Genomic DNA, 144,179 nt, shown 5'->3' with positions numbered 1-144,179 from the left:
TGGAATAATCAAAACATAGAAGATTGCCAAGGTGAGAACCATTGGGCTTACACTAACCCAATTTTGAAGATTTAAGAGATCAAAAAGGCAATTAAGCACACAAGTTAAATCATAAGTGCAATGCAAATATAAAGCAAGAGATAAGAGAGAGTGCACCCGAGATTTAAAGAGGTTCGGTCCTCAAAACACGAGGCCTACTCCACTCCACCAACCAAACCCGTTGATGGCTTCACTATGTTGATCTTCTTAACTTCGGCGAAGATCGGTGCCGATTACAATTCAATTGCCTTTAACCTTGATGGCAATCCTCACCACGGAGAGTGGGCTCCGCTTCTCCGAACACTCGTCCAAATACAATTGTTGATAAAGAAAGAAATAAATAAAAAATCCCTCACAAGGGTTTACAAGATTTGTAGAAGATGTACAAATTTGAGCCTAATGATCCAAATCCTAATTCTAGAGGATGAGAGGCATAAACAAGCTTGATTCACTCTAAGGATGTTCAAATAGAGTTTTTGAGTGTTAGGATTGATTATTGGGAAGTTTAGAATACCCATATATATAGAAAATCCAAAATATGACCGTTTGGGGGCATAGTGGTAATTCTGGCCAAAACCCCAACGGCTATAATTTCTTCCCGAACTAGTGGTCTCGGAGTTCCGAGAGATTTTCTCGTAGTTCCGAGAATTTCTCTCGGAGTTCCACAAATTGAAACAGAAGATGAAAAATGTTACTGGACCATATCTCGGAGCTCCGAGGAATCTCTCGGTGTTCCGAGCTCGGAGCTCTGAAAATTCTCTCGGAGTTCCGAGAAGCCTATTTCCAGCAGATTTTCAATTCTTATTTCGTATTCATTTGGGCTTCCAACTCTACACAAAGTTGGGATTGTATATGAGGGTTCCAAAGTGTTGGAACACCACAAGGACAATCTCTTAAACATTTAGGGTGTGTGAGATTACTTTATTTATGCCTCTAAACACCTAAACTAGGATTGGATCTTTACATTCTAAAACGACTTCGATCTTCAATTGCGATGCTTCAAGTCTTCATGCGTCTTGGATCTCCGATGTCTTTGGCCTTCCTAATGTGGTCCACTGAGAGCTTCTTGGCCTCAATCCAAGCAATCTTGTCTTAACACAATCATGATCTACAACTTAGACAATCAAACACATTAGTGATATAAAATCACTTGTGTATTGGAATCATCAAAAGAAGATGGGAATGCCAAGGTGGGAATCATTGGGCTTACAATGACCACTAAAGTAGTATTCCTAATATTCACAGCTTCAAATAGTATACAAATTGGGTGAAGAGATACCTGGTCATAGATTTCCTAATGAAGACTGTTGATGAGCGCTATGTGTTGTGTCTCGGTCTTAGAAATATCATTCCTAGATAGTTTATAGAACTCTTTGTATAATATCGCACTAATCTGCAACATTGTAGGAAATTTTGGTAATGCTAGAAGAGTATATGATCATAATCAATGGGTAAAAATCTCTCATAGAGGACTTGACGCATTTGTGCCTATGTCTGGATTGGTCGATTTCCCATCCTTGTATTAGAGAGTTGGAGTTGCTCCCACCATGCTGAAGTCAACTATAATTGAACTCGGGCAAATCCATCTTAATATGGTTGTCGCAATCACAAGCCATGGCTTGCAGAATTTGACCATAGGAATTCCTTGGGTGGAAAATTTTGTCGAGTTCCTCCCTTGCTAGAGTAACCATTGCTGGGAGGATAGTAACTCTACGGTTGGGGCGTTGTACTCGATGTAGAGCTTGAGTGTGTCGTTGCTGATCACCATCATCGATACTTGATTTCTCACACTCAATATGATTCAACCGTGCCAATTGCTCCGTTATATGATTAAAGATAATCTGTAGAGCATTGAACATCTCTACCATTTTCTCGTTCTTTGTGGGAAGCCATGGAACGTAGTAGGGCTTTGATACCACCTAGCATAGCTAGAAGCACAAAGAACGAGTCGGAGGTTGAACATCGTCGGCCTCTGATTGTAAGCAATTGAATCCATGAATGGTGCTTGTCGAATCCATGATGCATGACAAAATTTTGTTATCAAGAAAGCAAACGAAAAATTATATTTCATAAAAACAATTCGTCAAAACATGCCACAACCCTTTACACACTAGATTTATATATAACCAACTAATTGTCCCCACCTCGTAATCCTATTTGAACTCGACCTACCATCCCTTTGACTCAATTGCACCCTAAACTCCTAACAAATACTAAATAACTAAGTAACTAAGTATAGGTCGACTCGAACAAAAACAGTATTGCAACATAAACATATTGCTTTCTTTCTTCTCTTGGCTTTACCAATCGACCTGGATGGTAGGGATATATCAGTATTTGCAGAAAAAATATGTGATGACCAAATGTTCTTCATTCCAAATTGACAAGGTAATGCAGGGATTGAAGGTAAAGGATCAGAACTTGGATGTCCTGAGTAAGACTCCTTTCAGTCATTTATTTCAATTGGGAGGCATCCTTGTCTACAAGACAATTCCAGGATATTTAGTTAGTGTTTAGCATAGCTTGACTTACTTATTTATACTAGGTGAGCAATTAGTTTATTTTGATGTCACCGATGTGGCATTAGCTTTAGGCTTAAGCATGAGAGGGAAAAGAGTACCATTTAAAAGAAGTTATACTTCAAATGTACTAGGTTGGAGATTCAAGACACCCTCTGCCTCCCATTAAGAGATAGTTAAATTGATTCAAAGCTTAGATGATGAAGCTGATAAGGACTCCATAGAGTTGACTGTGAAATTGTTATTATTACTACTTTTTAGTACTATTTAAATTACTCAAATAGATCAAAAGGTTGATTCATCATTACTCCCCCACATCGATAACATTGAAAGTATAGGCAACTTTGCATGGGCCTATGTTGTGTACATCTATTCTTCATATGGGTATGCTGCATATTTACGACCTTTTTCACTTCCTAAACGTAAATGATCATCTTCATAGGAAGTCCATCATGTCTTCCAATCATGAGTGATCTTCTAACGATGGTGAAAGAAGTTAAAAAAATTTCATCAAGTATGTTCTACCAATAATGCAATCGTTAATGTCCTCGCATCCTTAAAAATAGCATTGAAGCATTATGATTTGTTCGTTGTCAAGACATCATACCTACTCTCCTTGAAATAGACACTTGCCCAATTTTCCTTTGGAATATCAATTATTCATTTGTGTGGATGTTCATTCCTTGCTTTAATTTTCTCCACTCCATCTTTAAATTCATTCTCTCATAATGCCCTTGCAACATTCCAAAAATTCATCATGGGATCCTTATATTTGTCATAAAAGTTAGAAGTAAGGTGATGCATGCAAAAGCTATCGTATGAGGTTGGTATGACTTCAGATACTGCTTTTATCAACCCCTTTTGTCAATCAGAGCAAATCGAACTAACTTTATCTTCTATTGACATGATCATATGATGAAACAAAGTTAGAATTAGGATCAGAATTACTTTATCTTCTGCAGACAATATCTTGTGATGAAACAAAGTTAGGAACTAATTCTCATTCTCAACCATGGCAAATGATATTTGAAATAACCCATTGTTTCCATCTACCCCAATAAAAATTCCATGGTACTTGCCTCGTAGATGTATTCCATCAACCAAAACAAAAGGTCTAAGTGAACAGTTGAAAGAAGTATGGATTGACCAAATGACCATAATAATCAAGCAAATGAATCATCTCCATTCGGAAGTAAATCTCTAGATTGAAAAACACATATATAGCTCCCAATAATTTCTCTTATCAACTTTTGTTATATGCAGACAAGATGCGATATGAATCCTCGCATTTCCACACTTAATTTCATGTATATTGTCTTTCACCATGTGTGGTTTTTAATAGCTTATGCTAATACCCCGAATGAAGCATGATATTGTTCTCAATCTCTTCTGGGCTAGCGAATAACCCTGAGCAAGTTTCAACGGACCAAGTCACTGTAACAAGTGGATGATCATAACCCTTCAATTTAAACGAACATATATGATCTAGGACAAACCGTTTAACCTTCACATGATTTAAGTGTTTGTCCTAGCTACACACCAAGGGAAGCTTCATTCCTTGCCTCGAACAACATATTTTGTAGGTGATGTGACATTTGTAACATACATAAATTTGTGTCCAATTGCACTGTTTAACAATCTTCTTGAATTGTTTCTTATTTGGAAAAATTTCCCCCACCATTATCTTATCACCGCCCACATTTCCATTGCCTACTTCATGAGAGAGTGGGCTCAACCCGTGCAATCCATAGCTAGCCAATTAAAAAAGCATAAATCAAAGAAAAGAGGTGCCATTATTAAAACAAAGGAGTGAAGTGAGGAGGTGGGAAGAGAGGAAGGGAAGCTGAAATGATAGAGAACAAAAAAAACAAATCACATTTGCACCTTTATGATTTGATAACATCACCTTTCTTCTTTGTTTGCCACCGTTTAGAATAGCTTGTAACATCCGATCAGAAGTTGTAAAACAAAGAAAATAGTGCCATTTCTGAACAACGGAGAGAAGATGTCATTTTCGTAAAAAGTCAATAATTTCAAAACAAAAAAAATTAAACATTGTTTTACTCTTGTACTTCAGAGAAAAAAACTGTGGTCATAGAAAAAAATTTATTAAGAAAAAAAAAATCATGGATAATGTGTTAGCTAAATGTTGCAGCTCATTTTTCATGAAAAAAAAATGTAAGCGCAATGGTTCAACCCTTGGCCGTGTCTATCTTGTTTTGATGATTCCAAACACAAGTGATTATTATGTACTAATGTGTTTGATGTTTAGGTTGTAGATCTTTTGTTCGCATTTATCCAAAGTCATGGAAGCTTGGATCAAGGTAATTGGAGCCATCAAATGTAACATCATTGAAGCCCAATGAAGGCCAAATGTACCTTAGAAGATCTAAGGATAAAGTGGACTTTAAGTGAAGAAGATCATTGAAGATTCAAGTCATTTAGATTGTATTGTCCAATCCCTAGCTTAGGATTTTGAGAGGCACAAAAGAGAGTGCAATAAGGTCCCAAATGATGTAAAAATATAAGGTAAAAACAATGGACCAAAAGCCTATATAGTGGAAAGAAGTGGAAAAACAAAAGAGTGAAACAATGTGCCCGGCGATCGACCATGGGTATCTCAGTCGACCGGGCGCGATCGACCAAGGATCAACGGTCCTCCGAGAGGTTAATGGTCGTAAAATATAAAAAAGTGCACAGAGTTCATCGGGCAGTCAACCGCGACCGATAAACCCAATTTTTTTAAAAGCCCAACAGCTAGTTGGGTGGTCAACCGTGGGGTCGACCGCGAGAGCCGTTGGACCTAAAAAATGGCTAGTTTTGGGTTCACCTCGTTATAAAAGAGTTCCCTAACCCTCTAAAATATCTTCTAACACTCCTAAGCCCTATTGGAAGATTATATGAGTGAGAAAAACTAAATTGTGCCGCTCTAAAGGTCAAAGTGAAGGATTGGATTAGGGTTTCATTTGTACATCATCTATAATCCATTGTAAGACTTGAATAGGCATTATTTTGTTTCCTTCTTTCTTCCTTCAATCATCGTATGTGGCAAGTGCTCGGAGACATGTAGCCTTCTTCGTTAGCAAGTGTTGGGAGACATGTATCTATCTCCAACGGCAAGTGGTCAGGCGCTGAGCCACCCTCATTATAAACGGTTGAATCCTCACGCTTAAAAGGATTGGGTCTTAGTGAAGCCATCAAGGAGAAAAACTTGGTGGAGTGGAGTAGTCCTGGGTTCAGATCAAACCACAATAAATCCGGTGCATGCCTTCCCTCTCTCTTTCTTGTCCATCTTTATTTGTGTGTGGATTGTGTTTTATCTCCTATGTAATAATTGCTCACATTGCTCATTGTGCTTAGTTTTCTTTTTCTTTTTCTTTTTTTTTTGAAATGGTAAAGATATATTATAAAATAAGGGGGAGACCGAGATGGACCACACCCAAATGTACAAGGAAAAAAACAAAATACACAAAATAAACTACAGAGGAAGAAAATCAAACCACTCCAACTCCGTACGACCAACCCCGCTTCTAGCCAACCCATCCGCCTCCCCATTAGCAATCTTCCGCACGTGATGGAAGGCAATAGATGAACCCTAGATTGTGCTTAGTTTTCTATTTGTTTTTTGGTTTAATTTTTAATTAATCAACTTAAAAAGAGAAAAAATTTTGTAATACCCAATTCAACCCTGTTGGGTTGCCCAATTAGGGATTCAGAAATTTTCCAAGATAAAGTTTTCATAAACCCAAATATGGGTTTTCAAGGGATAAGGGGAGGGGTGTATAATTCGTAGTTAATTTCCCCAATAAAGGGCTGTATCTATAAAAAAGGGTGGCAGAAATAGTAATAATATACTTCTAATGTGTGAATTGCTATTCTCACATTCTTTCCTAATAATGGTACTCTCATCTTCATTTATACCTTTAACTTAGCTAATTTGCCAGGGGCCATCGCAGAAGGCATTTCGCGGATCAGTTGTTGCAAGAGAAAACAGACACCTCATATGAATTAAATGAATGAGACAAAATCTGAGCCTATGTGGCAGCTTTCTCATGCAACAGCTGGTCCGTGAAATGCCTTCTACGATGGTCCCTAGCAAATCCCTTATTTTAGACTTACATTTCCCAAAAAACAAAAAAAAACAAATAAAAATGTTGAATAATGCCATTACAAAAAAATGGGAGTATGGATATAGGGATACCTTTTTTGGTAAATATTCCTTCTTGTCAAAAAAAATTTCATTACCCTCATGGATATGGGGATATCTGTTTTATTTTTTTAATATGAGGATATCATTTTATCCTTTTAGTTTTTGTTCTTCAAAATGTTGTCAAAAGGAATTTCATTGCCTTGTTTATTATCTCTCACCCTTTAAATGAATAAAAAAAGAGTATTTTTGGAAAATCTCTCATTTTCCAGCCAGAAAGATAACTTACCATGTCAGGACATGTGCATCCTGACAAGGGGGGTGAAACCCAGGAAAATAATTTTTGCTGCAAACAAACAAAGAAAAATCTGATTTTTGTAGTTGGTCAGACACAAGCAGGGAAATTGGAAGTTGGAAAGCCCAAAAAATAAATAAGAAAAAAATAGAAGAAAAATCTGCAACTTGTTTGTGGGGCTTCTGTTCACCCCACTGACTCTTTGTGCTGAGAAAAGGATACAAAGTAAATGGCTGCAATTGGAGCACGTATGTCTTTCAATGTTCCCTTTCTTCGAACTGCCTCTTCTATTCACTACCATTAACTCCATCTCACTTTAACACAGGGCTCACTTTAACACAGGGTCCCATGTAGGAGTTTAGAGACAAATGAAAATAAAATAAAATCCCATCTTGACAATTTAAGCCCTAGAAAAAATGGGTGTTTTTTACCCCTAAATCCCTTGTCAGAACCCACATCAATTCAGGAAGATTGAAGAAGCAAACATGTCTTTGACATCTTAAAACATTGAATGTAAGAAAAACCCACAAGAGAACAAATTTTGTTGAGAACAAAAACCCCAACAAAACTCATTATGGGAAGGAGTAAAAATAAGCCAAAAGATGCAGTTTTGGGACTTGAAACATGACAAATTGGAACCCTTGCAAGGCTACAAGGCAGGCCCACCAATCGCACCCCAAAACACAAGAAAACAATTAAAAGGAGAGAAAAGACCAAGTTAAGCAAAGCCACAAAGGAACATTAATTGAAGCCTTAACAAGGTTATACAGTACAAGACTAGCTAATTCTCGACTTTTTAGATGGGGCAAAATGGGTCGCTTCGCTCCAAGAATTCGTCACAAATCACCTCAAAATTCCGCTGCAGAGTCGAAAATAAAAGAAATAGGCGGAATGGGTCAATGTTCATTAACACATTTCTTGGTTTTTTTCGTACTCCGGAACAAAAAAAGCATAGAAGCGCTGCTGAGAAAGGTTAAAGAACATGACCTAAATAATAATTCATATAGAAAGATGGAGAATCTTATTCAAGACCACAGCCTTAATAGTAGGTTTAAGAAGTAAAAACTTTCTTTTTTTGCTTTTTTTTTCTTGGCAATAAGAAAATGCCTAAAATACCCGCATCATTCCACCAGTCAATGCCCCATATAGAATACAATTTTTAACAGCCTTAAAACATTAAACCTACCAATCACTAAATTGGTTTCTATTTTTCACATTGCCTTATCAGATAAGGATCTGAGCAGCTTCTCTAGCACAGGTGAACTCTTGCTCTTTTTTAGGTCACTCAGTCCCAAAACCATGTCCAATCCATCTTTCTCTTCCTCTCTGACAGTTGGGTTGAAATGAGATGGAGAATCAAAGATGAGGATAAGGGGTAAACAAGGACAAGGAGGGGGGAGGACCCCCCGAACCCAATACACACATGTAGCAACTTTTCTTCTTTCTTGTGCTTTTTGACACCTGTTCCTTAGAACCCATACAAAAGTCTCCATTCCCTCCATATATATACCCCCTATCTATCCTCACTTTCTACTCAAAAGACAAGGAACAATCACTCAAGAACACAACACCAGCACAGAAGGTACACAAGAACAAAGACTTTCAATCTCATGACAATTCAAGTCTAGTAGAAAGAGCAAGAGCGATGTGCAACCCAACACCCTCCTCTTTATTCTCTCTCAAAAACACCCACCTCCTAAATTCCAATAAATCCATGGATCTTGATACCCATGAACTGCATAGATGGCCAACTCACTCTGAGGTAAATTCATCAATCAATGAAATTTTGAAAACACCCCACAAGAACATATATACACACACGTGTTTATATCTGTTTGCTTTAGAGTCACTCTCTTTTTTAAGTCCTGCAAAACAAAGCCCATTTGTTTCTCTTTTACATGTTGTTGCCTTTCATTGTTTCATTGTTATGTTGATGAATTCAGGTTAAGGAGGAAGTCAAAGCTATAGGGAAGATCTCAGGCCCAACAGCTCTAACAGGTCTACTCTTATACTCAAGAGCCATGATCTCCATGCTCTTTCTTGGGTACCTCGGCGAGCTCGAGCTCGCAGGTGGATCTCTCTCAATTGGCTTTGCAAACATCACAGGCTACTCAGTCATCTCTGGCTTGGCCATGGGAATGGAGCCCATCTGTGGTCAAGCATTTGGTGCAAAGCAGTGGAAGCTCCTTGGCCTAACTCTACAAAGAACAGTACTCCTATTACTCTCCACATCCATGCCCATCTCCTTTATGTGGCTCAACATGAAGAGAATTCTCTCATGGTGCGGCCAAGATGAGCAAATCTCTTCTATGGCCCATGTGTTTATCATCTTCTCGATTCCCGATCTCTTTTTCCTATCGCTCCTCCACCCAATTCGAATCTATCTGAGGACTCAAAACATCACATTACCCGTAACGTTTTGCTCGGCGATCTCCGTAGTCCTCCATGTCCCACTCAATTTCCTCCTCGTCGTGCATTATAAGATGGGCATTGCTGGAGTGGCGTTAGCAATGGTGTGGACTAATCTCAATCTCTTCCTTTTCTTGTTGATCTTTATATTATTCTCCGGTGTGTATAAGGACTCATGGGTGTCTCCCAGTACGGAATGCCTTAGAGGGTGGTCATCCTTGCTTAGTCTCGCTGTGCCCACATGTGTCTCGGTGTGTCTCGAATGGTGGTGGTATGAACTCATGATAATTCTCTGTGGTCTACTTGTCAATCCAAAGGTTACAATTGCTTCAATGGGGATCTTGATCCAAACTACCTCTTTGGTTTATGTCTTCCCCGCGGCTTTAAGCTTGGGGGTGTCTACAAGGGTTGGAAATGAGCTCGGTGCGAACCGGCCAGCTAAGGCTCGAATTGCCATGATTGTGTCCATTGTATGTGCAATTGCACTAGGCCTAGGGGCAATGGTGTTCACCACGTTGATGAGACACCATTGGGGGAGGTTCTTCACGAGTGATGCAGAGATTCTAGAGCTAACGGCAGTGGCATTACCGATTGTGGGGCTATGCGAGCTAGGGAATTGCCCTCAGACGACCGGTTGTGGGGTGTTACGGGGAAGTGCGAGGCCTAGTATTGGTGCCAATATCAATTTGGGAGCCTTTTACTTGGTAGGTATGCCTGTGGCTATTATCATGGGCTTTGTGGCAGGAATGGGCTTCACTGGACTTTGGATTGGCCTGCTTGCAGCGCAGGCGACATGTGCACTACTGATGTTGTATGTGTTAGTAACAACAGATTGGGTGGTCCAGGTAGAGAGGGCAAGAGAATTGACCCAAGCCTCCATTGGTGCTAGTTCTTTTACTTGTACATCTATTAAGCATACTAACAAGGTAGATAGTTTGGAGGAGATTTTGTGCGTTGAAGATGAGATTGTGAAGCCAGTTGCACAAGAAACAGACCCTCTAATACACACTACGCCTACTGTAAATGAATGAGAGATTCTCTTTTCTTTTCTTTCCTTTTGGAGAGGGATGATGTTAGAATTATAGAGGGTACTCCTGAGTTATATTGCAGAGGGGTTTCCTCACTTTTTAGCTGTTTTTAAGTTCATATGATTTTAAAAGTGTGGTGTTAACATTGTAGATATATTTCTTATTGATTACTTTGTATTGCTTGGGATTGGTTTGTCTATCATAGAAACATGTGAGTGTAGAGAGAGAGAGAGAGAGAGAGAGGAGGGGAGGAATTAAGAATATCAACAAAAGGTTGAGTTGACGGTTGTTTTAAGGGTGGAGAGAGCATCTTTCAACTTGTCCTATTGTTCCTTCTATTTTAGCCCACTAGACAAGAATAAGTACCCAGAAAGGGAAAATTAACAAGAACCCTTTGAATTCTAAGAATTTAGCACACATTATTCATAGAACTTAGAACCCTAATAAAGGAAAGATAATAGTAAATTTTGCTTTGCCATTTTACTGCCTTGAGTATAAAAATACTGAAATATTCGAAAAAGACTCATCAATTTTTATTTTTTTAAAATCCCACCTTAGAAAACCCCTTTTCTTTTTAATTGTGTTGATCTTAGATAAACAAAGCTCTTCTTCTAATTTATATCTCTATCTACATTTCTTTTTCTTTTTCTTTTTGGTTTCCCTTTTTACATCATGGTGGTGATTCATTTAGCACTTAAATTTTATTATCATTATAATATTATTAGTCTCTATTCACTCTTCAATTGCCTGAATCACTGAAATATATGTCCCCCCCCATAAGCCGCACACATAAGGCTTAGGAACATGATAGCGTCGTACACCTGCAAGGAAACCCTACAAGTATACAAGGCTACCAAACCGATAACAAAACCATCCACAACATAACATCAATAATGGTCCAAAGTTGCATAAATAATCCAAATAATCAATATTTAATCCTCTCTCGCTCTCCCAAATAACCAACAAAGAAAATAAAATAACATAGTCTTGATAATACCTAAGCAAATACCCACTGTCTAATGAAACTAATAGAATAGACTAAAGCTAAAAATTGAAATGTCACGCCTGCGCTCCCTCACCCACTCCACGAGGGCCAAGGTCTGAGAAACGTTAAACCACAGTCAGCTGAAAAGCTCAGTACATAATGACGCACCACTAAAGTGGGGTCAAAAGCATGCTGCAAAGAGAGGGTCAATAGGCAACCGAAGATAGTAATGTTGTATATGAGATTACTGATACAATTGCGATAACTGAGAAACAAAGTTTACGAAATCATATTTCGAACTTTCATATCAAAGAAGGCCTCAATAAGAGAGGTCACAAGGTCTTAAGAGATCACTGAAAGCGATCAGAAAGGTACGAAATCACCCAAAGATCATCGGCTTAGCCCAAAAAGCAAGTTATTTTACCCGACTGCCTGCGGTTTGAAACTAATTTCTTAGTTCAATTACCTATCGACAGGGTCAGCGTATGGCACCCACTGACGGGACCCAAAAGCCAACCTATTACCCCCCATTGGTGTGGGCCCTTATAATTTACATATAACCTAAGCCTCACAAAAGATGTCCATATATACACAAAGTCCAAAGGTACGTACAAAGTTCCAAAGATTGTGGTTCACATTGGTTCCACAAGATTTACTAGAATAGTTGGGTATACAATGATCAAAAGGTTCTTATATCAAAAGGGTCACATATTCAATGCAAAATTCGTTGGTTATCAATGAGTACAAAATTCAATAGATTGTATTCAATAAAAGATAAGCATGCGAGACCCAAATCAAAGACTAAGGGTCTCATAGGTTTCAGTTATTCAGTGATTAGAGAACTACACATCATAAAGCCATATCAATCAATGGCGAATCATATCACTAAAGTGGTATGAAATCACGTACCTCCAATGATGGATATTTTACTTTTCAAATTCACCTTAATCACCTACAATCGATAGTATGAACATTTTTCATGAGTTTCATCATTAGTTTCAGTCCTATTAGCCACGTATGTCCTTCCACTAACACATGACACCCTTTAGTGTCCAATAGGAAAAGGCACGGTAACCCATCTTATGGTTCCTTTTAGCATTCTATAATTATCATCATTATAGAGTCTTCAAAACTTTTTGAAATTATTTTTAACAGAAACAACACTTTTTCAGCATGTCTGTAAAGTACAAGAGCGTCGAAAACGGATGAGAAATAAAGAAGTTATGATTTTTCAAAGTTTTCACTACATTTCAGTGTTTGGACATCCCTTAAGAAGTCCTAAGATATGCTTCAGAAGTCCTAAGGTCACGGGCTGGGTTTAAGAAATTCTATTGGTCCCTCATTGGAAGTCCTAAGCTATGCTTCGGAAGTCCTAAGATCGCGGAATGGGTTTTTCCCGCATAATTCCGGATTTGTCCCGAAAACTTCTGAAGGCCATAACTTTCTCGTTTTAACTCTGATTCACGTGTGGTTGGATCCGTTGGACTCGTATCGACGGGAGGAATCCATTAAATCTAATTTCACGCTCTGAATTGATACACGTAATTATCAAAAAATTATCTAAACTTGTACTTTAAACCCTCGAAGGCAAAACTTCCAAAAGTCAAAACGATCCGATCCTAGATTCGTTAGGGATTCTGGAACAAAGCGAACCCTAAGGAGTCGAAGGTCAATCCTTGAACATATCTTAAACAAAAATCAAAATCTTCACTTTTATCTTTTCGAGATCACCTAATCCTTGTTTTAGGGTTTCTAAAAAGATAACCCAAAGAAGAACATAGTTCTTACCTTGTTCTTCACATCCTTCTTCCAAAACTTGTTCTCCTCTTTCTTTCTCATGGAAATCCTCTCTTGGGTCTGTAGAAAACGAGTTTAGGGTTTGATTAAACTCCAAAAGATGTATTTATAGGCTTTATTTAAGAAGCCCTAATTAAGCTAAAACACTTGAGGACAAAAACGCCCTTCCGGAAAATGAATTTTCGTTTGGGGGCTTTTCTGGTATTTACATTTTACGCCCCATACAAAAATTTTGTCCTCAAAATTTAACTTATCACATACCTGATTCATCAAATAAGAACGGATATTTGGCTTTCATCTTTTCTTCAGGTTCCCAGGTGGCCTCAAGTTCTGAGTGATTCTGCCACTGGACCTTCATATACGGTATAGTCCGACGTCTGAGGACTTGATCTATACAATCAACAACGCGAATAGGTTTCTCCTCGAAAGATAGGTTACCTCTCAATTTCAAAGGTTCTATGTCAATGACATGATTGGGGTCTGCAATGTACTTTCGCAACATCGAAACACGAAACAAATTATGGACTCCCGACAAGGAAGGTGGCAAAGCAAGTCTGTATGCTACTTTCCCGATCTTTTCCAGAATATCATAGGGTCCCACAAATCTTGGACTAAGCTTCCCTCTGACTCCGAATCGCATCACACCTTTAGTAGGTGACACCTTTAACAACACATTATCCCCAACTTCAAATTTCAATTCTCTTCTTCTATTGTTGGCATAGCTCTTCCGTCGACTTTGTGCAGCGCGAAGGCGCTCCCGGATTACTTGTACTATGTCCACAGTCTGCTGTACCAACTCAGGGTGTAAAAGTTTATTCTCACCCACATCATCCCAGCATATGGGTGATCTACACTTCCTCCCATACAAGGCCTCAAAGGGCGCCATTTTGATACTGGCCTGATAACTATTGTTATACGAAAATTCCACCAAGGGAAGATGGTTGTCCCATGCACCTCTCAAATCAATCACACACGCCCTGAGCGTATCCTCCAATATCTGAATTGTCCTTTCGGACTGACCATCCGTCTAAGGATGGAATGTTGTACTGAGCTTGAGTAAAGTTCCCATTGCCGAATGCACACTGTTCCAAAATCGAGATACAAAATGAGTGTCTCTATCAGACACTATGGTCACAGGCACTCCATGATATTTAACTATCTGATCCACATACAGCTTAGCAAGATTTTCAGGTGTCATGCCTATCTTAATTGGTATGAAATAGGCTGATTTGGTCAATCGATCAACTATTACCCACATGGTATCGTTGCCTGAGGGTGTACGAGGTAGAGCTGTCACAAAATCCATAGTATTCTCTTCCCACTTCCATTCAAGAATGGAAAGTGGTTGCAACGTTCTCGCTGGTCTCTGATGTTCAGCCTTTACCAACTGATAGGTTAAGCATTGCGATACAAGCTGGGCTATTTCTCTTTTCATATTGCTCCACCAGAAGTTACCTTTCAAGTCCTTGTACATCTTTGTACTTCCAGGATGCAGTGAATAACTCGTACTATGAGCTTCTTTCATAATTTCCCTCTTTAATTCTGCATTATCAAGAACACATATGCGGTGGCCAAATCTAAGGGTGCCATCCTGATGAAGACATAATTTTGATTCCTTTCCTTCTTCTATTTTACCTTTGATCACGCAACTCAGGATCATAATCTTGAGCAATTCGAATCCTTTCCTGCAATGTGGGTTGGAGTTGAAGTGCAGCAACTTGAACTCCAAAACTTTGCCCACGAATTTCACTCTCTGCTCTTCACAGATCTTCTAAGATGCTTTTCTGAGATGTAATCAAAGCTGCCAAATTGACTGACGGCTTCCGACTAAGAGCATCAACTACCACGTTGGCCTTACCAGGGTGATAACTTATGGTCAAGTCGTAGTCCTTCAAAAGCTCCAACCAACGCCTTTGTCTCATATTCAACTCTTTTTGTGTGAAGATATATTTCAAACTTTTGTGATCAGTATATATCTCACACCGTTCCCCATACAGATAATGCCTCCAAAATTTTAAGGCGAAGACCACAGATAGTAACTCCAAATCATGGGTTGGGCAATTTTCTTCATACGGCCTTAACTGACGAGAGGCATAGGCTATAACCTTCCTGTTCTGTATCAATACACAACCGAGTCCTTTCTTTGAAGCATCGCTATAAATGGGGAATCCTACTCTGTTGACAGGTAGAGTTACGATGGGAGCAGTAACCAGTCTTTGCTTCAAATCCAGAAAACTCTTCTCACATTCTTATGACCAAGCAAACTTAATTCCTTTCCGGGTCAAGCGAGTCAAGGGGGCTGCGATAGGTGAAAAGTCTTCCATGGATCTATGATAGTACCCCGCTAAACCCAAGAAACTTCGAACTTTGGCCACATTGTTCGGTCTATTCCAATCTACCACTGCTTCAATCTTCTTTGGATCCACGGAAACTCCTTCCTTGGATATCACATGTCCAAGGAAAGATATTGAGTCAAGCCAAAACTCGCACTTCTTGAGTTTTTCGAAAAGCTTTCTCCTTCCTCAGGGTTTCTAAAATAGTTCTCAAATGCTGCTCATGTTCTGAATGACTTTTAGAATACGCCAAAATATCATCGATAAATACAACCACAAACTTATCTAATAATGATCTAAACACCCTATTCATCAGGTCCATAAAAGCTATTGGGGCATTGGTTAATCCAAAGGGCATGACTAAAAACTCGTAATGCCCATACCGGGTACGGAAAGCTGTCTTTGGGACGTCTTCCGATTTAATTCTTAACTGATGGTAACCTGATCAAAGATCAATCTTTGAGAACACACATGCTCCCTGCAACTGATCAAACAAATCATCTATCCTTGGAAGCAGATATTTGTTCTTTACTGTAACTTTGTTCAATTCTCTGTAGTCTATGCATAACTTCATACTTCCATCTTTCTTCTTTACAAATAAAACTGGTGCTCCTCATGGTGAAAAACTGGGTCGCACAAAACACTTCTCAAGCAGCTCTTCTAAATGAGTCTTTAGTTCTTTCATTTTCACTGGTGCCATACGATACGATGCCATAGAGATAGGCGTCATACTAGAAGCTAAATCGACAGTTAACTCTATATTTCTGTCTACGGGTAGACCTGGGAGATCTTCAGGAAAACATCAACAAAATCTCTAACCACTGCAATATCTTCAATCCTCACCTCATTGTGATTCACATCCACTACCGATGGTAGGAAGGCTTCACAGCCATGTCTAAGCAATCGGCATGCTTGAATAGCGGACAAAACAACTGGGGTGGGGCGTGCCCCCACTCCCCTCAAAACAAAATTTATCCTTTCCAGGGATCTCAAAATTCACAATTTTCTTATTACAGTCCACCAAGGCATAATGAGCTGATAGACAATCCATGCGAAGGATCACATCAAAGTCATAGAGTTCTAAGAGTATTAGATCCGCTAGCAATTCTTTATCACCAATCCTGATAGGACATGTCTTGCTAATCCTATCAAGAATGAGATTTTTTCCTACCGGTGTACTGACACATAAATCATGATCCATAGGCATAGAATGTAATGAATACAATGTAGCAAATGAAGAGGAAACAAATGAATGCATAGCTCCAGAGTCAAATAACACATAAGCATAAGAAGATGCAACACGTAGGGTACCTGAAACCACAGTACTGGCTGACTGAGCATCCTACTGTGTAAGAGCATGTAAGCGACTAGGAATGCGAGGCTGGTCAGTCCTTGGCTGAGTTGCAGGAAGAGCTAGAACATTTTGACTCTGGATAGTCTGCGTCTGAATAGGTTGCGTCCAAGTAGTAGGGGTCCTCTGAACTGATTGAGAGTCACCTGCCATAAGAGGGCACTCAGCAATCCTGTGGCCTATCTCGCCACATCTGAAACATGAACCGGTTGTCCACCTACATGACTCGGAAGGGTGATTCTTTCCACAATTTCCACACTTAGGAGCTGGGGTCCTAACAGGTTTTGACTTAGCTTGACGATGCATCTGATTTCTTTGATTTCCTAGATTTCCTTGCTTACCACGAGACTCTTGAAATGATTGCTGTTTTCCAGAAGGTGAATATGGGGCTGATCCTCTAGAAGGTTGCCCTCCCTTAAAATCACCATCTCTACCTCTCTTCTTTTGATTCATTTGGGTGAGTTATCGAGCTTCAACATAAACTGCTTCGAGCTTCTTAGCTCGATCCACTAACTCGGCATAAGTTTCTGGGGCATTAGATCCAGCAATGCCCTTCTGAATATACATGGCTAACCCATGTTCAAACTTGTCCCTCTAGTATCATCGTCGGGACATGACACGCGAGTCTATCAAATTTTGCCTCATATTCCTCAACGGTCATATTTCCTTGTGGTAACTTAGAGAAGTCTCTTTGCATTCTATACAAAGTACTCCTAGAGAAATACTTAGTAAGGAATTCAGTATGTAGCATAGCCCAAGTAAAAGGACCCTGACGGTGCTTATACTTACGCTTGATTCCCTTCCACCAATGGAGGGCTCTCCCTTCTAACATGTATGCCGCAAAATCAAACTTATCTTCATCTCGATTACATCTAATTGTTGTAAAGGCCTTTTCTGTACTTTCTAACCACGACTCAGCGTCATCCGCCGAAGTTTATTCCTTAAAGTATCTCGGCGCCAGTCTCATAAATTCCGTTATGCCATTCATCTGATGTGGTTGCCCTGCCCGCTGAGGCTGTTGTACCTGGGGCTGTTGCTGATACTGGTTTGCCATCCCAACAAAGGCTCTCATAAAGTTTCTCATTTCAGTACGTTCTTGTTCTATGTCATTTTGAGGGGCTACAGGTGGGGGAACTTGAGGATTCACATTCTGGTCCAGATTCACATCCTGAGCTTGATTCTCATTCTGTTCTTGATTCTAATTCGGGACTTGATCCCCCAAATTCTGAGGTTCTGGGTTAATGGGCTCATCAGGAACTTCATTCTGATTTCCACCAACAATCTCATTTATGGATCGCGTGTGATCCCTACAAGCTCCTCGTCTTGCCATTCTATAATATCATATAACACTCAATTAGTCGTTTGTCACATGTTTCATAATTCATAAATATCCATACTATATATATCAAAATACCCCATGGAGCTATTATCTATCACTTGAGTTTCTTACAATTCTTACCCAATTGCAAACTCACATGCTTCCTAAGCGTTCCCAGGCGCATTTGAATTTATAATTGGACCCTGGTCGCGCGACTGACTTGTGCGTTGTCAGGCATCCTTGGAACACACAAATCTGTCAAGCGCTTCCTAAATTGTTCCTTGCCTAAGTTCCCAATCTCATTCTTAAATACTTCAATCAGTCTTTCACCTAGGACCTAAAGCTTAGGCTTTGATACCACTTTTCTGTCACGCCCCAAAGCCGCACACATAAGGCTTAGGAACATGACAACGCCGTACACCTATAAGGAAACCCTACAAATATACAAGGCTACCAAAGCAATAACAAAACCATCCACAACATAACATCAATAAAGGTCCAAAGTTGCATAAATAATCCAAATAATCAATATTTACTCCTCTCTCACTCTCCCAAATAACCAACAAAGAAAATAAAATATCATACTCTTGATAATGCCTAAGCAAATACTAACTGTCTAATGAAACTAATAGAATAGACTAAAGCTAAATATCAAAAGGACACGCCAGCGCTCTCTCGTCCGCTCCACGAGGGCCAAGGTCTGAAAATTGATAAACCACAGTCAGCTGAAAAGCTCAGTACATAATGATGCACCACTAAAGTGGGGTCAAAAGCATGCTGCAAAGAGAGGGTCAATAGGCAACTGAAGATAGTAATGTTGTATATGAGATAACTAATACAATTGCAATAACTAAGAAGCAAAGCTTATGAAATCATATTTCGAAGTTTCATATCAAAGAGGGTCTTAATAAGAGAGGTCATAAAGTCTTACGAGATCACTGAAAGTGATTAGAAAGGTACGAAATCACCCAAAGGTCATCAGCTTAGCCCAAAAAGTAAGTTATTTTACCCGACTGCCCGCGGTTTGAAACTGGTTTCTAAGTTCATATACCTGTCAACAGGGTCAGCGTATGACACCCACTAACAGGACCCAAAAGCCAACGTATTACCCACATTGGTGTCGGCCCTTATAGTTCACATATAACCTGAGCCTCACAAATGGTGTCCACATATACAACAAGTCCAAAGGTACGTACAAAGTTCCAAAGATTGTGGTTCACATTGGTTCCACAAGATTTACTAGAATAGTTTGGTATACAATGATCAAAAGGTTCTTATATCAAAAGGGTCACATATTCAATGCAAAAGTAGTTGGTTATCAGTGAGTACAAAATTCAATCAATTGTATTCAATAAAGGATAAGCATGCGGACCCAAATCAAAGACTAAGGGTATCATAGGTTTCACATATTCAGAGACTAGAGAACTACAAATCATAAAGGCATATCATTCAATGGCGAATCATATCACTAAAGTGGTATGAAATTACGTACCTCAAATGACGGATATTTTTCTTTTCAAATTCACCTTAATCACCTACAATTAATAGTATGAATATTTTTTATGAGTTTCATCATTAGTTTCAGTTCTATTAGGCACGTATGTCCTTCCACTAACACAAGACACCCTTTGGTGTCCAATAGGAAAAGGCACGGTAACCCGTCTTATGGTTCTTTTTAGCATTCTAGAATTATCACCATTATAGAGTCTTCAAAACTTTTTGAAACTACTATTAACAGAAAGAACACATTTCCGGCTGTGGGACCCAATCCCACGAGGGGGGCGACCCGCCTCCCCCTCTTGGTCTCTTGTACCCACGCGATTAGCGTGTGCTTTTTATTTAATGATATAAATCATCTTTTCTGTGAAGTTAGGATCACTAAAGCAATCCGAATTTTACGCAAAAGAGAATGACCAGAGTCGCCACCTAGGTAAGGAACCTAGGACCCATAAGTGACACTGCAATGATCTACGGTCCCAGAGGTTAGATCTAGATTAGTTACCTGATTACCAGAATAGAAGGTATGGGAAATTACCACCATATGCACCATTCTTGCCCTGTAATCCGGTCTTCAATTTCAAAAGTTAACCCTCTTGAATTTCTTTTAAATGGCTCATTTAAACTCTTTTGTTGTGCGAACTATGTGACATGCATCCTAAAATCTAATTTCAATGTAATTCCTAAATGTGTATCTTGATTTATTGAGATTCAATCTATGTGAAAGTTCTCCTAAAATTCTAATTTGGGAAAAAACCTAAGTGATTTAATCAATTTAATTTAGGATTTTAAATGAGAGAAGAAATAAAAAACTACCCTAAAACCTCACTGATTGTGTGTGGGGCCAACTCGTGCATGGAATGCCATCCCCGCATCCAAGCTGCCTACGTACCCAAGCCTCACTGGGATCAGAGTCAACGTAATTTGGTGCCTAAGCTAAGCTATATGCCTAAACATCTAGGACATCAATCTAGACTGGAAGGACAGTTTCAACTGTTCAAAACAGGTTATTTGATTCAAGTTGAGTAGCTTTTATTATCTTAGCACTTCATCTAAAATGTTATATGGTCTTATCTAAATGCAAGACACTCCCTTAAACTAATGCAGATGAACCTACATCCTAGGCTAGTAGGCTTGTCATATGGGAAGAAAAAAGGTAACTAGTGTAACTAGATCTATGACTCAATTGCTAATAATAGCAATTGATTGTGATTAAGCTGAACTCCCTAACTCTAGGACACCCTAAAACCTAGAACACAACGTGACGTAACTGTTCCTAATCAGTTCTAAGGGTTCCTACGAGGTGGTACCGTTATCCAAATGTTCCAAAAACATGGGTTTGATTAACCCAAATTGTGAAGTTAATGATTTTCAGTTCTTTAAAGGTTTCTAACTCCTAAAATCTAAGGAATACCAATGGCTCTAAGGCTGACAAGTTTCATCCTTGGATTACATCCATGGAAGGGAATCGTGTTTTCCACCCTTGCACAATTTAGCATATAAGTTATAGTATATTATTGCCTGGCATGTTTCTCAGGATTTTCGTGAACTACAACCTCGGAGCCAACAACATACTATAATTTAAACGCTCAAATTGTCAATGATTGATCGCAATTAGATTACGATTATGAATGCAACCATGGCATCTAAACTATCCTAGTACTCTAAATTACAAAGGAAATTACTAACATCTATGGTTTCTGTTAAAATTATTTAAGGATTATATGCTCACTGAAAAGCTAAGATGTTCTGAAAATGTACATGATTTTTGGAATTAAAAATGAATTTTAAAGGATTTTATCAATTTCAGGACAGATTGTTGATTTACAAAGAAATACATACCAAATCTATTCCAATTAAGTTCAAATTTTTGTAATAACATAATAATCATGAACTGAGCTTACTGTAAAAATTTCATTGATTTTTATTATTATTTACTATTAATTTTTCAATTTTAATAGTTTGAGTCCAGATTGTTGATTTACAAAGCAACCTATAGCAATCAGAGTCTAAATCAAACCAACATTTTACTACAACATTCACATTATAGTAAAAAATCATCGTAAAATTTCACACATTATTTCTTGATTTTACTATTTTTATCAGATTTATTTATGTTCTGGTCAAATCAATTAAAAATCAATAAAAATATTAAAACATGCACAAAAATCTCGAGAAATTCATAATATGATTTTTCTAGGCCAGTTCATCTTACTACAAGACTTCAGCTTTATTTAGTGCTATCTCCTTTAAATATATGAAAATCAGTGATTTTATTTAAAAATTCCAATAAAAATAATTAACAAACTCAAAATCTTTTGAAACTTTTTATATGATGTTCAAATATTAAAAGGATTCTGAGAAAAAAATTTTGTCAAATTTTGAATTGTTTTGATACATGAACGAATTTTTATTCATCATATTTTCTATTTCCGAGTATTTTTTGAACGAATTTTAGAGTCCTTAAAATAAATTAATTCTACTGGAACTTTAAAATTTTTGGTGTTCTTTTAACCCAATTAGAACTCAGAAATTATAAATTTGTGAAAAATCCTTAGTTTCGAAACACTTGCTTTGTAAAACGATTCAAAAGCCACTTGAAACCCTAATTGGTTAAACACCCAATTTTCACATATAACGTGGTTCTTCTTTCACCAAAATCGGTAATAAAGCAAATTGACCCATCAAAAATTATATTAGATCATGCAAGATAACTTCTCATGAGATTCTTTACAAAAAAACATGAAGAAAACGAGAAAAGACAATCCTAAACATGCTTTTCTAGTTCTTAGATAACAAAGGGAGAAAACCTACCGTTGTTCGTGAATCCTTATCTCTAGGGATGGTAATCCAAGATAAACGCTTTGTCCAACCCTTAATATGCTTTAGAAAACTTGAAGACGAAAGAATATAGCCCAAATCGATATATATTGAAGAGGAGAAGAAGATATTCAAGTGTGCTTTAATGGAGGACAATTGAAAGTGATAAATTGTGGCCCAAAAAGAAGTATGATGAATTTTCTTGAAGGGGGGAGAGAGTTGAATGAATTTTTCAGCCCTTTTCCAAGGTTGAATTGATTTGCTTTATAGAAAAAACTAGGGTTTACAAAGAACATGTAGTTTCCTTTGTGAGGAGTCTCACATTAGCTAGTTTCTTATTTCTCTTCCTTATCTTTCCTTTCTTTTAGATTCCAAATTAACTTGAATTCTAATTGTGATTACTTGCAAACCAAGGCATACTATTTTACATCAGGTAGATCTTTCAAGACTCTTCTAGAAGCTTTCACACAATGGAAATAACATATATATGAACGATTCCTATCCAAAAAGGATTGCCTAACGTTAGAGCTCGTGTTCGACCTATTTAGGGGCAGAATCAAGAAAAGTCATAAACTAGAAAGTTGTAGATATTTTCAAGACATTCCAAACAAGTATAATTGCAAATTTTTTGGACAAAAAAGTAAAACGTTATGACCATTTTACTAACCTGACCATACTAGCCCTTTCTAATTATAACACTTCCTTCTTTTCATTTTTTTCTTCTTTTTTTAAAACACATCAAATATGACATCACCATCCCACCTCATCCATGTTGGGCACCCAACTAAGTGGGCCACCCATGTGGGGCGCCCACTTATGTAGCCGACCCACATGGGTGGGTCCACTTGGAGCCCCACCTTGTGGGCTTTAGCCCAATGGGCCTTGTGACATGTATTTTGGATTTTTTTTAATGAAAATTCAATAAAATCCTTTAAATTCAAATTTCTTATTGATGAACCCAACCCATATGACATTTATGGTGCACCCTCGACAAATGGTCGAATTATCCCCTTTAGAAAAATAATTTTTCAGACCAAAATGCCCCTGTTTGATCATTACGCACCCAAAAGCGACTAAAATGACCTTAAATTGGATTGCCCCCAGAGGGGAAAGTTAAAAATAGAAAGTTTTCATGGTCAAACCTAAAAAATAGAAAGTTTTTAAGTTTACTTTTTTTGTGTGGGTGATATCAAACAGGATCCTTGGAATCCCCTAAAAATGCCCAAAATGCCATCGACACACGAAATTTCCAAATCAAGTGAAACCCCTGAGAAATTCTAAATTTAACAGGTTTTCTAAAATTCATGTAATTACTCAAGATTTCTCAGACACAACTCGGAGATCAAATGAGACACACTGGAAATGACCAAAATACCCCCGATGTGCAAAAATAGGCAAAAATGAGAGAAACCCTGAGAAACCCAAAAATAGCAGGTTTTCTTATTTGATTGGAAACTTAAATTTTCATCTTCCGAAGATTAATGGCACCCCGTAGAGACCTTTAGAATTGTGAATCAACTTCAAAATTCCTAAAATGAAGTGGAATTTACCCTAAAATGCAAGAATACCTAATGCAGATGACTGACACAAACCAAACAACCCTTTTGCTTTTTAAAGCATAGCAAAATGGGGGTGTCTACACCGGCATGTCAGTAGAGTACAAGAGCGTCGAAAATGGACGAGAAACGAAGAAGTTGTGCTTTTTCGAAGTTTTCACTACATTTCAGCGTTTGGACGTCCGTTCGGAAGTCCTAAGATATGCTTCGGATATCCTAAGGTCGCAGACTGGGTTTAAGAAATTCTACCGATCCCCCTTCGGAAGTCCTAAGATCGCGGAGTTGGTTTTTCCAGCAGAATTCTAAATTCAACCCAAAAACTTCAAAATGCCATAACTTTCTCGTTTTATCTCCGTTTCGCGCGTGGTTGGATCTGTCGGACTCGTATCGACGAGATGAATCCATTAAACCCAAGTTCACGCTCTGAATCGGTATACATAATTATCGAAAAATTATCTAAACTTGTACTTTATACCCTCGAAGGCAAAACTTCCAAAATTCAAAACGATCCGATACTAGATTTGTTAGGGATTCTGGAACAAAGCGAACCCTAAGGAATCGAAGGTTAATCCTTGAACATATCTTAAACAAAAATCAAAACCTTCACTTTTATCTTTTCGATATCACCTAATCCTTGTTTTAGGGTTTCTAAAAACATAAACCAAAGAAGAACATAGTTCTTACCTTGCTCTTCACTTCCTTTTTCCAAAACTTGTTCTCCTCTTTCTTTCTCACGGAAATCCTCTCTTGGGGCTGTAGAAAACAAGTTTAGAATTTGATTAAACTCCTAAAGATGTATTTATAGGCTTTATTTAAGAAGCCCTAACTAAGCTAAAACACTGGAGGACAAAAATGCCCTTCCTTAATAGGGGAAAACGAATTTTCGTTTGGGGGCTTTTCGGGTATTTACAATATACCATGAACTTAAATCAACCCAGAATTTATCCAAGCAAAATATATACCAAAACTACAAGCATACATATCTCTCTCCTTTTTGGGCTATCTCCCCATTTTGCTTCATTTCTCCATCTCTTGTTTTTTGTGTGAAGGAGGCACCCAAAACAGCTGTTTTGTCCACCACCATAGATGGAGAGAGGAAGAACTAGTCTCAATTCTAACAGTAGGGAATGATAATGGGTTGTGTAGTATTAGAAAAGGGCGCTGTGAAAGGGGTCCCCTGATGCATAAACAAAATCTTGCCATTATTGCCTCTGTCCACTTCTCAGAGGACAAAATTTGAAGCAGTGCTTCAGTGAAAGAGACTGTCCCCTTTTTCCATTGGTTTCCCACCCACAAACCAACAAACAGGCAAGTAAAGACACACAAACGTAAGAAAGGATACAGGAAATTGGAAATAAAATGAGCTCCCCACTTATCCTACCGCTTTTTTTTTTCTTGAGTGCTACACCATTATATCTAGTCTATTTTGAATTATCTTCATATTATTTTTGACTAGTCTTTGCTCCTCCTCCTCCCATCTCAGCTCTCTATCTGTATTTCTATCTGTATCTTCATCTCGTCTTAACCATTTATTGGTTGTGATATTTTTGTACAAGGAAAAAATATGGCAACACAATTTATTAAAAAAAAAATTCCATAGAATATTACGAGTTTGTGTTTTTTCAAATCTTTTTAGTTTTTTTTGCATTATACTTTGTTGAAATGTTAAAAAAGAAAAAAGGATATTTAAATTTTAGAACATGGGGAAACATTATAGAGAAATTCGAATGGTAAAAATATTTTAATTATGGTGTCATGAAAGTTTACCTTTTCTTCCATTTTTTTTTTAAAAAAAAATTTCGGTTCTTTTGGCCTTCCCATCAATGGAACTCTGTACTTTTCTATAATAAAGAAGGTATATTAAAGGGGGTATTATTATCCTTTAATATGGGCGGTGAGATTCTTTGCAATTGAAATTTAAAACAGTGTCACAAAAAGATTATCTCAAAAAAAAAAAATGTTTCATTTTTCAGAGATTTTATATGGTGTAAGGCCTTGCAACAATACGGTAGGGGTACTGCCCTTGATATTTGATCCAACAGCATCTCACTTTTTGAGGGACTGCTGTTGGATCAAATGTCAAGGGTGGTACATCCACCGTACATAGGCCTTATTGTTGTAAAGCCTTACATCATATAATTTCTCCATTTTTATAACTCATGTGAGATTGCAATGTAGACTGATTTCCTTGTACCAAGCACATAACAAAGGGCAACCTTATTATGCACAGCGGGCCACATCGGCCAACTTTTCAGCATATTTTTTCTTATTCATTTAAATCATCTAAGGTGGTTGTTATCTCATGCAGAAGTCAGTGGCTTTCCGCGAAATTGCCTACCAAATCCCATATGGCTACTGATATTGACACCACTATGTATTGATAATTGCACTAACTCATCTTATCTTTTATTATTTAACAGGTTGTTGCAATTCTAAAAAGCTCTCCAAAGCCAATTAAAAGGGAAAAGACAAGATGAGTTCCTGCAATTATCAAAACATGGTAGTGCCAATATCAATAGCCATCACATATATCTATATAGTACTATATAGCAGAAGAGAATTTCGAATTTTTTAGATTTTTCTCTCGATTTTTCTAGTGCATTCTCTCTCTTCCATCCCATATATATGACAATTGATACTGGCACTACCATTTTTTGATAATGACCCAAACTCACCTTGTCGTTTCGAACTTTTGGCATCCTAAGTTAGAAAAGAAACAACAAGGTGAGCTAGGCTCGATAATCAAAACTTAGTAGTGTCAATATCAGTTGCCATATATATAATGGGAATCGAATAATTGCATGCCGCGTGTCATGAAATAATTTTCCACTTTTTAAATTTGACCCAATGGAGAGACAAATAGCCTATGTGAAGGCGACATGTGTCATGCATCTAGTGTCACTCTCTTTCCCTAACTATCCCATGTATTATATTTTATACTTAAAAGGAACATGAACACCGCCCCAATTGGTGGAAGTAGTGGGATTAGTGGACCATGACACTCATAGAAAAGGAGGCAAAAAGGAGAAAACAATAAAAAAGAAATCCCATTTTTCCCCTTGTTCTTTACCTCTTGCCTTGGGACATACCTAAAATTGGGAAAGGTATCTCTTCCGGGTTTCTTTTTTCTTGTTCTTTGGCTCTTGCCTTGGGACAATACCTAAAACTGGAAAAGGTATCTCCTCTCCCAACCCTAAATTTTGTCTTTTCAACCGTAGACTATTGAGTGCTCCTTATCTTCACAAGCAAAAAAAGCAAAAAAACAAAAAAGAAAGAGAAGTTAAGAAAGAGAGAAAAAAAAGAGACCCAAAGGGAAGCAGGTTGTCCACTATAAACTACCATAAGAGGATGGAACCTACATAAGGCAATGACATTTGTGTCAACTCACATCATATGGATTCGCCACTGCTATTTCTATAAGCCCTAAAAGAGGCTCTATATTCCTCACCATTCCCCACACCTATATGGGTTTGATGGGTCTTTTGGCAATCACCCTTAAAAATGTCAGGTTACCCATGTGGCATCCACAAAGGGTGCCACATGTTCATTGAAAATAATTCTTATTAGAACGCCACGTGGACTAAAGACCCATGTGGCATCCCATCAAGTGAACGTAAAATTGCCACAGGGCATCATCATACCACAGATGCATTGGCCATGCGATATGTCATGGCCCACTAGACATCCATCAACAATGCCTTTGTCATTTGATACAATAGCATCTCGTGCTGGGCATCTAGGGTTGGCCATGATTCTGATATGATTGGGAGAGCCATTGGGGGTCACTTTTTAGGGTAATGGCTGTCACATTTTAGGATAAATGGCTATCACTTTAACAGCCAAGATTGATGATGCATGTTTCCCTAAAAGCAAACCGACCATAAAAATGCAATAGAAATCTTCTAACCTCAATGCCCATCGCTTATGCAAACCTTGGCCCACCACCCAATTCTCTCTTACATTTAAAAAATCAGTCTCCAAGGGATTGAAACTCATGTGAGATTGACGTGTTGACACTTAAAAGCGATAATCTATTTAAAGCTAAAGACAACTGTTCATCTTTTTTAATGGAAAATACTTTGATGATGGCTAAACAGGTCATTAAAAGGGGGATTGATACCCACTCGACTGCAAGTACTAGTGAAAGAGAAGCAAAGACAAAGATCACTACTTCGAGAACTCAAAGCTGAAGTGGTTGACTTTAGCTAAGTAGTGTTTTGACTAGTTAGATGTTTAGTGGGTTTTGCTAGGTAGATTAGTGAAGGGCTGTTTGTGCCGTCTTTCTTAATTGAAGCTCACCAAACCCATTTGATAGAGAAGATGAAAAGATTAGAATAAGAGTTCAAGAAGCCATGAACTCGTCTATGAACCACATTGTTTAAGCTTCTTTTAGCCTTTGATTCATTTTTTTTCTTGTTTCTTTCGGGAGGGATCTGCATTATTTAACCTTCTTTTAGCCTTTTATTCATTTTTTTTTTTGGGTGGGATCGGGGTGGCAGCAAGAAGGCTAGATCAAAAGCATGACCACCGCTCCACTTGGGTGATCGCAATTAGGGTTTTTATTTAATTAATAACCTATTATACATGTGTTTACATGACAGAAGAGGGCGGTGAATGTGGTGTGCTTTACCTAAAGGGAGTAATTTTTCAGTGGTAGAGTGATAGGGATGCACGAATCCACTCATGGCGCCATTAAATTACCGACATGTGAATGTCGGCAAATGGATCAGTGTTCAAAAGATGACTTTGAAGGTCATCAAGTATCTTCCAAGCAAGATGGAAATCATGATTAATTAATGAGAAACATGTACATATTCTCACTCATGAAAATCTTGAATCAGGCATAAGAATTCTTTTTCAAGGGAAATGCTGGGTTGGGAAAGAGTCCATCAAGTCAAAATTATCATAGTTGCAGATAAATCTTATTCCCGAAAAATATTTAATTAAAGGATGATGATCAGATGGGGCCCATCATGATCAATTCAACTGTCAACATGATGGGCTCCACCATGAACAATTCAGTGCCCGTAAACCAAATCTGATCAAACAACCCTCTACCCTATCAATCAAGATCCAAGAAATGTACAGTGAAAAAAAAAAAAAAAACGCATAACATTCTGCATCCAAAAGCTTAAACAATCAATGGTTGGATTGTGATCCGATCAGATTGATCTTTTGGTTATGGGGAATGTTAAGAAGGGACCCACCATGTATATGGTCAGGGTAAGTCAAAAGCTGGACCCCATGTGTACAGCAGGAGGTAAGCTCCACCTGATCTTTCTTATTTAAGACTTGGTAAAGAATTCAGCTCAAAAGTCATTATCTATCCAAAAAAAATTTGTGACTCAAGGGAGGCTCTAATATGGGGCCTAAAAGTGGTACGTGAAGGCGATTCAACCAACGTAATATCTTGAGCAGCCAACAAGTCAAAAGGCCCATGGAAACTTGCTTCCATCACTGCTGAAATTAGAGATCTAGTTATGATGGTTAATCCTCAAATTCAGCACGAGGAGATCGGCAAATGAAAGCACGTATAAGTTGGCAAAAGAGGCGGCCAACAAGTCGGGAGTACAGGTAACGGTAAATGGAATGGAAAACGGGAGATCATCATGAATCTTGGCATACGATTTTTCATATTAGTTACATGTCAAAGCATTCTTGGTGATCTTCTGTGGTTGTAATTCAAAATCTTTCGCTTGTTTTGTTGCATTTAGCTGATATTTGGGCAGGGAGGTTTGTAGTTCAGGCAGAATGTGTAAATGTAAGGGATTGGCATTGCAATTGCATGGTGAGATGACTCGGCCCCATGGATGTAATTATGAGGTTGCTCGTTAATAAAAAATTTGTACCTATAAAAAAAATCCAAAAAAAAAAGAGAACAAACTTACCTATCAAAAGAATGGGCAAAATGAGTTTTTTATGGTTTTTCTGGATATTTTTGTGATGTTTCTGCATATGACTGGAGCATCCATTACCAAGAAAAGACATTCAGAGACATGGCTTGCACCATATGGGACACACAAGGAAATGCAGATGATATTGGGAAACTTATGTAAAACAGTGGAAAAAGTACATTTCTTGTTCGACATCTCCCTGCAGCTTTGCAGAATTGGATCCACCATAATGCCGTTTTGATATGAACAGCATCGATCAGTTGAGGAAGGTGGCTGCCACTCTTTGTCCTCATTTTCGTGGTGGAAAGACCTTTTAAACCTATATAAACAATGGAGTCTGAGTCAGTCAGATTGAAATGGATGAAAAGTTTCCATATCTATGATGCAAGTAATGCCCCTCACACTTTGTGGGCCGAAGCTGTCAACACAGTAGTTCATAATATCAATTGACTCTCAGTATCAATGCGCATAAAGTGTCACTGGGAGAGACCAGAAACTTTCTTCTATTTACGAAAAAACAGAAACCCTAATGGAAAACAAATGCAGAAAAGAAGAATCAGACACTTAATGCACAAACATGAGCGATGAGAGAATGTAATTACTTACAAAATACTATATTGACAAATGACAAACCATCTGTATCTGTTAGTAGTAATATTTTTAAAAGCTCATAAGATTATGACCGGAAACTGCCATCCCAACTACTGTAATGCCTAAACCACTACAAAACCGTATTTGTCATGAGGTAACACACTGAAATCCCAGGCGTGATGGCAACCCAAGAAAGGAGGGGAGGGGTGAATTGGGTTTTAAAAACTTTTGCCAAATAAGAGTGCAGAAGCTAAAAACAATGGCAAATTAAAACCTTATTCTCTGTTTGGTTGCCGGGTTTTTTTTGTTCCTGGGAGTTATTTGGGAGAGCAAGTTAAATTTTGGTCCCATCCCATGTTTGGTTGCCTTTTAGCACTAGGTTTATTTTAATCCCACTTTTGTAATGATTGCCTTTTCATCCCATCCCAAGATAACCCCAGGAACAAAAATAAACTCAGGAACCAAAAATAAGCTTGAGAAGAATTTTTTTTCTACCCAACAGTTCAAGCAACCAAACAAAGGTTTTTTTTTTTCCCACCATAATCCGGTCAACCAAACATGGGATTTTTATTTTACCAGGATACTTCTAGGACTTTTTTTTCCCCACCTATCCCAGGGTATTTTTTTCTCCCACATAACTCCCAGGAACAAAAAAAACTCGACAACCAAACAGAGCATTAAGCACACAAGAAGTAAAAATCAAAATGCACACCACAAAATAAAGAGCAAGGGTAAAGAGAGTGCATCGAGATTTTTAAGTGGTTCAGTCCCAACCTCAGACCTACTCCACTCCACGAACACAATCCGTTGATGGCTTCACTATGGATTCGCTTAATGGCGGGGAATCAACCCAATTACAACTTGGTTCGGCTACGCCTCGCAAGACTCGCCACTCCGCGTCTCCAACACTCGCTCTTGGGATAGCTACGCGTCCATTCGCACTCGCCAAATATACAATGTTCTTTTAAAGAAAGAAAACTAAAAATCCCTTCAAAAGGGTTACACAAGATAGATAGAAGATCTACAAATATAAGCCTAATCCACTTCGTTGCTTAAAGATGAGAGAGACAGTCAAACAAGTTTGATTTTTTCTTTTGGATCTTCAAAATATTGCAAAGAGATGTTTTAGAAAGGTTTAGATAGTGTATATATAGCCCATTTGAAAATATGACCGTTTGGGGGTAAAACTGTAATAATCTGGCTTGAAAAAGTCAAGCCTCGCAGTCCCCAACGGCTCTTTTGCTAGACCGGTGCGGTCGACCGAGCCACGGCGGTCGTTCGCCCCTATCAGGCGCACTTTTTTATTTTCAAATTTCAAACCATCGCGGTCGACCGAGCCAGTGGCGGTCGCCCGGCAAGGGCTACCTGTTCGATCAAAAATTCAGCTCAAAACCTTTCCACGGTCGACCGGCCCTAGGTGGTTATCCACCCCAACCATGATGGATTTGTTTCTATCGAAACAGAAACATATCCGCGGTCGTCCAGATCACCCCGGTCGACTGGCCCGCTATTGAAAGCCAAGTGCTGGATTTCCAGCACGGCTTCCGCGGTCGCCCGGGAAGCCCCTGTCGACCGACCCTGCATAAAATCTCATTTTTACTTCAAAAGATCAGGGTCTTTAGCCATGGTTTTTGGGCTTTTATCCTAAGTTTTCAAATACATTTTTCTAATTTTCAAATAGATTTTCAAGTTCATTTTAAAAACATTGTTAAGTGCCTTTAACATCTCTAAAAACATAGGAAAGGAAAATACATACTAAATTGACTTGACAAGCATTTCAATCTTCTCTTGAACTTCAAGGATTCAAGTCAATCATGGATCATCTCTTCCCTTCTTTTGGTTTCACGAGGTCTTCATGAAATGCTCCAAGCCTTCATCTTCCTTTGGCTTCAAATGATTCATGCAATGTCCTTGACTTTTGTGTTTGATTACTTGAATCTCCAACACATGCACTTCAACATCCAACACACTAGAAATACAACACAAATCAACTTGTGTTTGGAATCATCAAAACATAGAAGATTGCCAAGGTGGGAACCATTGGGCTTACACACACAGAATCTGAGGGAAAGATTTTCAAGCTCCCTTGGAAACCAGAGTTCATATAATTATTGATTGGAACAAAGGAAAATAACAATTCTAGCTAATTAATTACCATGAATTAATATAATTTTCGGCTTATTGATGGGAACACAGAAAAAAAAACAAATCAGACTAACTAATTACCATGTACCAGAGGGCAAATTAATTATCTCTGATTTCTATAAAATTTGAGAAGACCGGTGCAGTTCAGGTGACCAACAGTAATTTTCCAATTGGTCTTTTTGAAAAGCCCGTGTAGCCCACATGATTCAGTCGATGTACCTTCAGCGGATACTGACAATCAAGCAGGCAATAAGTGTTTGTAGCAGCTAATTCATGGTTGTATGGACCAGTAAATGTTTTGTTGGAAACATTTTCAAAATAAATAAAATGTTCTACTTTTGAAAATATGTTTTCCAAAGTATTTTTGTAAAAAGCTTGTGGAAACAAAGTTTAGTCCCACATTGGAAGTTTCAAAAGGTGGATGGGTATATAAAGCCTCTGTCACCATTAAGTTTTGCTTTATGAGCTTAAGGTCAGTATGGTGGGCCATAGGACGGTGCGTTGCACAGCACGCGCGGTGTGGGGTAGTGGGCGATAGAGGCGCATGTGGCGCTTCTTGGCACACATTGCATTTTGCACTTTGCATTTCGTGCACACACATTGTCGTGAGGCACGATTAGGCGCCATAATTTTTTTTTCAGATTAAGATCTAGGCCTTCATGACGATCATACTTGATGCTTTTGGATTATACTGAATGGATAATGATTGACAAAGGCCAATCAAGATCTAGCATGATCTAGACCGCAAGCGAAGAGGTGCATACTGACGGTCAGGAGTGATCTTGACCATAGGTCCACGATTAGTCGTGAAACAATAGTCAGATAACGGTTAGATCACGGTTTAATGGTCGACTAACAGTCATCTGGTGATAAGACGAAGATAAGACTCACAAATGGGTGCGATCGGGAGATTATTTGGACTGTAAACTTGTAATCAAGCATGATCTAACAACTAGATTTCAGACCAGGCTGATCATTAGTGATCAGAGATGCTCTTCCATACGAAAAGTCACTAATAGATCTATAAAATACCAGTAACCCATTTGGGAAAAATAAAATACGAATACACTGATTAAAACTGCGATTCTAGAGCTTCTAGAGGGCTTATTGCTTCTTTCATCTTGCTATAATTTTTTTTCTTTCGTTCAATTTTTTGTTTTCTACAGGAACTAGTTTTTTTTTCTTTGAAAGACGACAAATTCCATTAATATTAAAGTAACATTGGGGACCAGGAGTCCCGACCTGAATACAAAATATCAACGGAGGATGAGCTTGGAATACCCAAGCCTAGATTTAGGAAAGACAAAATACGATAACATCTCAATTTCTTCCCTCCATCGAACCACAAAGGATGCCTTCCTCCACAAAAATCTAGCTCCACCCTATCCCCGTGATGCTCCACTAGGAGGAGCATTTTCCGGCTCCTCCAATAGGTGTTGGAGGTGTGAAGTCGGCAGGCCCATGAGAACAGCATCTGGATTCCATTCCAAGAAACTAGGACATTTAGTCAGGCAATACTTTCTTCCAGGTGAGAGATATCCACCGCCCTAGTAATTTCCCAAAGCCTTTTCCGCGCACACCTTTCCTCAGTCAAAATCGTAGTTGCCGGAAACTCCTTTGGCGGGTGGGAAACCCGTTTCCCCTAAAACGCGTTTCTCATGGGTGGGAAACTCGTTTCCCCTAAAACGTGGGAAACGCGTTTCGGAAACGTTTCCGAAATATGATAAAAAATTGGAGAAATGTTTCTGAAATGTATAGGAACATATGAGAAACTTATGTAAATCATGTGTGAAACGCACGATAAATGCAACACTCGTAGAAAACACATGTGAAACGTGTAGGAAACATATGTGGAACTTACGAAAATCATTTTGGAAAAAACACATCAAAAATTGTAGAATAGATATTAAAAAAGAAAAAAATAGCATATATTGTAAGAGGAATAAAAGTAAGAAAAATTCAAATAGAAATTTGAAATTAACAAAATTTAAATCTGTAACCACATATTTCGTGTTTTCATTGTGTTTCATGTGTGTTTCTTCTATCGTTTCTAAAACGCTTCTAATGTGTTTCCTAAGACGTTTCTCGTATGATTTTCTATTGTTTTCTCGTTTCTCGTTTCCCCTTAATATTTTTTTCAAGAGTTTCACGTTTCCGTTTCACGTTTCTTTTCCCGAATTCGTTTCCCACCCTAGTAACTATGGTCAAAATTAACTTGAAAAAAGGATGTTTATACAAAGGCGTGTGGGTCTCTTTCACCGTAGTGGACCCGCAAAGACTATAGAGACGTTAGTGGACGTTCTCTAGCTTCTTGTTTGAAAATTTTCCATTGCTTTTCTAGCAAGTCTCCCGAGAGCTCTTGATGGGTTGGATCATTGGAGGCTCTCTCTTCATCATAGGTCAGCGATCTCATCCTGTGAAGAATTCTTTCCAAAACCAAAATCTCCATAAAAAGCTTCCTACTGCGACCCCCAGGGCAGGACTGTGATTCCTGCTGCAAGGGTACTTGATTGGCCATTTCCGCTTGAACCAAAGGAAGAAGTATAGACGAAGATAAATGTTTGTAGGTCACCGCCACAAAGTGACGACTGACCAATGACCAGGTGTCCATATTCATTTTGGCATACGAAAATCTCTTGCAGTCATTAAAGCGAATTAACGATGCAGTATTACTCCTGGATTTCCATCCTACCCAAGGACCTCTTCGACTTCCCATGATATAGAGAGCTTTCGACCGGTGAGTACTTGAAGTAAGATAGAACTTTAAGGCTCCTCAATACTTATCCCAAAATTGAAATCTCTAACCTACCTGACTCTAAATAATTATGATCCTGCCTTCGATCAGACCCAATTCAACACTGCCTATGGCATAGTCAATAAGTAGCTAGAACTAGTTTTCTCATCAGGGTTGTAAAATTCAAGGGTAATTCGGATCTATTTTTGTTAGTCCATAACATCAATCGATAATAGTTGGAAGATTGGGCTTCATTGTATCTTAGAGTCAAGTTCACAGTTACCCAATGCACACCAATAAGATGATCGGTGGGGGGGAATAATCTTTTTGAAAGATGACAATTTTATTGATACTATGGAAGTTACATTGTGGACCCGAGGTCCCAACTTGCAATACATAGAATCAATTAAGGATGGCCAGGAGCATATTCCTAGACCAGTTAAACCAAAGGAGAAAATCTACTAATTCATCCACTACAGTGATGACAATCCATCCATGCGTTGCCGTCCTGCCGAGTAACTATTTTACCTCCCTACTATCTAGAATCATAGCCTAAAGAGTCTTCACCACTCCCCCAAAACTCCATAGCACTACTCCAAGTCCTCCGAAAGATCAAATCCAACGAAAAGTGCCATATTTGGGGGCCTCTCATGCAAGGCTTTCCTCAAAACAGACTTGTCATCACCAGTTAGATAGTCATTTAGTTTAGTGATCAAGGCAAGCCATCAAAACCGGAAGAGACTCAACCATGCTATGCTGGATCTGAGACTCTAGCAGATATACAACCCCGGAAAACGGGATCAGAGCTTCCAGAGAATCGCTGATCACCAGACCTTCCTCCACCATACAGCAACCCACTGCCTTAATGTGGAGTCGTTTTTGTCTCCATCCAATACAAATTCCGATCCCCAAATTCCTAGTGAAGTCCCATAACAAAATAGAGAGGGAGAGCTGACGACTGAGGGAAGCTGGTCTTCCCGGATCCTCAAGGGAGGCCATTCCTACTTTGTTAAGGATCCTGTCTTCAAAACTAGATGGAGAGGGCCTTTTAATAGCAAAGCCAAGGACTATAGAGCCTTGAACCCTCCACTCCTAGGGAGGAGTGCTATGGGCCTGACAATATGCCTTCCTAGCTACCAACAAAAATACAAAAATCAAAACATCCAACTACTTTTATAGATAGGGCCAAACCTAGGAGACCTGGAATAGAACTTTAAGAGTCTAAACAATCTGCTAAATTTCTTCTTTACACCCGGTTTGGAACCCAAGATAGAGCTCATCTTATTCATAATGAAATTATCTTGGGAACTTAAACCCCTGACTAGAAAGGATGAATCTTTATAAGAACCGTCAGGGGCGCGATTGACTAAATTCTTCCTGACAGCATGCTTCCAGTGGGGGGGGAATATTGTCTTGAAGGAAAGTGATGTAATGCACCTTGAAGCAATCTGATTCACAATCACCAACACCATCCACCACCCCATCTTCATTTCCAATCTTAAGACAATATTTGGAGATCTTCATGGTGGTGCCTTCATAAATAAGAAAAATAATGCAAGATTTCATCAAATTGAAGCGACTCAATAATGGCAATTTCATACGCTAGCAAAAGAAGGCGCGTTTCATTGTTACTACACTCAAGGTCCCCCAAGCCGTTATAACCTATGATTTAGCCAACACTTTGATTTATTGTTAACAAACGTGTCGTGTCGTGTCGTGTCGTGTCGGACACGACACGACACTCAAGTCCACACGTGCCGAAACTCATTCGGACACTTTTAAATGTACTGCTAGAAATGTCAGTAACTTTATATGTATGTACGTGTATGAGTGTGCGACAATTTCTAGATTTTTAAGGGTTGTCAGGTCAGATACCTTGTATCCGTGTCGAAACTCGGCACACGAATCCCTATCCACAAATCATGATTATATGTTTGATGCAGCACCGTGAAGAAAAATTGAGGAAAGGGGAGCGAAATAGACGAAAGGGGATAGAATTAGAAGAATAGGGAAAGATCAGACGAAAATAACCTGAATAAGAGACGAAAATAACCAGAAGAATAGACAAATTTAGAGAGAGAAGAGAAGAAATCAGAAGAGAGAAGAAGAAAACCAGAATTAGAGGGAGAAGAATCTTTATTCAATATCAATAGTCATCAAAAGTTTCAATACAAGCTATATAGAGGCCTATATATAGGCAAATAAACAACCTAAGAACTAGAATCCTACTAAAACATGAACTCTTAAAGAAGCCTACTAAAATAACAACTCTAAATAGAATAAACTGCCTAAAATGGAAAATAAAATCCTAAAAAACTAAATAACATGAAAAATAAATTCCTAGAAAATCTAAAGGGCAAATATGCCTCTTATTAGGCCTAAAATCTGCATCAATGTTCTTTCTATTTTAGCCTTGTTCCCGTTTCTATTTTAACCTATGATTATGTGCCTCTTAAAGAAGCCTACTTCGTGTCCGTGTCCACTAATCATAGGTTATAACATGAAGTTGAAACGATTGCAGAGGCACATAATCAAATGAAGTGGGAGCAAGATGGCTATATATGCCTCAATACAATGTTGGATTCGTTATTCGACTTGTATCATAGCATAGAATCGGTAAGCAAACTCTCAAAAGCGTTGAATGCAAGACCCTAGGAGCAAGAAAACTATAGTAAATTGTTTTTAAAATTTTCGAATAACAGATGATAGACTGGTTGTCAATCACTTTCATGACATCTAGCAAATCCTTACTTACATTCATAATCAAAATATTATTATGAATGATACCTTTAGTATTCCCTCCATCATAGATAAACTTCCACCTTCTTGGAAAGACTTTAAGAGAAGTCTTAAACATAGAAAAGAGGAAATATCTTTTGATGATTTGGCTTAATGCCCCCAAGTGGACGAAGAGTCAACCCTTCGAGATGGGGTCGAAGAGTATGTCCCTAATCCTTCCAAATTTCATATTGTAGAAAGTGAGAAAGGGTCTAAACAACCTTTTCAATCTTCGAAAATAAATCAGAGGCGACACCAAAACCATGGTAAAAGTTCTAAGAAAAAAAAGAATAAAGGGTCGTGTTTCCATTGTGGCAAGCCAAGCCACTACAAGAACGAGTGCAGACTTCTTAAAAAGAAGTCAAACGTAAATGGAAACAAAAGGAATTTGCAGCCATGATATTTGAGGTTAATCTCCTTGAAGATAACGGTGCATGCTGAATTGACTCTGCACGCGAACCACCATCCTCCCGGCCAAACAGGTACTTAGTATTACACCCTCTCCTATCCATGTTGATTCTCCAATAGTTTCTCGTACCCGTTCACATAGCATTGCTCATCCGATTTCTCATTTTGTCTCGTATGATCGTCCCACCCCTGCTTTTCATAGTTTTGTGTCTTTGTTATCTTCTGTTAGTTTCCGAAGTCTGTTGCAAAGGCTCTTGCCCATCCAGGTTGGCATGCCGCCATGGATATAGAGATGGATGACTATACTGAGACCTTTCTCTTGTTGACAAAATCCCTTCGATTCGTGTGTTGATATCTTTAGCTGTTAACCAAGATTGACTGTTATATCAGCTTGAAGAATGCCTTTCTCCATGGTGACCTTACTGACGAGGTATACATGAACCAACCTTTTGGGTATGTTGCTCAGGGGGAGATGCGCTCCTCAATTTGCCATCTACACAAAATCTCTTTAAAGTCTTAAACAATCTCCTAGAGCATGATTTCGGAGATTCAGTGATGTGGTCTTGTGATTTGGCATGAGGCAGTGTGCAGTTGACCACTCAGTGTTTAGCCATCAGTTTGATGCTGGATATGTTTTCTTGATAGTATATGTGGATGATATTATCATTACTGGGAGTGACGGAATAGGCAAACAAAAGCTGAAGATCTTCCTGTAGAGAGAATTTTTCACTAAAGACCCGGGTCGCCTAAGGTATTTTCTGGGAATTGAGGTAGCCTATTCTCGCAAAGGAAATATGTACTGGATATATTACAGGAAATAGGTTCACTAGGAGTGAAACCTGCTGTTGTCCCTATGGACCCGAATGTAAAGCTTCTTCCAGATCAGGGAGACGTATTAGATGAACCTGGCAAGTATAGGAAGTTGGTTGGAAAGCTAATCTATCTCACGGTCAATCATCCTGACATCTCATTTGCAGTAGGAATCATCAGGCAATTCATGAGCTCGCCACGTACTTCCCACTGAGCAGCTGTTATTCAAATTAACATATAATTGAATGGTACTCCAGGGAGAGGCCTGTTTGTCACATAAGGGCAACTGATCCTTCTGTTTTTTACAGAAGATCGCGCAATCTATTATGATCACATGCATAAAGAGTAGAATAGTCATTTTATGTTGTCGTAAAGGTCAAATAACTTGTGATTCCTCTTTTTCGAGTTGAATGAACACTACTTAGAAACTTAGCAATGAGGCTCGCCTTTGGACTTATTACATCATTCCGAAGTTACAGCCTCACCACCATACCTTATGAGTCAATCATGGCACATGTTTTTCTATCCCATATCAATACAATATAAGCTTACCCTTTTTTACTTTTTTCTGAACGAATACTCTTACTAGTTTATCTAGTAAGCTTAGATTATATAGGTTACATACAATGCACTAAAGTTTACTATCTCAACTGCTCTCGGCTACCTTCCGTTTCAAGCTACAACCTTAGAAGCAATCTGTAGTTCTGCGCCCATGCCAATGACCGATACTAGATCCCCACATTGGGCTGCTCACATTTTCATTGCAATGTTAGATAGAAATAATTGGTTGCTTCCATGGATAATCCACTGCACCATGCAGTCCACAACAAATGAAATAACTCTTTTTCAGACCCTTTACATTGTTAAGGAACTCTAGCATATTTTCTTTGACGTGCATCTGTTACAACTTTGCCATTATGACATAAAAACCTAGGTGTACTCAAAACTACCATCTTGTAGGTTTACAGAATTGGGTTATGGTCCATCAGAACATGACTACCACTTACAGTGGAATGATCAAAGATATCAACCAGTAAAAGTTGGCTTCTAGCCATGGCTTCAGGCATTCTATAAACTAAAAGAACTAATTCCCATTTATATCGTGTACATCAACAACAAAATCACAAAGAACTTCAAATGCTTCCATTTGACTTTTGGAACCATTTCAAACTTGACTTAAATGAAGTCAGCATTATCAGGAAGGAACTGGGCTTTCAACTCATTCTTTCAAGTCCTTAGTAGAAAGAAGCTTCCACCCGTGCTGTAGCTCTCATTTTGAACGTCCTGATATTCTGCCATCAACTACCAGTAGAGTGATTCAAGCAAGACCAGCTTTATCTAAATAAATTTCATTTTATGTGTAAGTTTTATCATTTTAAATCATACACTCTAGACTAAGGATTAAAATCCTGAAAATAAGATACCTGTCAGACATACGAAAAGATGAAAAAATAATAATGATGATTATTGGCCTCATTTTCATTAAATAAATAATAAAGATTTTTATATCAATTCCATTAAAAAAAGATTTTTATATCAAAATTAAATCGTATGTGAAATGTGTTGGTGAAATGAAAAAGAGTTACAATAATTATTATTATTTTGACAGGTACGGTGGCTTGAACTCATTACCTTCTTGTTGTCATACGAATGACTTTCTAACTGACATACAGGCTCAAACACATGAGGCAGTAGGATAGTATTACTTTTCTAATATTATAGGTAAATTGATATATTAGGGAAGAGAATGAGAGAGATTGTGAGCTAGGGAGTCTCCCCCTCACTTATGTATTTATATATAACGAGAGATATACAAAAGACCAATATGCCCATAAGCATATACATACACTAACACTCCCCCTCAAGCTGGAATGTATATGTCAAACATTCCTAGCTTGCTACAATTATCACTCAATTTGGCTATATTCAATGGCTTGGTAAGCATATCCGCTAATAGGTCCACCGATCTAGTGAACACTTTGCAATATTCTCCTTTTTGAATCCGATGCCGGATGAAGTGGCAATGAACCTCGATATGTTTAGTTCTCTTATGAAAGACTGGATTTGTGGCAATGTGAATCGCTGCCTTGTTGTCACAATATAACTGAAAAGGAGATGATGGGGAGAAACTGATCTCTGACAAGAGAGAGCGTAACCAAATGAGCTCTCCACTTGTGTGTGTCATAGCTCTATACTCCGCCTCTGCACTAGATTTGGAGATAACATCATGTTTCTTACTCCGCCATGACACAAGGTTACCTCCCACAAATGTGCAGTATCCTGTGGTAGATCTCCTATCAGCTGGAGATCCTACCCAATCTGCATCTGTATACCCTTCTATCTTCTGATGTCCATGTTTCTTGAATAGCAACCCTCTACTTGGAGCACTTTTCAAATACCGAAGAATCTGAAGAATTGCTGCCCAGTGTGAAGTACGAGGTGAACTCATATGTTGGCTGTCAACACCAACAGCAAAGGAGATATCTGGGCATGTGACTGTAAGGTAGATAAGTTTACCAACCAGCGTCCTGTATCTACCTGGGTCATCTAACAAGGCTCCCTCTTCAGGTAGTAACTTTATATTTGAGTCAATGGGAACAGACGCAGGTTTCACTCCAAGATAACATATCTCCTCAAGCAAGTCTAAGACATATTTCCTCTATGAGAGAGAAATCCCCTTTGTCGAATATGCAACTTCAATATCCAAGAAGTATCTAAGACGACCAAAATCCTTGGTAGAGAACTCATTTTGCAAGAATATCTTCAATTTCTGGATCCCAACTGTATCACTGGCAGTGATGATGATGTCATCAACATAGACTATCATGAGTACACACCCAACTGTAGACTGACAGATGAAGACAGAATTATCAACTGCACACTGCTTCATACCAAAGCACATAATGGCATCACTGAACCTTCCAAACCATGCTCTAAGAGACTGCTTGAAATCGTAAATGGCTTTCTTTAATCGACACACAGAGGATGACATCTCCCTCTGAGCAACATACCTAGGAGGTTGCTCCATGTAAACTTCCTTTGTGAGCTCACAATGAAGAAAAGCATTTTTGACATCCAACTAATGTAGAGGCCAGCCTGATTGACAGCAAAAGAAAGTAGAACATGCACTGAAGGAATCTTCACCACAGGAGAAAATGTCTCGCCATAGCCCACCCCAAACGTAGGTGTACCCTTTGGCAACCAAGCACGCCTTAAGGCGCTCAACAGAACCATCATGCAAATATTTCACCGTATAGACCCAACAGGGCGTGCACCAGGAGACAAAGGAACTAAATCCCAAGTCTGATTTGCCTGAAGGGAATCCATCTCAAGGTCCATAGCAGCGCGCCACCCCAGGTGATCAAGTGCTGCAGCCAAGGACTCTGGCAAAGAAACAGAAGATAGAGAGGACACAGAACTGCGGAAAGCAGGCGTGAGAACATCATATGAAACAACAGACGAAATAGAAAGAGCAGTATTACGAGACCGAGTGCGGGAGGCAATAGGAGAGTCGATAGATACCTCGGATGTGGAAGAATGGAGCTCATGATGGGCTGGCGATGGCTCTGCCGGAGATGGATGTGCTGCAGAGGTATGGCGGTGCTTATAGGTCTTCTAAATGACTTGAGCTGGAGGCCAAGCAGGTACCTATAAAGGAAGAGAGGTCTCTGGAACAGGAACCACAGAAAGGGAAGGTACAACGGGAGATGGAGAGACTACCGGGTCAGGAAGAACGAGAATTGGTAAAGAAAGATCTAAAGAATGAAAGAGGGGTCGTATCCAAAGAGCTCAGAAAGAAGGGCTCAGTCTCGAAGAAGGTAACATCCGCCAAGACATAGGATCGACACAACCGAGGGCTATAACAGCGATAAACTTTCTGGGTGCGTGAGTAGCCGAGAAAAAGGAATCGTTCAGATTTAGGATCTAATTTATCCAAACCAGGCCCAAGATTGTGGACAAAGCAAACACACCCGAATACCCGAGAAGAGGAAATGGCTCATGATGAGGACGTAAAATTGAGAAAGGGGAGGACCTGCCTAGAATCGAGGAAGAAAGCCGATTGACTAGATAGTTAGCAGTGAGAACTGCATCACCCCAATAAGATTCGGGAACTCACATCTCCAAGAGAAGAGTGCGAGCTCCATCCAATAATGATCGTATTTTCCGTTCAGTTACACCATTCTGTTGAGAGGTGTGAGCACAGGAAGATTGATGTAGGATACCACGAGTGGAAAGAAATTCCTCAAAACCATTGGATTTTGAGAAAATATTCCCTTGCATTATCAGTGCGAAGGCATTTAAGAGTGCAATTAAATTGGTTAGTAACTTCTGGATGAAAAGTACGAAAAACAGAGAACACTTCTAAGCGATCTTTCAGTAAACAAAGACAACACATACGTGAATAATCATCAATAAAAATGACAAAATAACGACGTTAAAAAACAGAGGTAGTCCGCGCGGGACCCCATACATCGGAATGCACTAAATCAAAAGGGTGTGAGGCCTGACTAACAGGCCTACACGGGAAGGACACCCTATGGTGTTTCCCAAGTTCACAGGCCTCGCACGAAAAAGGGGTAACAGAAGAAGAAACTATAGATGTTCGTCGCAAACAATCAAGGCTGGGATGTCCAAGACGGCAGTGCCACTAATATGCGTCGCTAGAGCTGTGTAAAATGGTACGAGAAGGGCTACAGTCCAAACGATAAAAGTCCATCAATCTCACGGCCTGAGCTAATCGTCCTCCCAGTCAAGAGATCCTGAAACAAGCAATAAAAGGGATAAAATGAGACAGAACATTTGAGATTTTTTGTAATCAGACTAACTGAGAGTAAACTAAAGGGTGACTTAGGCACACATAGAACAAAGGACAATGTAAGTCCACCACGAGGAGAAATATTACCAACGCCAGAGAGGGGAGTGGAGCTCCCATCAGCCAGTGTGATGGACTGATCAGAAAGTAGACGAAATGAACAAGTGAGGAAGATGTACCTGTCATATGATTGGAGGCTCTAGAATCAATGATCAAGGAGCTAGAGCTAGTAAGAAGAGATGCAGGGGAGCTACCTGACTAAGCCAAAGTTGCAGTCGGGGGATGGCTGGTAGACCTGAGATGCTGTAACTCATCATAAGTTGGCACGAGACATAAAAACCCCATCAGCATGAGGCCCAGTGCTGGGCGGAACAGAAGTAGATTAGGGCTCAGAAGAATCTGGTGCAGCGAGGTATGCGGAACGGCCAAAACAAGCCTCAAAGGAAGGACGAAGCTCCGGGTTCAAAACATAGCACGTCTCCATATAGTGTTCTTCACGATGACAGTGCGAGCAATATGGACGTGGTCGGCCACCACGCCCTACAGGAAAATCACGTCCACCGCCACGACCACCACGGCCAAAGTCACGGCTACGACCAAAGGTGCCTCCACCCTGTGTAGCACTATCAACCGAAGGAGCCGACACAGAGTCACCAAAAGCACACAGCTGGGCACGCAAGTAAACCTCCTGAAGAGAGGGCATCGTGCCAGATCCAAATATCTGCTAACGAAGATGCATGTACTCAGGACCCAAAGTCTCAAGAAACTGAACAACAGGTATCTAATCACGCTGCTTAGCGGTCGTAGTCAAATCAGTGGTAAGAGGTATAAGAACATCTAACTGCTGGCAATGGAAAACAAACTGACTGTAGTAAGTCAAGAGAGGAGTCTCTCTGATGCGAAGGTTCATCCATTAAGAATAGGTGGACCAGACTCGAGATAGGTTGCCTTTCCCGGAGAAGGTAGTAGCAGTATGATCCCAAACTTGGGGAGCAGTGGGAAGGTATATCATGGTCCCGGGAATCTTAGGGGACATACTCTGCCAGAGGAGAGTACGAATAAGGGCATCATCCTGCTCCCACTTGTCATAAGTGGGATCACTGGAAGGAGGGGGGTCATGACAACGAACAGATATCTTCCCCTACCAATGAGGTAGGTCTCCACAGCACTTTCCAATTCAGGTAATTGGAACCATCAAGCCTGACTGTAGTCATGGGAGGAAAAGAACCATCCATCGAAGAAGACGAGGGAATATAAGAGGAAGATGATGGGTGAGTCGGAGAAGCAGAAGCCACAGAGGGCTGCACGCAAGTGGGATCCTCAATCACTGGGATCCATGATGAAATAATCGAAGAGAGAAAATCAACTGACGAAAAGAAATGATGCCACGGCATAAATCAGAGAAATCAATAATGGAGATCACGGCTTCCAAGGGAGATAAATGAGAAACAAGAAATAAACGAAACCCTTGACGACATGATGACGACAAACCAATCGAGGGATATAAGATCGAAGCTGCGAAGAGAAGAGAAAAGTATGTAAGAAAAAAAAAAGTTTAAGCCAATAGAAGAAGAAAGAAATAAAGATTGGGGTTAGGGTTGCAAAACTAGGGCAAGCGAGTGGTGAAATGGGAACAAGGGGGGTCGTGGGGGGGCTGAAGGGGAGGAAACAAGAGGGGCGGGGTGGCTGGAAATGGGGGGTGGGGGCTGGAGTGGGGTGCGGTAGGGGCGGGAAAGGGGGGCGTGGGCTGGAGTGAGGGGCGGGAGGTGCTGGAGATCGGGGGGCGAGGGTTAGAGCGGTGGGCGGGAGATGTGTGTGGGGGGGGGGGGGGGGGAGAGAGAGAGAGGGGCGAGGGGTGGGGCAAGAGAAAAAGAAGAAGGAAGAGGGGAGAGGGTGGCGGTGGCTAGGGTTAGGTGAGAGGAGAAGAAGAAAAAGAAGAGATGGGGTTAGGTGTAATGACTGAAATTTTCTTCCCTTAGAAAAACTTTCATTTTGGACCATTGGATCATTGATCCTTTGATCAAGGGTTGAGATCATCTAGATCAACCCTCGATTTTGGGAATTTACCATGTGTTAGTGTTAAACTACTTAGATTCTCTAATCTTCAAATCAAGGGTTATTAGTGTAGTTAGATAACTTTCCTCAAAAATTTATTCCATGGAATATTTCACTTAAAATATGGAAAATGCAACTTTTGAGGGAGATCCACAATTTCCCCTTCTTGGAAAATCGTGCACACCTCCATACAAAGTGTGGGCCCACTTTCTATTAATTTTTTGTTATAAAAAAAACAAAAAGGAAATCTGAATTTATCCATGGTAATCTTATGAAACAACCCCAACGCAAAAGATAGCTAACTTACCTTGTAGAAAAGATCAACTACAACTCTACCCTTTATCTTTTAGTTGAGATAATATCTCAACTATTTTTAATTATCAAAAACACTATTCACGTTTTTCTTTATGAGGGTATATATATAGCCCTTCCCACAGTTGCACGCCCACTTTGGGTGTGGTTAAAAACTAGGTTTTTGTTGGAGATTGGAAACAAAACTAATAGAAGGTGGAGGAAAGTGAGATAGAGAGGAGAAATAGAAGAGACTGAGGAAATCACTCTTATATGCTGGAATTTTATAGTTCCTCGTTTTTCGTGCTTCTCTGGTGAAATCTAGCCGGAAAACTCTTCTTGAAAGTTGTAGACCAGGTATGTTCCTATCATTTTGATATAAAAAGATTTTTATATGGTTGTGTTTTGAAAAAGTTATGCCCAGTTTAAGATTTCAGCAAAAAGAGGACATTTCCTTATTTTCCGGAAACTTCCAGCAAGATTTAGCCAAAACTTTCTTCATAAAAGTTGTAGATCAGGTTGAGTACATACTTTTTGATATAAGATTTATTCATTTTGGTGAAGATTTGAAAGAGTTATGGTCAACATACGTTCTGCTATTTTTAAAGAAAGAAATTGGGGATTTCTGAATTTTTCCAACCATCTAGAGCAAGATTTAGTTAATGGTGTCAACATAAAAGTTTTTGGTAATAATATTTGGAACACTTTTGATGTTTAGACCTTTCTGTAGTTTTGAGTATATGCAGAGATATGTTGAATGTAAAATTTCGGTTTAGCATTTAAACCTTGAAACCCTCCTATATAAAAGAATCAGTTTTTCCGGCCATCTATGATGAGATTTGGCCTGAGGTCCAAACATGAAAGATCTTAAGAATGGTTTTTACAACAACTTTTATGTTTTGTGCAAAATCCAATTCTAAATGGATAAAGCGTTAGTCAAACACTAAGGGCGTGTTTGGCAACTATTCTTTTACGGGATTTTCCCCTTTTTTACGGGTGCAGAATAACGAAGGCCAAAAAAATCTCAAAAATCTTGTTCAGCTACGTGACCCGCTAAGGTCCGTTTCTAAAATTTCTGCTACTTTTTCGACTAAAAAATAGGATTCCTTGATGCGATAAATAACCGTTTCTAAAGTTTCTCATCACTCTGTTTCCGCCCGATTCTTTAGGCGAGAATGAGAAGTGTTGCCGAACATACCCTAAGATTTCAGTTTTCATAAACAAAATCTGAATTTCTGTCTATGATCGGAAAAAGGAATTTTCCAGCCATCTCCGCTGGGATTTGGGCATAGACTATAACTGCACAATTATTCCTCTATTTGTAATAAACAACTTTCATGTTTACAATATTTTACAGTTCTATCATTTGCAAAGTGAAACATTCATCCTATTAGTATGTTAATGTGAGACATAAATTGGAACGAACTTAACAAAGAATGTATGAATGACTCCAGATTCAAGTCGGTTCCCTCACACTCTCACTTAGCAGCAGTCCCAAAATTCTACACCTAAGGTTTGATAAGGCAGGTGATAGTTAACTTGATTTCATGATTTTCAGTACACGTGATGGTGAAGGTGAAAATTTTTGTTACTAAATTGACATGTTTCTCACATTGTATATCCAATTTTTGTGTTTCATTACGCTTTTGAGTATTAATTTCTTGTTGAATTATGAAACCGTGTTGCTTCCATTTTTGTTAAATCTTCGGAACATAATACTAAACGATAAATAAAATGTTGCGTCCTTCTGAGGTACAAAATAGCTTGAAGGATAGCTAAAGTCTAGAAGAAGCCACGGTCTGTGATTAGAGAGCTAAACACAAAAGGGCTTGAAAGATAGCCTAAGTATAAGGGTGAGAAGAGCTGATACACGAAAAAGCTTGAAAGATATCCAAAGTGTAAAAGGTGGGAATAGAAAATCTGAAATTTGAGAAACCAAACGACTTTGCCTATTCGGTAGTTATCCGCAATTTGATTCATGTTTACTTCTACCTTGAATTCTGTCTCCACTCATTATATTTCTGAAAAAAGTTGTCCTTCGGCCATTCTATACATCTTTTGTTATTTGCCTTCTGCCTAGATCCGTTATTTGTATTTGAATTTTATGTAAGATGGTTTTCTGTCAACCTGCTTCTAATCCAGTTTTTACACAGGACTAGAAGACATGAGTCTAAGTGCGTTCGCGAGGATATTTAGTTCGTGGGAAGGGGTCAGAGTCAAATAAAGAGGAGATGACGAGTCATGTCAATCTCTTTAGCTTAGATTAGTCGGAGAAATGTTTAGTGATGAACTTTTGGTTATTCCTTTATTTTAGACATTTAACGTTAAATAATTGTAATGGGATTTATCTTTTAAATTATGGAATAAGATTTTTAGATGGTTATAATAGTAGTTAGAAGGATTATGTTTTTTCTTAAAGATAAATTATTTTATGATAAGTTTGATCAGGTTCGTATCTGCTCGTAGCGACCTGTCGGATTGGGTCGTTACATTAGGGTTTCTACGGGGGGTCCTTAGGGATTCAAAACCCTAGGGCTCTGATACCATGTTAGGGAAGAGAATGAGAGAGAAATTGTGAGTTAGGGAGTCTCCCCCTCACTTATGAATTTATATATAAAGAGAGATATACAAAAGACCAATATGCCCCTAGGCATATACATACACTAACATGATATAATGTACTTCAGTCTTCAGCACAAATAAATACTGTAAATCAGCTACAAGTTAGACTAATTTTGGCACTCATTAGAACACTAACACATTAGATAGCACAAGATTTAATCGTAGAATGCACATTCAGTTAAATTTTATATTCAAAACAAAATTAACAATCCAGACATGTATGTATCCCTAAGACTCTTGGTTTAGAGTCAGAGTGGTTAGGAATGTATAATTTCTAACAAGTACTTGTGATCCTTTCCAACAGTTCCCCCTTGGGATTCTAAGGCAAAGATGCAAAATGATAGTTTCTAAAATGATGTTTTACTAGCAAGGATGTCCATAGAATTATTTGGGTAGTTCAAGATATTGAGGGAAAGTTTTTTTTTTGAAAGAGATATATGGGTAAAGTTCCTACCAAGTATACAGAACATGAGTATTTTGGCCAACTTTTATGAAGCAATGATTCTTGATACAACTGATTTGAACCAATTTAACAAGGAAATCAATAGAATGAACAGTAGTAACTAGTAAGCAAGTAAAAGAATGAAAAATTTATCTCACACAAACCTTCAAAAAAAAGTTTATCATGCTACGTTTCCACATCACCAGCTTCAGCCAGCCCTTCAATTTCATCCACATCATCAATGGCAGAATACTCACCATCATTATCAGAAGCATGATAACTTGCTTCTGCTAAATTACAAAAATTAGTTCCAAAGAAGAATAAATCATACCCAAATAAAAAATTTATGGAATTCTTATTAGCAAGAAGAAAATTAACTGGTCAACTCAAGAAAGAACATGTCCAGACGGGGAGACAAGAAATTCTTAAAGAGCTCCTAGATTGTTTCATGTTTTGGAGCCATTCAATTAGTTTATGCATTGTATGTCTGTGTAAACAATAAATGGCACCAGTCTTTGCATGTTCATGTATTTGTATGTGTGGAATTGGATGTGTTCATGTGCATGTATATTCATCTCAAACATCATAATTGCATGCCCATGCACGTGTGCTATCACAGAGATGGATAGAAATAAAAATTAAGAAAGGAAAATGGTGACAAAACCAGATGCAAAACTCATTACTAGATCAACAGTCCTTTTGGGATGGGTAACACTCTAGAATCAGTAAAATTTATATGGCTGGGAAGTCTATTCGCACAGCTAGAATCAGTAACTTTGTAATGCCGTGTTTTATCTATTTTGTAGTTGGAAACTAAAAACTAGAAGTGAAAAGAAAGAAAAAAACAGAAAAGTAATTTGTTACCCCTTTTTCCTAAACCACAAGTTTTGAATTGTGCATTGTGGACCTTAGCCGATACAAAGGTATATGATAGCACCCAATTTTTCCGATTCTGCAGTTCGACCTATGATTTATCATTCATGAACGTTGATAAGATCCTTCCATTTAGCAGCACCTTAGGATGGCATAGCATTAACGTGAATGGCGAGGTTCAAACGAGGAAAGGCTTACGGTGGATACCTAGGCACCCAGAGACGAGGAAGGGCGTAGCAAGCGACGAAATGCTTCGGGGAATGAATCACTGATTTGTTCCTTCTAGATCCACTAGTTCATAACTAAAGACATTAAAGGCTATTGATATTGGCACTACTATTTTCTAATTGCACACACTCGGCTTGTCTTTTCCATTTTTTAATGGGCTTCTGAGGGCTTGTTGGGAACCGTAATGAACATTGACAGCTGTTTCAATAATAAAAACAAAATGAGCTAGTGTGATTATCAAAATATGGTAGTGCCAATATCAATTGCTGACTTTAAATAATGAGTATCGATTAATCGGAAATAAAAGAAGGATAACGCATTTATTAATCACTCCTTACAGAATTTCCAAAAAAAAAGGAATGGATTCTGGAACAAAAAAACAAATGGAAATTCCGAAGCAAAATTTGGGAAAATGCCTGAAATTCCCACTGGAAAGGGGTGTTCCAAAATTTCGATCCATGACACCTTATTCATTTGGAACCTACCAAAACTCCAGTGAACTTAACAATTCATGACAATATCCCATATTTTAAGTTTTTGACCCATTTTGCTAGATTTTCTGGGATGACAAATTTTGGTCATCCTATGCTTGATCTCTAAGTACTGTACTAGCACACTATTCAAATCCTCGTCTTTGGCTCCCTTTGATATAAACTGAGCCCAAGGTCTCCAAGAACATTACTACTCTATCAATCTCCCTGTCAAAGAAGATCCTACAAAAATCAATTTGCCAAACCACCTTAAACCATAAGACTGCACAAAAGAGTTCTTTAATGCTGAGTTATCCCCTGCTAGCAAACGCATAAATCTAGGAACATAGCCTTCAAAGGCATCTCGCTACACCATGTTTCATGCACGAATTGCACCCTGTCACCTTTAGACACTCTAAATCTAATTGCACAACCAAAAAAAGCTTTTTATCTTTAAGAAAGTAACTCCGAATGTAACCCTGGTATTCCTATAATTATCAAGATAATTCCATCCGCAAAAACTTGCTCCGTATTTTTGCTTCAACAATTATGGCCCACAGGTTGTTTCTTGCTTTCTTTTCACCCCAACTCTCCACAGCCGGAGCTTTGTTCATGAACTTTAGTATTCGAATTCCAAGACCCCCAGCTTTCTGCCTACAAACATCTTCCCACTTTACCAAATGGAATCATTTCCTTTCTTCAAAATTGAACTAAGAAATTATGCTAGAGTTGTTCAATACGATTAATAACCCCCATCGGGCAATGAATTATGGAGAGGTAATAGATAGGAAGATTAGAGATGACTGATTTAATAAAAATTATCCTACCTCTAAGAGAAAGGAGGCCTTTTGTGGGCCGATAGGAGTTACCTCCAAGAGAAAGGTAACATGCTTCACAAAGTATGTTACTGACTTCTTTTTTGAATGGTCAAAATATCATTCAAAGAAAGACCGAAATGGCCAAAAGCAATACAAAGTGGGAAAGAAAAAAGGAATACAAGAAGAAGAGAAAAAGAGAAAAGCGAAAAGTCGAAAAGCCCCAAGGCAGTAGGAAATCAAAATGCTCAAGAGCCGTCAAACGGACTCCATCCTTGGCAAGCTTATCCGTCACGCCATTTGCTAATATGGCGGAAGGAGATACTCGAGTTACCCACAATATATTTAATCTCCTCAAACATCTCAGAAAATCTCCAAAGGAAAATATGGGAACCATGTAGCCATCGGATTACATTAAGAGAATCCCCTTCCACCACCACTTTGTTTAGATCTTCTCCCTCTAGAAACTTGATACTTTGTACCGCCCTAACTTCCGCCTCACTTGAGTCAGCCACACCAATGGGACCTGCAAAAGGCCCATTTCATTAAATCCCCATCATCTCTTAGGATGCCTCCTATGCCAGCCGGCCCGGATTACCAAGACTTGAGCCATCAAAAGTATGTTACTGAGTTATTTTTAGAAATAGGTAAGTTGGGAGTGAAGCTTATTGATATTCCAATGGATCAAAATATCAAATTGTTCTTGAGGATCCAAGTAGGTACCATCTTGTTAGAACACTATTTACTTTAGTAGCATGCATTGTGGCACTGTGTTTATCAGAAGTATAGGGATCTGATTAAAGCATGCTCTTATTATTGATCATTGGGTTGTAACTTGCCGTTTTGTTGAGTTACACGTTTGTTGAGTCACAAAAGATTGTAACGGGTAGAGGAGTTACCTTTTCGAAGAATGACCACATGCGAATGGGAAGTTTTACTGATGCAAATTGGGCAGGATCAAGTTCCGACAGACAGTTAACTAATGAGTATTGTACATCTATAGGAGGAAATCTAGTCACCAAGGTTTTAAATTTCGACCGAAATCCAAAATTTTCGATCCGAAATTTCGGGTTTCGGTCGAGACCGAAATCAAAATGCTAATTAATCGAAACGTTAATTTATTTCGATCGAAATTTCACTCATCCCAAAATTTCATCCGAAATTTAAGGAATTTCACCCAAAAATCTGAATTCTAGATAATTATTTAAGATTATCCTGAAATTTCAGCAGAAATTACCGAAATTTCGGCCAAAATATCTCGGAAATTTCGATCGAAATCATGTACGAGATAAAATAGGCGTTGAAAGATGTCGTTAGATTTCGTCCGAAATTTCGAAATTTCGGCTGAATTTTTTGTTTCGGTGAGAGTACCGAAACACATTCCGAAACCAAAATTTAAAACCTTGCTAGTCACTTCATGGAGCGAGAAGCATAATGTAGTAGCACGCTATAGTGCAGAGGCAAAATATCATGTGATGGTGTTTATGTGGTAGAAGACTTCAATGAAAAAAGATGCTTTGTGGATGACAATCCAATGACGATGTTCAGTATACCTCGAATTTGACTGATGGTAAAAGATGCTTTACCCATTTAGCATACCTCGAATTTGACTGCTGTGGCCCATTCAAATATTTTAGAAATTCAAGATCTCAATAAAGAGAACGCTCTCTATGACTCAAATAATGCTTGCAAAAATTCAAGGCGTACAACTCCAAATCATAAGTGGAATAATTAAGTGTAAAACTACTTAATATCTCATTGAAATAAGCCAGGAGCCTCAAATCTTGCCATAAGATATCACCAATAATGATGTGAAAGGCTTCACAATCAAGCTCAAACTAATCAAAGTCATGTGGAGTTAAACAAGGTACACTGGTGAGGGCCAACATGATCTCCTCAAAATAATTTTGAGATTAAGGACTCGCTAAAAAGCTCCCAACTTCAACAAATTGGAGATAGGAGCCATAATAGTACTTAAAATAGTTAGCAGGTCCATGGAAAGATAGAACCTCATGAATAGCATGTGTTGGCCACTTTTCAATAGCTTGAACTTTCACTTCATTCGGCTTGAATCCTTCACTAGACTCTTAATAGCCTAACAAGATAACCTTAGAAGCCACCAAGATTCACTTCACAAGGATGGAAAATAGTTTTTCCTTTGGTAATGTCTCCAAAACTTTCCGTATATGTTGGATATGTGTAACCATATTCAAACTATAAATGAGTATGTTGTCGAAGTAAAACCCCTCTAGTTTTGAAAGCCGTCTTCCAATCATATCCCCATGCCCAATTCGAATTTGGTGATAACTGATAAGCACTCTTAAGACCGATCTTATAGAACACTGGAGCACCACTAAAAGTTAATAAAACATATCATTCAATCTAGGAATAAAAAAACGATATTTGATCATGATCCTACTGATAACTTTGTTGTCAGTGCACATGTGCCACAACCCATCTGTCTTTGGAACTGAAAGGTACACAAGGAATAGTGTCCTCTTGGATATGTCCAACCTCTAAAATTTCTTCCACAGGTGAGACCCTTGTTGATCCAGTTAGCCTTTCGGTAGAGTTACATCATGCATAAGATCGATAGGTTAATGCACACTATTTATCAATGGTAAAGCAAAGGTAGCTCTGGAAAAATATTATTTTACTCTTCTACAACAGCCTTAACATGCATAGGTAGATTTAATGCATCTTGCCCCACTAAAATATTGATAGCTCTGTTGTCAATACACAAGTGCCACAACACATATTTACACAAGCGCCGAAACACATCTTTCTTTGAAACTAACAAGGAATGGTGCTTTTTCAGATTTGCTGTCTCTCTAAAAGTTCTTACGGTCCCCCCATCAATTCTTCTTACACTTTAGGTGACATTCTATAATGATGTCATTTGGTAGAGTGACATCGTGCATAAGATCGATACGGTGTTGCACACTATGCATCAGTGGTGAAGTGAAGGTAGCTCCTCTGGAAAAACATCATTATACTCTTCTAGAATGGCCTTAACATGCATGGGTAGATTTAATGCATCTTGAAGCTCAAAAATTTCCTCTTTGCAAACGAGTGTGAAAGCCATATCTTCTCTCAATTCATTCTCAAACCCATGCCCAGAAAGACATACTATTCTTTTTACCTATTCGAAATTTGAATCACCTTTGAAAGACATCAAGGTGAACTTCTCACCATTAATGTAAACATTAACAGCATTCTTTCTACCATCATGTATAGTACCCCTATAAACTTTCCAATGTCTCCAAAGCAAAATGCAATATACAATGTAGTGAATGTACTATATCATACCACATACTATCTTTGTACTTGATTCCTATAAAAAGTGAAGCTAGCACCATTGATTAACTCTTACCTCATTGTAGTTATTCAACCACGCTAAATTGCATGGTTGAGGGTGTTCGTCCATCATTAAGTTGAGTTTATTCACTGCTTTTTCAGAAACAACATTCTCGCGAGTCCAACTACGTGAATTGCCAGGGCCTTCAAGAGAACTCATAAACGAGAATATATTATATTTCAATCAAATTTCCTCCCTCTATATGAGAATGGAAAAGTCTCCAACCTACTAACCAATGGTCATAAGGCTTGAAGAGCATCAAAAATAGAGTAACCAACTTTTATAAGATCCAGGTAAACATCCTTCAAGCTCTCATTCCTGAGATTATGACAAGGAGGTTGTCTATATGGTGAAGCTTGATACCTAGGGTTTAACTCATCGCCAATTCCTTATGAATTATCCTCTATATGACCTGACCCACTCAAAGCTTGAAGCATCACTTGATTGCCTAGGATTTGATCAAGAACAAAGTTGAATTAATTGAATTATTCCCTCATCTCTTTCATATCTGGATCATGCTTCTCCGCTTGTTGTCGAATCAACTCCCTAATATCATTAAGATTATTGTTTTCTTGCATATTTTCACTTGAATACGGATCGGATGGATTTATAGGAGCCAGCTACACTATGATACAGATTTATGATGCGACTTATAACAGAAATAAAATGCAATAGTCGATGAATAGCTCCTGACTCCAATTATCAACAATATTCCATAAATAAGAAATCAAACAAAAGATCAATTACTGAATAAAAATCACAATAACTAACCTTTGAACGAATAATAAATCAAAAGGATGACAACATGTTGTAGAAATAGATTTAATCTAGGTTGACTATAATAGTAGATTAAAGCACACGAAAATCATGTACAAAATTACTGCAGAAATTTTTGAAAATTGGAGTCTTCCCCTTTAAGAAAACCCCACAAACAGGAATATGCGGCAAAAGCTTGGGCAACCCTAGCTTCTTTCTTTCTTAGTTCAAGTAGGCAAAAAAACACCCCAAAAAACTAAACTCAATCATATAGGGATTTGCTAGCGTCCAACGCAGAAGGCATTTCGCGGATGGTCTGTTGCATCTGACAGCAGCAACAGAGGGCTCATTTTTCAGCAGATTTTGTCTTCATTCATAAGGTGGCTGCGGTCAGATGCAACAGACCATCCGTGAAATGCCTTCTACGGTGGACGCTAGCAAATCCCATATATATATATATATATATATATATATAGAGAGAGAGAGAGAGAGAGAGAGAGAAGGGGGGGAGGGGAGAAAAGAAAATGCCAAGAAAGCTCTACAATCCTAAACTAAAATTTCTCCACTTTTGATAAAAATACCCATTTAAAGCTCCAAACAAAACCTTGTGAATAGTGTGTGAATCATGACGTAAACAATTATGTAAATATTGTCGTGTGAGTGGTTTGGGCACATAAAGAAAATACCTACTACACCCCTATAACCTAAAAATATGTCAAATTGCTCAGCATTGAGATGGACCCCATCTGCGTCATAAGGTATCTCAAAAACAGTCTCAACTCATCTCTTCTAGTGGGGCCCATCTTGATCAGGATTTATCCCACGAACAGTCCCGGCTCCTCTCTTCTTGGGCTCTTGCTTCTAGTCCATTTCTGGGAAACGAACAGCCCCAGCTTCGGCTTTCCGTGCATAGGTTTTAACAACCTATGGATGCTCTAATTTTTGCACATGATGATCCACCATATCTTCAACCTCAATGTGAGGTTGTACGACATTAGTAAGTCTTATCAGACCCAACAATATCATTCTTCTTTCTTCATAGCTTCCTCCTCTTCTCTTTCCTCTATTATAGATCTTGGCTGATCATCTCCAAGACTCCTTTTTCTTTCAATTTAACAAAAACAAAGGAGAAAAGACAACCTCATTTTAAACTTGAAATCCCAATAGGACAACCCAAGAGGGGGGTGAATTGGGTAATTTAAAAATTTTACCTAAATAAAAAGGGTGTGTGAGATTAACCCTAAATTATTCTAACCCTTGTTCAAATATGCTTAGTGGAAAGTAAAGGAAGAGATATTACCAATCACCAAATGCAAGGAGAGAAGAAGAAGCACACCATAATGAACAAGAGATTTTTATAGTGGTTCGGTCTATCAACAAGACCTACTCTGCTATTCAAAGTTTTGTCTCCTTGGTATTTCACTAATGATGAGATTCCACTATAGCCGAATCTCCAAACCGTACAATCACCTTTGCCGCCTCCGAGGGAACAAACCCTCTTTGCACACCGCCTCCGAGGGGACAAACCCTCGTTGCACCGGATTCACCTTTGTTAACGGGCCGAATCGTAGACCCTCGATTACAATGAAGAACGGGAAATGAAGAACTTACTTGGCCTCTTGATTAGGCTGATACAAACAATGAATAGCACACAAACTCTCCAAAAGATTACAAAGATAAAGCCCTATGGAGATCCTCTTGTTGAATGTAGATTCACAAATCAGAGCATTGAAGAGGATAAAACTAGAAACCTTAGATTTGAAAGTGTAGGCTCAAATATATGTGAAATGATCTTGCAAAAGGTTGTTTAAAAGATCAAGGATAGGGTATAAACAGCCCAAGCAAAGATATTACCGTTTGAGGGCAAAACCGTAAATAACGGTCCAAGAAAAAGCAAGTCGCGCAAGCCCCAATGGCTACTTTGCCAGACGGGGGCGGTCGACTAGGGTTGCCCGCGCTTATCGGGCGCTCTTTTTTTATTTTGAATTTTTGAACCATCGCGGTTGTCACAGGAAGAATTCCAGAAACTTCTAATTATATCTAGAATAACGTAGAAGATTCTGGAATGTCCTAGAATGTTCAAAGCATCTCTAGAATTATGTAGAGTGCTCTAGAATCTTCTAGACCCTCTGGAATTATGTAGGTTATTCTAGAACCTTCTAGAACTTAGTAGAAGGGTAGAAGGCTCTAGACGTGGGAATGTATGAATATTCTAGAAGAGGGTTAGACATTTTTGTAAAAGAATATACTTGAAATATTCCTAGAATAATCTAGAGAAAGAAGTATGTAGAAAGGGATCTAGAATGATCCCTTATGGCCTATAAAGGGGAAGAGCCCCTCATTTGTGAACAATCTCAGAAAGTTGTAAGCATTCTTCAACTAATAGAAGCTCTCTTTCTATACTCTTAAGTGTTCTTCTAGCATTCCCCTAGTTGGGTAGAAGGCTGACTTGTGCTAAGTGCAAGTGCCGCACGGTTTTAGCTAACGAAATTGCTAAGCCCGTGATAAGTGGTATCAGAGCCAAGTTCATGTGGGAACATGATGGAAGGCAAGATGGAAGCCATGGCGAGCCACGAGAATGTTGAAAAGCCGGTTGAGAGCAACCTAATGTTGCTTCCCTGACCAAGTCCAAGAAGGGTGGCCGGTCGAAGGAGATTTCGAAGGACCCTATGGCATCGGTGGAGGCAAGATTGGCTAAGGTAGAGCTTACCGTGGCTGATGAGAAAGATCAGCTCGAGGATTTGGACCGACGCATTGAGGAGCTCGAGGAGGGGAACAAAGAGCTTCGTGGAGAGTTGCTCGGTACCTTGAACACCATCTCTAACATGCTGAGGAAAGAGATCCAAGCCTTCCAAGACCGAGTTCTCGGTGAACTTGAGACCATGCGTGGGGAAATAGAGGATGTGAAGGCGGATTGGGCGCTATGCAAAAGGGCAGTGACTAGTGGTGTGGTCACTACCCACTCAACCCCCAAGATTGATGTACCCAAGCCTAAGGGCTACCATGGGTCAAGAAATGCAAGGGAGCTTGATAACTTTCTTTGGAGCCTGGAGCAATATTTCGAAGCCATGACTATTGATGATGAAGCTACCAAGGTAAAGACGGCTCCTCTTTACCTCCACGATACTGCGGCTTTGTGGTGGTGACGACGACATGCCGATATCGAGAGAGGTACGTGCTGTATCGAATGTTGGGATGATTTCAAGAAGGAAATTAAGAAGCAATTTTACCCCGAGAATGTTGAGTATGAGGCCCGTGGTAAACTAGACGTCTATCCCATAAGGGGACTATCCGGGACTATGTGAAGCAGTTTTCGGAGCTCTTGCTTGAGATCCCGGATATGTCTGAAAAGGATTCCCTCTTTACCTTCATGCATGGACTCCAACCATGGGCCAAGCAAGAGTTACAACGTCGTGGTGTGCAAGACCTTGCGTCGGCTATGGCGATGGCAGAATCCTTAATTGAATTTTCTAGGAGGGGGGATTCCTCTAAACCTAAGGGATCGACCCACAAGGGCAAAGGTGGGGGAGGAGACAAGGGCAACTACGACCATAAAGAAGGTCAGTCGAGGCCACCAAAGAGCAAGGGAAAGTACCACCAGGACAGCAAGGGTGGTGGTGACAAGCATAAGGCCCCATTGGCATGCTTCTTGTGTAATGGGCCACATCGGGCAATGGATTGTCCAAAGAGGGGGAGACTCACTGCCATCATCCAGGCGGAGGAGGAGACGCTCATGGGTTCTCTCCAAATCCTCGCTGCAATCAAGGGCAAGGTGGAAGTCCTAAAGACTATTTCTAAGGGACTTATGTATGTAGAAGCTCACGTGGGAGAAAAGTCCAGCCATGCTTTGGTGGACACTGGGGCAAGCCATACCGTTGTTGCTAAGGGGGAAGCAGAGAGATTAGGTCTCAAGGTCTCAAAGGAAAATGGTTGGATCAAGGCGGTTAACTCGGAGGCCAAGCCTATCTTTGGTGTAGCACGCGGAGTGAAGCTGCGCATCAGCGAGTGGCAAGGTGATGTTAACTTCTCTGTGGTTTCTATGGATGATCACTCTATGGTACTGGGCATGGAGTTCATGGAGAGTGTCAAGGCATTCCCTATCCCCTTCGCTAATTCTATGTGCATCATGGAGGAGGGAGCAACATGCATGATTCCTGCAACCAAGGGGTCTAGCAAAGGCCCTAAGATTCTATCAGCAATACAATTCTCTAAAGGTGTAAGGAAGAAAGAAGCCAGTTACCTTGCTACTCTACGAGAGGTGACAACCCAGGCACTGCCTTGCATGGAAGTTATACCAAGGGAGATACAAGTTGTCCTTGAGAAAAACAAGGACATGATGCCCAAGGAGCTTCCTAAGAGACTACCACCTAGGCGGGAGGTAGATCACAAGATAGAGTTGGAACCGGGTGCCAAACCCACTGCCATGGTACCTTACCGCATGGCACCCCCGGAGCTAGAGGAGCTTCAGAAGCAATTGAGGGAGTTACGTGATGCGGGATACATCCAACCCTCCAAGGCTCCTTATGGGGCACCGGTGTTGTTCCAAAAGAAGCATGATGGGTCGCTGCGGTTATGCATAGACTGCCGAGCGCTCAACAAGGTGACGGTGAAGAACAAGTACCCCATCCCTCTCATTGCCGATTTGTTCGATCAGCTTGGCGGAGCACGGTATTTCACTAAGCTAGACTTGAGATCAGGGTACTACCAAGTGAGGATAGCCGAAGGAGATGAGCCTAAGACCACGTGCGTAACAAGGTATGGCTCTTACGAGTTCCTAGTTATGCCTTTTGGCCTCACGAATGCACCAGGCACATTCTGCACTCTCATGAACAATGTCTTCCATCCTTTCCTGGATCAATTCGTTGTTGTCTACTTGGATGACATAGTGGTGTATAGCACCACATTAGATGAGCATGTTGAGCATTTGAAGCAAGTCTTCCAAGTATTACGAGAAAACCAACTCTATGTGAAAAAGGAGAAATGCTCATTTGCCCAAGAGGAGGTGACTTTCTTGGGGCACAAGATTGGCGGTGGTAAGCTAAGAATGGATGAAGGCAAAGTGCAAGCCATACAAGAGTGGATGCCTCCCACTAAGGTCACAGAGTTACGCTCATTCCTTGGCTTGGTTAACTACTATAGGCGCTTCATCAAGAGCTACTCGGCAAAGGCAGCTCCATTGACAGATCTCTTGAAGAAAAACCGCCCTTGGGAGTGGACGGCCGCATGCCAACGAGCCTTTGAAACAATGAAAAAGGCTGTCATGGAGGAACCTGTCCTGGATCTTCCTGACCACACCAAGCCTTATGAAGTACACGCAGATGCGTCAGACTTTGCAATAGGAGGAGTTCTAATGCAAGAGGGCCATCCCATTGCGTATGAGAGCCGAAAGCTCAACGACGCAGAACGACGGTACACGGTGCAAGAGAAAGAGATGACGGCTGTTGTACAATGCTTGAGAACATGGCGACATTACTTATTGGGCTCCAAGTTCGCGGTGAAGACGGACAATGTTGCCACAAGTTACTTTCAGTCCCAGAAGAACCTAAGTCCCAAGCAAGCACGGTGGCAGGACTTCTTAGCAGAATTTGACTACACCCTGGAATACAAGCCAGGGAAAGTGAACTTAGTAGCAGATGCTCTGAGTCGTAAGGTCGAGCTTACTGCATTGAGTCGTCCCAATTGTCAACTACTAGATCGGGTTAAGGAAGGGTTGCAGCATGACCCGACGGCCAAGACTATCATCGATTATGCGAAAGAAGGGAAGACGTGACGGTTTTGGCTAAAGGGTGATTTGCTCTACACGAAGGGGGACAGGCTCTATGTTCCTAAATGGGGGAATCTCAGGCGAGACATTCTCAAAGAATGTCATGATACCAAGTGGGCTGGACATCCCGGATTGCACCGGACTCTAGCCCTTGTAGATGACATATGCTATTGGCCTCGAATGCGTGGTGATGTGGAGGCCTATGTGAAGACTTGTCATGTGTGCCAACAAGACAAAGTGGAGCACCACTCTCCAGCAGGCTTACTTGAACCACTACCAATACCAGAGCATCCATGGGAAAGCATCTCTATGGACTTCATCACTAAACTGCCAAAGTCAGAGGGTTGTAGTAGCATCATGGTAGTGGTTGACAGATTCTCCAAGTATGGTGTGTTCATACCAGCTCCAACAGAGTGCACAGCAGAAAAAGCGGCTAGGCTATTCCTAAAGCACGTGGTGAAGTATTGGGGAGTTCCTAAATCCATCATCAGCGACCGAGACTCACGCTTCACTGGCCGATTCTGGACAGAACTCTTCAAACTCATGGGAACGGATCTTAAATTCTCTACCAGCTACCACCCCCAAACAGATGGGCAAACCGAGCAGGTGAATGCAATGCTGGAGATGTATTTAAGGCACTATGTGAGAGAAAACCAACGAGATTGGGCCAAGTTGTTGGATGTTGCCTAATTCTCCTATAACTTGCAACAAAGCGAATCAACAGGCCATAGTCCGTTCGAGCTTGCCACAGGACAACAACCTCTAACGCCACAAGCAGTTGCTACGGGTTACGTGGGAAGGAGCCCAACTGCTTATAAAACGGCCAAGGGGTGGCATGAACAAGCAGACATACATGGTCCTACTTAGAGAAGGCATCTAAGAAAATGAAGAAGTGGGCTGACAAGAAAAGGCGTGCGGTAGAATACCAAGTGGGTGACCATGTCTTAGTAAAGCTTTTAGCACACCAAAGGTCACAACAGAACCGGCACAAGGGGTTGGCAAGGAGATACGAAGGTCCTTATGAGATAATTAAGGGCATAGGCAAAGCCGCTTACCAACTCCAATTGCCGCCTGAACTAAAGATTCACCCGGTCTTTCATGTTAGTCTTTTAAAACCCTATCATGTCGATGGGGAAGATCCAAGCCGGGGTGAGTCTAGGAGATTCCCAACAACTATAGTAGCCTCATATGACAAAGAGGTAGACTACATCCTTGCTGATCGAGAGGTACGAAGATCTGGCATTCCAAAATACAAAGAGTACTTGGTGAAGTGGAAGAACTTACCAGACAGCGAGGCAAGTTGGGAACCTGAGAACGCGCTACAACACTTCAAGGATGCGATCGAGAGGTTCAAGGAAAAACATACGACGAGGGCGTCGCCAGATTAAGTGGGGGAGAATTGTCACTGGAAGAATTCCAGAAACTTCTAATTATATCTAGAATAACGTAGAAGATTTTGGAATGTCCTAGAATGTTCTAAGCATCTCTAGAATTATGTAGAGTGCTCTAGAATCTTCTAGACCCTCTAGAATTATGTAGGTTATTCCAGAACCTTCTAGAACTTAGTAGAAGGGTAGAAGGCTCTAGAAGTGGGAATGTATGAATATTCTAGAAGAGGGTTAGACATTTTTGTAAAAGAATATACTTGAAATATTCCTAGAATAATCTAGAGAAAGAAGTATGTAGAAAAGGATCTAGAATGACCCCTTATGGCCTATAAAAGGGGAAGAGCCCCTCATTTGTGAACAACCTCAGAAAGTTGTAAGCATTCTTTAACTAATAGAAGCTCTCTTTCTATACTCTTAAGTGTTCTTCTAGCATTCCCCTAGTTGGGTAAAAGGCTGACTTGTGCTAAGTGCAAGTGCCGCACGGTTTAAGCTAACGAAATTGCTAAGCCCGTGACAGCGGTCAACCGGGGTTATCGCGGCGCCCGCCGAGGGCCTTCTAGACATTTATATTTTTGTCCACAACCTATTCGTGGTAGGCCGAACCAATGGCTGTCGACTGCCAAGACCTTTCTGGATGGCTCCAAAATTTCCAGGAGTACATCCGCGGTCGACCGGGGTTGCCTCAGTCGACCGGCCCACTTTCATCGGGTAGATGCTGGAGTTCCAGCATCCATCCCGCGGTCGCCCGAGATGCCTCGGTCGACCGGGCTTGTTTTGAAAACTTATTTTTACTTTTTAAAACTTTAGGGCTTTGGGCTTTGGGCTTTTATCCAAGGTTTTCAAATATATTTTGGGGTGTGTGGATGGTTTTCAAAGATATCAAGTTTGTTATGAAAATCATTTGAAAACCTTTTGAAAGTGCAAAAACATTTTGACAAGAGGACTCCACCAATACAATCTATAAAATGTAGAACCTTGAGTCTTCTTGGATTGTCTTGGCTCCTTAGCACTTTCTTGGACATCTTCAACTTGTGTGTGAACTCTTCAACTTTCTTTGGGCCTTGTGATTCCTCCATTCTTTGAACATCTTCAATGGTACATGAGGTGGTCACCAATGTTAGTTCATCTTTAAGCTTCTTTTGGCACTTTGCAAGGCATGCTTGTGGGATCTTTAACTTGAGCTCTTGACTCGAACATCTTCCAAGGATGATGTCTCCAATGCATGTACAAGCTCGTATGATTCATTGTGCATGTTGATCCGCAAGCCATGTGTTGAGTTGTATTGTGCTAGATGTGCTAACTTTGGCTTGACATTTGACTTTCCTGTCTAAGGCACAATACTACAAAACAACACATTAGTCCATAAAGACTAATCAATTTGGGTTTGCTAACATCAAAACAACAAGGTAAAGGTGATTAGTTGAACCCATGGGGAAGCTTGGGCTAACAAAACTCTTCTAGACAAATACTTGCATATTTTCATGTCACATTTAGCAGGAAGCATAACATCTAGTATTCCTCCTCTCCTCTTTCCTCTATTGTAGATCTTGGCTGATCATCTCCAAGACTTCTTTTTCTTTCGATTTAACCAAAAAAAGGGAGAAAAGACAACCCTCGTTTTAAACTTGAAGAATTTTAGAGAATTTCTATTATTCTTGAATGTTATTACAAGAGGATAATTGTGTGCTTATATAGAGCACTTACATGGTAAACATAGAATCAAATCAAGATAGTTATGGAAGGAAAGAATCCTAATCAAATCTACCTAATCAAATTTACTTTCTAATCTCTCTTGCTTGCCTCTTTTAATACATTACCTAATTTATCTAGTTGCTAATTTAGTCAACTTATCCAATCTAGCTCCAATGTGATCCAACGATGAGATCTTAACCCAATCCAACCGTTGGATCCCACATATTCTAGCATGCCCCCTCAAACGTATATGGATTGAAAATCAATATAAGTTTGATTACAATAGAATTCTCCAGTACAATTGAATTCCCCGAATTACAAATGTAACCAAAATTCAATGCACACTGCTGAAGTGGATGACGAAGATCCCTTGATGTTTTTGCCGAATGTCAGCTGATGATGGCAAATACTGATTGCCGAAGAAGACGCCGCTTTCTGATGTGTCACGTAGAGGGCTTAAAAGCCAACGGATCATGATAGATCATAGCCTCAATGGGGCTAGATGATACTCAAGCCTCGATGGGCGAGTAAGAATGGGGTGTCACTATGGACCAATGCCGGAATGGGCAAGAATGGGCCTCGATGGGCAAAACAACATGGGTCGGCTTTCATTATCGATCCTCATGGATTGAAAACAACTCTCTCGAGCACGCATTTCAAAACAAATGAAGTACCTCAACTGAAAGGAGAGAATATTTCGAGCACGCACCTCAAATGAGGTACCTCAACCGAAATATATCAACGAAAAAAAAAGAGAAAGTGCAGAAGAGATAAAGAAATGGTGAGAAGTGGCAATTAGAAGGTTTAGAATAGTAACAACAATGACATGAGAAAGACGCAATGATGTGCAACTATAAAATTTTAGATGGGGATCGGAGATATCAAATATGGAATGGAAGGGCTGCCTTTATCAATTCTTAAGGTAGAGTTATGCCTCAGAAACCAAGAGTAAAAAATCAAAACAAGGGGGTGGGTTATTTCTCTAATGGCAATAATCTAACCTTGGTTGCATGAAGGAATTAGGAAAGAAGACTACAGGCTTTTTGCTAATAACACTAGGTCGGTGGAAATGACAATGCCTTATGCCCTTTATCAATTTTTAAGGTAGAGTTATGCCTCAGAAACTAAGAGCAAAAAATCAAAACAAGGGGGTGAGTTATTTCACTAATGGCAGTATTCTAACCTTGGTTGCCATGAACGAATTAGGAAAGAAGACTACAGGCTTTTTGCTAGTAACACTAGGTCAGTGGAAATGCCAATGCCTTACGCCTATGACCCTTATGACCTACAACTCAAAATTGGAAGTGTCACCAGTAACTGCTATGAGATTCTGAGGATGGACAAAAGAGGGAATGAGTAGGTTTGATACGGTAAGAGTGGAATGAAAAATTGACAGTTAATATTAAGAGAGAAAGGAAGATGGAGAGAGATAAAAAAAAATAGCAAAGATGGCGCAAGACGCAGTATTATTATGCCAATTCCACCATGATTTGGAGTTGAAGTGATGGTGGCTATCAACGGCAACCCGGCAGACGGCGAGATTGGCCGTCCGCCGGAGAACAACGACTCATTGTGTTGTGCTCAGGCCCGAGTCGGGTCGACCCGCTATGATACCATGAAGAATTTTAGAGAATTTCTATTATTCTTGAATGATAATACAAGAGGATAATTGTGTGCTTATATAGAGCTCTTACATGGTAAACATAGAATCAAATCAAGATAGTTATGGAAGGAAAGAATCCTAATCAAATCTACTTTCTAATCTCTCTTGCTTGCCTCTTCTAATCCATTGCCTAATTTATCTAGGTGCTAATTTAGTCAACTTACCCAATCTAGCTCCAAGATGATCCAACGGTGAGATCTTAACCCAATCCAACCGTTGGATCCCACATATTCTAACAAAACTCTTCTAAACAAATACTCGCATATTTTCATGTCACTTTTAGCAGGAAGCAGGGGAAGGCTGTGTACATCTAGCCTTCCCCAGACCCCGCAATGACGGGAGCCTCGTGCACTGGGCTGCCCGTTTTCTTATCAGGAAGCATAACATCAAGTCTGGGTGATATATGTGGCATTTTTTCACGAAACATACATTACAAAACCAACCGTACCCCGGTACTGTGTTTTCTAAGCAGTGGGGTTACTAATTTACATTACAACAATGGTTTGGATTTTTACTATAATGCTCCAAAAGATTTCACTATAATGCTCTGTTTGGTTGCTTGTAGATGGCTGGGAGAATATGAGAAAAATAAGTCAAAGAGAATTAGACAAGAATGGAAGATGGGGAGAATATTAGGAGGGAGATTTGCGAGTAGTGTTTGGTTGCGCGAGGAAATTAGCGGAAGATGTAGGGTGTCATTATCAAAATATAGGTGGAAGAGAGAGAAAAGTAAGAGAGAGAAAGAGAGAAAAAGAATAAGACAAGGATTTCTCCTAATTCCCCCAACAAATTTCTCCATTTTGGTGAAAAAGGGGAGAAGATTATGGGGGGGAACATCTCCGCCATGTAGGCGCCACCTAGGATAAAAACCAATAATGACGTCTAGAAGTTGTCTAGAGGTCAAAGGTGTAAATGACAACCAAACATGCTTTGGGGAGATCTCTGGGAGATCTCATGCATTTGAAACTCCTACAATCCCCCCAAAACAAGCAACCAAACAGAGCATAAAAGAAAAAAAGAGTGATATAATATTCTTTTGTCTAAGACCATGTGTAGAAAAACCTCTTGTGCGTCATTAATCATTACAAACATCATAAATGAATCTTCTTCACCAACACAAAACCCATCTGATAAAGAACTTTCACAGAACAGACCAAAAACAACAAAAGCCTTGTTCAATCTAGCTATTCAAGAATTTATTAATGGGTAGACTTTGACCCAATTCTATGGCTCCACTCTTATCAACTTCGACTGTAAGAATATATATTTTTTTTAAATGGACGACTCTAAGAATATTTATTAGAGCTAAAGGGATGTTACTGTTAGAAATGAAGTCTAGGGTCAAAGAGAGGAAGAAGAAGAGGAGTGAAGAGGATGGAGAGTCTCCACTAGGGAGCTCCTCATGTAAATGATGTATATATAGGCCGAAATAGGGCATCCAATGTACAAACTACAAAGACTACAATACCCCTCACACTACAAGTAATACCTAAACTGCACTTACATGCTATTCAACACTCCCCCTAAAGCTAGAGTGTATATCCTATAAAACTCCAGCTTGCTACAAAGAACTACAACAAACAACTAAAAATACAACCAAAAAGGACCATACAACAAAAAGTACAATAAGCTCATACACATCCAGCTTGGTATAACACTCATCCTCAAGCTGATGTGGTAAATACATAATGAAAACACAACAAAAAAACTGCAACAACCACACCATAAAAAATGGAGCAAATATAGGGCCTCGTAAAAAAATAGGGCCTCCCCCTCAATGAGAGCCAGGCAAATATATTTGTAAACCACGAAGGATCGAACGGTGACACCTTGGCAGGGAAATAATAGCGATCCATCGAGCAAAATAGGAACACCAAAGGTGCGCACGTGAGCAACGGCAGAGCACCACGAGTCGGAACACCAGCTAAGCAGCACAACGGCAATAGAAGATAACCACCGATGGAGAAACCATCGGAGACAAGGTAGGACAGGAAAACTGTCGCCCGGAGAGAAGAAAAGGAGAAAGATAACCAACCAAGGATGGGGAAATTATCGTCTAGTGACAAGGTCGACGGCATGAACATCGCAGCCTGAAAGAGCCGACCAACGGGGAGAAAACCACCACTCGGAAAGAAGGTCGACGGAAAAATGAAGCCATCGCCTATCAGAAAACCAACCAACGATGGGGACACCATCGCCCTGAAAATAAGGTCGAAGGGAAACGAAGCCGTCACCTTTGTCACCTTTAAGAGAGCAGACCAACGATAGGGACACCAACGCCCGGAAAATAGAGGTCAACGGGAAAACGAAGCCATCGCCTATAAGAGAGCAGACCAACGATGGGGGACATCATCGTCCGGAAAAGAGAGGTCGACGGGAAAACGAAGTCGTCGCCTGTATGAGCCGATTAACGATGGGGACATCATCGCCGGAAAAGAGAGGTCGACTGGAAAATGAACCAGTTGCATGTAAGAGAGCCAACCAACGATGAGGACACCATCGCCCGGAAAAGAGAGGTGAACGGGAAAAAGAAGCCGTCGCTTGTAAGAGAGCCGAACAACGAAGGGGACACCATCGTCCAGAAAAGAAGGTCGACGAAAAAACTGAAACTGTCGTCTGTAAGAGATAAGGCATAAAGCCGGACAACATGAAGAGATAAGGTATAAAGCCTGAAACTAATGCGTAAAACTACGCCAAGAGAAGACATGAAAGAGAAGACACATGACGAAGAACAGAAGGAGAACACAACAACACTCCCCCTCGGGTGAGACTACATGAGCCTGGACAAGACGAGAAAAGACAACAAGGAAGACGATAACAACCACGTAAGGGGACGAACGAAGATCATACAGAAAAGACGATAACACTCTCCCTCAAGAAAAGACAATAATACAACATAATAACAGTCCCCTAAAAAGACAATACTAAAAAAAAGACAACATCAAGAGAAAGGAATAACTCCAAGAAAAACATAACACTCCTCCTCAAGTTGCAGGTCAAATAACTTCAACTTGCAATGAAAAACGAAGACAAACAAGGCACCATACTTTTCTCGGACATTTCATTGAACACTTAGTGTGCGCCTTTAAGAAGACAAACAAGGCACTACACCTCTCTTAGAAATTTGATCAAACACTTTGTGTGCGCCTTGAAGAACTACATGAAAGACAAAGAAAACAATACATAGAAGACAATGTAAAGAAAGAGATAGCATAAACACAAAAAAAAAAAAAAACCACAAGAAACAATACAAGAAAACAAGAAAAACAATACAAGACAACACTCCCCTCAGGTTGAGGCCCAAGGCCTTCAACTTGAAACGAAAAGAAGACTTTCAAGGCACAAAACCTCTTTGAGACATTTTATCAAACACTTGGAGTGCACCTTGAAGATGCAATGAAAAAGACAAAGGCCATAGGCCAAAAAGCTATAGGAAAGAGAAAATAAAGAGAGAATTGGAGTGGAGAAGAACCCAAAATGGGTTTACACAGGTAACGCAGACATGTTTTTTATTTTTTATTTTTTTTGTTTTGGGAGAACAAAAAACTAGATTGACGAGAGAGAGAGAGAGAAGAGATTTTAGGGGGTCTGATGATGAGAAAATAAAGGGAGGCAATGCGAAGAGAGAGTGAGAGAGTGAGATTATACAGTGAGAGAGAAATAGATAAAAAAAGAGGAGAGATTTTAGGGTGGAGATTTTTCGGAAAAACCCAAAAAAGGGTTTCCGCGAGATAGAGATGACAAGAAACAAAAAAAAGGAAACGAAAGAGAGAAGGAAATGGTGTGAACGATAGATAGACTTTTCTGCTTTCCTTGGATCAGCCCTTTGGCTCTAATACCGTGTTAGAAATGGAGTCTAGGGTAAGAGAGAGAAAGAAGAAGAGGAGTGAAGAGGATGGAGAGTCTCCACTAGGGAGCTTCTCATGTAAATGATGTATATATAGGCCCAAATAAGACATCCAATGTACAAAGACTACAATACCCCTAACACTGCAAGTAATGCCTAAACTACTCTTACATGTTAGTCAACAGTTATACTACATTTTAATGAGAACAAGTACATTAAAGAAACAAAACTTCACATCAGAAAGACTAATTTTTCATTAAATATAGAATAAAGAAATACATACCTCCACTGTTCAACGGCATAGGACACTGTATTTGTGTTTGTGATTCACGTGTGCCATCAAGAAGATATGGAAGACCCAGAAACTGCAAGAAGAGCTCCGTTTGAGGGTTTCGACAATAGCCTGAACAAAATAAAAGAATGAAAATGTCAATATTTGAAGCTTAAGTCTGCATTTCCATTGTCAAAGGGAAATAAGAAAACTACCTTCAAAACAAATCTCCGCTGCAAAGGTCATATTGTAATAATCAATAATTTGAACATTTCTCTAATGGAAGTTATGGAGCATAGGGTAATTCGATGACATGTTATATTCGCATAATTACCAACTTGTTTACAAAGTAGGCCCGGGGAGTGGATGTTGGGGTAACTAGGAGCTACCTAGTTGATAAAGGAAGGCAATTCAAAGAAACAAAATACTATCACACATCCCCTATCGAATTTTAAAAGCAACAAATCTCAAAGGTAACTTGCTAACAAGCCTATGTGGGCAAAAGGATTGCATTGTTTGTAGATTAATAGCACATAGTATGACTTACTTTAAATTTAAAAGGTGCATTAGTCGGTCATATTTATGTCTAGGGTGCCTCACCGCACTTCTTACATGCATGAATTTGTCTGTATATCTTGTACGTAACAAGGACTTCTCAATAGGAATATAGTACAACTTAAGATACAATAACAAATAGTCCTAAGTAACCATAGAGTATGGATTATGGGTTGCTTATGTGCACATGACAAATCCCATTTGAAATGGATGGTGAGTTTGTCAAATGCTCAACAAGCCGCTACAATAGCAGTGCAAAAACCATGTTTGTCAACCAAGTTTGTTCAATGGTCGTAATGAAATTGACTAGTGGGGAAAAACCGAGCTCTAACTCGAAAGAATTTAGTTAAGTGTTTGTTGTCTTTGTTCAAGAACGACAGAAATGGAAAGACACTAAGGGATAAGGATATATTCCTTGATTTTTTTAATCGCCAAAATTGTACAACAAACCTTTACTTTGAAAGTGAAAGGTGCATTAGTCACTCATATTTATGTCAAGGGCGCCTCCATGCATGAATTTGTTTATATATCTTGTACGCAACAAAAAATAAGAATATAGCACAATATAACAAAAAATACAGCCCTAACCAACCATCACACCAGAAGAAACAAATTAGAAACAACTTTTGCGGGAAACCAATGAAGTCGATTCAGATTTTTCATCTGTGTAATGGGACATGGTATGGCCTTATACTAATCCTATAATCGGAAGGTCTAATATAAGAGGCACATGAAGATGGGATCATATGATGAAAACAAAAGAAAAAGGGGGGAGTGAGAGGGGGGGATAAAGCCTTATGGCCTGTATGATTGGTAGTAAAATGGTGGAAAGGAAAACCTTTTCAAAGCTACTGCAATTTTTTTATTGTTTGGTTGTGATAGGAGAAGGGTTTCTAGGCGGACAATCCTTTCCAATCTAGAAAGAAAACACCATCTTGAGCTATTAGGTGTATTCATTCAAAGGACCGTAAAATTCCCCTATCTAACTTGAATGTCTGATGAGGTACAGTTTTCTGTATTTTCCTAAAATGGATATATATGTATTTTCCCCGAGGGCGAGCCTTGGCGCAACGGTAAGGTTGCTCCATTATGACCTGGTGGTCACAGGTTCGAGTCACGGAAACAGCCTCTCTGCAAAGCAGAGGTAAGGCTCAGTACATCTAGCCCTCCCCAGGTCCCGCAATGGTGGGAGCCTCGAGCACTGGGCCGCTCTTATATATATATGAGCAGCTGCTGAGATAGTTATCTGAGCATGGTTTTTTAAAAGACACCCTATTGGTATGTGAAGTGGGTCCCGAAATGATTTGAAAGATGAAATCTTGATTTTACAGGTCTTTTAAAAAATCATGCTCAGATAACTATTTGAGCAGCTGCACATAAACCATTTTCTATATATATATATAGAGAGAGAGAGAGAGAAGGGTTCCTGCTAACGTTAGCATAAAACAAGGGTGGGCCACATTGTTGGGCTGATCCTAAGCATTCATTTGAAAGGCCCCATCATGGATAGGGTGTGCACCAAAAATCAGCTGCATTGGATCATCATAAGATGTCCATTTGTGGGGGTGAAATGGACAGATATTGTTTGTCCACTAATCTGCCCATTTTTTCACCCCACAAATGGACACCCTAAGATGATCCAATGGAGCTGATTTTTTGTGGACACCCTATCCATGAAAGAGCCTTCCAAATGAATGCTTTGGATCCCCCCAACAATGTGGGCCCACCTTGTTTTACGCTAACGTTAGCAAGTAGGTTACCAGCAGGAACCCTTTCCTCATATATATATATATATATATATATATATATATATATATATATATATATATATATATATATAGTAGAAGAGAAAATGAGAGAATTATTTGAATCTCTCCCAAAATTCTATGAGAATTACACATCACTTTTTTTTATTTTTTTTAACAAAAGCACCCATTCAACCCACATATTTTCAATCCTACCCCCTCCTTTATGCTTTTTAACAAAGGCACCCTTAAAGCCACATAATTTCAATCTCCCCCCCTCCTTTATGCTTTTTAAATTATGGAAACCTCTATAGATTGGAGGGCTACGATCAGCCTATGGAAATGACTTTACGGGCACAACCTATTGATGTTGTGTTCCATCACATGGACGGTTTGGATTAACCTATGATGTGGCCTGGTTTATGGTGGCCGAGGTGGAGGCCATGAATGAGGAAGAGAGGAGAAGAGAAGGTTTTAAGGGTTTAGGGTTTTGGATACCATACAAAAAAAAAGGGGTTAGGGTTTTGGAGGTCGCTAAACCCACGGGGGGAAATGAGAGAGGGAGAGACTCTGAGCCCGCACTTTTATTCTTCGAAAGGAGAGAGGGATGGTGTTCGGGTCTTTAGAGCTAGGTTTTTGTTTGTGGAAGTTAGGACGACTCGGCTGTTTTAGGGTTTTCCCTGACAGCCTGTCTAAAGTTGCCATGTGTACTTTTAAGAGGGCATTATATATATATATATATATATATATATATATATATATATATATATATATATATATAATAAGGAGGAAGGGAGGTCTACTGTTCACCGCTGATGTGGCAGCCCTCCCCTTCCTCCCTCAAGTCTACGTGGCAGCTAATTTCACACATGGCAATTTTTGTTTCTCCCTATTTACTTCATCAAAGCAACGATTTTCTTTCCTTCTGGTGCTTTCGTATGTATCTCTCTCTTGATAAATTTCCATCTCCTGCACGTTACCTTTGGGATAGGAACTGCCTTTTAGCATTCCAGCCCTCCATGTTTCCATTAATTTTGATATTAATCCTTCAAAGATTTTCTGGCTTTCCATATTCCACGATTTTCATCTACCACACAATAACTTCGAGATGAAACTACCTTTTAGCATTCCATCTGATGTGGCATTGGTATTTCAGAGTTGAAAAACCCATTTAATTAGATAATTACTAGACCCATTTAATTAGATAATTACTAAAAACTCCCATTCCCATTTAATTCAAAACGAAATTAAAAGGCATTGAAAACTTACAACTCTTCAAATTCCCTACGTTTCCAATTCTCTCTGTTTCACCCCATTTTAAGATCAGCTTTTTGTGTCTCATCTTCTGATTTCTCAGTATCCCATCAGAAGTAGAAGCGAGAGTTCTTCTTTTCCTTTTTCATAAGATAAGCAGCCTTTTTTCCCCCTGATTTGTTGTTTTCCCCCTCTCTTCATTGATATTTTTCTGTATCATGACAACCTCTTTTTTAATGATAGGTATCATGACAGCCTATTTTTCTAAGTTGTGGTTTTTCTCCTTTCGTTATGTATATTTATCCTGTATCATGACTACAAGACCATCAATTCTTATATTTTTGGTATTTTGATTCTCATCAGAAAGGGTACCTACTATTGCAATTTTTTTCTAATCAGATTCTCATCAGAATGTGTGTTTCCTTTTCTGAATTTCTTTTCCAGTGGCAGTTTTTGTAGGCTTGCTATGGTGTAGAAAGATGCTCGCTAAGGTCTATCCCAGGCCTGATTTGAAGAGAAGTTTGTCATTAGAAACCGAGGAGAAGATGTTCATTTATCTTCAAGTTCATTCCGGGAACATGTTCTCCATTGTAAGTTTGTTTTCACCTTTTTAATTGTTATGATCTTTATCAAATTCTTTTGTTGAAATCTGTGAATTTTTTATTTTGTTTTATCAAACCATCATGATGCTTTGACATCACAAATTTTCAGTATCTTGGTTTCATGGGATGTGTATATTTGATGCTCACAATCAACTTTGTTGTGAAGTGTTTATTAATAGTTGTGGGGCTTGGTTTTCTGGGATTTCATGATTTTTTTTCCCTAGGTTACAAAGAATCTGTTTTATCGGATTCAGGAATTTTGGAAATTTTTCTACATCTTAATTTGGGGATTTTGGCTTAACAAACTGATTTAGCATATAAAGTCAGCATATTGTCCGTCGTAAACTTGGCCTTTGGACTATCAAGGAATCTGGCTTTTCTGCATTTCAGCTTCTTTTTTTCTTCCAATTTTTTACTTTGTGAATTGGAACATCTCAGTGAAATTATATTAAAATGATCTTTTTCTATTTGTTGATCTTTCAGGCGAACTGCACCTCGGAGTTGCAAAGACAATTCATGTAGGCGGTAGAGCAATTAGGAATAGATGAAGCCATCTCTTTTAAGATTCTGGAGATGAGGAAGGTGGAGCAGTTGACAAGAGCCACCTTCAGGTTCATGTTGTAAATATTAATCATCATAATGCTAATTTGAATTATGGTATTATACATATTTTGATTATCTTCTCTGGTGAAGGTGGTGCCTTCTGCTCTGTCTTGCATAGGTTTTGGATGCAAGGTTTTTTTTTCCTTTTAATGGTGGATGCAAGGGTATTTTTGTCTAGGAACAGACACTACATAAAAGATTATTTCACTTCTCCCTTTTTATGTTTTTGACTTAATTTTTTGCGGTAGATCTATGCTGTAAGATTTTTCACATCTTTAGATGAGATTTTAAAAAATGAAGTCTTTGTCGAATTACGGAAAGTTACATTTAGGTCTTTAATATCTTTGCATCTTTTCTTTAGATTTCATTTCTTTCCTTCATCTGTCTTCTTTTCTTGCTGCAACAATTTTTCAATTTAAATGAGAAATGAAAATGGAATTAAAAAAAAATCTTATCTTTTGCTGGTTTTCTCTATTCTCTTATGCCCTATAAAAGTCTCTACAAATGCACATTAGCTCTAACTATTGTTTTGGAATTTTTTATGCACTTACCGATCTCCTATGTCCTCATGTCTGCAGAAATAATGGCCGGCATAGTATATATTGAAGTACGTTTTCATGAATGGGTTGAAGATGCAACATTATCTTGCATAATGTCCACTTTGTTGTAGACTAATCATCAGCTGATAAAAATCTTTCATGGTATTAATGATATATATCATTGTTATAAGTGTGTAGATAAGTTATCTACACTTGTGTGTAGAAACCGTTCAGTTCAGAAAACGGTTTCTACACACAAGTGTAGATAACTTATCTACACACTAGCTTAAAATATAGTGGAGGGCATATTGTTTGGGTGATCCAAACCATTCATTTGATTGACCCTCACATAGATGGGGTGTCCACAAAAAAACAGCTCCATAGGATCATCCCAACCCTACGATTTGTGGAGGTAAAATGGACGTGTATAAACCTTCACAAATCTATCCATTTTTTGCCTCCACGGTTCGAAGGGTTAGGATGATCCTATGAAGCTGATTTTTTTGGGCATACCCTATCTATGTGAGGGCCCATCAAATGAATGCTTTGGATCACCCAAACAATGTGGACCCCCACTGTATTTTAAGCTAGTGTGTAGATAACTTATCTACACTTTTGTGTAGAAACCGTTCTCTCTCTCTCTCTCTCTCTCTCTCTCTCTCTCTCTCTCTCTCTCTCTCTCTCTCTCTATATATATATATATATATATATATAGAGGAATGGAAACTAAGGGAATTATTTGAATTTCCCCAAAAATCTGTGAGAATTACACATCACTTTTTTTGACTTTTTTTTAACAAAGGCACCCACTCAACCCACATATTTACAATCCTACCCCCTCCCTTATGCTTTCTAACAAAGGCACCCATTGAAGCCACATAATTTCAATCCTACCCCCTCCTTCATGCTTTTTAACAAAGGCACCCATGAAAGCCACATAATTTCAATCTTACCCCCCTCCTTTACGCTTTTGTAATAAAAAATCTATAGGGTGATCTTAACCATCCAATGTAAGAGGAACAACATATTATGGAAACCTCTATAGATTGGACGGCTAGGATCAGCGTATGGAAATGATTTCTGAGGCACAACCTTTTGATGTTGTGTTCCATCACATGGACGGTTTGGATCAACCTGTGATGTGATCCGTACAGTTCTTGGGCCGGGTATGGGTCCAAGATTCGTGATCCGTAAATTTCCCCTGGTGATTTTTACACGGGCCACCCGGACCCTTACGGGTCGGGTTTCCCATATTTTTCAAAATCTTTTTGGTAGGCCCAAAAAATCATCTCTTCAAATCTTTGAACTGGTCTATCCCCCACAGTTGGTGGGCCCAAATATTAAATTCTTCAAATCTTTGAACGAGGTAGGCCCCACCTGTATTTTTAAAAATGAATTGTACGAACCACCCCATGATCCAAACCCTCCATTTGATAATCATAGCCCTCCGATCTAAAGAAAAACTGCATATTACGAAAACCTCTATAAATTGGAGAGTTGTGATCATCTAATGCAAATGATTTTGGGGCACAACCTATTTACATTGTGGCCCATCAAATGAATGTTTTCGATCATCCTATGGTGTGGGTCGTGCATTAACATTAAGGCCAAATTGTAGGCCCCACCCAGATTTTTCAAATTAAGTTTGCGGTCAACGCCATAGGATGATCCAAGCCGTCCATTTGATGGGTCGCGACGCAAATAGGTTGTACCCCCAAAATCATTTTGATGGGATGATCGCAACCCTCCGATCTATAAGGTTTCCGTAATATGCAGTTTCTCTATTTTCTATCATGAGAAGCTAAATATAATGTTTTCCGACTCCCCGTGCATCGCACGGGGTGTCCCATTAGTATACACACACACACACACACACACACACACACACACACACACACACATATATATATATATATATATATATATATATATATATATATATATATATATATATATATGTTAATGAGATTCGAGATAAAAGAATAGTGAGTTAGGGCTCCCTCCCCCTCACTGATTTATTTATATAAGAAGAGATAGGGTACAATGACGAGAATGCCCATACAAGGCTTATTCTAACACGCCCCCTGAAGCTGGAATGTATAAGTTTTACATTCCTAGCTTGTTACAAATATCGCTCAGCTTTGCTTTATTCAACGGTTTTGTGAACATATCAGCCAATTGATCTGCAGATCGAGTAAATAAAGTACATATCTCCCCCTTCTGACTCCTTTCGACTTCGATAAATGGCAGCCTTGTTGTCGCAGTACAACTGTGAAGGTGAAGAAGATACAATACCAATCTCAGACAGGAGTGATGTTAGCCATATAATCTTTGTACTCGTGTGAGCCATAGCTCTGTATTCTGCCTCTGCACTTGACTTTGCGATGACGTCCTGCTTCTTACTTTTCTATGATACTAGGTTCCCTCCCACAAAAGTACAATACCCAGTAGTCGATCTCCTATCTGCAGGAGATCCAGCCCAATCAGCACCATGTCTTTTGAATAATAAGCCCTTTCCTAGTGCACCCTTCAAATATTTGGGATTTGAACTACTGCACTCCAGTGTGAAGTATGAGGGGAGGTCATGTACTGACCGACTACTCCAACAGCCAAGGATATATTAGGATGAGTAACAGTATGGTATATGAGCTTCCCCAGGAGTCTTCTATACCTGCCAGGATCCTTCAGCATGTCCTCTTCTTTTGGAACTAGTTTGACATTGGGATCCATAGGTACAGACACAGGTTTTACACCAAGATTTCATGTTTCCTGCAACAAATCCAAAACATACTTTCTCTGTGATAGACAAACCACTAGAGTATGCCACTTCTATCCCAAGGAAATATCTGAGACGTCTCAAGTCTTTTGTAGCGAACTCCTTCTGTAAGAAAGCCTTCAGTTTCTGGATTCCCCCTGAGTTACTACTTGTGATAATGATATCATCGACATATACAATCAATAGAATGCATCCTGCTGAGGACTGATGACTGAATATTGAATGGTCCACAGCACACTGTCTCAAACCAAACCTGATAACAGCCTCACTGAATCTGTCAAACCATGCTCGTGGAGACTACTTCAACATGGATAGGGATTTCCTGAGGCGATGGATAGAAGTGGACATCTCCCCCTGAGCAACATATCCTGGAGGTTGATCCATATGCACCTCTTCGTGAAGGTCGCCATGCAGAAATGCATTCTTCACATCCAACTGGTGAAGATTCCAGCCATGATTGACTGCAAGGGATAGGAGAACATGAACTGAAGGTATCTTCACAACTGGGGAAAAGGTCTCATTGTAATCAACTCCAAATGTCTGAGTATAACCTTTGGCAACGAGACAAGCCTTCAGTCGCTCAACAGTACCATCTGGTAGATATTTAATAGAAAACACCAAACGGCAACCAACGGGTCGAGCACCAGAGGGAAATGAACAAAAAGAAGAGAGCAGAGACGAGTTACCAGTCATATGATTTGAGGCTCCTGAGTCAATGATCCAGGACCCAGATCTATAAAGTAAGGTCGTGGATGAACTACCTGGTTGAGCAAAGCCAGCAGTGGGATGAGATGCACTCTGTCTAAACCACTGTAACTCCTCATAGTCTACCCTCGTACAGCTGAAGGAATCATCAACAGGTGTAGAAGCAGGTCCAGAAGCAACTGTGTCAGGGGGGCTAGCTGTCGTGAAGCAGGTCCAGAAGCTCAAGGTGAAGTGTGTGTGTGTGTGAAGAAATGATTTGTGAGCAGCTGCTCAGATAAGCTTATCTGAGCAAAGCCCACAAACCATGGGGGGGCACATTTTTTGGGGGATCCAAAGCATTCATTTAGAAGGCCCTTCCATGGATAGGGTGTGTACCAAAAATCAGCCCTATAGGATCATCCTAACTCTGCCATTTGTGGAGGGGAAAATGGGCAGAAACATGGACACACAGTGTCTGTCCATTTTCCCCTCCACCTTTGATTGGGTTAGGATGATCCTATAGGGCTGATTTTTGGTACACACCCTATCCATTGAAGGGCCTTCCAAATAAATGCTTTGGATCCCCCAAAAATGTGCCCCCCCCCCCTCCCCAATGGTTTGTGAGCTCTGCTAAGGTAAGCTTATCTGAGTAGCTGCTCACAAACCAATTCCTATATATATTATGGTTTAAAATTTTGGTTTCGGACCCCACCGAAAACCGAAATTTGGTTCGAAATTCTGGACCGAAATTCCGAAATTTCATCCAAAATTTTGTGAGACTTTTTTTCTTTTAATAAATAATGCCATTTAATCAAAATTACGGACTGAAATCCGAAATTTGGTAAATGGCAAAAAATTAAATTTCGGAAAATTTCAGTTTCGGTCCCCACCGAAATTTCGGATTTCGGTCGAAATTAAAACCATGATATATATATATATATATATATATATATATATATATATATATATATATATATATATATATATATATATATATAACTTACCAACTTCTCCAAAAGCTTAAGCTGTTGGAGAAAGGCGTTGTTTATCTTTTATAATTTAACACTCCCACGCATGTGTGGACCACTTGGCAAACATGTGGCACATGTGGTCCCACTTTGGGTCGACCATCGCAGCAGGGGCGATGCCACATGAGAGGAAAGGGGGGCAATTGCCCCCCTTATTTTTTTGGAAAAAAAAAATATGCCTTTATTTTTTAATAATTTTTTAATACTTACCCCCTTTTTTTTTAAATATGCCCCCCTTTCCAATAGAAAATAAGTTTAAAATTTTAATTTTACCATTTTTATCTCTCTTTTTTGTGCAAAATTTACTATAATTTTTGCCCCCTTGCGCAAAATTTCAGATAGAAATTTTTTCTATCTTAATTTCAAGATAGATAAAAAATTACTATAATTTTTGCCCCCCTTGTGCAAAATTTCTGGCATCGCCCCTGCATCGCAGGTGTATTTTTGCTCTCCAGGAGGTTTGAACTCTAGACTTTTGGCTCTGATACCATGTTAAACAACCAGTTACCCCAAAAGCATAAGCTTTTGGAGAAAGGTGTCATTTATCTTTTATACTTTAACACTCCCCTGCACATGTGGCCCACTTGGCAAACACGTAGCACATGTGGTCCCACTTTGAGCTGACCATCGCATGTGGATTTTTGCTATCTGGGAGGTTTGAACTCGAGACCATTGGCTCTGATACCATGTTAACTTATCAACTTCTCCAAAAGCTTAAGCTGTTGGAGAAAGGGGTTATTTATCTTTTATAATTTAACATATATATGTGGGAAACCAGTTTCTGAGCTTGAGCTCAAGATTGCTTATCTGAGCTCAAGCGTCAAAAACTCATGTGGGCCCACACTCTTGGGATGATCCAAAGCATTCCTTTGAAAGGCTCTTACATAGATAGGGTGTATACCAAAAATCAGGTTCATAGGATTATCCTAACCATAGTTACCAGTTCGGGAAACGGAAACGGGAAACGGTACATGAAACGGAAACATGTGAAAAAAATCAAAGGGGAAACGGGAAACGGGAAACGATTGAGAAACGCATGTGAAACACATTGGGAAACGTCTTCGAAAACGCAGGGGAAACGCAAGAGAAACGCTAGTGAAACGTATGTACGTGAAACCTAAAGGAAATGCTAGTGAAACACATAAATGTGATGGTAACACACATTAATAGGAAAATGCTTGTACTAGAATCTTAAATATAATATATCCTCTTTAAACTAGATAGGGCTGTCCACAATAAACTAAAGGGGGTTTAATATATCCGTTTAAAGTCTTAAAATTCCAAGAAACGTGTTTCCATGGAAATAAAACGTGTTTCCCAGTCTTGGAAACGCGTTTCACAAATGTTTCACTGACGATTTGGAGGCGTTTCACAATTTTCTGAATAGCATTTCGTACCCGTTTCGAAAACGCGTTTCCACAGAAACAAGTTTCCCCCCTCCCTAGGCGTTTCTTGCATCTATGATCCTAACCCATCCAAAAGTGGAGGGAAAATGGGCAGATACTGTTTCTCCACAAATCTGCCCATTTTTTCCTCCACAAAACGGTGAGGATGATTGTAAGCCCAAGGGTTCTCATGGGTGTAATCATTCACCTTACCTTCTTGTTTTGATGCTAGCAAACCAAATTGATTAGCATTAATGGACTAATGTGTTGCTTTGAGATGTTGTGTGCTATACAGGATTTTGATGTCATATCGCCATTACATAACTCAACACAATACATGGCTTGTGGATCCACACACACATTGATCAAGAGCTTGCACTCGGTGAAGACATCATCATTTGAAGATATTAAAGTCAAGAAGAAGCTTGGAGTTGAACTAGCCATTGGTGACACCTCATGCACCTTGCAACATGCATTGAAGATTAGAGGAAGTCACAAGAGCTATACAAGGTCAAGAAGTTCACTCACAACCTAAAGAAGTCCAAGAAAGTGCAAAAGATTTTATGTTAAATGCACTTTCAAAAGGTTTTCAAATGGTTTTCATTTTTATATCTTTGAAAACCATACACACTCAAAAATGTATTTGAAAACCTAGGACTTAAGGCCAAAGGCCATGGCCCAAAAGCCCTTGATTTTTAAAGTTAAAATGGAATTTTATAGAGGGCCGGTCGACCGGGGTGTCCCGGGCGACCGCGGAAGGATGGCTGGAATTCCAGCATCCTTTGAACAAAGGCGGACCGGTCGACCGGGGGTTAGCGGGCGACCGCGGAATCAGTTTTGTCGAAATAGAACCCTTCTGTCATGGTATGGGCGAGCGACCGCCAAGGGTCGGTCGACCGCGATAGTGTTTTGAGCTAAAATTTAATTCAAACAGATTGCCCTCGCCGGGCGACCGCCATAGGGCCGGTCGACCGCGCCGGTTTGAAATTTGAATTTCTTAAAGAGAACCCGATAAGGCGGGCAACTGCCGTGCCTCGGTCGACCGCCGCAGCCTGAAAAAAGAGCCGTTGGGGCTTGCGCAGGTTGACTTTTTCAACCCAGTTTTTTACGGTTTTACCCCTAAACGGTCATATTTTCTTGTGGGCTATATATACACTATCCAAACCTTTCTGACCAAGCTTTTGAACATTTCTGAAAGATCAAATCCCATCTTTTTGAGCTTCAACTTTTCAAATAAAAAACAAAACCTCTTTCAGCTTGTATTCCACATTCTATCAAAAGGCACTCCATAGGGCTTTCATTTGCTTATTTTCTTAGAGTGATTATGAGCTTACAATGTTGTAATCCGCCTATTAAGAGGCATTGAGAGTTTTTCATTTTATTTGTTCTTCATTGAGGGTCTTCTCTTCGACCCGTTAAAAATTGTAAGACATTGTGAGGGTCTCCGATTCGGCTTGTTAGCAAAGGTGAATCATGTAAGAGGGAGTCCCTCGCAAGGCTTCGTGCAGAAAGGGTGTGTTCCCTTTGGAGTTGGAGAAGTTATGGTGTACGGCTTGGTGATTCGCCATTCAAGAATCCCAACTTTAGTGGAGCATCCAAGGAGGAAAACTTGAAAGAGTTGAGTAGGTCTTGTGATAGACCGAACCACTATAAAAATCTTGTGTCTTTTGTGGATGACTCTTCTTCTCCTTCTTCTCTAGCACATGTGGTGATTGGTAAACTCTAACCCTAACTTGTTATTATGTTTTAAATTGAACAAGGGTTAGTAAATGTGCATGATTGGAATATCTAAACCCTAGCTTTCATTACCATGTTTATTTAAACAAGGGTTAGGATATTAACTAGTGCTTAATTAGTAAAGTGATTTTAATAATCCATCTAATTAAGCCTAAAATTTTTAATTAGCCAATTCACCCCCCTCCTTGCGTTGTCACACTTGCATTTCAATGATCCTAACCATGGTTTTAAATTTCAACCGAAATCTGAAATTTCAGACCAAAATTTTGGATTTCGGTGGGGACTGAAACCAAAATTTTCCGAAATTTCATTTTTCGCCATTTACCAAATTTCAGACCGAAATTTCGGTAATTTAGGTCCGAAATTTCGATTAAATGCCTTTATTTTATTTTATTTTAAAGTGTTATAAAATTTAGGAAAATTTCAAAAATTCGATCATGAATTTCGAACCAAATTACCAAATTTCGGTTTTCGGTGGGGTTCGAAATGGTTACCGAAACCGAAATTTTAAACCATGATCCTAACCACCTGATTTTTTGTGGACACCTATCTATGTAAGGGCCTTTCAAATGAATGCTTTGAATCACCCCAAAAATGTGGGCCCACACTGTATTAGGTCCATCGGATCATCCTAACCCATCCAAAAGTGGAGTTGCAAGTTCAGTCAACACAGAATTCCTCATTTAAGATAAAGTGGATCGGGGATGGAGCGTTCAGAAGAATCATCGAAATAGGAAAACTGATCGGGTATTGCAATGAAGAAGGTCTGCAAATTTAGGGGATTGGAGATGTAGTAGATGTGCTTTCCGTAATTTTCGAAGAGGAGCAGCTTGCGGAAAGTGTGGTAAGGTGTGGTCACCTTCTGATTTCAACTTCCCGAATGTTGAGATAATGTCGAATCAAGCAGGTAAGAATAAAGATTCAGGTCATAATAGAGGGAATGCAACCATTCCAGAACATGTCCAAAATATAGAGGCATCTCCTGATAGCCCAGACATCATTCCATTGGTGTCCATATCTGGAGCACATTCGAGCTTATGGGGTCGTATCCGAGCAGGGTGGTCCGGTAACATCCCTGCCCTAGAATCTTGGCTTCGAAGGAGGGATGTGTTGGAGGGGCATTTGAAGGTGTACAAGATCGATCTGTTAGAAGTCCTAATCATTCTTCCTCATCAGAGCAATGTAGATAGCGCGAAACTGGGTTGGTTGTCAGCATCTAACTCTCCAGTTGTGGAGTTATATCCTTGGGCTAAGAAATTTGGGAACTAGGAGTCTTTGGACTGGTGGATCGTTTCTGGAATCCCTCCTCAAGCGTGGTGCGAGGTAAACTTCAAGAGAATTGGCAGCAAGGTCGGAAGGGTAATGGATATGGATATTTCTTGCAAGTCGGGAAGGGGATATAAAGTGGCTAAGATCCATCTGCTAACCAGTGAATCTTGCCCTGTGTCCATCACTGTTCCAGTGTGCGTTGGCAACATGACAACACGGGTTAAATTGGAGAAGTTTAAATTGGGAAATCTACCATTATCAGAAGGTCGGCAAGGGGATGAGGGCAGATGTGCCTTTGATGAACCCCGCTCGGAGAACGGTTCTTCACATCATATTATCGATTCTGGGGGGTCCTTTGGAGGAAAACGGTTGGAGTGGGATCAGTTGCAGAGCGGACATAGCTTGGAGAAGGGGGCGGCGTATCATAGTAAATCTGGATCTGAAGATATTCTATCGGCTCACGATAGCAGTGCGGTGCAGGATAACGCAGATTTTGAATTTCAAATCCCAGGAATAGGTGTCTCGCTCCCATTGGAAGAAAACAGTGATTCTTATCCTCTCAGGAATGTGCCAGGTGTAACTCTAATTGTATGACTTCCGCATGGCTTCTAACCTCGCAATCCCCGCCTTCTTTTCTACCTACTCCATTTGACTATGATGATGCGATTCAACCGGCAATTGCAGCTGACCTTGGAAACTTCACTGACATCTGTCGGTCCCTTGAGGATCAAAGAGGTGGGCCCAATAATTCTCAGTTTGGCTCGCAAGTCTGGGCCCCACTCTTGAACCTTTTTGGGCTCAGTACAAGTACTGGATCACTTGCGAATGTAAAAAGACATTTGGTGGGCCTTTTGAATGTAATTTCTGAAATCGAAGGTGGGCCTAACCCCTTCCCATCTCTGCCCCAAAAGCAGATCTATGGAGCTATGAATATCTCGCCTTCGGAGCTCATTCCTTTGAATCAGCCTCTCCGTCCAGACGCCTTTGAGAATGAAGAGTCTCATAATATCGCTTCTGAATCTTCCAAAGATCAGTCAGAAGAATCTGATTGTCTGGAATTTCGCTTGGAGGTGAGAGTTCCAGATCTGATATATCAGGAAAGGTTAGTTGATTCGTAGCCCAGGTCCCTCAATGAAGGTGAGTTAGCGGAAGGCAATGAAGTTGATTCAGACTTTAGTAAATCAGAAGAAGCAGACCTAGAGGAGATAGATAGTGTGGCTGAGTATACTGATACAGATAATGAGGGTAACGATGCACTGGAGCGTGTAGTGAGGGATGAAATGAATCAGGACATTTATCAAGTGGAGGCGTATATCAATAATGCAGTTGTTGCAGCATCTGTTCTGGGTTTGATATCTTTAGGGATGGAAGAAGGATTGCCAGAATTCTTCAAAAAAGCTGAAATCAGAGACTCAAATGGGAGGAATAGCAATGAGAACGTCAACGAGGAGGTTGCCGCTAGAATTATTGAGGAATTAAAGGATATGCGTAGATTGAGTAAATTGAGGGGAAAAGACCAGCGAGATGCGGGCTTAAAAATTAGAAAGTTTATGAAGAATGATGGTCTGAGGAGGAGGAGTTTCCTTTCACGATGTATCCCATGAAGATTATTTCATGGAACGTGAATGGGCTTGGGGCTCTGGATAAGAAGGCTCAGGTAAAAGTTATAATTCGAGAGCAGAAACCAAATGTCATTTGTATCATGGAAACCAAAATGGTAGGGATTAGTAGGGCTGTGGTCAGGGATGCAGGGATACCGACCAGTCGGGACTTTATTTCAAAAGATGCTGAGGGTCGTTCTGGTGGTATTCTAGTTGCTTGGGACACTAGCTTGTTGGACGTGGCTGATTCATGGATAGGAAACTTCTCGGTTACTATTACTATCAGGAATGTAGCTGACAGGGAAATGTCGACCTTTACTGGTGTTTATGGCCCCGTTGATAACAGAGAGAAGGCAGATTTTTGGTCCGAGTTGGATTTTTTAGGGGTGGAGGTGGTCCCATCCTTGGTGTGTAGGGGGTGATTTCAATGAAATTCGAATAATGGAAGAAAGATTGGGCTGCAAGAGAATCACCAGACACATGAGGGAGTTTGCCAACCTTATAGCTGCTTATGAGTTACAGGATTTACCATTATCTGGGGCTCAATTTACATGGGCTAGGAATCTTGCCAGGAGCAGAATTGACAGATTTTTGGTGTGCCCAAGATGGATGGATAGGGTCCCTGATTTATCTCAAAAAGCCATGTCTCATTCTGTTTCGGACCATTGTCCCATTTTATTGGACCCGAGACTGGATTCTTGGGGCCCTATTCCGTTCAGATTTAATTTGGCTTGGTTGGAGTGCTCGAAAATGGAGGAAAAGCTTGGAAAGTGGTGGGAGGATGCCCGTGTGGACGGTCCAGCGGATGTGGTCATTGGCTCCAAACTTCGTCTGGTAAAACATAAGTTAAAGAGTGGGATCTTGAAAATAAAAGAAATGTTTTGGAAAAGAGGAAATGGATAGAAACAAGGCTTCAAGAGATAGAGGCAACGATAAGGGAAGATCATCATATTTTAGAGGAAGCGGTTGAATTAGGGAAATTGAAAGAGGAACATAATTCAATTCTTCTTCGAGAGGAGATATCTTGGAGGCAAAAGTCCAGAGTTAGGTGGATTAAGGAAGGAGACAAGAACACGTCGTATTTCCATGGTCTAGCGAGTGCCAGAAGGAGAAGGAACAGAATTGAAGCTATTAAGGTGAAGGGAGATCTAAGCTTAGATAAAGACATAATTACAAAGGAGATTGTTGACTTCTTCACCAATCTGTTTACGTCGGAGTCAACATTTCGACCTTGTCCTGAAGGTATTGACTTTAGAGTATTGGGAGAACTTGAAAGGAAAAACTTGGAGAAACCATTTTCTGAAGAAGAGATTAAAAGGGGATTATTTTCTTTGGAGAAGGATAAGGCTCCTGGACCCGATGGGTTTTGTTTAGCATTTTTCCAAAGTTGATGGAATTACGTAAAGGATAATTTGATGATATTTTTCTCGGAATTTTTTGATGCCTTGGAGTTGGATCGAGGCACTGGGGCATCCTTCATCACTCTAATTCCAAAAGTTAAAGGTGCATCAATGGTGATAGAGTTTCGGCCTATAAGTCTAGTAGGTTGTCTGTATAAAATTTTGGCCAAAGTGCTCGCTAAAAGATTGATGGTGGTTCTCCCTATCATTATTTCGAAAAGTCGGAGTGATTGCTCCTTGGTTGCAAACGAAGTGGCTGATTACTATAAAAAATTGGGTATAAGTGGAATTGTATGCAAACTGGATATGGAAAAAGCATATGATCGGGTGGAGTGGAATTGCTTGGACTTTATCATGGGCAAAATGGGTTTCGGCATTAAATGTAGGAAGTGGATTGGTAGGTGTGTATCGTCGGCGTGGTTTTCTATTCTCATCAATGGTGCTCCTAAAGGTTTTTTCAAATCATCTCGTGGCTTGAGGCAAGGTGACCCTCTATCTCCATTCCTATTTGTAATAGTCACTGAGACTCTTAGTAGGCTGATTGATAAAGGTAAAGATTGTGGTTTGGTGGAAGGTTTTAAGGTTTGTGGTAGAGAGGAAGAAGTTTCTCATCTTCAGTTTGCCGACAACACTTTGTTATTCAATACAGCGGAAGTGAAGAATATGTTGAACTTGAGAGCTATTTTACGGTATTATGAAGCTATTACGGGTCAAATATCAAATTTCTCTAAGTCTAGAGTGTATGGCATTAAGGTTGACGAGGAAAGGTTAAAAGGCTTTGCTGGAATTTTGGGGTGTGAGGCTGATTCATTTCCTACCTCCTATCTTGGCTTGCCGCTGGGAGGGAGGACTGCTGGTAAGCATATGTGGAATCATGTAGTGGAAAGAGCAGACAGAAGGTTGGATACTTGGAAGACGAACCTTGTATCAAAGGGGGGCAGATTAACGCTAATTAAAGCAGTGTTAATGAATATTCCTATTTATCATCTATCTCTTTTCAAATTTCCAGCTAGTGTGGAGAAGAAGATTGAGCAGATTCAAAGAAGATTTTTGTGGGGGGTAAAGAGGAAAAAAAGCGTATTCCATTGGTTAAATGGGAAAGAGTTTGTAAACCATTTAAGAATGGGGGTCTTGGCATCAGAAGGGTTAAGGAAATGAATATCACTCTCCTAGGGAAATGGCTATGGAGGTTTGGAAAGGAGTCAAGTCAGTTATGGGTGAAACTTATCGAGACAAAGTATGGTTACTTGTCGGGCCACTGGATAATAGAAGACAGTTTTAACTGTGAGGGAAGAACCATATGGAGGGATATCTTAGGGGTTAAGAATCGATTTGAGGAGGGAGTTAAATTCAGAGTCTATGAGAGAGATTTTGGATTGATAAATGGTGCTTAGATCAGCCCCTAAAATTTTCATTTCCAAGATTGTTCTATATGGAAGTAAATAAAGAGGGAGTTGTGAAGGAATTCATGGAAAAAAGGGATGGCAAGGTCGTTTGGAAGCCGGTTTTCAGAATAAATTTTTCGATTGGGAGATTTCCCATTTTGTTCGGTTGTTGGTAACTCTGGAAGAAGGATATGTCAAGCAAAACGGTGAAGACAAGATGGTATGGACCTGGGATTCCTCTGGGGACTTCTCGGACAAATCTTTTTATTTCCATTTAGTTGGTTGCATGTTATCTAATGTTGTTGACAATGTTGCCAAAGTAAGGACTATTAAAGCCCCCCCAAGAGTTTGTTTTTTTGTTTGGGCAGCTTGCCAAGGAAGAACTCAGACTGTGGATTTTCTGAGAAAGAGGAAAATGATTATTGTAAACCATTGTTCTATGTGCATGGAGGCAGGATAATTGGCAAATCATCTTCTAATCCACTATAAGGTAGCAAGGGAGGTGTGGGCAAATCTTCTCTCTCGATTTGGTATTTATTGGGTTTTCCTTGAATCTTTGAGGGAGCTTTTGCAATGTTGGTTTGTGGTTCTGTGGCGAAAGAAAGGGAAAATTCTTTGGGAGATCTCCTTCTTAGCTACTTTATGGGTTTTGTGGAAGGAACACAATGCGAGAATTTTCAAAGGTTTTGCTAGAGGAGCTAGTTTCCTTTTCAATAAGGTGATAGCTTTGTCCATAGCTTGGGCAAAATCCCTTCCGGAATTTGATTTTGTGTCAGCATATGATTTATGGGAAGGTTGGAGGGAGATTTGCATGAGCGTGGATAGGAAGCCAAAGGTGGTCCAGTCTTGGGATCCCCTTCCCTCTGGTCATCTTAAGCTTCACTTTGATGGGTCTAGCTTTGGCAATCCGCGTCCAGCTAGGATAGGCGGGGTTCTTAGAGATGATCTTGGTGTTGTTGCTTGGGCTTATGCGGGTCCGATTGGGATTGCGGATGCATCAGAAGCCGAGGTTAGAGCAGTTCATCAAGAAATAAAATTTCTTGCAATCAAGGGTGCTGACAAAGTAATTATTGAAGGAGACTCTTCAAATGTTATAAGTTGGCTCCAAGGCCTTAAAAAAACCCTTGGAGATTCAATAGATTTTTCGATCAGATAGTCGACTGAGCTAAGTCGTTATCTCTATCCTCAAAGCATGTGCGGAGAACGGCTAACGAGATGGCAGATAATTTGGCAAGATTGGGGTTTCGAAAGAGGCATTAGCTCTATTTGATTCTCTTCCTCCTTAATTTTTTGTATCTATGTCTCTTATGCCCCGATTGTATTTCCTCTTCCTTCGTATTTTGACCATCTTGGTCCTTTCTTAATAAAATTTGCTATCATTCAAAAAAAAAAAAAAAACCATCCAAAAGTGGAGGGGAAAAAATGGGCAGATATTGTGTCTCCACAAATCTGCCCACTTTTTCCCTCCACAAATGGAAGGGTTAGGAAGATCCTAACCACTTGATTTTTTGTGGACACCCTATCTATGTAGCCTTTCAAATAAATGCTTTGAATGACCCCAAAAATGTGAGCCCACATTGTATTAGAGCTCTGAGCTCGTGCTCGGAAACAATTTTCCCTATATATATATATATATATATATAGTTATAGTTATAATTTCAATTTTTCCTCAATTTTTAATTGAGAAAGAACCCCTTTTTTCCTCAAAAAGAATTCCATAACTAAACCTCACATGTGACTTTCTTTCCATCTGGAATGAAACATCCAACACAAAGGTAGAAAAACCAGTGAATCATAAAAAATAGTAAAGCTTTAATAATAAATTATAATTAAAATAAAATCTAGAAGATATAAATTTGAAGCCTTTACATAAAAAAGATAAAGTATGTAAAATAATAAAAAAGAAAATAGATCATCAAAACAATCAGAAAATCATAACAGATAAACGTTAACATAATAAAAGAATTTCACTCTCCTGAGTGATAATGACAATTTTTTATTGCTCAAAATAATAACATTAAGGTATTCAAAAAATACTGGTAAAATAAAATAAATTAATTAAATATTGGTTCGAAATAGGAATGAAATAGATTACAGAATCATCAAACTATATGTGGGGTCCGCAGAGCCTTATATGGTTATTATATTATTACTTTGTATACATGTGAGATCCATCCATTTCTTCCTTGGCCATTAGGCCCTCCATATGAGCCACCATAGATCACTCATTAATATTGTTGGGACCAACGTAGAACTCACCCTTAAAAGCTAGTCGTTAAGGGGAGGGTGCGCAAGCCCATCCACTTTCACTTTTACTATGTCTACTTTCAGATGGAACCCCAACAATCTCCCCCTCCATGCGAGAGAATCATGGGAACTTTGAGATCTTCCTCGGGGGATATTCTCCGTCCTCGAGGGCACACCAAAGTTACCACACCCCGGCTCTAATACCACTTTGTAGAAATCCGAAAAATACCTTCTCAAATAAGGATCAAACATGATGTGCGGCAAAACTTCAAGAAATGATGCAAAGAAACACAATCACACAAGAACATAAGATTTATGTGGTTCAGCAGTATGCCTACTTCCACAGGAGGAGTTTTACTATTTCGGGTTTTAGGGTTAAGCGCTCAAGTTGAGAGAGATGCAGGAGATTGATATTACTCCAACACTTTGTTAAGCAAAAGCCTTGCCTATGCCAAGCCTGTTGATCACCTTCTTCATTGCTGATTTTCTAATGAGATGTGGCACTTTGTCTTCTATCTCTTTGGAATTTATTGGGTTCTACTTTGCCATTTGTTGGTAATATTGAGTCGTGGAGTTTCACCCCTTCGCAATCAAGATGTAGGATTTTGTGGAGCATATTCCTAGCTGGCACTACGTGGCTCATGTGAAAAGAAAGAATAGGAGAGTTTACAAACGTACATATAAAGGTGTGTGAAGTTTACAAAGACAAATCTTCTTGGTAGTTGTCCAGTGGGCATCAACCTTTCTCTGTTTAGTAAAATCTCGGTGACCTCCTTCCATAAGAATTGGGAGGTGATCAGGTTGAGCAGTATTCACTCGGAGGGCCATAAGCCCATATGGATCCCTCCAACTCCTCAGAGGTTGAATCTGAACTTTCAAGGCTCAAGTCTTGGCAAACACCCCACCCCCCCCCCCCCCCCCCCCCCGACACGCCAACAGGTATTGGTAGACTGCTGAAAATGCAAACAGAGAAGTGATGTTAGCTTTTTTGGGCCCAATAAGTGAAAAGGATACTATCGAGGCAGAGCTCATGGCGCTTTTTAGAAGGATTCCTTTCGTGTCGTGGGATTAGATGCAGCGCAGGATCGTCGAGGGAAATTCCTTCGATATGATCAGGTGCGCGAGAGACAGTACAATATTACCATGGCACTTTTTGGATGCCATTGGGGAGATTCGGGATTCTTATTAAGGATTTCACTCAAAACAAATGGCATGTTTGGTGATCGACATAACGCAGAGGCAGATGATTTAGTTCGATCGGAGTAGGTTGAGAGAGTATAGATTGATGATAGTTTCTTTTTTTGGGTTTGGTTCTTTGATTCTCCTGTATATTTTCTTTTTTTTTCCTTCTTGGACCTTTTTTTTTGAAAAGCTTCGTCTTCTTGGGCATTTGCACTGCGCCTTTAGACTGTGTTAGTCTTTGGGTTTTGCTTTCTTAAATAAATCATTCGCGGTTAAAAAAGACTTTGCCACTTCATTCGATTGAATCGATTTGAAAGAAATAAGAAAAAATAAGGCCGTTGTATGTGATGTATCATACACCGAAACTACCCCTTATGTTTATCATATATGTAGAAAAACATGAAGAGCATTTTCAATTCGTAAATGGGACATTCTATGACTTTTTCACATTGGTTGTGTCCAATCCGACTAGATGAGGCTGGCATCTAAGTCCCACTTGGGATATTCCAACAGATCCACAAGTTTTGTCTATGTCCCACGTATTTAGGTTCAAATCTTTCAAATCCATCAGACCGCCGTGGTCCCTGGACAGCACTACTCGATACTATATATGTGGGCCCAATTTGATTTTGGTAGTCTCGCCCTTCATCTTAGCCCCATTATTTGATCACTGATTAGTATACATGTGGGTTTATTATTTTTTTGTCCATTAGACCCTCTATGTAGACCCCACAAGTATATAATTCATTACTGTGTACTTAGGTCCAATCTGTTTTTGGCTGTCGGACTCGGGCCCTCTATCTTAACCTTGGTAGAAGATCATTGATTATTATACATGCGGCGTCCTTTTTCTTTGCAATTAGACCCCGTATGTAGGCCCCACTAGCATATGACTCATTACAATAAAGGTGGTCCCTAATACCCATAATATATCATTACATGTGTCAATGTACCCAGACGGTCCATTGAATCCAAATGATCCATACATTAATGGATAGGAATTAGGTACAGGAGTTGTATCCAACCATGTCCGAAGTGGTTCCATTGACACCCCTATATAATGTATAACAGAAGTGAAAGTAGGATGGCAGAACAACCAAGGAAGAGAGGGAGAAAGAGAAAAGAGAGATGAAAGAAAGGAGAAAAAAGAGATAAGGATAGGGGAGGGAAGCAAGGGAAGAGAGGGGAAACGGGAAGAAGGAAGGACAAAGAGAAAGGGAAGGGAGAAGAAGCGGGAAAAAGTCAAGAACAACCTTAGAAACAAGAACGGCGGCTACTCTTGGTGGCTTCTCTAGGTGGAATCACACGTCCAAACCTCCCCTAGTGCTTCTTCCTCATGTCTTTTATGTGGGGGCGGATGCGACGTTCGTGATGTGTGGGACCTAGTTGACGCAGACAACTCCCACATCTAGGATAATAAATAATATAAAACGATAGTAAATCCTACCTCAAAAAATAAAATAAAATAAAACCTATCTAGAATATCGCATGTAATTGAATGAAGAAAATTGAGTCCTCAAGTGAGTCGTGTCACATCACAATGTGTGAGTTTTCTCAATTCTTTCAATCAAGGTATCACCGATAAATCTTGGCAGAATCCCCATTACAAGGGACAAACCAAGATAATAAATTGGTGTACCACTCTACTAGCAGCATATTTGAAAAGCTAGAGAAGAGTTTAAGCATATCTACTGCAACATAAGTTGGGCCATGAAATACAAAGAAAAAGGATCCATATCCGGACAATCATTCTTGGTAGCAAGTAAAATATTCTGAATCATAAAAGCAATATTAGTGCAAGCTAAAAAGGCGAGCTGATTCTTCAATAAATTTGTTTCTATGTGTCTGATATGTATACGTCATAGAACAGAAGAAACCATAGCATATAGAGACCATTACCGGAAGAGAAATTGTTAGAGATTGATTGAGAAGGCTTGTATGATGGCACTGTCTGTGTAAAATCAAAAGGTTTGGAACCTCTGACTTTTAGCTTATTTGCTACCCAATGTCGATCATCTTGAATGTCAACCTTTTGATCCCTGAATCCCAACATAGCTAATAGATTAGCTAGTTTTCTAATTTACAACAGGCAAAAAATGGAAGAAATGAAATCAGCCCTAATAAGGTTTCGTATAGAGCAACAAATAAGATGCACACCCAAACTGCACAGATTTCTTGGTCAAAGGCAGAAGAGAATTCAGTTTTCGTGTTATCGCAAGCCACTCTTCATCATACTGAATTTCGTAAGGTCCTGGGCCCGATTCAATTTCAAGAATCTAATGATTAAACCACAAACAGACATTCTGGCATTAGCTACTACTGAATGGAAACCACAAACAACCAATGGACAACAGCGAAAATAAGATAGATTACCTGTAAAAATTGGCGCCCCGGAAGGCATTTATCAAGTGCAAGGAATTCTGTGATTGGACCACCCTCCCCATGTTGAACAATAGCTGGAAATTTGCAGTGGAGATGAGCCGAAAACCAGTAAGGTGGTTTCAGTTTATCCAACAATTCTTCAGCAGCCTTACTTCCCAGAGTTCCTTCCTGAATCTGAGATAAATATCCAAATAATACTATTATATACATATATGTAAAAGACGGAAAGGAAACCAATGAGGTAGTGCAGTCAGTCTAACATATGACAGATGTTTAAGGCATGTATTGGAGCACTACAAAGCCTTTCTAACCGATAAAAACAGCAAAATCCTTCCAGTTTGGCTTGAGCCATATTCAAATTTGTGGATCAATCACAGAGTTTGAACTATTGAGGTAAGTTCCGAAGAGCACATTAAGTAAATAACAATATAAATTGTAACACGCCCAAAACTTGGTGTTAAAGAAGCAATATCAAAGGAAATTGTTGATTTTTTCCAAAACTTATTTACATCAGAGGAAGTATTGTGCCCCACCCCACATGGGGTAGAGTTGTATAAGCACTTTGGGTACCCTATCATAAGCTTGTATAAGATTTTTGCAAAGGTTCTAGCTGAAAGGTTAAAGAAGGTTCTTCCATCTATCATTTCGGGTACCCAAAGTGCTTTTGTCAATGAAAGACAGATTCTTGATTGTTCTCTGATAACAAATGAAATGATTGATAACCACCATGAGATGGGGCTAAGTGGTATCTTGTGTAAACTAGATATGGAAAAAGCTTATGATAGGGTTGAGTGGAAGTGTATGGACTATCTTATGCTTAGAATAGGATTTGGATCAAAATGGAGGTCTTGGATATCTAGATGTATATCAACTGCTTGGTTCTCTATTCTCATTAATGGGTCTCCTAAAGGTTTTTGATTTTTTTCAAGTCCTCGAGGGGCTTAAGGCAAGGAGATCCATTACAACCGTTTCTCTTTGTTATTGTAGCAGCAACATTCAGCGGGCTAATTGAGAAAGGAAAGTCATGTGGTCTAATTGAAGGTTTCAAGAATGGTGAAAATGGAGTGGAAGTTTCCCAGCTCCAATTTGCAAAAGATACCCTTCTTTTCAGTTCGCCTGATGTGATGAAAGTGTTGAATCTGAAGGAAATTTTGCGTTGTTACGAAGCAATAACGGGGCAAAGATCCAATTTCCATAAATCCAGAATCTTTGGTATTCATCTTGAAGAAGGTTTAATACAAGGATTGGCTAGCATCTTGGGTTGCAAACAGGATTACCTACCTACTTCTTACCCTGGCCTCCCTCTTGGGGTTGGTAGAGCTAAAAAATTCCAATGGGACCCAATTGTGAAAAAAGTAGAGAGAAGGTTGGACACTTGGAAGAAAAATATGGTTTCTAGAGGCAGGAAGACTTCCTCTCATAATCCGGAAGCCTGGGGCCCCTGAAATGTGTTGGGCCGCTAAATTGCTCTGAGGCATACGTTAGGGTTGTTCTTAAACAAGAGGAATAAAAACGTTGCCCTTCCAGCTGATGCGCGGAACATAGACGGGCAGGACGGACGAAAGGGGCCGAAAACAATGGGACTGAGACACGGCCCGGACTCCCACTGGGGGCAGCAGTGGGGAATCTTGGACAATGGGCGAAAGGCCGATCCAGCCCCTGGTTTTGATAAGTTAAGTTTGGTGACGTACTAGCGTTATAACATTTGAATTTCTCTGACATTCTACCCAATGAAATTGCCAATTGCAGCAGACTTGGACTGAGAAATTGAAGTGAAGACCTCAGGTCTAGGGGGGGCAATCATTGCATTTGAAAGCAGTGCTAGAAAGCCTATAAGAGTTGTAAACTCGTGATATAGGCACGTAAACGTAAAGAACGGCTGAACCCCTTACTCCCCGATGTATCAAATGTCGATTTTTAAATGCTCTGTTGTGATTGTGAAGAGAATTGAGCAAATTCAGAGGGGTACTGAAGATAAACATGTATCCCATTAGTTAGGTGGGAAGAAGTGTGTAAAACTGTTAAAGGCGGAGGTTTAGGAGTGAGGAGGAACAAGGAAACAAATATTGCATTGTTGGGTAAATGGTTATGGAGATTTGGTAACGAAGCATCTCATCTATGGGTGAGAGTCATTGAAAGTAAGCATGGTGCTACTCCAGGGAATTGGTCTTCAGATCAAATATTTAGATGCCGAGGAGTAACCATTTCGAGAGACAGTTTGAAGTTCAATCGTCTGTATGCAGCTGGAATAAAGTTCCGGGTTTACTCTGGCAATAGAATTCATTTTGGCATGACATTTGGTGCTCAGCAAGACCCTTAAAAGAACTGTTCTCGGATCTATTTTCAATATCATTGCGTAAGGATAGCTTTGTCTTGGAAAACATGAAGAAAAGAAATGAAAAGGTCAGTTTGGAATCCGTGGTTCAGAAGAAATTTCTTTGATCTTCCATTTGTTTTGAGATTTCTGGAGTTCTTGAAGGGGGTTACATAAAGTTGGATGGGGAAGACAAAAGAGTTTGGATCTGGAATACAGCTGGCAAATTCTCAGTCAAACCATTCTATCATCATCTAGTGACTAGTCCAGTGTCCTCCAGGGTGGCTAGAGTGTGGACTATCCAGGCACCTCCTAGAGTTTGTACATTTGATTGGGCGGCACTAAGGGAAAGAATTCAAACTGTGGATTTTCCTAGAACAAAGAAGATTCGTATCATTGATCACTGTGCTTTATGCCTAGAAGCAGGTGAATCTGTGAATCATTTTTTCATCCACTGTAGTTTTGTTAGAGCCATTTGGAGCAAATTGTTGAGCAAGTTTGGCATCGATTTGCTTATTGGTTGGTCGACTAATCCGTGGAAGGAAAGAGGTAAAATTCTCTGGAACGTTTCTTTCCTTGCAACCATTTGGAGAGTCTAGAAGGAAAGAAATGCTAGAATTTTTTATGGTTAATCCAAGAGTTCGTCATATTTATTCGTAAAAGCGATTGCTTTAACCATTTCATAGGTAAAGTCTCTCCCTTCTTTCAAGTTTGTGTCTGCATATGATCTGTGGGAAAGATGGAGGGATATTTGTAACAGCGTAGAGAAGAAACAAACGATTGTTCAAAATTGGATTCCTCCTCCGCCCGGTTTTGTAAAGCTTAACTTTGATGGTTCTAGCATGGGGAATTCTGTTCCAGCAGGAGTTAGAGGAGCTCTCATGGATGAATTTGGTGAGGTTCTGTGGGCTTCTACAGAGCCTATTGGAACAGTGTATGCCTAAGAGGCTGAGGTGCGTGCAACATATCAAGCTTTAGAGCATGTCATGAGAAATCACATTGGAAAAGTAGTTGTAGAAGGAGAACTCATCTAATGTTATCCGTTGGCTAAAAGGACCTCATAAGCCCCCTTGGAGATTTGACAGAATGTTTGATGAAATATTTAATTAGATGAGGTGCTTGGAGGTTGAGTTTCCTCATGTTCGGTGTTCTGCGAATCAAGTGGCTGAGAAGTTAGCTAGAGATGGTGTTTCCAAGGAATTTCTAGCTCTTTTCGATTCACTTCCACCATGACTATTTTCTTTTTATTTATGTTAGATCGTTGTATTCTCTTTCTTCTGGTTGTATTTTGACCATCTCAGTCCTCTTTCTCAATAAAATTGGCTACCATGTTTCAAAAAATATATAAATAGTTACACATTTGCACCCACAACCTTTCAAAATTGATTGTATATTTGGTGATTACCATATAAAGGAGAGATTACGAAAATATCACGTCTTTCTGAAAGATAATTATCTAGAGGATCCACTTCTTGATGGGCAATCGAAGGCCGAACTACAGGCCAAAGACTCAGGAGGAAGTAGATAAGTCAAGGAAATTTGATAAGAGGGGGACTCCTAGGTCACCTGGTCGCTCATTAAGATAATATCATGAAATGTGGAACTCTGACAGAAAATTTGCTTTTAGGGATATTATTGGGTCTGCCAGCCCTGATATAGTATGGCTAAAGGAAACAAATATCAAGTCAGCTATCCTTGAGATTATTAATTCCATGTACGATGTTTCCAAGGCGGGAATTATTCCTTCTCATGGCCTTTCAGGGGGGTTGTTGGAATTTGTCGGATTCATGCTCAGTGTCATGCAGTCGGGTTCTTAGAGGCATACACTCTATCTAAGTCCAATTGAGTTATAATTCCTTTTCCCTAGCTAATTTTGGTGATATATACCCCTTGTGATGACTGTGAGAGAGAATGCCTGGGATATGAGCTTTCTTCTCTTACAACAGTTCCCCTGGTCCTTGGTGTGTCACGGGGGAGTTCAACATAGTTAGATGGCCAGAGGAGAAATCATCTGCTCCCACCCTCTCACCAGCCAAGTTGAGGTTCACCAACTTAATTGCTGACCAGAATCTGGTGAACTTACCGGGGGATTGCAAATTCACTCCGTCCACCGGTGACACGACCATCTTGTATGACATCTTGATAGGTTCTAAATTTCCTCTTAATGGGATGATTTTTAGCCTCTTTCCTCATAGGATCCTTCCTCGTCCTATCTCTAATCATGCATCTATTTTATTTGACGTTGATGATGATCTGAGACGTCCCGGTCCCTTCGCACCTGGACAAATGTGGTTGCCTCACCCTAATTTTAGACCTTTTGTGTGCAATTGGGGGATGTCTCATCACATTTTGGAAAGCCCTGGTTTTTCTTAATGATGGGATTTTATTTTATTTTTGAAAAATGACAATTTTCATTAATATAGAAAAAGCATTCGGTACCAGTGTCCCAGCCTGCTGTTACAAATATTAGTAGAACGCCGGACCTATCCGATGTTTTTGAAAAGGGAAAAAGCAACCTTCCAGAGGTTAGGACTACAATATCCTTCCTTCATGGAATGCGCTCATTACAAATATGATACTATTTCAAAATCCTCCCGATCGGCTCCCGCTTTAGCTAGAGTGTCAGCCATCTCATTTGCCAATCGCCTGCGATGTTCAAGACGAGGGTTGAGTACCCACATTAGATCCAGTATTTCCGCTACAATGTTCTACAATCTCCAAGGTCCCTTTGAAGATTCGGAAGCCCAGGCCACTGTATTTGAGGAGTCGCCTTCAACTATATAAGGACGTTGGTCATGATCAGACGCCCACCGTAGACCAAAAAGTAATGCTCTAATCTCAGCCTCGTTAGCGTCACATATTCCACAAGGTCCCGAATACGTCATAACAATTGATCTAGAGGAGTTTCTAATTACTCCTCCAACTCTTGCCCTTCCAGGATTGCCCAAAGAACTGCCATCAAAGTTCAATTTCAACCACCCCGTTGGCGGGCTCGTCCATTTGGGTTTGGGTTTGGATAGAATAGTTATGTCCTAAATTACTGACCACCAGTTCCTTATCAGGTTGCCCATCCCGTAAGGTGTTTGTTTCTTTGCCCTTGTCCAGGAAATCATTTCAATCTTGATATCCGAAGCAATGCGAGCCGCAGTTCTACTCTTCTCTTGAAAAATGTGTCTGTTATGTTCTTTCCAGATATTCCATACTATGGCGTATGGGGTCGTTGCCCAGAGATATCTCCCCATTTCTCCAAAAAGCCCTGTGCGCCATCCAGAGAGGAGGATGCTGATAGATTGAGGGCACACCCAAGAGATCCCAAAAGCTCCAATTGCTCTTATCCATAAATGATAAGCAAAAGGGCAGTGCAGCATTAGATGATCCAAAGTTTCTTCATTTTGATGACATAAAACACATACTCGTCATACTAAAATGTCTTTTCTTTAGGCGATCACATGTGTTAATCTTCCAATGTATCAAGGTTCATCCAAAAGCCACTACCCTTGGTGGGGCCAGTGATTTCCAAATATGCCTCAGCGGAGAAATATGACCATCATTTAACAGAGTGAAGAAGGACTTGGCAGAAAAGTCCCCATTAGATGTTGGAATCCATATTCTTTCATCCTCCCTATATTGCGAGCAATATGTCGGTTCTATGAGCAAGAGTAGTCTCTGGAGATCTTGAATTTCATCGTCCTTAAGGTTTCGACGCAAACGAATATCCTAGAATCCTCTTCCTCCCTGACCCTCTCTCACCAAGTAATCAGCAACTGTTGCTTCAAGGTTCGAGACAATTCTGAACAGTCTCGGGAACTCCATGCCTAATTTAGATTGGCCGCACCAGAGATCCAGCCAAACTCTGACCTTGGTACCCTTTCCCACTTTGTAGCGGATTGCTTGGTCAAATTCCTCTTTAACAGAACAAATGAATTTCCATGCACCTGATCCCTTTCCTCCCGCAGGCTTTTTGAAGCTCCAGTCCCCCCATTCGAAACCATATTTCAGCCCTGTAACTCGATGCCATAAGGATGATTTCTCCTTACCATATCTCCATAGCCACTTACCAATTAACAACTTGTTACGTAATCTAATCTTACCAATACTCAGGCCCCCATTCGCCTTAGGCTGCGTGACTTGGCTAATTAGATGCCTTACCTTCTTTAGAGTCCCATCTCCGTCCCATAAGAAATTTCCTTGCAATCTCTCAATTCTCAAGGCTACCTTTACTGGGATTTTGTACAAGGACATGAAGTATATAGGCAAGTTAGATATGGCTGCTTTGATTAGAGTAATTCTCCCCCCGAAAGAGATATATTTCTTCTTCCAAGTAGCTAGCTTCCTTTCAATTCTTTCAATTACCGGGTCCCATTGGGACGTCGATGGAATACCGAATCCTAAAGGCAAAGCCCGGATAGGAAACCGGAAAAGACTCCGCAGAACACCCTATAGACGCTGCCAAACTATGCACCTCCATGTGATCCAGATTTATGCCCAAGAGCATGCTTTGCTTAAATTATGAAATAGAAGGTGACAACCCAAGAGGGGGGGTGAATTGGCTAATTAAAAATTTGGGGCCTAATTAATTGGATTACTAAATCAATTTACCAACTAAGCCTTAACATGTTTAACCCTTGATTAATTAATAAGGATATTAAGAGTTTGGGTTTGGATGTTACTTTAAGCATGCATTCACTAACTCTTGTTTAATTAAAACATAGATGCAAGTTGAGTTAGAGATTACCAATCACCACAATGTGCAAATGAGAAGAAGAAGAAGAAAGCAACCACAAGCAAAAGATTTATAGTGGTTCGGTCACAACTCCACTCTTCCAAGTTTTTGTCCTTGGGATTCTTCACTAACCACTAAGATTCTTCAGAGGGCGAATCTCAAAGCCTTACACCAACTCCTTCTTCAAAGGGATCACACCCTTTTTCTGCACGAAGCCTTTCCGAGCACACCTTCCTCGTACACTTGATTTACCTTTCTTTCCGGGTCAAATCGGAGACCCTCAAACATAGAATGAAGAAATAAAAAGAAAGAAACTCTCAATGCCTCTTGATAGGCGGATTACAAAGTTGTAAGCTCACAAACTCTCCAAAGCATGGTTTAAAATTTCGACCGAAATCCGAAATTTCGAATACCGGTGGAAACCGAAACCGAAAATTTTCGAAATTCAATTTTTCGCCATTTACCAAATTTCAGACTGAAATTTCGGATTTCAATCTGAAATTTCGGTTTAATGACATTATTTATTTATTTTTAAAAAGAGTTACAAAATTTCGGCCGAAATTTCAAATTTTGGGTCCAGAATTTAGAACCTTGCTCCAAAGAATATATACAAATGTAAAGCCTATAGAGATCCCCTTGATAGAATGTAAAATTGCAAATTAAAAGAGGTTTGACCTTTCATATAAAGTTTAGGTTCAAGAAGATGGGATTTTATCTTGACAAAAGGTTGTGCAGAAAGGTTTGGATAGTGTATATATAGCCCACAAGGAAATATGACCGTTTGGGGGTAAAACTGTAATTTACAGGGTTGAAAAAGTCAACCTGCGAAAGCCTCAACGGATCTATTTCCCAGTCGCGGCGGTCGACTGAAGCACTGCGGTCGCCCGCCCTTATCTGGCTCTTTATTTGAAATTCAAAATTCTTACCGGCGCGGTCGACCGGCCCAATGAAGGTCGCCCGGCGAGGGCTTACTGTTTAAATTTAATTTTCGCTCAAAACACTATCGTGGTCGACCGGACCCATGGAGGTCGACCGCCCACACCATACTGGATTGTTTCTGTTTTGAACAGAAACGTATCCGCGGTCGCCCGCCTTGCCCCGGTCGACCGGCCCGATAAATTTCGAGATGGCCTGGATTTCCAGGTTCCATCCCGCGGTCGCCCGGCATAGCCCCGTCGACCAGCCCTGAGTGAAATTCCATTTTAAATTTAAAATCCAGGGCTTTTGGGCTATGGTCTTTGGGCTTTAGTCCAAGGTTTTCAAACACATTTTGGGGTGTGTTGATGGTTTTCAAAGATGTAAAATGTTAAGTATAAAAACCATTTGAAAACCTTTTGAAAGTGCATTTTATATAAGATCAAGAGGACTCCAAATACATTATAAAAATAAGAACCTTGAGTCTTCTTTGGAATGTCTTGGCTCCTTCACACTTTCTTGGAAAGTCTTGGTTCCTTTGCACTTTCTTGGACTTCTTTAGCTTGAGTGAACATTTTGACCTTATCTTGGCACTTGTGACATCCTCCAATCTTCACTGTATGTTGTGAGGTGCATGAGGTGTCACCAATGACTTGTTCAACTCCAAGCTTCTTCTTGACACTTGCTTAGGGACTTGTGGGATCTTCATGATGAGCTTCTTTACTTGAGCATCTTCAAATGAGGATGACTCCAATGTAGGTGCAAGCTCTTGGTTCCTTTGATCCTTGATCTACAAGTCATGTGTTGTATTGAGTTGTCTAATGGCGATATAGCATATCAAATTCCTGTGTAGAGCACAACATCTCAAAGCAACACATTAGTCTGACAATGCTTAATCAATTTGTGTTTGCTAGCATCAAAATAAGAAGGTAAGGTGAATGTTGAACCCATGTGCACCCTTGGGCTTACAAATTAATTTTGAGGCCCGATGTAACCTAAAACCATTTGAGGATTGTCATTACGTTAGAGATAGCTTGAGGGGTGTACTGCAGGAAGACTAATATGTCATCTGCAAATTGAAGGTGGGTTATCTCTTCAGCTAAGGGTCCCACTGGAAGTCCCCCAATCAACCCCATTTTGTTTGCTTTTGTCAACATCAGACTAAGGGCCTCAACTACCATGATGAACAGATACGGTGCCAATAGGTCCCCCTGACGAATCCCCCTTGATGCTTTAAAGAATCCTTCAGCTGAGCCATTAATGATTACTAAGAAGGAGTTGGCTGATATCAGTGCTCCGACCCACTTCCTCCACCATGGCCCGAAACCCATTTTGTCTTGAATAATGTCGAGGACATCCCAATCAACATGGTCATATGCCTTTTCTATATCAATTTTGAACACAAGGCCCGGGCGCCCACTTCTCTTCACTGAATCAATGAGTTCATTAGCTATTAAGACACCATCAAGCATCTGCCTTGAATCAACAAAGGCTCCCTGGAATTGTGATATGATATCCCCCATGCATTTTTTCACTCTTCGGGCTAGTAACTTAGCTACTATTTTGGGGATACTATGCATCAGGTTGATCGGGCGGAAGTCTCTTATTCCAATTACCCCTTCCTTTTTTGGAATTAAGGCAATGAAAGTTGCTTTCGTTGCTTCACTAATTATTCCCCTTTAGGCAAATTCCTGGACGAAAGCCATTACGTCCTCTTTCAAGATCTTCCAAAAATACTGAAAGAAGGCCATAGGATAGCCACCCGACCCTGGGGCCTTGTCCCCAACCAGTGAAAAAATAGCTAGTTCGACCTCCTCTGTAAAGTTTCAATCCAGATTAGCCCTCTGTCCAGCCGAAATACATTTGAATTGAAGTCCCTCCATCTTCGGGCGCCACTCCACAGATTTGGAATAGAGGCCCGAGTAGAATTCCACGATTAAGGATTTGATGAGATTAGGATCTTCAACTATTAAATCCCCATGCTTTAGGCAATCGATCAGGTTTATCCTCCTTCGGGAGTAGGCTATTTGGTGAAAGAATTTGGAATTCATATCCCCAGCCTTTAGCCACAAGGTACGGGATTTCTGTCTCCAGCGGATCTCTTCTCTGCGTAGAATCAACTCATTTTCGTCCAGAAGGTTCAGGTGAGTCGATTGGTCCTCCTCAGATAAAAGTCCTTCCTCCTCTCTGAGTTCATAGGAGGCCAGACTGTTTAAGATGGCCTCTCTTCTTTGACTGGATTCTTCATCGAAAGCCTTTTGCCACTCCTTGATTTTGAGTTTGAGCCCCTTCAATTTTTGACAAAGAATATATCCTTTCCAACCCCTGATCTCAATTTCATCCCACCAAAGCTTGACCTTTTCAGCAAAACCAGGTACCTCCAACAGATCTAAATCAAATCTGAATGGCCGTGGGCCCCCAGTGAAATTTGAAATCTCCAGAATAATCGGATTATCGTCAGAGTCAATTCTTGGGAACTCAAATGAGATTTCAAGAGCTGTTTTGCATGTACATCAACCCTTATTTTTATTGATTTAGTGAAAATAATGAAAGGACAGATATTGGGTTGCTAGATATTTGTCTAGAATTTTATTTGTCATCATACACTTGATCATGTTTAAAGAGCAGTCAACAGAAAGGTTTGTGATCAGCTCGGTAAGGTTCAGACTTCAGACCCCATGGGCTAACCTGGAATTTAAAATTATCACTACCCAACTAGACAGAATAAATTATCTTGAATGGTCTCAAGCAGTACGGATGTTCATTGTGAGGAGATCGAAGTTAGGGTACATCAATGGATGGATCAAAGAGCCAAAAGAAGATGATCCAGGTTTGGATAAGTGAATAAGAAAATCTCACGGCAATGTCTTGGTTGTTGCATTCGATGCAACCTAGCATCAATAGAGCGTAGTTTCTACAAACAGCCAAAGAAATCCAGGATATTTCAGCCAATTCTTATCCTCACGGGCAAGATATTTCCTGGATTTATCAACTACATCAGGAGATAACTAATATCTCTCGGTGAGAAATGTTAGTAGAAGAATATTATGATATTCTAAGAAGTGGGAAGAATGAGATCATTATCAGTGGACTTTCTGTGTAAAAGGAAGGTTCTCCTCATTGATCATTGTGCTCTATGTTTAAAGGCCGGGAAAATTGTAGATCAACTTCTCATGCACTGTAAAGTCACAAGGGCGATTTGGAGTAAACTGTTGAGAAGATTTGGTATGAGTTGGGTCTTCCTAGCTAATCTCATTGATCTCCTAATAGGATGGTCGTTGGTACCTTGTAAGAAAAAGGGCAAAATCCTTTGGAATGTCTCTTTCCTTGCCACAATATGGGTGATATGGAAAGTCAGAATTGCAAGAGTGTTTAAAGGGTTATCTAAGAGCCCCGCCTTCTTGTTTGTGAAAGTTATTGCACTTACAATATCTTCGGTAAAGTCCCTCCCAAGTTTCAGGTTTGTTCTCCCTTATGATCTTTGGGAAAAGTGGAGCGAAGTTTGTCGATCTGCGGAATCAAGGCAAAAGATAATTCAAGAACAGGCTCCCCCTCCGCTGGGCTACTTGAAGCTTATTTTTTATGGCTCAAGTAAGGGTGTCAATTTTGGCTCGGGCTCGGAAGCTCGCTCGAGCTCGGCTCGAAAAAAGCTCGGCTCGAGCTCGGCTCGAATCCTTAACGAGCCGAGCCGAGCCGAGCCGGCTTGCTAGGCTCGTTAAGCTTAACGAGCCGAGCCCGAATTAGGCCAGGCTCGGCTCGGCTCGGCTCGTTAAGGCTCGTTAAGAAAAACAGTCATATATATATAATATATATAAAAATATAATACAGTATATATATATAAATAAATATAATACAGTACCAGCCGGCGCGTAATCATGACTTTTTTTCAAGCGTAATCATGACTTTTTTGAGTAATTGTCATAACTTCGTACCCTTTGATTGTATTTTTTCGGTAAATGTCATAATTTCCTACTCTTTTTTGGTAATTTTTCATCTAAAACTATATACGCATTCAGATATTTTACTTTTTCGTAATGATGACTTCTTTTTTATTATTTTCTGTTTTGCTACCAACCTTTGCGACCCACTTGGCATGTGCGAATCTCGCACATATATTTTAATTTTTCGTAATGATGACTTCTTTTTTATTATTTCCTTTTGCTAGCAACCTTTGCTACCCACATTAGCATGTGCGTATCTCGCACATTGATAATCCAAACCGTGCTGTGATAATCCAAACCGTCCATTTGATACGGATATTCCAGAATATAACCCAAGCTCGATAGGCTCGCGAGCCTAGCCGAGCCTGACCGAGCCGAGCCGAGCCGAGCCTGGTTCGAGCCCGAGCCGAGCCCGAGCCTAGCCTTTGAGCTTAACGAGCCGAGCCGAGCCTGGCCAAGCTCGGCTCGGCTCGGCTCGTTTACACCCCTAGGCTCAAGCTTAGGAAATCCCGGACCGGCCAGGGTGCGGGTGTCCTAAGAAATGAGTCAAGGGAAGTTATAGGGGTGGCGGATGCTTCGGAAGCTGAGGTTTGCATAGTTTAACCAGGTTTAAAGATGGTGGTCAGAGATTGCATAACTAATGTGGTGGTAGAAGGGGGCTCTTCGAATATATCATTCTATGGCTCAACGGATTGCAAGATCCTCCTTGGAGATTTGACAGGTTGTTCGACGAGATGTCCGATTGGATGAGATCCTGCTCTCTTGTGTTCCATCATGTCCGTCGCTCGGCTAATAAGGTGGGAGATAGCCTTGCTAGAGAAGGAGTTCCCAAGGAAGAGTTTGCGTTATTTGACTCTCTTCCGCCTTGAGCTTTTTCTTGTTGTGTCTGTCCTTTGTATTCTGTCATTTTCTAATTGTTGTATCAACCATGTCGGTCCTCTCTTGTTTTTAATAAAAGTGGCTGCCATTTTCAAAAAAAGAAAAAAAAATCAGCCGATTGAGTCGATTGACTGACTTTAAAGGAGGTAGATAGAAAAGTGAAGCACTTTTTAGTTTCTTACTAGACTGAACTCATATCTAAAGTTACAGAGGGTTTACGTTCTTGGAAAGGACTCCCTGCCCTCGAGGCGAGTTATAACTTTATTCATGAAGAGGCCAGCATGTGAGCATCAATGAAAGGCTCTTGGGGTGGTACTTCTCTTCCTGAACATTCACCTTTAACATCAGATTCACGAGTTGGACAGACCAGTAACAGATCTAGTCGCGGATCCAGTCGTGGTAGTACGACACCATTTGAGACAATCAAATTGAAGTGCATCCAATGTGGGAAAAGGAGAAATACAAGAGATATTTTAGGATCATCATCCGCACCTTCGTCAGAAGATGAGAGATCCTAGTGCTCATGGGGCTACATCTGAAGGGGGCAGTTTACATGTTATGAAAGACATATGAGACTTATCCACAATTGACCTCGAGAGAGACATCCACAAATCATGTTATAGATGACCTTCATAAATGCCTAGCAGCCTTAGAGGTATCCTCGCATTCCAGATCCAATGTGGAACAACAAGGAGAGCATGCTTTTACTCAAAAATTCAGAATGCATCTTTGGCATCTCCTTTCGCTTCTCAGATAATTGATTCAGAAGCCTCTGACCACATCACCAGTAAGACTCATGGTTCCATTTCTTTTTTTATCATATCTTAATAAGGCTAGTGTGAAAATTGTTCATGGAACTCTATCTTTTGTTTCAGGGAAGGATACCCTTCGATTATCCCCTTAATTTCATCTTTCGTTCTTCATGTTCCAACTTTTCCATCAAGTTTGTTATGTGTCAGTAGTCTTACTAAAGATTTAACTATATTGTGAACTTTTTTCGCTCTTATTCTGTTTTTGAGGACCTGAAAACGAGGATGATTGGTGTTGGTCGATAAAGCGAATACCTCTATATTCTGGATAGTGTAGGATTGTCTTCTTCAACTGGTTTTCATTCAGAGCCAGTGCTAAATAAAGATCGGGGGATGTTGTGGCAATCTTGACTCAGTCATATTTCTTCATCTAGTCTTTGTCGGTTGTTTCGAAACCAATAGCCTTTGAATAATGTAAAAAGAAAGAGCTGCAGTGTGAGACATGTAAATTTTTAAGAGGACTTCTAGACTGAAGGGAGCCCTTGCAAAAAAGAGGTAAAGGGTTCTCCTATTGGCTACACATCACCATCGTGCATTAATAATGGCTGAAAAGTCAAACATGATGGTGATGTGCAGCCAATGGGGGAGCCCTTTCACCTCTTTTTTGCAAGGGCTCCCTTCAGTTTAGACTTCCTCAATTTTTAAACATTGTTGAACATCTTTCCTTATATGAATAAAGAATTTCCTTTTTCCAAATTGCGCATTTTGATACGTGAGGACCGATGTTACCTGGTTCATCGGTTCTCTTGGTTCAGGTTCATGTTTACAATTCACAACTTTTGATGAACCCGATTCGTTATTTTGGGTTCACTTCTTCAATTCGCATCAGTTCACTTGCTTGGTTTGTTCCAGTTTGTTTATGTATAAATATCTTACTACACAAACATCATTTTCATTAAGAAAACAATCATGTCCAGCATGGACCCACTGCCACGTGTACGACAATTGGATCAATAAATATTCTTAGCCAGCACAAGTTTGGTGTATTCCCTTTGATCCCATCCTCAACGGATGATTCTAGAACGGTGATAAAGGATGATGAAAAAGACAACTTAAAGATATCTTTAATCCGATGATTTTTGTATGCCCCAAACGAGCAAATGATATCACTATTTGGCATCAAACCTGGATCATAGCTTTAAATTTTCACCTAAACCGATATGAAACAGCCAAAACGATTTCATTTCCATCCCTATTGAAACCGAAATGACCGAAATGCATAAACCAAAATCGTAAGTGTAATAGCGGTATACTTGATTACATGTATTACATAATTGAATTTATATGAATTGCATGCAAAATATGGTGCAAGTATTACTTATATTTACTTATATGAATTATATGTGAAATTCGGTGTGTACTAAAGTATCAGACATGCGCGACAGTGCATATCGGTAGGTGTTTGGTGTTTTAAAACTATTATGTATGGTTGTCTTGCTTATGTCACGGTTGCTACGTGTGTATTTGTGCTTTTTTTTAAGTTGAGTGCGTATTTGTGCTTATTTTCCTGAAGTGAGTAATTATATGATGAAGGGCCGTATAAACACGTAAAGGTCGTACAATAAAGGTACCACCCTTGATATTTGATCCAACAGCAGCTCCTCAAAGGCCCTTCATCATATAATTTCTCTTCCTGAAGTTTCAACTTTAAATTCTATCATTTGCATATGTTTCCTTAATTTTACAGGATTTCCACCAAAACCAAAATGTTCCTGCTTCAGTGTTTCCATGGCGAGAGGAACCGAAACCAAAATTTTGAACCTTGACCTGGATCCACTGGGTCGCCATGCAATGGTCCATCAAATCAACGGTCCCAACAACCAAGCACATATTCTATGTGTGGATCATGGTAGTTTTAGTTCATCAAGATGAGATTGTCATGCTAGTCTTTCTATAATATATACTAAGCCTGAAAGTTTCCCAAATGTCATTCGCCATTTCCAGGAAAATTCTTTAATAGAAAAGTTTTTCCACCCTAAAATCGAGTTTGCTGCCCTTAATTTAAGATTGCCGCCCAACAAAATGAAATTTTCAACGAATTTTGATTTGCCACCCCCAACCCATTTCGTTTTCCCACTTTCTAATTTGGGTGGACAAATTCCAAATTAGCAGGTCCCCACATTCATATTTTTTGCGTCCCTCCTCTCTCTCATTACGTTCTGTCTCTCTTTACCGTTCTGGCAGCTAAAAAAAGTCGAACACTCTCTCAGACAGAGACAGAGATATCTCCATCATCTTCTCTCCCTCAAAATGCAACCAACAAGGTGACACCTCCTCTCCCTCACCCTCCAATCAGCAAAGGATTTTAGTTTTTTGGTTGCGTCTTAGCTTCCAATCCTCTGAGCTACTGATAATGGAGAAAGTGAAATCAGGGGAGATAACTTATGATCCGCTAATTTGTCCGGTTGAAGGCTCTGAGAAGAAGCCCTTGGACCCGGAGAGGTAAGCCCATAGTGCCTCCCCAAGGCCCATAGGACCGATAACAAGCGAGGCCATAAATCATTTAGACCCATCGACTCCCCCGATCCCAATTCTTGATTTAATCTGAGGCCTTTCGATACCGTCCGATTGCCTATAAGGATCAACGGCCAGATTCGAGTTTATCACACTGTTATTTAAGATAGATGCCAGCTGTTCCTCACTACCTCTGCCAATATATCTTGCGACGGAAGGCAACTCTCTTTCCAAAAGTAGCCAATCCTGCACCCTATGGTTGGAAGCCACAGGGCAAAAGTTGACAGGCACACAAGTTGGCGTTTCAAATTGTCTAACTTGTGCCCCATCGCTATCATGCGCTGGATTTCATCTTCCTCCCAAAGAAGAACATTCTGCGACGGCCCGGTTTGTGTTTTGGATTTCCGGCCGATTCCACCCTAATCTTCTTCGCGCACCCTCAGCTCCACCTGAGAAGGCCTCTCGCTCATTTTGCTTGCCATTACCCAAACAACATCCTCTCCGACTTTAACTGGGATCTTCATGTTATCCGGAGCTTCTTTGAAAGACATTATCAATAGTCTTCCTTGGATATAACCTTGGCCAAATTCACATGTTTTGTCAGTAGCAAGAACCTTACCCAAGCGACCTCCGATTCTTCAGAAGTATTCCTCATACCATGCATGAGGTGGAAGACCCTTTACAACCCACCAGGTGGCCCCAAGCCTCCCGTGAAATTTAGGGAGCCACAGCTCTAATTCTGTAAAGGGTGAATCTGAAGCTTCATTCCATTTCCCTTTGCAATCATCTATATTCACTTCCGTTGGAGGAATACTAATCATCTCATTCTGGTCGATGTGATGCACTTCCAAGCCTTCGCTTATCCCTCCCTTCGTTAAAAACCATTCCTTCATTGCTCTGTTACTGATGTTTGTACTGTTTGCCAAGCAACCCCAAATGCCTCTTTGCACCGCTGGAATTTCTTTTAAAATGATCCATTCAGCCCACATATCATCCAGCTGAGCCTCTTGGGGCGAATCTACAAGCGACTACACTACCAGATTACCCTGTGGTTCTTCTGATTCTTGGTCTTGTAGAATTGGGGACTCCTCTACCCTGATCTGAGTTTGTCTCTCTCTTCTACTCTTCTCCTGTTTGGATGAGGGAGCTCTGACTTGGTCCTGATGTTGGTATCGATGCCTGACCACACTTAATTGCAAATCAAACACTCCAATCTTCTTTTGAAGTTGGTGAACTGGAATCTGGAGCATTTCCGGTGCCCTAACTTCCCCTCTTTCCTTCTAGCCACATTGATAAAAATCTCTTCTCCTTTCTATTACTGAGTCTCCCATTGACCGAGGTTACTGTTCTGGTTGTCTTCGTCTTCCCTATCTGTAATACTCCAGTTGTTACTTGTGCCCTCGATGATCAGCTGTATACATCTTGTTCCCCCATTGTTATCTCTCCTCCCTCGCTCTCTTTCTCCACCATATGTGTTCCCATTAACAGATCCGTTTCTTGCCTGAGGAACAGCCTTGACAAGGGACTGGGTTCATACCGTATGAGTTTCGTGGACGCCACCGCCATCTGCCACACGGTGGCCATTGTCGAAATCCTCCTCTCCGCTAGGTCGCCATTAAAAATGAATCCTCCTCCTTTACCGATTTCAATTGTTTTAAAAGATATTTTGCGTCCCTTACCTGGATCTATCTAATGAAAACTAGAGACGAAGTCTCCAACACCATTAAGATCTTTTCTATGATGATTCAAAATCAATTTGAGACAAATATCAAAATCGTTATATCTGAATTGTGGTGAATATATCTCTCATTACCTACACGGGAACCTATCAGAAAATGGCATTGAGTCAAATCACAACTTCCTATAGTCCACAACAGAATGGAGTGCTTGACAGGAAAAATCATCTCCTTGAAGCAATAAGATCCCTCATCCTAAGAATGACAGTACAAAAGTGTAGTGGGAAGTATGTAGTGGGATGAGGCCATTTTTATGGCATCTAAGAAGAGAGGGGAGCCACTATATGGGCATCCTCTGGACCGATTGGTAGAGCGGATTTTAAAGAACCTGAACTTAAGGTGGTGCTCCAGGTTTAAGACTTACCGATGATAGTACCTCATCATCATTGGTGGTAGAGGGTGACTCCCTCGACATTATTCGATGGTTCTCCCTCGACATTATTCGATGGTAGACCGGAAGCCACCCTCACCCAGGTTTTCACATTTGATGGATGAGATTCATGATATAGTGGCGTCTAGATTTATTTTGTATCATCACGTCAGAGGGGCGGCAAATCGTGAGGCGGATGCTTTGGCTCGTGCCGAGGTGACTAGGCCCAATTTAGAGATGTTTGATTCCTTCCCATTGAGTCTTTAGTGGTTTAATTTTTTATGTCTCTTTTCCTTCATCTCTGTTATTTCCTTTCTTGATCTGACCATCTCTGTTTCGTTGTATGTTTTTTCTATTCTTAATCTAATCTCTTTATCATTGAAAAAAAAAATAGTAATAAGGCCTTAAAGACTTATAAGAGAAGGTACAAAGAATCAAGCTCCAAAGCCACAATATTGGTATGGCATTAGGATGGAGGAGGACATTTTACATGGGAGATCCCTTGAAGGGTTTCGTTATCAAATCGAGACCATATTTTCACAAGGATGACATTGTCAAATCTGGGTGACAATATCTTTTTGGGAGATTATTATCTAGGGACTGCCATTATCAATAGTGGCTGAATCTTCCCTCAGGGTGCCGCTCCCACCTCGGAACCTCGATTCAGCGCTCCTTAGGAAGGAGCTTCCAGGGACCGCGACCCCAAAAAGACAGGAACCACTCCCATGACGCTCCTACGACACTCCCACCTGCTTCTGTTACTCCATAAGTCCCACACCATCACAAACTTCCTTATATCAAACTTCTCCAACTCTTCAAATTACTTCATTGGAGCAAGCACAAAGGCTTGTGCATCTTCAGAAGGCGCGAGGAACGTGTGCACAAGGTTTTAAATCTCGGTTTCGGTTTCGGTCATCAGCGAAACCGAAACGTTTCGGTTTCGGTACGAAATTTCGGACGAAATCTTGTAAAAATTTCACGGAAATTTCAAAAATTTCCGAAATGTTTCACCGAAATTTCGGGTGAAATTTTGTACTTCACCGAAACGTTTCACCGAAATTTCCGAAACATTTCGGCAAAGTTTGGTACTTTTCCGACTCACTGTGAATTTTGTTTCGTTTTCCACCGAAACCGAAATATTTCGGCCGAAACGTTTCGTTTCGGCCGAAATTTAAAACCATGCGAGTGCACGTAAATGAAGATGGTGAAGATAGTTAGAAATTACTATTTTTTTATGTACTTAAATTTTGAAAGATACATATGAAAATGGTTAGAAACTATTATTTTTTTATGTACTTGAATTTTGAAAGATATATAAATAAAATATTACATACACGCTCCCATGGCGCTCCCAAACTTAGACTCTTCTAGACCCCACGCTTCCCCGCCCCCGCTCCCGCCTCCGCCCCTGCCCCCGCTTCGTGCTTCTAAGGGCTAGGTCCCATCAAGCACACGTGATGTAAGGTGATGTCACTTAAATGAGAGAGGGAAAGCCCACACTTGACCAAATCCACATGGGAGTTATTACAATTTGACTTGGTCTTTACCACATGGCATGTTCCTATCAGAACTTGGCTATGTGGTTACAATTAGAGGTTTATTTTAGAATGATGAATAAGTCAAGTGACAACTGTCACAAGACTATTGGTAGGATCAAATGCTTGTAGCAAGATGAGTCTGTGAGTCTATTGACTCTATTCTTATGCAAGCAAAAGTAGGAGTCCCATGCAACAAGCAAGGTTTTAAATTTCAGTTTTAGTTTCAGTTTTTGGTCATTACGGAAACCGGAACATTTCAGTTTCGGTTACAAATTTCAGTATAAATCTTGTGAAATCACGGAAACCTATGAAAACATGCAAATGATAGAATTTTAAGATGAAACTTTAGGCAATGCTAGAATAAGCACAAATACAAACTTAGAAGCCATCGGATAAGCAAGACAACATAAGCCATAATGGTCTAACAATATTGAACACCAAATTTCACATGCAATTCATATAAATTATATTGAAACAGTATACCAGTAATATACTTACGGTCTTATTTCGACGTTCATTTCAATTTCAGTGTACATTTTAGTAGGGATGGAAATAGAATTAGGTTGTTTCGTGTTGATTCAGTGGAAATTGAAAACCATAGTAACAAGTAGGAGTTAAACCCCTTGGATATTCACGGGTTTAGCCTATCTAAGGCCTTGGCCCTTTTGCAAATCACTTTTGAATTAATTAATCCACTCCAAAACTTGGTTATTTCCATTGATCGGGAGATCATGGATTGTGCACCCGTGAGTATTCTGATCCTTTGTTTGAGACTTTTAGTAATTTCTTTGAGTTTCCTTGCTTTGAACCGTAACCCTATCATCATCTCCACAACCTCTATACCTCAACTGTCCTCAACTGTCCATCTCCATAAGCCTTACCCATCACCATCAACCACTTTTTTCCCTTCCATCTTTCACCATAGCCTGCATTTTCCTTCCTTTAAACAATCAAGCCTAAAACCCAAAACCCTGACCCACAACAGTCTCGACATACCACAAATATGTCTTTCCATCTTATCACCATCATGTAGCCGTGGACCCAACCTTTCAGCCACATCAACCCTCGCTCATTATTCCAAACCGTTACCACCAGCCAATCCCCTTTCTAACACTTTCCCCACCTTTGACCCTCTACCTCACCTCCCATTCCTTTAGACCATTCTATATATCAAACCCTACCACCATGCCCCTTTCTAACCCTTTCCCCACCTTCAACCCTCTACCTCACCTCCCATTCCTTTAGACCATTCTAGATATCAAACCCTACCACCCTGAATCAGTCACAGAACTCCCTTTGACCCTCGACCTCACCTCCCATTCCTTTAGACCATTCTATATATCAAAGTATCAAACCCTACCACCCTGCATCTTTCTAACCCTTTCCCCACCTTCAACCCTCTACCTCACCTCCCTTTTCTTTAGACCATTCTAGATATCAAAGCCTACCACCCTGCATCAGTCACAGAACGCAACAATTTTTCTGAGACCCTATCCTTTCATCATCCTGAGCCTAATATTAATTTCCTATATCTTCAAAAATTTTGGCACCTGATTTTCTTTGCAAACTTGATTCTTTACAGAATCAAGAACCTATCCAGAACCTAAACCTAAATCTGCTACAGATTTAGGCCTTTGCATGAACCTATCAGCATGGTTTTAAATTTCTCCGAAACGGCCAAAATGTTACTGTTTACATCTCCACTGAAACAAATCTCAATGAATTCTTCCACGTCATTATTTCCGACCGAAATACCTGATATTCAACCAAAATTCCTGAAATTAGACCGAAATTGTCGGAAGGCCCGCCAAATAATGGAAAGATGTTATGATTTGCATTTCATTTCATATCATTAATGTAGAGAATGATATTTGGTAGGCAACATCATTGAACTGTACAACAAAGTAATTGTATCTTATGCATGGGATGTCAGATCGGCATTGGAGCAATAATGCCTCATAACTTTATGTTGTATTGACATAGAGTTGGGGTCCTTAGAGGGGAGAATGGTCGTTGTTCTTCTTATACTTCAATACATTGTACTTCTTCATTGACTTTACTAATCCAGACGTGTGACAACAATTATAACTCGGTGTTCGCTGTGATTAAGCCATTATGGATGGCTTTCTAGCTTATGTGATGGTTTCTAAGTATGTATGTGTGCTTCTTCAAGCATTTCCCAAAGTTTCATCTTAAAATTTCATCATTTGCAAAAGTTTCCATACATTTCCGTAATTTTACAAGATTTCCACCGAAATTTGCACCGAAATCTAAATGTTTCCGTTTTCGTGTCGGCCAAAACCGAAACCAAAATTTAAAGCCTTGCCTAACATCGTAGATCACAATTCCTGGTCGTTGAAGAAAAGGTAGGTGACCCTACAGTGGCTACATCAGAGTGGAGGAACTGGGCGTAGATATGGCAGCAAAAGAAGAGAACAAGTGAATCTCATGGATTTAATTTTGTAACAATGAAAATTTTGGAGAATGCAAATCATTGACTCAAAAATTTTTTGGTGCTAGAAGTTTGAATGATTGCAATGGAGAAGGGAAAAAGGATGCGTGTTAGGACTCCAACTCCAAGCAAATGACACGGTGTGAGATACTCCTCCCTACGTGTTTGCATTTAGAGGAAAATAAAATCACATATAATGATATGCTTATCCAAACAGTCAACATAACACTTAATAGTATTAATAAAATCAAAATAATGCCATCCAAGCCTCTCTCTTTCTCTATTTTTGGAGGAAGATAAAATTACAAGCAGCGTTGTAACTATGCATCAGTCAACATAAGACAAGAAATTTTTATTTTTTTGAAATGGTAAAAGAATGAATTAATAAAGAGAACCGAGAAGGTCCTCAAAGGAAACAAACAGGAAAGAAAAGATACAAAATAAACCAGGAAATCAAACCAATCCAACCTCCCCCTAACCACACCATCCCTAGCTAGAGAGTCTGCTTCAGAATTAGCAGATCTCCTTACATGATTAAATACAATAGAGGATCCTTGAGTTAAATCCTCAATTTCCTCAAAAAAAGAGGAAAATCTCCAAGGGGGAACCGCCGAACCCGAAAGCCACCGCACCACATTTTTAGAATCACCCTCTACAATTGTCTTACTATAAAGATCCTTGTCAATATTTATAATTCCTTGGTACACCGCTTTAACCTCCGCCTTAATTGCATCACCAACTCCAACAGGGCCAGAGAATGACCATAAAACCGACCCAAAAGAGTCTCTACATAGACCTCCAATGCCCGCCGGCCCCGTATTGCCCAAACTGGACCCGTCAAAATTGAACTTGAGACGATCCACCGAAGGAGGCTCCCAATGTTCAATGATTCGAGATCTAGCTTCACTTTCATTGCACACTATTTGCCATCCCTCCCATAAATCAAAGGCCGAGACAAATTGAAACAATGAAAGGCTTTTCGCCCAAGCAATAGAAAGAGCAATTACTTTGATATAGAGCCAATACGGAGATTTGGCCACCCCATTAAAGACTCTAGAGTTTCTCTCATTCCAAATAACCCACGATGTGGCAAGAAGACAAATATTCCATACTCTCCCAGTAAGTCATTAAATCAGGGATAGACCGAGGAAGAACCCAACATATTCCAAAGAGCACAAGAATGCACCTCTCTAGCCACCTTACAGTTGATAAATATATGGTTAATAGATTCACCATCTTCCAAACATAAGGGGCAATGGTCCACGAGCGACATGCCCCGTTTCCAAAGAAAGTCAATCGTTTGGATCTGGCCATCAACCACCGCCCACCCAAAGAAACTAACTCTAGGAGGACAATGGAATTTCCATACCTTGGCTCAGATAGAGGGTACACTGCTGGGCACATGATGATGATAGAAGGACTAAACAGAAAAGATGTCAAATGAATTCCAAATCCATACTCTCTTATCACATCCAGATCTTTTGATGTAACATCCCCCAATCAACTTTAAAAGCCGGGAAACTAAATCCAACTCCCTATCGAAAAAATTCCTTCTAAACCTTGGCACCCAATTCACAGTGCTTCCCTCCCACTCAAAGCATTCACCAACTAATGCCTCCTTCTGAGAAACGACCGCATATAATTCAGGGAACAAAGCCATAAGAGGTTCACTCCCTAAATCCACTACAGTCCCCGGAGTAGACTTTATAACGAATGCCATCTTGGCAAACACGAGCCACATGTTATCTGGGAGGTTTGAACTCGAGACCTTTGGCTCTGATACCATGTTAACAGAGAGATTTGAGAATGAAATGTTGTGTGTTAGCCTCCTTGCCCTAACCCACATATATATATATTTATTATGAAAAGAATATGAAAAGACTATAATGCCCTTAGGCTACATAAGCTTATTCTAACACAAACCTATCATTAGAAGAGTGTTCGAGCTTGGAAAAACCTTTTGGGGATGAAGAGATAGAAAGAGGATTATTTTCTATGGGTAAGGATAAGGCTCCTAGGCCCGATGGCTTGTGTTTAGCGTTCTTCCAATCGTGCTGGTTGTATGTGAAGCTTGACATTTTACAGTTCTTTAATGAATTCTATGATGGATTGTCTCTGGATAGGGGAACGAGTGTGACTTTTACTACCCTTATTCCTAAGGTGGAGGGGGCCTCAAAAGTCTCGGAATACCGTCCCATTAGCTTGGTGGGATGTTTGTATAAATTGTTGGCAAAAGTTTTGGCAGATAGACTGAAAAGTGTGCTTCCATTAGTCATCTCGGATAGTCAAAGCGCTTTCGTTAGCAAGAGGCAAATACTGAACCGTTCTCTCATTGCGAATGAAGCAATTAACTCCTATCAAAAATTTGGAAAAGGTGGTGTCTTATGTAAACTGGATATGGAGAAAGCTTGTGATAGAGTTGAGTGGGACTCTTTGGATTACCTCTTTGGGAGGATGGGTTTTGGTAGCCGATGGCAAGGATGGATCGGAGAGTGTGTTTCCTTTGCTTGGTTCTTTATTCTGATTAATGGATCCCCTAGAGGTTTTTTTAAATCATCTAGAGGTTTAAGGCTGGGGGATCCCCTTTCTCCCTTTCTATTTGTTATAATTGCGGAGACGCTGAGCAGGTTAATAAAAAAGGGTAATAATTTGGGACTCTTTGAAGGTTTCAAGATCGGTCGTGACTCTGTGGAAGTGTCATTACTCCAATTTGCAGATGATCCCTTCTTTTCCGTGGAATATCAGATTTTGAACTTAAAAGCCACTCTCAGATGCTATGAAATGATTTCAGGTCAGCTAGAAATCTAGGTTGTATGCTTTGAACTCTTCGCAGGATGATCTTTGTGGTTTTGCCCGAGTCTTGGGTTGTAAGGTGGAGGCCCTGCCATCTTCTTATCTTGGTCTTGCCTTAGGAGTTGGGAGACCCAATAAAGTATTATGGGAGCCTATTGTTGAAAGAATCGAGAGAAGATTAGAAACTTGGAAAATGAATTTAGTATCTAAAGGAGGTCGGCTAACACTTGTTAAAGTGGTGTTAGGAAACATCCCTATTTACTTCCTATCTCTTTTCAAGTGCCCTGTGAGTGGTGTTGAGGATTGAGCAAATTCAAAGAAGATTTCTATTGGGGGGGGGGGGGTCAAAGGATAAGAAAGGAATTCCTTTAATTAAATGGGGCTGAGGTTTGGGGTTGAGGAATCTTCATTATGGGTGAAAGTGATAGGGAGAAAATATGGTTTCTCAGCTGGTAAATGGGGCTCGGTGGACTTATATAACAAAAAGTCGTTAACGGTGTGGCGGGACATTCATAAGTTGAGTTACCTTTTAGAAAGCTTGTTGGTGGTGCAAAGAATGGGACAAAGCATTTGCATGATCATTATAGAATTTGTCCAAGGCGAAAGTCTCCTGATGTAGGACAAATGATACTTGCTGGATCTCAGAAGTATGAGGATAAGAAAATGACATTGACTACTTACCATTTTGATCAAGAGAAGGGGAGGAAGGATCTTGCAACTATGATTATTTTGCATGAATATCCTCTTTCTATGGTCGATCATTATGGGTTTCGAAGATTTTGCAACTCTATTCAACCTTTGTTCAAGGTTGTTTCGAGTAACACTATTAAGAAGGACATTTTGAACATTTACGACATTGAGAAGGAGAAGACAATGAAATTGTTAAACAAAAATCAAGGTAGAGTTGCCATCACTTGTGATATGTGGACTGCAAATAATCAAAACAAGGGATATATGACTATTACAACACACTTCATTGATAACTCGTGGGTGTTGCAAAGTCGAATCATAAGGTATTAACTTATTGAAATTTTTTACTTTTTATAATTCTTGTTTTACTTATAATATTGCATTCTTTTTAATGTTATATTTTAGGTTTGCATATGTGCCTTGTCCACATACTAAGGAAATCCTTTCTGCGGTGTTGGTGGATTCCTTTTATAAGTGGAATATTGATAGGAAGTTATCAACTTTGACGGTTGATAATTGCACTACTAATGATGCACTTATTGATGATCTATTGATTAAGCTTCCAAGGAATAGGCTAATGTTAGATGGTACATTGTTCCATATGCGGTGTTGTGCACACATTTTGAATTTAATTGTACAAGACGGCTTATCGATGATAAGGGAAGCAATCGAGAAAATTCGTGAAATCGTCGGTTATTGGAGTGCATCACCTAAAAGAGTGCAAAGATTTAAAGAAGCACCGCGCCAATTGTGCATTCCAAGTAGTAAGAAGTTGGCTCTTGATTGCAAGACCCGTTGGAACTCAACATATTTAATGCTTGAAACTGCTTTGATATATAGAGAAGTATTCTATCGTTTAAAGCATCGGGAGGCACAATATAAATGTTTGCCAAGTGAGGATGAATGGGAGATGGCACAAGAAATTTGTGAAAAGTTACAATTATTTTACAGGTCAACACTTTCATTCTCCGGAACACAGTATCCCACTGCAAATATTTATTTTTCAATAATTTGTAAGCTGAAAATTGAGTTATCTAAGTGGGTCATATGTGGAAAAGATGGCAAAAAAAATGCGTGATAAATTTGATAAATGTTGGAGTGTCATTCACGATATTATGGGAGTAGCAATTGTTTTAGACCCAAGATATAAGATGGGGTTGCTAAATTTTTTCTTTCCTAAGATTTATGGAGATGGTTCTAAAGATGAAATTGGGAGAATTCAAAATTTTTGTTATGATATGCTATGGGAGTATCAATCTAAGGAAGGACATTATCAAGCCTATGGTTCATCTTCTTCTCAACGCAATGTTCACAATCCTTCGGATTATCTTGAGGAGTATGACATCTTTATGGAACAAGAAGTAAATAATAATTAAGGAAAGTCGGAATTGGACCATTACTTAGAGGAAAAAGTTTTGCCTAGAACTCCTGATTTCGATGTGTTGGCTTGGTGGAAATCGAATGGACCTAAGTATCCCACCTTACAGATGATTGCTAGAGATATTCTTGCGATCCCTATTTGTACAGTTGCTTCCGAGTCAGCTTTTAGCACAGGTGGGAGGGTAGTGAGTCCACATCGCAATAGCCTTCATCCTGAAACAATAGAGGCATTAATGTGTTCTCAAAATTGGTTGTGGGCTGAGATACAAGGTAATCTCATTAAATATTTATTATTATTTTTTGAATGGTCAAATCAAATATTTATTTAATTATTTAATGATGTTGTATTAGTCTTTAATGTATTTGTTTATGTTAGGTCAAGGTTCTCGTTCTGCAAATGATCAGTAGTATTGCACTATTTTTTAGGATAATGATGTTGATGATGAGGTACTATAGTATACAGAACTATTAAAGTTTTTTGTCACTTTTCTGATATTGACAGCTTATTATTAGATGAACTAATTTTTTTTTGTTTTGCATATTAGGTAAGTGGAGACTGTGGACAGGGGGGTGGGGGGGAAGTATAGAGTGACTCATGGAGAGGAAAGCTATGGACAATGTTGTATTGTTTGTGGATAAAATATGATGTTCTTTTTGGACAATGTGGTGTTCTTTTTGGACAATGTCGTGTTTTTTTTTTGGATAATGTGGAGTTGGACAGTTGGTTTATATCTTTTTGCTATTCTTAATACTTATTAGACAATGTGTTATTATTACTATCATTGGACAGTGTTTATGTTAATATTATATCTTTATGCTATAAAGTCTTTTTAGAGACTTAGTTCGTTTACTTTCATCAATTTTCACTCTTAATTGGATGAGAAGTATTCCATGCTCTATAGCATCAAATGACATCTAGGAATATAGGTAAGCCTTTTTTGTTTTACTCTTGCAATTTGCTCTTTTTTGTTTTACTTTTGGAATTTGATCTTCATCAATAGAAAATAAGTATTTGATTAGAACTTGTTGTGCAGATGAATTTCAGCAGGCTAGTGGTGGGAAGATTTAATGATTTTGAAGCTCTGTCATTTTTTCATTTTTCGTTGGACTGCTATTAATTATTCTTGTTTTTACGACTTATCTGTAGGGTGAACCGAGTTACCATCTATTTGGGTTTATAACGCCTGTTGGTGCGACTGCTGCGAGGGCACTCAAGTCAGTACTTCAAGGGATTTTGCTATCTTCTGAAGAGTAAGAAATATATCTCCTTCGTCTATAAGTATGTTAGTTTATAACATTTTTATATATTGAAATTGCATCAAGTTGATTAGGGACACCCAGCATTAGTGTATCAATGACTAAAGAGGGGGTGATGTTGGGGCGGGGCGGGGATTTTGTCCCCGAAGGATGCTGGGAGGGGAAGGGGAGGGGAAGGGGATTAGATATTCCCCGCGGGGAGGGGAAGGGGATTAGATATTCCCCGCGGGGAGGGGAGGGGGATTCCCCACCATCCCCGCAGAGGGGAGGGGAAGGGGAGGGGGGAAATTCCTCGCAGAGGGGAAGGGGTAGGGGACCCCAACATCCGGCCCCGACCCGCCCCATTGCCAGCCCTAGCCGCTATGCTTACAGCCTGCTTTCTGGCTAGTCGTCTACCCTCTTCAGTTCTTAGCAATCGGTCCCCTTTTCGGTGTTACACCCTTCTGGGGATCCGTTTCCGTTACTTCCCAAGGCGTTTGGGTGTGTTTGCTTTGTTCAGGATCTCACCCCATGACTTGATATATTGGCCCCAAGGGCAATCAAGTGTGTTTTCCTGGGTTATTCATGAACCCAGAAGGGTTACCGATGCTACAGTCCTCAGCTTCGCCGCAAATTTATCAGTGCTGATGTCTCCTTTTTTTAGGATACTCCCTACTTTCCTGCTTCCTCTTCTTTACCGGTATCTCCTCTGTTGCCATTGCCGGTTCCGGTTCCAAATTTGCCACCGGATCCGATTCAGAGTTCCTTTCAGGTATATACTCGCAAGCGTTCTACTACTTCAGTTGAGCCTTCATGCCCTGCCATCTCTTCTCAGCAAGCAGGTCCTTCTTTACCCTCATCCTCTGATGATGCTGCTCAGGTTGATGATTCTCTTGATGCCCCCATTGCTAGTCGTACTCGTTCTCGTACCACTCATCACCCTATTTCTGATGCGGTAAGTTATGCTCGGTTATCTTCTTCGTATACCGAATTTATATCATCGTTGTCATTGATTTCTATTCCTCGCTCTGCTCGAGAGGCAATGCTTGATTCGGGATGGCGGGCAGCTATGGAGGCTAAGATGGATGCTTTGGCCAAAAATCAGACATGACAGTTGGCTTCCCTTCCTCCTGATACTTGGGTGGTCGGATATAAGTGGGTGTTCACCGTCAAATACCTACCTGATGGCTCTGTTGAGAGGTTAAAAGCCTGTCTTATTGCAAAGGGCTTTACTAAGACTTATGGGATTGATTATGTTGAGACATTCTCTCCAGTGGCAAAGATTCCGTCCATCCGTGTATTGATTTCTTTGGCCGTAAATCAGTCTTGGCTAATATATCAGTTGGATATCAAGAATGCATTCCTCCATGGTGATTTGCAGGAGGTGTATATGGAGCAACCACCAGGGTTTGTTGCTCAGGGGGAGTTGCAGCATACCGTCTGTAAGCTTAGAAAGGCGATTTATGGTCTTAAACAGTCTCCTCGTGCTTGGTTTGGGAGATTCAGTGAGGTCATCCTACGATTTGGTATGAAACAATGTGTTGTAGACCATTATGTGTTCAGCTCTCGAAGCAAGGATGGTCTGATTCTCCTGGTTGTATATGTTGATGATATTGTTATTACAGGGAATGACAAAGCAGGAATACAACGCCTTAAAGATTTCCTTCAGAATTCCGCACAAAAGACCTTGGTGTTCTGAGATACTTCTTAGGCATTGAAGTAGCATATTCACAAAGGGGGCTATCTTTGTCCCAAAGGAAGTATGCTCTCGATATTTTGGAAAAAACAGGTCTTCTGGGGGCAAAACCTGCACAGACTCCTATGAATCCGAATGTCAAACTTTCACCTGATCAGGGGGAGCCACTAGAAGATCTTGGTCGATACAGACGGTTAGTAGTGAAGCATCTGAAGAAAGCTCCCGGGAAAGGTCTACTCTTCCGGAAGCATAGCCATTTGAGAATTGAGGGATACTCTGACGCAGACTGGGCCGGATCTCTTACTGACCGGCGATCTACTAATGGCTATTGTACCTTCATAGGTGGAAATCTAGTATCTTGGAAGAGTAAGAAGCAGGACGTTGTGTCACGATCCAGTGCAGAAGCAGAATACAGGGTCATGGCTTACACAAGCTATGAATTAATTTGGCTACGATCGTTTATGTCAGAGATTGGATTCTCATACTCCTCACCTGCGTCCCTCTACTGTGACAACAAGTCAGCCATTCACATAGCTATGAATCCGGTATTTCACGAACAAACTAAGCCTATAGAAGTGGATTGTCACTTTATTCGTCACAGGATTCAGACAGGCCAAATTCAAACCGAGTTCACTCAAACGAATGATCAGATTGCAGACATGTTTACCAAAACCGTTGAATGGAGTTCGATTGAGTGATTTATGTAACAAGCTGGGCACGTATGACATTCATACTCCAGCTTGAGGGGGAGTGTTAGAATAAGCTTATGTAGCCTAAGGGCATTATAGTCTTTTCATATTCTTTTCATAATAAATATATATATGTGTGTGTGTATTAGGGCAAGGAGGCTAACACACAACATTTCATTCTCAAATCTCTCTGTTAACAGTTAGAAAACTCACTCCCTCACGAATGGGTTGAACCATGTTCTCTGATGAGTATAGAGAAGAATAGAAATCTAAGATAGCTTTAGAAATATCCTCTTTACTATTCACCATATTTCCATTGACATTAAGCGACTCTATTCTGTTTTTCCTCCTAGCACTAGCCATAGCGTGAAAATATGCCGTATTATTGTCCCCTTCCGACAGCCACTTCACTCTAGATTTTTTACGCCAAGAAATCTCCTCTTGAAGAAGCACACTTTTATGCTCTTCTTTTAACCTTCCCAATTCTTCCCACTCCACTTCGTCACCAAGGCCACTTTCCTCTATGGCAGTTAGCTCCACCATGCGATTCTCAATCCAAAGTTTCCTTCCACCATATTGCCGCTTCCGCTCCCCAACCCGCTCTTTCAACTTTCTCTTCACATACCTCAATTTTAGGCCAATCAAAACATCAGCTGGACCTTCTGCAGAAGTAGACAACCACCAATCACCCATTTTTTACACCATATTAGGAATGCAAAGCCACGATAATTCAAATCTGAAAGGAGGAGGCCCCCACGACTCCAATCTAGGATCAAGAATGAGAGGGCGATGATCAGAGACAGAGTGGGGCAAGGCTTACTGAAGAACCTCAGGAATTAAATCAAGCCATCCATGGTAAATAAGGAAGCGATCAACACGACTTCTACTCTGACCACGACACCATGTGAAGGAAGCCCCCGAAAGAGGAAGGTCTAGTAGCTCAAACTTAGCAATGAAGTCAGCAAAGGACCTCATATTATGGTTCGATCTTATGCATCCCAATCTGTCACCCACTGCTCTGATTTCGTTAAAGTCACCCCCAAGACACCAAGGATAAGCACATAGGGCCCTAACAGAACTCAACTCACCCCTTCTCCGATCTAAGAATAAGACCATACACTCCAGAGAACAACCACATAGAATTATCATCCACCCTTCGAAGAGAAACAGAAATGGAGAATCTACCTCTCCATTCCTCTTGTTTAAGCCAAAAAATTTCATCCCAAGCGATCAGAATACCCCCGGAAGCAACTGATGATTACAAAAAAGAGAAATCCCACTCCGAACTAGCCCTCAAGCTCCTAATAACCCTTCGATTAATGTCTTCCAACTTAGTCTCCTAAATGCAAAACAGGTTAGGCTTTATTTCTTCACTAACTTTTTAACTTGAATTCTCTTCTCCTGAGAGCCCAAGCCATTAACATTCCAAGAGACAATCTTCATGGGATACCCTTTCTAGAGTCCTTCCTCCCCTTCCTTACACTGGATTGTCGCCCACTAGGCTTTGTACTAGCACCAGTCTCATCAACAACCCCCCCCCCCCCCCCGCCCCCCATCATACAAAATATCAGACTTCAATCTTTCTAATTCTCGACATTTCTTTCTCCCTTTTTCTTCAGATCAAATCGGCATATTAGAATGGCCATCATAGTCTCTCAGTTCTGCAGCTTCCAAGGCTGATTTTAACATCTCACCCATCGCTGCATATACCAGACCCAGTCTCTTGCCAACTGCAACAGAGTGATTCGCAAAAAACTCAACAGCTTCTTCTCTAGAGCCTTCCCATACCTTATTAGATGATAACCCTTGATTTGACAATAGAGAGTATGGACTGGAATTCTCGGAGCCCAGAGACTCAAACAGAGATGGAGATGAAATGCCCGGCTGAGTACCCTGCACATCAACCAAAGGTGAAGGAAAAACATGACCAACTAAAGATAGATCAGGGAGCGTACCTTCTGATGAAGGACCATCAGCCCCTTCAGACTCACACCGAATTTCACTTATATTTACAGGAGAGCTAAGGGAGCAAGGAGAAGCAGGATCACAGGAGGGTTCTATCGGATCCTTCCCATCATCATAGCACACCCCCAAATGAGATGCTTTAACCTGGATCTGCCACTCTTCAACTGAAAGGCATCCAACCCCATGCTGCATAGATACCTGCTTATTGGGAAGTCCTCTAGAAAAGCGATTCTTGGAGTTTGATCGGCCAAGCCACTTCGCATTTAAGTTGTCTCTATACACAGGCGAGATCAGATAATAGACGGAGCCCGCCACCATCGATGCCGAATTACCAAGAGACACTTTCAGCCCAATAGCTCCCTGCGGATTCAATGGCACAATAACAGGGTTTGCTTCAGATCAATCGACTCAAAGTCCAGGATGATAACAATATCTTTCAAGTTTCTCCACCCAGGACGGTGAGACCCAAGCCTTCCAGACCCATCTTCACCCTGGGACGGAGATGTAACATCCACCTCCAGATTATCTAGGTTTTCATTCGAACAGAAATGGACATCTCTCCAGTCCTCCTCGCTGAGAGATGCATCCAGACTATCTTCTAGATGCCAATGGTCCCACCTATTACTAAAAACTTAGGCCGGGCTATTCACCATCCCCCATTATATTCACGCATATCCATATTACCATATGGGCTCTTATATAAAGACCCAGGCCCAAAATCAAAGTCCCTGGCCCTTGGTCCACTCAAAGAAGCCTTTCTAGCCTGCCTCAGAGAAATTGCGATTAAAATACTCTCAAAAGAGTCTATAGTCGAAAAAGGCCCCACCCTATTAGATAAAGAATTATCAATACCACATACACTCCTCCACATGTATCCAGCTGGCGACCCAACCAATTGAAAATTGAAAAGACCGCATGTGCAACTTAGCCTATCATGCACTGCAGGTGGTGTACGATAGCAACTTCTGCTATCCTGCACCAGATCTTCTTCCCCAACCACACAAATCTCCGCAGGCCCATCATCTTCCTCCCCCAAGCTCACATCCAAATTTCCTAACAAGACTCCCAAATCCCCTTCTTCATCATCACACAGATATAAGTCACCCGACGATTGAGAAGAGGAACATGATTCTGAGGAGTTAAAACTTACAAGATCATATCTCTGAAGTTTAATCCATCTAATAGAGCCATCGAGATTCGATTGCATGGAGATTTCCGAACCAATATCTCCCGCCGTTGAAATCAGCACCAAAGCCAACACATATCCAACTCCAGCCGAACACGAGGAATCAAGATCCAAAACTTTCCCTACTCGCTCACCAATTCTTCTGAAATTATCTTCACACCATGCTTCTAGTGGAACCCCTGTGATTCTCCACCAGCACATAGAGCCTTCCTTCGGGAATTTTTCATCCCATGGAAGAAGCGCAGTAAAAGGGGAGTTAGTCGCAGACAACCACACCGCTTTCACCTGAACCTTATTAACCCCCAAAGGAGGGACAATCATCACCTCAAGGGGATCAATCTTGTATACTATCGACGATCTCAGCCCAGCTTTGCGACAAAGCCAACTTTCCAGCGCATCCAAATCACCACTCCACCCCTGTCTGATTCTCCCCCACAAACAGAAATCAGCATTTCCTATTGATTTCAGGGGAATAGACTAGAGATTAAACGAGATCCCATCATACGACTTCAGGAAAAAATCTACAGCCACTTCTCTAGAAACCTCCTTCTCCGGTCGAAGACCACTGCCATCATCAGCAATAGCACTCCTATTCAGCTCAGGGAAATTGAAATCCAAGCCTGACCAGATCTTACCACACTGTCGGCATTCCGACCGTCTCCTGAAGTTCCTGAACTTACATCGGATACACTTCCAGTCACCCAAACCCTCTCTTCTTCTCAGACTCCCGCTCGATTCTACGATCCTTCTTCGAGAGGGTACGGCACCATCGCACCGCTTGAGATTCCCTCAACACCATTGCCCGATCAAGAATCCACCTTGCTTCTTTGCATCTTTCTTGACATTTTGCTGCATATCTTGTTTGATCCGTGTTGAGAAGTATTTCTCCATAAGACAAGTACAAGTAATATTATTAGTCAAATCTCAATAATGTCAACACTATGATATGACTATGGATTTAAATTTTGGTTTCATTTTCATCCTTGGCCGAAACCGAAATTTCAGCCGAAATCTGGTAATAAAAAAAGTATTATTTTATTAATTTCCAAATTTCAACCGAAATTTCAGAATAATAATATTCTAAAAAAATCAATTTTTCTAAATTTTGGCAGAAATTTTCGAAATTGCCAAAATTCGGCTGCCAAAATTTTGTAATTCGCAAAATTTCAGAATAATAATATTCTAAAAAATCAATTTTTCTAAATTTTGGCCGAAATTTCCAAAATTGCCAAAAATTCGGCTGCCGAAATTTGGTAACTCGCAAAATTTCAGATATCCGCCAAATTTCGGTTTCGAACCCAACCAAAATCCAAAATTTCGGACCGAAATTTCAGATTTTTGAAGAAATTTAAAACCATTGATATGACACAGAAACAGTACTGAAAGGTCATTCTACAATTAACTTCACATGTAAATATTATTTCGTGTCGTAAAGCATCCAAAGCCAAATATATACATTTCACAGTCCTCACAATATGATGTCGATGAGTGATTCATATTCAAAAAAATTGAACGGTTAGCAACTAAGGATCAAACTGCAATTTTATTTTATCACCTTCCATTTGGAGTTTACACTACATACAACAATCATAATCATTATTCCCTCCGAGTATAGGCAACTATAAAGGTAAATGATACATCCAAAACGTCACACCAATAGCACATAGAATCGGACTAGTTCATTAGAATTATGGAAATTCAAATTCTCACTCAAATGATAGGGAAACAGAAATGGAATGTGAGAAAGGAGTGATGCCATAGCCAACTTCCTAGATTGAACCAATAATTAGCCAACATCCTAGATTGAACCAATAATTCTTTTGAAAAGAATTTGCTATGTAACATTATAGATTCTAAAAGTGTGATATAAGCATGCGTGCAATTACCTCTTTCTCAAAAAAGCTTTTGCGACGAACAAGGTCCTTCCAGTTTCCATAATCAGTGATAGCACGAGGCCAATCATGTGAAATGAAAATATCAATTGGTTCTTCAACTTGCAAAAGCTTGTACACATCGTACTCACGCACATGATAGATTGACCTTATATCACTTTCATTATAAGGAGGCCTCTCATAGTGTCCTGATCATAAAACATTTAATTTATTTTTTTTTTGACACCCCAAGGAAAGTAGAACCACATATAATGACTTCAGGGTAACTAGCTAAATAATTGCAATGACATTGTTATGTAATCTTTAAAGCGGCATGATCAATATATTATATCCGGATATAAAACTGATACAGTGCAAGACTTTTACAGGAAACTGAAGAATACATGGATGATACAGGAGTGAAGAAATGTAAAGATACGGATGGGAAAGATGGGGGCAGAAATGACTTGATAAGAACTATATAGATGAAAATAGTAGAACAAGGACAATAAGATTTAACTTGCCTAAGTTGTAATGATATGCATTATAAATTCCCGAGAGTCCTCCAATACGAATGTTTCCAAACTTGATCACTCCGGCAAAGCCCAAGAAATATATGTTAGGTGCAGCCCATCCTCCATAGTACCTACAAGGTAGACACCAAGTTGAATATCCACATGAATGCACAATCCCAAACAAAATTTTACAGAATCCAAGGAGCCACCTCAAACAGAATCCGTACTATAAGCATTGATGGTCTGCATTAAACAACACTAGCGGGACCAGAACAGAAGCCTCAACAGAAGACTTTATTACAGGAAACTGAAAAAGACAATATCTACTCATAAAAGGAATCGAAATTTATGCAGCTCCTTGATAATAGAAATAAACGAAGAACAATCAGAAATGTACAAGCTCAAAATTGAGCACCGAGAAGCACCCACACAAATTTTATGAACTTGAGAAATATCCAGCAAAACATGATTTCAGATATCTGTAATTTTCTCTTTAGTTTTTTTTTTTTTCAAGTTTTTTTTCTCATTAATTTTCTCCTTAGTTGTGACTTAGGAAAACCCAAGACGCCCATTACAAGTATAAACCTTCTCCTACCATCATCATCTTACCAAATACAAAAAAAAAAAAAAAACAGAAAAATCTATTCTAGAACCATCTGTTATTGCTAAAATGGACAGAGAGTTCTATAACTTCCAAAAAAAGATTAAAAACCAAAATATCCCTGAATTCAAACCAGAATTCTATACTAGCATGTAAGAGTTCGCTTTTAGAGAAACCTCTAAATTCCACCCAAAAACTCAACTCAACTCAACTCAACTAAGCCTTTGTCCCAAACAAGTTGGGGTCGGCTAATGAATCCTTTAGAAAATTTTCATGAAGACGTGAAAGAATCTACCCGATCTACCCGGCTCAAATTGACTAAGTCTTAATCTTGGCACTAGTTGGGTTCGTCTACATGGATCATTTTCTTCCATTCTCTCCTATCCAAGGGCATGTTCTCTGTTATGTTCAAGTCTTTCCTCACTGTTTCCCGTTAAAAACCAAAATATTCCTGAACTAAAATGACCACTTTTTCCTGTTATGTTGCGATTCTGAAAAATATGTCGTCACCTGCTAATGTAAGAATCACGCCATTTTTTTATTTTTTATTTTTTTAAAAAAAATGGCATCGTGTATGTTGACACTATCAAATCTATTCAATTTTTGGATCTTCTTCCTCAATCTTTTCTCTAGTTTCTTGGGGCTTTATGGAATGAAAGTGTGGGTCCAGTTGTCCCAAATTGTGGATTGAAATTTGCTCGGAGATTGTTTTCAAAAAAAGAATCAAGGGCTTTTTCACAATGCAACAGTCCTTTCCGGTTTGAAGGAACCCAACCTCGAGCCCGAACCATCAAACACGTATTTGGCATTTGCATAGTATTCATTAGTGAACCAGCGAAGGCGACTTTCATTGCTCTAATCCCAAAAAAGGAAGGTGCTATTGGGATAAGAGACTTCCGTCCAATTAGCCTGATGCACAGTATTCCCAAAATAATTGCCAAACTACTAGCCCAAAGAGTGAAGAATTACATGGGGGATATCATATCACAATTCCAGGGAGCCTTTGTTGAATCAAGCCAGATTCTTGATGGTGTCCTAATAGCTAACGAACTTATCGACTCAGCAAAACGAAGTGGGCGTCTGGGTTTTTCTTTTCAAAATCGATATAGAAAAGGCCTATGATCATGTCGATTGGGAAGTTCTAGATTTCATTCAAGAAAAAATGGGTTTCAGGCCATCCTGGAGAAATTGGGTTAGAGCATTGATATCAAATAATTCTTTTTCAGTAATCATTAATGGCTCAGCAGAGGGTGTTTCTTTAAAGCATCCAGAGGGATTCGATAGGGGGACCCACTGGCACCTTACCTGTTGATCATGGTAGTGGAGGCCCTTAGCCTACTGTTGACACGAGCAAACATAATGGGATTGATTAGGGGATTTCGAGTGGGCCCACAAGCTGAAGATATTACTCATCTCCAATTTGCAGATGACACTCTGGTATTTATTCAATACACCCCCAGGCTATTTCTAATGTTATGACAATCCTCAGGTGGTTTGAGGTCGCATCTGGCCTTAAAATTAATCTGGGTAAGAGTATGCTCCTGGGAATCAATATGGATCAACCAGAGGTATTTTGCTTGGCAGAGTCCATTGGGTGTTCTGCAGGGTCCTTCCCAATTTCCTACCTGCACTTGCCCTTAGGATTCAGTATCCCATCGCCATCCCAATGGGATCTGGTAGTTGAAAGGATTGAAAGAAAGTTAGCTACCTGGAAGAACAAGTATATCTCTTTTGGGGGAAGGATCACATTAATTAAAGCAGCTCTCTCTATCTTACCTGTATACTTCATGTCCTTATACAAAATCCCAGTTAAGGTGGCCTTGAGGATTGAGAGGTTGCAAAGAAATTTCTTATGGGACGGAGATGGAACACTGAAGAAAGTAAGGCACCTAATTAGCTCGGACAAAGTCACACAGTCAAAAGCAAACGGGGGCCTGGGTATTGGTAAGATCAGACTACGTAACAAATCTTTGATTGGCAAGTGGCTGTGGAGATATGGCAAAGAGAAATCTGCTCTATGGCATCGGGTTACAGGGTTGAAATATGGTTCCGAATGGGGGGATTGGAGTTTCAAAAGGCCAACGGGAGGAAAGGGCTCAGGTGCATGGAAGTCCATCTGCTCTGTTAAAGAGGAATTTGAACGGTCAATCCGCTACAGAGTGGGAAAGGGTACCACGGTAAGATTTTGGCTGGATCTCTAGTATGGTCAGACCAAACTCTGCTTGGAATTTCCTGGGCTTTTTAGAATTGCTTCGAATCCCGAAGCGACTGTTGTTGATTACCTGATGAGAGAGGGTCAGGGTGGAAGAGGTTTCTGGGAGATTCGACTGCGTCGACATCTCAAGGATGATGAAATTCAAGAGTTTCAGAGACTACTCCTTTCCCTTGAATTGGCTTACTGCTCGCAACACAAAGAGGATGAAAGAGTTTGGATTCCCTCTTCGAGTGGGGATTTCTCCGCTAAGTCTTTCTTCTATTTGTTAAATGAGGGTCATCCTTCTCCGGCAAGGCGTATCTGGAAATCGCTAGCTCCACCAAGGGTAGTCGCCTTTGGATGGACATTGATACACAGAAGATCAATACATGTGATCGTCTTAAGAAAAGACACTTCAGCATGGCTAGTATGAGTGTTCTTTGTCATCAAAATGAAGAGACCCTGGACCATTTAATGCTGCACTGCCCTTTTGCTTATCATATCTAGACAAAAGCAATTGGAGCTTTTGGGGTCTCTTGGGTATGCCCTCAGTGGATTTGTTCCCTCCTTTATGGATGGCGATCAGGTCCTTTCGGAGAAATGGGCAGATCTTTGGGCCACAGTTCCATATGCCATTCTGGAATATTTGGAAAGAACGTAATAGACGCATATTCCAGGAGGAAAGTAGAATTGTGGCTCGCGTCGCCTTGGACAGTAAAATTGAAATGATTTCATGGACAAAGGTCAAGAAACAAACTCCCTATGTACTGAGGGATCTCATAAGGAACTGGTGGTCAATCATATGGGACAGAACTATTCGTTCCAAGCCTTAACCAAAATGGTCTTGCCCACCACCGGGATGGTTGAAAGTTGAAACTCAATTTTGATGGCAGCTCTTTGGGTAGTCCTAGGAGAGAGGGGGTTGGAGGAGTCATTAGGAACTCTTCCGGTGCAGTTGTCATGTCATATGCAAGACCTTGTGGAATTTGTGATTCTAATGAAGCTGAGGTTAGAGCATTACTCTTTGGTATCCGATGGGCTTCTGAGCACGACCAGCGTCTCCTTATAGTCGAAGGTGACTCCTCCAATGTAGTGGCTTGGGCTTCTGAATCATCAAAGGGCCCCTGGAGATTGCAGGAGCTAGTAGCGGAAATACTGGATCTAATGCGAGTCCTTAATCCGAGGCTTGAATATCGGAGGCGATCGGCAAATGAGATAGCCGACACTCTGGCTAAAGCGGGAGCACTACGGGAGGAATTTGAAATATTTTCATATTTGTAATGAACGTCTTCCATCACGATAAGGATATTCTATCCTTGCCTCTGGAAGTAGGCTTTGTCTCTTTTGTAAACCATCGGATATGTCCGGTGTCTTTAATATTTGTAAAAGCAGGCTGGGACCTCTGGTCCCGATTGCACTTCAAATATCAATGAAATTTGTCAACTTTCAAAAACAAAAAAAAATTGGCATTTGCATCGGTCTTCAATATATCTTCTCATTCACTCAAGGAGCTTTCGTAGTAGGTTTTCGTTCCTGTTTGACCAAATATTGAAGTAGAGAATCTTGCATTGGTTCTTCCATTCGTTGATCAAGTATGTTTCCGCTTCATCCAATACTAGGCATGAAATCAGTCCAGCACGTTTTTGGGAATGAAATCCGTGCACCCCTCCTCAGCTCCTTCATTGTCGCAAAGAAATGTGTGCAAATCCAAAACATTGAACTATTGAATGCAGAGGAGATGTCAATTTCGCACACTACCACCTTGTTGAGCCCCACTAAATTCCCTCCCATCACAACCTTCCTTAATCACCCAAAACATGCCCAAACTGCCCAGAAACCAGACCCAATTTACACGTTCCTCAACCCTTGTCGGACACCCAAAGAATAGCCAACAGTCCCTTTTCTTTACAGCACAGCAAACAGCCACATCCATCTTGTTTTAACCCCTTCATTCATCCCTAACAACCCTAGTTTTAGCTACGACTTTCAGTCCAGTCATCAGCCCAAGATCACCTTTCAAAACCGACCAAACCAGTTACAAACAGCCAGAAATCAGCACTTAAGCCCCACCTTTTCTGTCAACAGAGAGCCCAGCTTTCCTTCAAAAACAAAAAAACAAAAAATAATAATAAAACAAAACAATAGTCAACAGCCCTTCTTTAACCCCTATTCTCAATCGATCCTACCATACCTTGTCCTTGTTATCAGCCCAAACCAATAATTTTTAATACTTTTATTTTAATCTTATAACCACGTCCCAAGCCCATGCCATGTAACCGATCCTAACCCAATACCTAATCTTTTTGTTCTTGAAACCCTCCTCACCTCTTGTTAGTCGACCAACACCCCTTCACCCTACTCTCTTGAATTAACCACCCAAAACCTCCTACCACTCAAACTACACAAATCTTGATTTTAACCTCTTGCCTTCCCTTTTTGGAAGGGACCACCACCCATTATCCAAACAATTCTTGATTCTATTAACCACCCCCTAACAACTTCTTGACTTATTGATTCTAGGGGTGCAACTCGGGTCGGGTTGGCCCGAACTCAACCCGAAGTAGCACCACCTCAACCCTAACCCGACCCCCAACCCGAGGAGGGTTAACCCGAAACCAACCCTAAACAACCCGACCCGAATCCCAAACCAAGGATTAGAAGAAGTCGAGAGATCTAAAAAAAGGCACCATGCAAAAGGGTATACAAAGAGAATTGAGCGACACTATGACAAATGGCGCAGAGAGAAGAAGACAAAAAATGAAAACAAAAAAGCAAAAATCCTAAATGAAAGTAAAAAAACTTACCTAATGCCGCTTGGGGGTTTTCTTGCCTCCTCCTCCTCCTCCTCCTCCTTTGGGTTTAGGACTAGACAACTGTTTGTGGAAGAACCCTAAAGTTTAGAGGGGGAAATCGGAAACCAGGGCAGCCTCTGTGATTTAACTTTTTCGGGATTTTGCCATTCTCAAGTAAGGAGATAGAGTTTGCCTTTTTTCCAAAGATAATTTCTATGAACCTATTCTGTTCTCTTAATGGCAGACATGAGACATTGGAACATCAACATGACGTAACTGCTGGGAAGTTAGCAATCATGGCCTTGATAAGGGTAACTCGTACCCCAAGCGAAAGCATCCTTTTCTTCCATGGGGATATCTCTTTTCAACTCTCTCCACCCTGTCCCAACGGCTTTTGGTCGATCTACCAACACACAAGGGAAGACCTACGTAAGCATTGTGGATTGACCCAGGCGTACAATCCAATGCATTGGCAAACTCCTCAGTTTTGAATCCCTCCAAGTTGACACCCATGACCACTGACTTCGCAAAATTAATACGCAGGCCCGAAAAGGCTTCATAGCATCTTCAAACAGCCTTAAGGTTCCTAAGCTTTCATAGCTAAAAATCAGGGTGTCGAATACGAGAAATCTCTAATCCAGGACTTTCAATCAAGAATCCCTCGATAAAACCTCTGGTTCTTACTTTCGTCGTCATTCTAGAGGTCTTTACCAACTTTTCATTAACTCGGGATGAGTCAAAAGAGTTTTTGATTGACTTGATACTGTTAAATTCGGACTCAGACAATAACTCATCTAAGGTAAAACCTAGAAGACTAGATAGAGTCGGTGATTTACTCGAGGTTATTTTAAACAGTGACTACGAGTGTAAGACTATGCATGAGGATTCTTTGTTGCTGAAATGCGAGAGTTGGAAATATAGAAGTTGAAACTACACATTTAGGTCAAGATAACAAGAAAAAAAAACAGAATTGGCATAAAATTAACTGTGTTGGGACTGACTTTATCATCCCCAAGCTACTGAATGCTGAGGATATAGTTAAAAGTGAAGAAATGATTGTCAACTAATTCAAATAAAGAGGATGATATAGATGAGGAATTTTTAGCCATTTTTAATGATAGTTCATGCAAAAGAAAATTGATATCATTTAACCAAAGTGGAAGCCATCATACAAGTCCAATATCTTGCAGGCAGTGTTTAAAAACTCCAACTTAGAGGAGAACTGGGCCATGGTATAGGGCGAGTCAATGATTGATATAGTCGATCTTTAATTGATTCGGGCAAGTCGAAAGAGTTTTTTATTGATTTTGTAGGGCAACACTTAGACTCGGAGGGGAACTCGGCAAGGTAAAACTGAGTCGACTTGGGTAAGTCAGTTGACTAGGGGAGTTTTTAAATAATGCTTGCACAATTTGTAGGCCTAAACAAGATCTATTTACCAGAATAAGTATGTTTTCAGATTACCGAGATGCCTAGATGTATATTTATCAATCTCAACACTCCTAGGTACATTTGATCAAAACTTGATCCTCTGTCAAACCCAAAACTTTAAAAAAATCTTTAGGCTCAGTTTTATACATGACTGACAAAGACAAACCTTGGAAGAGTTCAAAGCTTTTGAAACATCCAAATCAGCAAACGATGGAACCTTGAATATCAACCATAGAGGGTTCAAACTTCAAATTGAAGTTTAGGGTTACTGCTCGACATTTTGCCACTATTATCATCAAAGGACTTATAATTTGCATAGGCAGTCACAGACTACCAGACGGGATTATGTACCATAATCTGACTATTGATTAATTCCATGACCTATTTACTCTAGCAGTATATTTCTTTCACATGTTTGATATATTTTCATCCAACAATGTTTGCATGTGTTTATGACCCATTAGCATACAACACAGTTATTTATTTCATGCATCCAGTTAGATTTTTGAAAAATACGCATTTACAAAAGAATTCATCTTTACTCTAATAGCTATATTTTGCATTGTTTTGCACCGTTTTCGTCATTCTAGAAAAATTTCAAGCATCTTTACGCACTAAACAGACCTCTATATCTTCTTCTTTTTTAATGGCAACCGAACTCTCTAATTACACTGATCAGTACTATTAGCTATCAATCTAATCATCAGATCATGACGTAATGACCTATTAGTACTCATGTCTGACCTCCTAAGAAGCAATCAGTTTAATCAAAAATGAAATGCAAAGAAAATTAATCTTATAAATTATAAACAACTAAAATCAAATACATTTAAAATTCATAATTACCCATGCATTCAATTTCTGTTTCTAAAAGCATATCTTGATCCAGAATGAATTAAAAATAGAATTATAAATTCACTCACAGCTCCCACAAATAATTCGATGCCTCGTGGTTCCCACCAATGAATATAGTCGGAATTGGAGCAACTTCTTGTCCTGAGTAGTACTTCCAGAATGAGTTCATACTCCGATATTTGGGTTTGACATTTAAACTCTCCAAATCATGTTCATTCCTCACAGCCTGATCGAACAAAGTGAGACGAATTGTACAAAAAGAATTCCAAGACCAAGCAATGCTACGATATGGCAGAATTAATCATATGTTCATAAGAATACAATAATAGAATGCATTCAGAGATTATATTCTCATCCCCCTTTTTTGATAAATACACCCCTTCTTTAGAACTCTATCAGTGTGTTGGCTAATAGGGGTGCAACTTGGGCCGGGTCAGGTTAAGCTTTTGCCAAAATATGAATTGGAATCAACCCAAAAACCGAACGATTTTATGGTAAAACTGTAAAAGCTCAACCCAAATTCCCAAAAATCGACCCGAGTTACACCACTATTAGCTAATTGCTGGAGATTGTAAGTTTGTAACAGGTAAGGATGTAAGTCTTGAATGAGGAGAGTTTATATCCAATGTCACAAATATCTCCGATATTTTAAAAATCACGTTTTTATCACAACATTTTGATAAAACGACAAAATCCCGAATTAATCCCATGATTTTAAAAATATAGTGATATTTTCATTTTAATAATAAAATATCGCGATAATATTACGATATTACCCGATATTTTTATTTTATATTTTTCTTGTATTTTAAATTTTTACATATTTTTTATATAATTTTATTTTTATCAATTTTTCCTGATATAAAGTCGAAATAAAATAAAATAAAAAATTCATATACCCAGAGATTATCCCTTGCCGAGAAATTCCCAAGAACGATATTTGTGACATAATATATCACATTCTACAAGCATGAAGTTTCTACAATTTCTAGTGATAATGGCATATACCTGAAAGTCGCCGCAACATATCAGAAGGTCGATCTTGGTGTTATGAAGCTTCTCTATATATAAAATGGTCGCATATACGTTATCTAATTCTCCGTGCATACAACCTTCCACGGCGATCTTCAGACACTCAAATAGTAAATAGAAGAGAAAAGAATAATAAAAACAAACAGAAGATGGTTTTTTTATAAACGAGGATTGAAAAAAAAATATGTGGCAGAGAGTGTGAAACCAGTAAGAGATTTCGAGATCTTACCCTCATGTTCTTGGAATCTGCTTGTAACAAAGGGGATTGGAGAGAAAACCCTAGCTGTAAATGAAAAGAAAAAGGGGGAAATGATTTAAGAAAGCTATGAAAATTCACAGGCTAAAACAAAGAAAAAGAAAAAGAAATGATTCAAAACAATCGACTAAAACAAAGAAACCTCGAAAACTCAAAAACACAAGCATTGACTAGAATCCTCTCCTAAAATGCCCTCTTTAACAGAAATTAATGGAAACTTCTGGAGGTTAGGGTTTCGAATGAAGTATAGAAAAAAAAAACGAGAGAGAGAGAGAGAGGCAAGCTAACCTAGTTGGTAGGAGAGGAAAGATCGAGTTATATTATGAAAGAGACGATCGGCGTGGTGAGGTGGGTTGTACTGAAAAGAAAGAGAATGCTATTGTTTTGACGAGATTCGTACCTGGTAAGAAGCTTGGAGAGGGTGGAGATGACGAGGATGCGTGGAGACAAGCGTTCGGAGGTTGAAGACGAAGTCGCCTGTTTGTTTTTTACGCACAGCAAGAGTCGGGGGAAGGTGAAGGAAAAGAGGGGTTTCCGATACTATTGCTCGGAAACGAACCTCGATCAAAGTCGGGGAAAGGTATTTTCCACGTATTTATTTTTCTTTTCCACATAATTTCAAAACGTTTCCACAAAAACTAAAAGAACACACAAAAACGAGGTTTCCGCGGAAAAAAACCGGTGTTTCCGCGGAAAACCAGAGGAAATGGAATCAAAAGAACACAGCATTGGGGTTTTCTTTTTAGGAAAGGCGCGGAAAGAGTACTCAACCAAAGTCATTCTTCTTTCCCACTCCGGGAGAGAAACGTCTTTAATTTCAGTTTAGACGATTCTTGATCACTACTGTATTTTGAGGGCTGCAACACAGTCGGATTTTTCAAAACCCTAGCCCAACCCTGGATCCCTTTATCTCGGCCCTGACCTGCCCTGACCCTTAGTCAGGGCCGGGCCAGCACAACACCCACCCTACAGGGTATTGTGCTGGCCCGGACCGGATTGACCCTAGTGCAAATACATGTTAAGAGTGCCAAAAATAAAGCAATCACTTATCATATGGAACAAAATGATCAATAAACAAAGAAAGTGAACAAAATAAGACAATATGAATTCAACAACATGACAGGCAACAGAGACAATTAATAATAATAATCTAAAGAAACATCAATCCAAGATAATAGAAAACATTAGCAAAAGAAACATGCACAGATGGTTCAATTCTATAATAGAAAACTTAGGGTCGGGCAGGGTCAGGGTACCCGAGGCATTAACCCAAAACCCACCCGACCTGAGTTAGGGTCTAAAAAAATGAACCCTAATCCGCCCTCAGGGTTAGAAAATCCAGCCCTAACAATGTTCGGGCTCAGGGCGGGTCAGGGCTGACAGGGCCAAACTTGCACCCCTAGTATTTTGATGATCACACTCCTCACTTTATTAAAAGTACGGTATGGCCCGCACCATGCGATATGGAAATGATTTTTGGGGCACAAACGTTGCCAAATGCACCCAAAAAGGCAAGATTATGGGATTTTGCTTTGCATTTGGGTGCCACATCAGCAAAATCTCTTGTTAAGTTGCCATTGTAGCATTGAAATCCATAGATAATTGCAGACAAGTTTTATAAGTAATTATTACATATCTGGTGCTGTGGCATTCATGTCCCCTCGTTAAACCTTCCAAGCCAAATTTATCAAAAAAGGTATGTGTCTCCTCTTTCTCTGTCTTTCTCTCTCTTCCCTCTATCTTCTCTTTCTATATTAGTAATGACACCCCCCCAACTACTCAACGAGGTTGGCAACCAAGCACTACCTATCACTATTCTACAAGGCAAATTCTAGGTAAATCAAATGTCTGTCTCCTCCATATTGACTACTTATACCACTAATCTACAAGATAAGCTACATACAGCCAGACAGAGCCAAAGGGCATGTTCGGCAAATTTCTCATTCTCTCCTATATAATGGTGTAAAAATAGACTAATGAGAATCTGCAGAAGCGACTATGAGTCGCTCCATAGAATCTCATCTTTCAATCAAATAAATAGGAGAGAAAATAAAAACCAGCTTAGTAGGTCAACACGTCGAACAACATTTCTGTGAGCCCTCGAGGGAAAGAATGTGGGAAATCTCACCCTCGATCTTCACATGATGGAGAGCTCCGTGTGGCTCTAAGTGTTGCCCTCACAGTATGACTAATGGCATGCGATACTACTTGATTTGGAGTTAAGAAACCCAAAATCAAGTCGTACTTAAATGATGTCCCCACACATATCAAAGATCTGATGGGAAATAAAGACTAGAGTCGCCATCCAGGATGAAGGCATGTAACCCATAAATGAACTCTGTTATATGGATAAAGCATCTCCCAGAAAGAAGAGTCCGTGCCTGGTTACGAATGGGGAAAGTGTTAGGCACCCCCACTCACCAGAGAAACTTGGTCTCTAATGCCATTTTTGTTAGTTTTAAAGAATTTTGGGCGAAAATACATAAATGGGAACCGGCATCCCCGAATTGACGACCTATCTACAGCATACATAGCTCGGGGATGCGCAATCACAACCACAAAGAAAGAAAAAACACATCCACATCCTAGGGAGGATTGATATCAGTTTCACCCAACCTTGGAGGAAACACTAGAGTCTGCCGTCTCCCTCTCTCAAGTATACAAATCAAATAATACAATTGAATCAATAAACCTCACATCTCTCATGGGAAGGCGATGACTACTTCAACTCCAACGTTGCATGACCCTAATACATGTCTCCACTATAACTAAGTTGATATTGTTAAAATTAGTGCCCTTAGCCAGTACATTTCGTATATCATGTCACGTTAATATTATTAAGGGTTTAATTTCATGACATTTAATGGGTAATATATGATTGAATATGTGTGATGTGCATGTTATTCGTCACATATTCATCCATAGGTAGCAGAGTAGGAATATTGTGCTCAAGGATTCACAGATCTTATAGAGTAGGGAGATATGGTATCCCAGTTCTTTGCAGACCTTAATGTTCCTGGTTTGGGTCGAGATTAGACATCTCCTTCTGTACACAACCAGCACCAGTCTGGCCTACATGCACGTGTCGTGGAGTGGCTTATCTCAGTCACTTGGGTGGTGGACCCTAAGCAAGAAGAGTGGGTGCGACGATAGGATAGCGCACTAAACATGATCAAACTAGAATAGCTTGTGGACAGGAGTTAGTAAGGCTATTCAACCAGACAGGACCCTTTACATGTCCTTAGACCTGAGGGGGCATGTTGGTCTATGGGCCAGGCCTAGATTCTTAGTCTATCAAACCATGGTCCTTCTATGGGTCATCAGAGGGTAGTACTAGAGTCTTGGACAAACCCACAAGGCTGATAGTGATACCCGACTTGGAATTCTCTGCCCCTATTTAAGAGGATATCATCTACAATTTCAGTCAGAGCAGTAGGCCTATAAAATAGCTTGGCCAAGCAGATTTGATAAGTGGTTTATTAAATATTTTATTAAAACGTGTTTTTTGAAATGATTTTGCAAATGCGTTTGTGGGCCCTAACTGCTTGACTGGAAGGTATACCACGAGTGGGCCCAATGGGCAGTAGTTGTCCACCCCCTTATGACTCAACTCAATAGATGTAGAATGGAGAATAGACTTTTACATATTAGATGTGATTAGAGGTATGATGATTTGACGGTCATCTTCAG

At 40.0% G+C, this 144,179-nt stretch overlaps 2 protein-coding genes across 3 annotated transcripts; one reads left to right on the top strand and one right to left on the bottom strand.

The window, feature by feature from the left end:
• The first annotated feature begins 8,522 nt into the window (after window positions 1-8,522).
• Window positions 8,523-10,568, top strand: LOC143851700 (protein DETOXIFICATION 48-like). Its single transcript, XM_077361183.1, has 2 exons — window positions 8,523-8,762; window positions 8,944-10,568. The coding sequence occupies exons 1-2, from the start codon at window positions 8,646-8,648 to the stop codon at window positions 10,438-10,440; spliced, it is 1,614 nt and encodes a 537-aa protein (XP_077217298.1). The 5' UTR covers window positions 8,523-8,645; the 3' UTR covers window positions 10,441-10,568.
• A 19,426-nt stretch (window positions 10,569-29,994) lies between these two features.
• LOC143849977 (lariat debranching enzyme-like) lies at window positions 29,995-141,091 on the bottom strand. Of its 2 annotated transcripts, none has more exons than XM_077359301.1 (12): window positions 140,890-141,091; window positions 140,463-140,516; window positions 140,210-140,326; window positions 139,270-139,427; window positions 131,338-131,459; window positions 130,829-131,022; window positions 95,168-95,350; window positions 94,952-95,070; window positions 94,694-94,833; window positions 70,815-70,934; window positions 49,842-49,967; window positions 29,995-30,307 (listed from the first exon to the last, which is right to left on the bottom strand). In XM_077359301.1, the coding sequence occupies exons 2-11, from the start codon at window positions 140,466-140,468 to the stop codon at window positions 49,864-49,866; spliced, it is 1,263 nt and encodes a 420-aa protein (XP_077215416.1). In that variant the 5' UTR covers window positions 140,469-140,516; window positions 140,890-141,091; the 3' UTR covers window positions 29,995-30,307; window positions 49,842-49,863. The 2 variants fall into 2 exon arrangements, with proteins under 2 accessions (XP_077215416.1, XP_077215417.1); XM_077359302.1 differs by having other exon boundaries at window positions 49,842-49,964; window positions 140,890-141,090.
• Between the last annotated feature and the right edge of the window lie 3,088 nt (window positions 141,092-144,179).

This window comes from Tasmannia lanceolata, unplaced genomic scaffold, assembly GCF_043159265.1.
Source record: "Tasmannia lanceolata isolate RefF3 unplaced genomic scaffold, GAP_Taslan_0.1 ptg000018l, whole genome shotgun sequence".
Lineage (NCBI taxonomy): Eukaryota > Viridiplantae > Streptophyta > Magnoliopsida > Canellales > Winteraceae > Tasmannia > Tasmannia lanceolata.
Note: the sequence above shows the minus strand (reverse complement) of the source record. Positions and strands in the feature narration are given on the sequence as shown.

Coding starts and splice junctions, on each gene's coding strand:
- LOC143849977 (XM_077359301.1), bottom strand. Junction 95,351..130,828: donor AAAGCTTTTTTGAGAAAGAG/GTAATTGCACGC, acceptor TATTTATCTCAG/ATTCAGGAAGGAACTCTGGG. Junction 49,968..70,814: donor TATGCCGTTGAACAGTGGAG/GTATGTATTTCT, acceptor TTTGTAATTTAG/CAGAAGCAAGTTATCATGCT.
- LOC143851700 (XM_077361183.1), top strand. CDS start 8,646: ATGTGCAACCCAACACCCTCCTCTTTATTCTCTCTCAAAAACACCCAC. Junction 8,763..8,943: donor GATGGCCAACTCACTCTGAG/GTAAATTCATCA, acceptor TGATGAATTCAG/GTTAAGGAGGAAGTCAAAGC.